Source organism: Crotalus tigris, unplaced genomic scaffold (assembly GCF_016545835.1).
Source record: "Crotalus tigris isolate CLP2741 ecotype Arizona unplaced genomic scaffold, ASM1654583v1 scf7180000019856.1557650, whole genome shotgun sequence".
Taxonomy (NCBI): domain Eukaryota; kingdom Metazoa; phylum Chordata; class Lepidosauria; order Squamata; family Viperidae; genus Crotalus; species Crotalus tigris.
The window spans coordinates 48,359-192,537 of record NW_024097742.1 but is presented as its reverse complement, the minus strand read 5'-3'; the positions used below and the strand labels follow the sequence as shown (position 1 = coordinate 192,537).

Sequence of the window (144,179 nt, the reverse complement as noted above, 5' to 3'; positions counted from 1 at the left end):
TTAAGTGACTGTCCTGCATTTATGGTTATGGCAGCAGAGAATGTATTCCCATTGTCAAATTTGTTGTGATACTTTATGAGCAGGAAGATCTATTTCTCTCTTGTAAGTTAGGGCAATTCATTATCTGACTCAGCTATTCTCAACCTTGACAACTTTTAAGATGTGTGGACTCTATACTGCCAGAATTCTAAGAACAGTCCACATATCTTATAGTTGCTGAGGTTGAGAAACTCTGATCTAATTCACTTGCTGTTAGTAAACCTCAGCGCCTTGTTTTGTACTCCTCTGATACAAAATATGAACAGCCTGTTGTCTCTGATATGTAGAATCCTAGTATATATCCTGACTCTGTTCAATACATTCTTCATTTTACTGGGAAGTTAGAACTTGAAGTAGGCAGGTAATGCTAAAGTTGCAGGAGCTTGGGGAAACAAAGAACAACCATAACACGTTAGAAAACAAATGTTCTTTGTTTTCTCAGAATGATTTTGGGATTTTTCTAAATAATTGTGTGTGGTGGGAGTAAAAAGTAAATCATAAAATAGCTTCTGTTAGAGAAGTAACACAAAATATTAATATACTGAAACTATTTTCTCAGTGTAAAATTTGGAACTTATCCATTAGGAAGGGTTTTTAAACAGTATTATTACAATGTTCATGCTATAGTTACAAGAGCAGATCCACTTCTAGCAACTGAGACACTGTCAGTTTCAGAAGAGAAGGTGGAATAATTTAACTCTTTGCTGATGGATTTTCATACTTTTGTAGCGATTTGTGGATCACTTCCAATTCTTTTGCCTTATCAGCTGACAAGCAGGAGTGCAGTGGAGATAATCTGTATAACTTCTGGATGAGAAACAAGGAACAGACTGCACTGCTTTTTTTTCCCAAGACAAAGCAAAAAAAAAAAAAAAGACTTTGGAGTAGATGGAACTCCTTCCCCAGAACTTTGCCCTTGAGATAAACAGACCAGACCAGTACAAAGTGATGAAACAAAGTACTGCATATTCTTTAGTGAACAATAAAAAAAATCCATATCTAGTAGATTAAACTGTTTAAATTCCATGGATATCTTTTCATAATTGATATAAAGTACATTTGAATTTTGTGAGTAAAACCAGCTATCTATTTATCTAATCATATTAAGAGAAAACTCTGAATCAAAGAGCAACTGAGAAACCTTTCAAATATAAAAAACTGGAAGTGGAGGGTGCATTACCTGGATGGAATGTAAACCTAGATTATGTGATCCTGCTTTTTTAAGAAGAGGAACTAATCTGTTCTTTTTCTTCAATCTTCTGATTAAGAAGAAAACCAAATAGGTATATGTGGATGAATGATTTCAGATGTATCCATTATTGATTTAATGAGATTTTTCCAAATTAATATTGTAGCCCTGGAGCTTTTAATTTTGGAGCATGTGGATTTCAGAAGCTGCTAAAATCTCATTTTGCCGGCTTAGTACTCTACCATAAAATTGTAATTTCCTGATTGCTTAATAATTAAATATCCAATGCAAAGAGTTAAAAATATACGATGAACCTTAGATTATACCTGCTGAATCTCTGTGGATCAAAGTGCACATTTTCAGTTATGTAAAAGCAGTTTCTTCTTCTTTTTATCTACCCCATAGAAGTATTATTTGCATTGCAAGGGAAGTTTCCAACAGTGAGGATTGTTTCCTTGAAATTCAAGAGAAGCAGCTTTTGAGAGATTGTAGAGACTTTTGGAGTGGGGGTGAGGGGGTGAGATTTCAACCTTCCTTCACCAATTGGCACACACAGTACTTAAACTATGAAAGAAAGAATGGAAATACATTGGAAGTGTTAATTTAACAGTACTGAATCTTTAGCACCTCTCAACCTCCCAACTTTAAGGGCTAGTGTATAGCTAAGGATTTACTTGGTTTCCTCCTCTTTGACCTTCATTACACATGTATGTATGTATGTATGTATGTATGTATGTCTCCAAATCAATTTTTCACTGCCTGAATTAAACCTTGCAGGTTTCTTCGCAAGGTTTTTTGGAAATGGCTTGCCATTGTTTGCTTCTTCCTAGGGCTGAGAGAGAATGACTGGCTGAAGTCACCCCAGCTGGCTTTGTGCCTAAGGAGGGACTTAAACCCATGGTCCCATGGCTAGCCTGATGCTATGAGCACTATGCCAAACTGAGTCTTTATCTAGGAGTTGCTAATTTCAGGATCTTCTATCTCTCCTTTATCCCAAAGTATGCCTGCAAAGAGCCTTTGACTGCTGATACTCCTCCTGATAACATTCAGCCAGCTAGGTCCCCTCTATGCATTTCTTTAAATAAATATTTCCACTGAAGTTATAAACATGTTTCGCTAATCCTTGCCCCCCTTTCTCTCTCCCCCTCTCTCCCTCTTTTTCCCCCCCCCTCTCTCTCTCACACACACATACACACAATCACACACTCATGCTCTTCAACACGGCTATGTGTACTGTGAATTAAATGTATAAAGAGGTTTTGAGAGAGTGAGGGTCCTGTGTAGCTGAAAGAAAGCAGAAATGGAAACTGCAGATTTTCACCTGACAGAGAAGACCAACATTTTCCCCTTTGCTTTTTAAAAAAGAAAATGGTTCTAAGGTTCCAAGGTTCCAAGGGTGTATGTAGCTTTTGTGCTGGACAAAGAAAGTCCCACAGAAATGGGCAGGATCAAAGAACCTTGGTAGCTGCAAGTGAGAAAGCAGCTGGGATGAACTGCTTGAGGTGGAAGAGTACAATTCTTGTGCAGGATTTAGATCAAAGCAAAAAATATTTGGAAACCCTTTTCAGGTCTTTCTGATAAAAGATCCCCCATTTTCAAAGTGCATCTTTCCAGAGAGCTATGTAATAAGTGCCTTGGAGGGGGTGAAAGATCTGGCACGTACTCAAATGTGGAGTTAGGAAAGACTACCTGAAGGGCAAAACATGTCTATTGTGCTAAAAATGCTGATTGCCCTATTTCAAAGCATCCTACATTAAGCCAGAAGACTATAGTAAATGCACTAGAAATAAAGCATCAGTTTTGTAATTAACTGCTTGCAAGACTTGGATCTCTGTAACTGTGAGCCAATAAAATTGACTTGCACTCAAAACTTGCCAAACAAGCAGAGGAAGAGAAAATACCTCCATTATAGTTGGTCCAGTCATTTGCATGGTAATTGTGAAATACAGGGAAACTGCTCAGAATAGCAGCAGTAGATTTGCTTTGCATCTAAATCAGGGATTTCAAACTTGGCCCTTTTATGACTTGTGGACTTCAAAGCTGGCTGAGGAATTCTGGGAGTTGAAGTCCACAAGTCATAAAAGGGCCAAGTTTGAAGACCCCTGATCTAAATGCTGCACAAGTCATCCTCAAACATTGTGATGCCTTAAACAAGAAATGAATTTGTGTAGAGTCCCTTTATGAATAAAATGATTGCTGTTGATTGGTTGTATTTTTTGACAGATAGCTAGATTTACAGATTGAATCAGCTTCCAAAGTTCCTTCAGCATTTTACTCCCCAATATGTTTGTACTGGACTTACCAAGTTTTTGGTTTTTTTTAAAAAAGTCAACCTCCTTTAAATTGCTCCCTCCAACACATTTGATCTCTGCTGTCAGTATTGAGCTCACAGGGATGATGACTGGTTGAGTCCTCATCATTCCTAAATTTTAATTTTAGAATAAATAAGATCAGTGCTATAGTCAGCAATGTTAGTCCTTGACTTACAACCATTCCTTTAGCGACTGTTCAAGATTGTACTAATGACACTGAAAAAAGTGATTTATGACTGGTCCTCACACTTATAATCATCGCAGCATACCCATGGTTGCATGACTGAAATTTAAACACTTGGCAACTGGCATGTATTTACAACAGTTGCAGCATTCCAGGATAATGTTATTCCTGTGGTGGTGCAGTGGTTAGAATGCAGTATTGCAGGCTGACTATTCAATGCCAGGAGTTCAATCCTAACCGGCTCAAGGTTGACTCAGCCTTCTATCCTTCTGAGGTCGGTAAAATGAAGACCTAGATTGTTGGGGGCAATATGCTGACATTTGTAAACTGCTTAGAGTTTACCAATCTTTTGGGCACCAGGGATCGGTTCCATGGAGAGAGGTTTTTCCACGGACCGGAAGGGGCATGGTTTTGTGTGCTGCCTGCATCCTGTGGATGGGGCTTTCCTTGTTTGTGCAGACCGGTTGCTGATATGCCACGGCCCGGTACCAGTCCATGGATTGGGGGTTGGGGATCCCTGGCTTAGAGGGAGTTGTAAAGCACTGTGAAGTGGTATATAAGTCTAAGTGCTATTGCTAGTGCTATATGCAATCTTCCCAGCTGGCTTCTGATAAGCAAAGTCAACAGAGAAAGTTAGATTCACATAATAACTGCCTAATTCACTCAACCATGACAAGAAAGGTTGTAAAATCAGGTGCAACTCATTTAACAACCACCTTGCTTAACAATGGAAATTCTGGTCCCTATTGTGGTCATAGGTTGAGGACTATTTGTAAATAGGAGATATAAACAAAGTTACAGGATGGACAGAAATGGAGATCTAGTTGCAAAGAAGGAGAAGAAGAGGAAGAAGTCCTTTAACAACATTATCTACTAATAGAGACAATTAGAGAAGATTATTTCTTCCTCCTTGACTTTTTACCATTTTTTGATGAATTTGTACACTACTCTTGTATCCTCACACTCCATATAACAATGCCTATGGGAAAAAATGGGGGTGGCTGGGTTGAGAAATCATGGAGGAGGCTATTATGGTTGTATAAAGAACTGTGTTGAAATCTCAGAATCCATAGGTCGCCCAAAGAAGCTGAATGGAAAGAAACAGATAAATGAAGCATACTTCTCCTAATTTTATTATTTAACATTGCTAGCTTTGATGCTGCTAGTCACAACAGCTTAATGAACTAATCTTCAGGATATGAACTCAGTTTCTACACCTCACTGAAGGAGTGCAGTTCTCCTCAACATGCACCTCATTTAGCCAGGTCCCAGAGATGAGAGGAAGTCCTCTTGGCGCGATGGAAGCAGTTTGCAACTTTTTCGTTGGCTTTCCCATTGACTTTCCCCTTTCCCACTGGCTTTCTCCTTTCTCCTTTCTGGAGAAGCCAGCAGAGAAGATTACAAATGGAAATCACATGATTGTGGGACATTTGGCAACCAGACTTATGTGCAAACAGGTTGCCAAAAACCCAGATCATAGTCACAGGATAGCAGGAGTGGGGATGCAATATTTTGCAATGGCTAGATGTCATCTGTCTCTTTCTGAGTCCATCATAATTTTGGCCATTGTTAAATGAAAAATCATATATCATAAATGTGTAGTGCAACACATTTTCAAAGTGTGCACTAAACTATTTTCATAACAATACTGAAACATTGTTTGCCCTTTTCACCCTCATTCCTTCATACATAGAGAGTCAGGTTTTCCAGAGGCTGTATGACGTATGATGATGTCATCACTCTGATGGCTAATGGAATCTTTCTTTCGTAAATATTTAACGACAGATTTGCTGGCACAATTGCTACTAGCTATCAAAGAGCAGATTGGTTCACTAGGCTTTAGGGCTGAGCTCTGCTCTCAACTACTTGCAAAATTCTAGACAATTTAACAATTGCTCTAATCCAACAACTGAATATAAAACAACATCCTGTTCAAAGCTATAGCATAGCTTTTCCCAATCTGGTATTCAGGCTGGATGTTTTCCACCCATGCAGCTTGGTCAATAGCCAAGAAGGCCAAAGTGTTGGGAAATTGCTTTTCATAAAGTGATTGAATGTAGGTGGGGCAAGGATGGTGCCACTATTACAACCCACCCACCCCATTTCATGCAATGTATTGATAAAATAATAGGAAAATTTGTGATTGGAAGGACTGAAACTTACATTACTTAAAACAGAATTTTTATAAAATGATGCACTGTTGGTTTCTGACTGCAGAAAAATTATCTAAAATGTATAAAGGTTCTTCAAATTTATAATGGAAATATAAACAACATGAAAGATAATAATAATAGTAATAGTAGTAGTAGTAATAGTAGTAGTAGTAATAATAATAATAATAATAGTAGTAGTAGTAGTAGTAGTAGTAGTAGTAGTAGTAGTAGTAGTAGTTGGAAGGGACCTTGGAGGTCATCGAGTCCAACCTCCTGCTCAGGCAGGAAACTATACACCATTTTGGACAAATGGCTGTCCAGTCTCTTCTTAAAAACTTCCAGTGTTGGAGCATTCATCACTTCTGGAGGCAGGTAGTTCCACTGGTTAATTGTTTTAACTGTCAGGAAGTTTCTCCTTAATTCTAGGTTGCTTTTCTCCTTGATTAGTTTCCATCCATTGCTTCTTGTCCTGCCTTCAGGTGCTTTGGAGAATAGCTTGACTCCCTCTTCTTTGTGGCAGCCCCTGAGATGTAAAAAAAAGCCAGGAAATGTTGGATTCACTGTAGTACAATGAACTTTTAAAAATCAGTTATATGGATTCAACTGAAACCAGATTTTATTTTGCTGGGATTAATGGATAGACAATTGGAAGAGATATGGGTCATGGTTTCTGTATATGATAATTTTTGTATGTGATAAAAATGGAAAGACCCTGAAATACCCACAATGGAGGAATGGCTGATAAAAATTACAGAATTAGCAGAGATGGCAACATATACTTGTTTGATAGAGAAAAAATAACTCCTTAGTTTAAAGTACAAGCCCAGGAATTATGATGTGGTATATGAATTTTCAAACACATATTTATTAACACTGCATGTCATCTGTGTATGTGAAGGTGTATATTTGCACTTTTTCAAATCATGTATTGCATCTAAAAACATATTATATCAAGAAGATATTTTAAAAAGAAGTGTATATAAAAAGAGCAGATTGGAGGAAAAAAAGATATAATATTCAGTTAACTTAATGGGTTACTTGAAAGGAACCCCTTAAAATATATGAACCAGATAACAGGGTTAATGAAATGTTAAATCTGGGTGCAAGCAGATTCATTGGCAAAAACAGGAGTTGGGAAGGAACTGTGGTACTATGATAATGCTTAACAGGATTTCCAAGAAATTGTCACTTTGATATTTACTGGCTTCCATTTTGAGAGAGAGAGAGACAGAGACAGAGACAGAGAGACGGAAAGACAGAGAAAGAGAAACAGAGAGAGAGAGAGAGAGAGAGAGAGACAGACAGACAGACAGACAGACAGCCGGCCAACTCTGTCTGTCTGTCTGTCTCTCTTTTATAAATAAAGAACTTGGAGAAACTTAAGCCTGCATCTCCCATATCACAATGGTCCCATTCCTGATCATATTACCTTATGCCTAGACTTAGGTAAATAAAAAATAGCTATGAAGTACTTATTTTATATATTGCGTAGTTCCACTTTCAGTTAATCAACCACACTGACATTGGGTAGTTTTCCACCTGCTCAAAATATGTTGTTCAGCTCATAAGAACATAATGATGAAATTAATTATCAGGAGCATTACAAAAAACACTACAATATCTCCCATTTATGTTCTGACCCAGTTAAGAGTATTTGTTTTCAACTTTAATACTTGATTCTGTTTATGATCAAGGTCTCAGGCAAATTGCCTTCTCTCAGGTGAGGGGTTTACTATCTTATACACTAGATAGTGTACATGGCCGGGGTTCCTAGCCCTGGGCTGCTGCCACAATCGCATTGTGTGTGTGTGTGTGTGTGTGTGTGTGTGTGTAGAATAGCGAATAGCTTAGTTTCTTTCAATCTCTCTCCAATCTCTCTGCTCTGCAAGGGAAAAAAGAAAAAGAAAGAGCCACAGGCATAGGACAACGCATACCGACTGCAATGGCAGAGTCCTTCAGAAGTGGGGCGGCTTATAAATTTTAAAAATAAATAAATAAATAAATGGCAATCATATGACTGAGGGGTACTACAAAGGTTGTAGTTATTTTGGGGCCATGGTTATTTTTTCAGTAGTGTTATAATTTCTAACCATCACTGAACAAATAGGTAGTAAGTGAGGACTATCTGAATTGTTATAAACAACAGGAGCCCTTAGGTTACTCAGATTGTTTGATCTCCACTTTTCTCTATGGATATTCTCAATCATGCAGGTTATAGTTCACATTCTGGGCAGAGAGGATCACTGGTTTGAAAAAGGAGTGAACTGAACAACCTTCCCTCAATATAGGGGGAGGGATATGACACCATCTGTCTCCTGTTTATAACATAGTCCTTTCAGCAGACCAAGAAGGTTTCACACCCATTAGCATTCTAATTCAGGTGACTCTGAGGATACAAATAAACTCCCAAGTAGCCTCAGAGAGCCAATGAGCGATCCTCAGAGTGCTAGATGACTGCAAAGAATATAAATCTTTCCATTCCCCATTGGTCTGTTAGAACTGAAGAAGTTTCTTGGATGAGAAGTGAAATGTTTTCAAAAAAAGAAAGAAAGAAAGAAAGAAAGAAAGAAAGAAAGAAAGAGAGAGAGAGAGAGAGAGAGAGAGAGAGAGAGAAAGAAAGAAAGAAAGAAAGAAAGAAAGAAAGAAAGAAAGAAAGAAAGGCCAGTGTACTTTGGGACATTCCCCCCCATTTATTTTTTATCAGCGATGTTTATTTTTTAGACTTTTAGAAGCCCCTTTAAGGATAGAATCTCTTTCAGAAGCATTTCTGGACCGGTGATTTATTATTATTTTTAATTAAATTTCTTAGAAATTTCTTAAATTTCTTCTCCACAAGACTCCAAAAGTATCATCCAGTCATCAGTAATGGAACTATATCATTAATGGAAATAGTGTTTTATCTCATCAGAACAATTGCTCACGAGGAAATACACCAAATCACTTTATAATAAAAAATTACATTTTAGAATTGATTATGGACTGACTGACTGACTGACTGACTGACTTTATTTATTTATGGCTGACTAACTGTCTGGCTGTCTGGCTGTTCTGGCTGGCTTGCATTTATATCTCATCTTTCCTTCAACAGTTCAAAGGTGGTTTCATTTTAGCCCCCATTGTTATGTCCTGGGCCGGTAGGCACATGTTCTGTTGGTGTTGCAATAAAGGAGACTGTTGGAACTCGTTACTTCGTCTCAATGCCTTTTTTCCTGAAACAGAACACCCATGACAATATCCAACTTTTGTCATGAAGACTACTGAGAGGAAGTGAATCACCCAAAGTCCCCTCATGAATTTTCATGACTGAAATTGGCCTTCAAGGGGTTTCCCCTAATTTCACATTTTAACTATGCAGATATTTTACAAATAGGATCAGTAAGATGACCAACAAGATGAAAAGTATAAAGAAATGAAGAGCTTTCTCATTTCTGTTTAATTCTTATGATAAATTGAATTTATTACTTTCCTTCTAATAAAGGTAATTTGACTGAAATATACTTTGCCTGAATAGTCTTGCCTTTGCTCCTTAATTTGGGGGTAAATACTTATCCAAATGATAACATCAAGCTGTTCTACTGACTTAATCAGACATTCTGCCTAGCTAAATTCCCTGAAGTACCATGCACTTTATTAGAGATATTGCATTAGTGAAAATGCAGCTTTGCAATATAATATTTGACATATACCTACTCAGCAAATGGCCTAGTTGGGGTGGAGATTGTAGGAATTTGTTAAGCTACAATCCCTCTTTGCCTTCTGGTGATTTGAATACATGAGATGATTTGGCACTGTTTCTCATGCATAAACTATATGTATTTTCAAAAGCACAGCCTCTCTTTCTTCAGCAAAAGTGTCCAAGTTAGAACTGTGATGTGCATTCTTCCTTTACTCAATGATCCTTCCAGCTCCTGCTGGCCTAATTCCATTTGTTAACGGAATATGTAAATGTAAAAAGAGGATGAAATTTAATCCTTGTGCAGGATTACATTTTAATATATGATCAATCTGCCAACAATCCAGATATATTTAAGTGAATAAACTATGGTTTGAAAAAATACCCCACAAATATCTTTAAGGCAGGACTATTTCATTCCATTCCATGGAGGGGGGGCTGGAAAAATAATAGTATGCTTAAACAATGTCCAATTTTGTCTTAATATTAGGGACTACAGAGTTGTAAAAAGGGGAAAATGGATTATATCTTATGTATTTGGTTTTATTTCTGTATTTAAAATGTTATGATAAAGTGAAATGGTTTGCCTCCACTTCAAGGCAGTCAAGAGACTCCAAAGTTGTCATTTCTGTTTTCTCTAATAGGTTGCAATGATTGAAAATACTCATTGCTCTTAAGGAGATTCTCACAGTGTTCTTCAGGCAAGCAATTTCCCTTTCATTGGTTCCTGAAGCATGATTTGGCTATGCTGAACATTTATTTTGGATCAATTTGGGCCTGAGAATTAGGTTCCAAATGTTGGAAAGTTGTGTACACTGTCCAGTAAATGCAACTATGCTCAGGACTATGGAAACACCTGAGGACTAAGGGAAACTACACTGAACCCCCTAGTTCTCTTGTATTTTGGTCTTGTTTCTATCACCAAGACTAAAAATGGATTGTGATAGTGGGAGTGGCACATCTAGAACTAACATTTGGCTGCTCTGAATGTCATTTCCCTGAAGTAATGATCCTCTGAGATTTGGTGAGGGCCAATGATTTAGAAGCAGATTGTGAGGCAGATAAAAAAAGGGGGGGCAGGGCTTCATTTGCATGATTATGGATACCATCTTGACTTTCATAGCTCCTCCTGTTGCAAAGAACATGTCTTGTGGCAGCTGGAAGCTTAAAGACAAATACACAACTTTGTTCTATCAAAAGCTTATATCTCTGCCCTTGGCTGTCAAAATTATAAAATATATTAACAGCTACTGCTTAGGCAAGGAGGTCTGGTCCTCTACTGTGGCTGCAGCAGCAACTGCCAATTTCTACAATGGCCCCTGTGCTCTAGTGATTAAAAACAGACATTGCAGGGTATGATATCTGTTAGGAAACTGCATTTTCCCCCTCGCTAATAATTCTTATTGTAGAAATATTGTTAGTAGGAGAGATACATAAATTATTATATTTATTTTATGTTCATAACATTAACATATGTTAAGAAAACTATACAGCTGTGCTTAGGGACAATTAGTCCAGTAATTAGCTTTCTGCATTTGATTTGACTTTCATCTTGTTCTCATACCAAGCTGTGAGAGAAGCCTCTTTCTCTTTTAATTACTGTATTGGTGTTGCTTGTTGCCAAATTCCAGGCAAGATCTTCAAGTGAACTTTCCTCAGCTTTTTTTTCCACAGTGATTTATTGTTCAGTTCAAAATACCACTTCCTTCTGAATCTATTGTAGTTCTTGTGGTTACAGTGGAGACCCCCATTTCTATTTGGCAAACATGATCTTGAAACTTACCCTCATGCTTGTTTGGCTTTTCAGTTGCAGTGAGAAATGGGAACACACAAGAGAGCTGCTTCTCTATTGTAGTATATATCTGCTAAATTCCTGTTTTATTCATTCACTCTCACTATATTTAGCATAATGTTTCTGCTTGTCACTATATTGGTGCAAATAAGAGCTTTTATGTGTTCAAGAGTTTGACTGATAAAAGATATTTTGCTTTCTAAAACTGAACCATAATGGGTGCTCTTTCTCTCAGGTGAGTAAATTAAATAAATTAAAATAAATAAAATTGTTTTTGAACATAAGGCAGAAAAAACACAATTTCTCTGCTTGGGAATAACTAATTAAAATAACTAAAAATGTGCTGCTCTTTCATTCATTTGCCTGAAGAAACTTCTTCATGACATTTCTGCCTCAGAGCAAAACCTGGCAGATATTGGAAGAAGGTAATTCTCAAAATTCTCAAGTTGATAAGTGAGAATGGGTATGCATCTGGGGCTCCACGCAAAGTGAGAATAAATGCACAATTATTTCATTCATTACTAGAATGTTATTATTGAGAGTAAAAGTAAATTTTCTACTTTTTGAACCAAACCTGCTTTGCCATTCTTCTCAAGCAGGGTTATCCTTAGGATGTAGTAAAAAAAAAAAAAAGTCAAGATAGTGCCTACAACTAGGATCAAAGCTCTGTCTATTTGTTATGTGATGCAAATAAGAGAACAGGCTGAGCTTCAATTGCACTGCTATGGCCACCATCTTAATTTTTTCGACCATATCCTACAGATACTTCCATCTCATGTGGTACCTGAGGTCTTCAAATGAGAATTAAGAAAAGCAGCCTGCTGCATTAGGCAGTCTTAGTGCTTTTGCTATGGAGATTGCTACATTAATAAAAATGCTGCTATTTATTTCTTAAATGATTATTCATAGCATACAATCCAGCTGAAGCCATCTTTTGGGTTTGCATTTGATTTTTCATTCACAACCCTCTGCTGGATGCAAAGTCTTGTCACTGGCTTTTACTTATTAAGTTTTATTGAGATTTTGTAGGTTTCTGAGTAATGCTCAACAGCATACGAGCTGTTTAACCAAATGATAAAATTTTCTATAAGCTCAAACTCCAGTGCTGTGCAGTTATTATTGCTTTATATCACAGTGTGCCATTCTTCTTCCTGAAGTTTTTATGGATAAGCCTTCTTTTCAATTATAGCCCCAATTGATAAAGACCTATGAGAAGATGTTTGACTATTATGTACAACCACTGATTTATTCCCTTCAAAAAACAAGATTTTCCATCAATGTCACCTTTCAGATCCTCTTTATCAGTTTGTGCATGAGAAATATTGTTGTGAAATTATCTACCATTTATATGCCAATAAACTAAGGCTTGATGTAGCCTATGGAGAGTTTTGATGTATGGTTTTATAAGCCTGAAGATTGTGGTTCAATCCCTTCTGGAGCCAGTGAAATAAAATCCAAAGTCTGATCTGGGTTTCCACAGGCAACTGTTGGGAAGTGTAGGAAGAGATATACAGTGTAACTGGGTTATATTAACCTGTGACATCATCTGCTATGGTTCTCATCAGACACTCAGAAACTGCAATTAGTACAAAGTATAGCAGCAAAATTGGGATGGATCAATCCCATCAATATAGGGTGATACCAAGTGTGAAGTCCTAATATTGTCTATTAGTAGGTTTCTAGGGTCAATTCAAACTGTTGGTCATCACCTTTAAAACCTTATATGATGCAATATTGGGCTATTTCAGATAATACCTTACCAAAATAAAATCTGCCATTTGGAGAGGTCCTGTTGAAGTCTCCCTTCCTTATGAATACACTGGGTATAGACCAGAAAACAGATCTTCACACAGGTTGCCTGCATCTTGTGGAATATTGTTTCCTTGGAAGTAGAGTGATTCTCAATCCTCTTTGCATTTTGTAAACAAGCTAAAGCAGTATTGTTTTGATATACTCTTGGCCCCTAGCTGAATCTGGGCATCACATACGGTATGTATTTTGTTTACTGCCATGTTTTTAAAATTGTTTTGAACTAAGTCATTCATGTCCAAAGTCTATGTGAATTGGGACAAGCTATAAATATTAATGTCAGAATATCCGATGTCGTCCGTAGCGCGAAGGCAAAGAAGACCGGCACACACTGACACCCAACAAGCACTTTATTATGCAGGTGAGACAAAGTCAGCACTGGTGTTAGTTACCTCCCACCGCCATATATTGGCGTGCTCCACCCTTTGGGTCCGCCCCCGGTTCCAAACCACCATCCGCTTCAAATGAATAAATGCTCCACCCTTTCCCTGTGCTTTCCCTTTCCCCGACGGAACTCCGCCCCCACCCCCCGTTGTCCGTGCGCCCGAACTGCGCGTCAGTTGCCCGCCGCCAAACTTACCCTGCCTACTGTCCCGGTTGCGAAAGGATAACCCCCCACCCCCCTTTGCTGGGTCCGGCCGCCGGAGTGCAGTCCTTTCGGCCCCAGATGGCCCGTCCATCGCCCTCCCTTCCGTAAAGCGCAGCTGGCATTCATGGTCCTCCGACCCCGTCGGTGACTGGCTTCCCTTAGGCTTCGCTGGCGTCTGTGGCGCAGCCCGCGGAGATGTCTGCTCAGTTGACGTTCGGCTGGTGCAGTCATGGGGCGTGGTGGGGCAATGCTCAGCTGTTTCCCGGGTTGGTAGGTCGTTATCCGTGCTCCCCCGTCCCCGTTCGTATGGCAAGCCTTTAGGGGCTTGACATGCGGCCCCCTTTACCACGTGTCCCCCTGGAAAAGAAAGGGAAGGGGTTGAATGTACCATGTTACATCTGTCTCGCCCTGGCTTCCCCGGGCATTTACGGTGAAACGTTCGGATTAGGTTAGGTGCGTTTATATCCTCCTCTCCCACCCAGGTTGCGTCCGACAACGGGTATCCTTTCCATCGAAGGAGGTATTGGGTCTTACCATAGCGCCTACGTGAGTCTAAGACTTCCTGCACTTCATAATGGGACCCCGAGACCGGCCCGGGTGCTCTGTCAGCGTAGGGACTTTTATGTGCAGGTTTGAGCAGGCTACTATGGAACACGGGATGAACTTTGCCTAGAGAGGCGGGTAGCCGTAATTGAACCGTCACCGGGTTGACTACTTTGAGGATCTGGAAGGGACCCACATATTTCGGCCCCAGTTTTTTGCATGGCACCTGCAAGCGTAAATACTTGGTGGCTAAATATACCCAGTCTCCCACCTGGAACGGTTTGTGCTCTGCTCGTCTTTTGTCGGCTTGGAGTTTGGCAGCGGCCTCGGCCTTTCTCCGTGCTTCCTTCACCCGGTCCCACAACCCTGTGATCTGGGCGTACCATGTTTGAGGGGTCTGGCCGCTAGCTACCTCTGGTGACAGGTTGGGAATGGGGTTAAACTCCATCCCATATACTATCTTAAACGGGGTATATCCCGTACTGTTGTGGACAGTGTTATTATACGCCACTTCAGCAAACGGCAAGAGGTCCACCCAGTCCGTTTGCTGAAATGACACATAACTCCGGAGGTATCTTTCCACCATGGCATTTGCCCTTTCTGCCGCCCCGTTGGTGCTCGGATGATACGCTGAACTCAACGCCTGTGAGGACCCTAGCGTACGAACGAACTCCCTCCAGAATCTCGCGGTGAATTGCACCCCTCTATCCGACACAATTCTTCTGGGTATGCCATGGAGTCGGTAAACGTGTTGAATAAACAACCGTGACAACCGCCGCGCTGATGGCAGGCCCTTGCATGGGATAAAATGCGCCTGTTTGGAGAAGAGATCTATCACGGTCCATATCACGTTGTAGCCCCGGTTGCCAGGCAGGTCTACAATAAAATCCATGGCGATCTCTTCCCACGGCCGGGATGGATCAGCCACTGGTTGTAACAACCCTATGGGTTTCCCTACTCGGGGTTTGGCACTGGCGCATACGTGGCATCCTCTGACATACCGTTCCACATCTACCTTCAGTTTGGGCCACCAGAATTGTCGTCGTAATAGATGTAGGGTCTTTATAAACCCAAAATGGCCCGCTTGTTTTGCGTCATGGCATTGTTGGAGTACGGCTAAGCGTAGCTTCTCGGGCACATATATCTTACCGCCTTTCCATGCCACACCGTCCCGAGTTGTCAAGCACCCTGAATGCTTATTCGCCCATGTATCCGTCGGCAGGGCAGCTCTAATAGCCGCTAGGTCACTTACCTGAGACCTGTGACTTACAGTCTTAGCGGTATCATGCCGCGGAGGCGGCACTAGTGCTTGTATGACCTCCTCCCGCTTGCTATGGTACTGCGGCATCCGCGACAATGCGTCGGCCAGAAAGTTTTTTCCTCCCGGCACATACCTCAGTGTGAACCGAAACCGGTTGAAATATTGGGCCCACCGGACATGTTTGGGGGCTAAGCGCCTCGGGGTCTGTAGCGCCTCTAAATTCTTGTGGTCTGTCCACACCTCAAACGGCTGCTTGGCCCCTTCTAACAAATGCCTCCATGTCGCTAGAGCCCAGCGGATCGCGAAGGCCTCCTTCTCCCAGACGGTCCAGCTACGCTCGGCCGTCGTGAACTTCCGCGAGGTATAGGCACATGGCTGCAATGCTCCCCCACTGTTCTTCTGCAACAGCACTGCCCCCACTGCCACATCACTTGCGTCCACCTGTACTACGAATGGAGCACTCTGGTCTGGGTGGCGCAATACGGGCTCTTTGGCAAATAACGTTTTCAGCGTCTCAAATGCCTTTTGGCAACTCATAGTCCACTCTATTCGTTGGCTCGGGCGAGGTCTCATCGCCAGGTGTCTTGTCCGTAGCAGTTCCGTGAGGGGATGCACCACGGTGGCAAATAACGGAATGAACTGGCGATAAAAATTCGCGAATCCGAGAAAACTTTGCAGTTGGCGTCTCGTCTGGGGCGCTTGCCATTCCTGTACTGCTTGCACCTTGCTCGGGTCCATTTCTACCCCGCTCCCCGATATACGGTAGCCCAGGTAATCTAATCGCTCCCGGTGGAACTCGCACTTAGACAACTTTACATAAAGTTGTGCCTCCAATAACTTCCGTAGCACCTGCCTCACCAGACTGACATGCTCCTCCCTTGTTGCGGTGTATATTAGAATATCATCTAGGTACACGAGTACCCCGCGGTATAGGTGTTCATGCAATACCTGATTGATCAACTGCATGAACACCGCCGGGGCCCCCCGTAACCCGAACGGCATGACGCGAAACTGGAAGCTACCCAACGGACAGTTAAATGCCGTTTTCCACTCGTCGCCAGCCTTGATTCGTACTCTATAGTAAGCCTCCCGTAAGTCCAATTTGGTAAATATACGTCCCGTTCCCAGGTGCGCTAACAAATCCTTCATTAGGGGGAGGGGGTATACATGCTCAACACATACTGCATTTAACCCTCGGAAATCAACACATAAGCGCAACGACCCATCCTTTTTTTCCTTGAACAGTACGGGGGCCGCTATTCGTGACCTAGCAGGCTGGATGAACCCCCGCGCCAAATTCTGGTCAATATATCTACGGAGTTCCTGCACCTCTGGTGATGTCATAGCGTACATCCTTGGTTTCGGGAGTTTAACTCCCGGCAATAACTCTATGGCGCAATCCGTTGACCGGTGAGGGGGCAGGTGATTACACTCCTCCTCGCTGAAGACCATTGCTAAATCCCTGTATTCCTCAGGGTATGTTACTTCCCCCTCCCCCTCCTGGAGTTGCGCCGTCACCTCCGGAACCTCAGGAAACTGGCCTCCATTACTGCCAGTCTCTGGCATTGGGCCCCTCCCCAGACGCACCTTACGGTACCCTCCCTCCCACCAGATGGTTGGGGTCCATTTGTCCAGCCAGGACAACCCTAATATGACAGTCTCCGTCAAAGTGGGCACCACAATGAATCGCAAGACCTCCCAATGATCTCCTAGGTCCATGCGTACCCGTTCCGTCACGTGGGTTGCTGGGACTCCTCCCAACAGGGACCCATCCACCTGTTCGAACCGTATTGGTTGCGGTAATGGATGTATCCGGAACCCACTATCCACCGCTACCTTCCTACTCATCAGACACCGCGTGCACCCCGTATCGATCAAGGCTTGACACTCCTTCTGCACCCCTGTTACCGGACTCGTGAGAACTATAGGGAGGATAAATGGATTAATAGGGTCACTCACCATTGGATCGGCCAATACGTCGTCAGGGTTGTCCTCCTCGTCTCCCAGCTGGTACCGTGCCATAACCGTAGACTCCGCCATGACCGGAGACCCCTTGTTCGCCCCTGGGGTTGGCTGTTGAATAGTCGCCCTCGAACTTTCCGTCGTCTTCTTTACGGGCGTGGCTCTACCAATTGTTGCGCCCTTACGGGGGCTGGGTGCTGGGCAGTCGGCTGCTCGATGGCCCGGTTGGTCGCAGCGGAAACATCGGAAGCCGCCTTCTTTTGACGCTCCGGGTGGTTTTGGCGTTATCCGCTGTTGGTCCTGGCTTCCCTCACGAGGCTTCTCTCCGAGACGCCGCGGCCGCGGGACGTCCCCAATCCCTCGATATACAGCCTTAAGGCCTGCCTCGAGTTCGACCACCACCCTAAACCAGTCTCTCAATCTGTTGGCCACACCCCGGTACACGCAGGCTTGCCGTAGGTCATAGTCTAGGCCTGCTCTGAATTGGTGTACCAACATCCGCTCCGGCCATGAAGACTGCAATCGGCCGGCTAACTTCCGGAACTCTCGTACGTATTCGACGACCGGGCGGTTCCCCTGGTGAAGCGCCAGCAGGTCTGCCTCGGCCCTCTGCGCCCGGGTGGGATCCTCAAACCTCCCATGCAGCGCGTCCAAGAACAGCCCCGCATTCCCCAACTCTCGGGCATGGTCGCTGTACAGGTCGGCTGCCCATGCAGCCGCCTCCCCGCGTAAGGCGGCGGTAATGGCGCCGACCATAGCCCACTGGGATACATACAGCTGTGCAAACTGGTCCAGATGACTTATGGCCTGGCCTAAGAACATTGCCAGGTGGTCGGGGTTCCCATCAAAGGTGACCGGGATAGGAGGAACCCCCCATGGATAGCCTGGCCCCCACGGCCCCTGGGGTTGGCCTGGCCCAAGGTTCGGATACCCGGCCGTGAAGCCCTGCTGCTCCACACCCCCTGGCCTCGCTGAACCTTTTGCCCCGTGCCGGGGCCCGTCCGGCTGAGCTGAGTGCGCCTGGCCCGGTAGCCTGCTTGAAGGGAGACCCAGAGTTCCCAACCCACCCGTGGGAGTAGGCAGCCGCAGCCGCGGACTACTCAGGCGGAACCTAGATGAGGGGGTGCGGCCCGCAGCATCCCCTTCCGATCGCCACACATCGGCGGCGCCCCTGTAGCTTGCTTCGCCAAACCGATGGCGCAATATATCCATGGTCTCTTGGCCCGGGGCCGTAGAGTAGCTCCAGTCTTCATCATCCTCCATGGTGGCGCGTCTCTCCCTCCACCCCGAAAGACTGGGCTTCGGCTTCGGCGTTATTAACTGTTCGGTTTGCAATCCCGTTACTGCCGGGCTTTGCCACCACTCCTCCTGTGGCTTAGCGGCCCCTACCTCCCCCACGTCGAGTCCTGGGACCGCAGACAGTAGCAGTTTGGGCCGCACCGCTGGCTGGGCTGGTGCCGCCTCCGCCGCTGGGACCGCGTCCGCAGCCCCGTCGGTCGCCACCTCTCCCTCGGCCAGGGCGGGGCCCTGCGTTCCCTCTGCCATACCTGAGCCTGCACGTGGGAGCAGGAGGCTGGGGAAACGTTAGAAGAGTGTGGAGTGCTGACTTTTTGTCAGAATATCCGATGTCGTCCGTAGCGCGAAGGCAAAGAAGACCGGCACACACTGACACCCAACAAGCACTTTATTATGCAGGTGAGACAAAGTCAGCACTGGTGTTAGTTACCTCCCACCGCCATATATTGGCGTGCTCCACCCTTTGGGTCCGCCCCCGGTTCCAAACCACCATCCGCTTCAAATGAATAAATGCTCCACCCTTTCCCTGTGCTTTCCCTTTCCCCGACGGAACTCCGCCCCCACCCCCCGTTGTCCGTGCGCCCGAACTGCGCGTCAGTTGCCCGCCGCCAATCTTACCCTGCCTACTGTCCCGGTTGCGAAAGGATAACCCCCCACCCCCCTTTGCTGGGTCCGGCCGCCGGAGTGCAGTCCTTTCGGCCCCAGATGGCCCGTCCATCGCCCTCCCTTCCGTAAAGCGCAGCTGGCATTCATGGTCCTCCGACCCCGTCGGTGACTGGCTTCCCTTAGGCTTCGCTGGCGTCTGTGGCGCAGCCCGCGGAGATGTCTGCTCAGTTGACGTTCGGCTGGTGCAGTCATGGGGCGTGGTGGGGCAATGCTCAGCTGTTTCCCGGGTTGGTAGGTCGTTATCCGTGCTCCCCCGTCCCCGTTCGTATGGCAAGCCTTTAGGGGCTTGACAATTAATGTATGAATGAATAATGAATAAAGTTGCCTAGTCCTAAATTAGCCACTGGAGTGTAACCTCTGACTCATCTCTTTGGCATTAATTAGCCAACATTCTCACTTTTCAAATAATAATGAAATTATTTATAACTAATTTGCTGCAATGTATGTGCATGAGCTTGAGAAAATTTCTTTCTGTCTTTGTCTCCTTATGTTTTATGGTAAAATAAAACACCATTTACATGTTATTTTTTAATCATGTACATTTGTTTTTTGCTTAAGGAAAGAAGCTAAAAATAACTATGGCTGAAGGGATTTTGCATTGCTATTATTTGTAAATCAGCTTCAGGTGTATGTTTATGTACTTAGCGTTCAGGTCAGAAAGGGCATCTATAAGGAACGTGATTCTATTCTGGGTGTTGTCTTAGACAATTTTTGGTATAGTCCCTGAACTTGGAAATAGCAGGGCTATACAAACAACCTCTTACCTCTAATGGCACCCATTGAGTGACTTTCCCTGGGAGACATAACCTGCCAGCCATTAGCCAAGATATGCTTATTAAAGATATAACTATTATTTCAATGGATAATAGATTTTTTTAAAATACTGCTGTCTGACTATAGCAAATTATGCATGTCAACCAGTGCTTAAAGAGCGATATCAGTGGTAGAAATGTTACTAAATATAATTCCAAGTGTTGGCTTCTTCTTTAAAATGATGGGCTTTACATTTGTTGAATATTGCTCTATGCAAATTCCTGGTCAAGTACTAACTATCTGGTGCTGCCTGTTAATTCATTTTCCTGTTGTTAATTGCCCAGAATTATTCACTTAAGATAGGCAACCAAACCAATTTTGTAAATAAATAATTGAACCAGTTTGACTGCATACACATACAATCTCAGAAAGAAAAGAAGATCAGCAGTAAACAATGGCTGTAATTCCTGTCCCTCTGAAGGAGTTCCCCTGAAGGAGTTCCCTTCTGTGCACTTAATGGGAGTGGCAATCCTTCAGCTGGCAGCACTTTCAGCCAATCCCCGGAGATGACAGGGAGCTAAAATCCAAAAAGAGAGTCAGCACAGTAAGGTAAAGGGTATGGGATGCCTCAGGTGGATGGAGGAAGTTCTGGGAGGCCTGATGCAGGCCACACACAAGCTTTTCTTTGTTCAGGAGTTGAAAACCCTGTTTGGATATTGGCACAGAAAATTTTGAGTGCCTGAACAGAGCTTCCCAAGGACTCCCTCCCCCCCCCAGCATCCCACATTCTTCATCTGGGAACTCTGTTCACTTAACAATCCACACGATTCCTTAATGACCTCAACAGGGTTGTGCTGGGATTGTGAACACCGAGTGAAGCAGTCATGTGGGCAGACATGTGACATCCCACTTAACAACTTAGCAACCAGTTTGTTCAATGATCGAGAATCCAATCCCAATTGTGGTCCTAATTCAAGGACTATTGGTACCCAATTCCCACTGCATTCAATTCAGCTCACTTTCAAATACAACCATTTACACATCTTTTGACATTCATTCCTTATAACAGACCATATACTATCCACTACCAGTATGCCCATGTGTCACCACTGCTACACAATCTGCTTTGGCTGCAGTTAGCTTCCAGATTAATTCAACGTGCTGGTTGTTATCTATGAAGTTCATAGAGCCTTCATAACTGAGAGCCTGCTTATTTCCAACTGTTTATGTTTGCCTGGTACATTCCAAGCAGAGTAGCTATGCTCTAAGTCTAAGGCCTTTCTGCTAAATGTTGTCATCTTATGAGACCAACAAAGTGTGACTTCCCTGTTGCACAATTCAATTCTATTCACTTTATCATCTCCTTCCTTCCTTCCTTCCTTCCTTCCTCCCTTCCTCCCTCCCTCCCTCCCTCCCTCCCTCCCTCCCTTCCTTTAATTGCTGCCTGCGTACTTCTGCATTCACCATACTGAACTTTCCCAATTTTTCTTACTGTCACTGTCTGAACATTTTCAGTTAGAATTTGCCCAAAACCTTCTGAGGCACAGTCAATAAACACATACCCCTTAGTGATTTTTTATATTCCCTCTTACTATCTACATGGAAACAGCAACAACATTCTTCTAATCATCAGGCACCGATGAAGTCTTCCTACACATATTAAATAAGTCAAACAGCCACTCCATAAACAAAGTGCATCATTTCTACCTGTCACATCATTATGTTCCTACCAATTTCTCCAGTTCTATCATCTACACTTGCAGCTTCACCATGTTTTATATTCTCACAGCATTTATTACTTCTTTTTCATTCATTTTTCTGGAGTCTTACAAAACTCATTTCAATTCCACTTTTTTGACATATCACTATCATTTCTATATAGGTCTCTAGAATGTTCCTTTCAACAAATATTCCTCACTTCAAATTAATCCCAAACTATTTCATCACTTTTATTTTTTTATTCAGTTCCATCTACTACAAGTTTCTTGTTTACCTCTTTTACCTATATCCAAACAGTTTTTTTTTATTTCTATCAAATTCTATCTACATATTTTATTTAATCCTTGCCCTTTTAGACTGTTTTCTTTGCAGTTGTCTCTTTCTCTACATGCACACTATCATTCTCATTTTTGCATGAATTATTCTCCTACATGCATGTTTTTTCTCACCTATAGCTTTTTTTTACTTAATTTCACCAAGACGTTTTCCACACTTCTCAGCATATTCCTAGCAGCTTTAACATTCCAATAGGAGAGAACATCTGTAACTCAGAATTCAGTTCTGGAGTTCTTGGTGTTCTTTGAGATTAGATGTTTGCTTGCAGACATTTCATTATCCAATTACGGTAATCTATCAATGTATCAGTTGTATCAGTGCAACAGTCTTTCTTTCAACCACTTTTCATTCATTCTGAATGCAGAAAAGTCTAACTTCTAATACTTTTCGCTAGAAGTCTTACATTTTCTCTTACTGTAATCATTTCACTTTCCCTCTAGTTTTTCCCTCCCATCATATCTCTTTCTGCCTATCATTTTGGTAGTTCCTACCTGTTCTCCAATTCCCGTATGTCTAATCTGCTCTTGAACTCTAAGGAGCAATGCCAGGTCCTAAGAGGTTCTCATACAATATCACCTCCCCCAACCCTAACCATCCAATCCTCAGTTAACACTCAGCAGTCCCCTGGGCCCATTTGCCAACAAAAAGAGCTTTAAAAACAACTATTTACACACACACTTAAAGACCAGTTTCCATATCTTTTCCACACTATGGCCCATTTTTATTAGGTCCACAGATGGCAAGCTCCAACAGCACTATAGGAAATAAGCCCCTGCTCTCTCTTCTCTAGAGAGGAAACAGTCATTCTCCTACCATCCAATCCAGAAATAAATTATTTTGAATGTCACAATCCACATACAATAGTTTGAGATCCATCCAGCAAACGAATTTTGTAGATGTCATAAAATCTAGATTCTTCCACAACAAGTAATCCAATTGGCTAGAAATAATCTTCTCCCCATTTGACTGTGAGCGAGAGATGTTGATGGTGACTTCTTCTATCAGGACAATTGCAGGGCTCAGGTCAGAATTTGGCTTGTTGTCTGGTCTGATTTTATTCCTGCTTCCCATACTCCACAAAATCAGAGCACTAAAAGCTCTCCCCTTTCAGCCCTCCCAATGTACCAGATCAGCTACAATTTCTATTTAGATTGAGCCATAGAATTGTCACCAGTTCCACACATACCCCACACCATGATTTCTACTTCTGATAGGTGCTTGCCAAAGCTTCTTGCCAGCACCACTATCCAAGCCACAGGCACTTCGGAGTCAGCAATCACCTGGAGTTCCCATCCATCAATACACTGCCAAACTAGCTCTGGAACATAGAAACATAAAAGCATAAGCAATGCCTCCTGGATGAGATCCCTGGTCCATCTAGTCCAGCAGACTGTTCTCATACTAGCCAACCAAGTGTACAAGGAAGCTCATTAGACTCCCAGCAGATAGTCTTTAGAGGCAGTCACATGCCCATCAAGGCTAATTGTGCCATTGATCCCCAGGATTTCCATGAATTGGTCCAACACATTTTTGAAGCCAACCAAGCTGATATCTAGCGTCATATATTATGGCAGTAAATTTCAAAGAACAATTATATGTTGTATATAAAAAAAAGTTTTAGTCTGCCTTGACTAAACTAAATTAGATTCCATTTCATTGGGTGATCTCTGATTCTAGTATTTGGGGGAGGGAAAATAGCTTCCCCTTCTTTACTTTATCAACATCATGCATTGCAATCATGGTCCCTCTTATTTGCCTTCTCTCTAGACTAAAAAGCACTAAATGTCTAGTTTCTGCTTAAGGAAGCTGTTCCAATCCTTGATCATCTTAGTTATCCTCTCTGAACATTCCCTAACTCCACTATATTCTTTTTGGACAATGGCTTATTCCAGTTTCTCAATTAATTGACATTGTTGCTTTGGGGATACTACTCAGTGTTCCAGCCATTAATTCAGCCACATTCTGGCCCTTACACCTATTGTAGTCAACAAATCTGACTTAAGCCTTTTCTCTGTCCCCCAAAAAGCAAACTACTTTTTCTAAAGTCATATTGGGAGGGGAAAAAAGTCAACTGCCAGAACTTTCATTATGATGACATATATAGATGTATACCACCAATTATAATGACATATATATGTCAGTTTTTCCATATCAACAATTAATCATGCTTTCCTTTGCCATAGATACACCTGAATAGACCTAGTCTTAACCCAAATATTTAAAATAAAACTTTATCCAGGCATATAAATTCTGTTCTTTTGGGGTTGTCCATGGCAAAACCACTTTTTCTTGCTCGCTTACCTCATTTTCACTCATCTATCCATGTCACTTTGACTTAACAGAGTAACATGATCTTTGGATCATATGTATAAATTTTGCAACATTTTCCAAAAATCACCCTTGGTCCTTTATTATAAGCAAATTGGAGCATTAACACAAAAGTATTACCAAACTACAAATTTGTGTTTTCATACAAATCTCGATGAATCCCATTCATACTTTCTAACATACATTGCAGCCCGTTAATTTGTAATTACATCGAGACTTTACTTCTATACATTCATCATCTATATTCCAGAAGAGGAGACCACATTCATTTAGATTCTATTAAATTGTTCTCTTTTAGTTTCAGGAGTACATAATGTATCTATTTTTCTTCCCTTTTTCTCTTCCATTACTTAATGGCCTTTACTGAATCTTCCTTGTGAATTCCAACTCTTTTTGCTTTTAGTAAGAAAAATGCTGTTATGTAAATATGTTTCACTTTCTTCTCAGTTCCTTCTGCACTGTCTTCTCTGATGATGATCATCATCATCATCCAATTTCCAAATTTTAATAAAATTATTTATATTCACTGATGTCTTCAGGAAGTTTAATTGGAAAAGCTACCCATTTGACACTATTATTAATAATTATTAGATAATGGATCTTTTAGAGTGGGAATGAGCATAATAGCATAATGAATAGTAGCTCTATAAAATGTTAACATTTTACAAACAGTGAATGAAATTCAATTAATGAAAGGTTAATGATAATTCCTAAACCAATGTCAGAGAAGGAAACTGATAGTTCTAATCTACAACTCCACTTGCCTTGGAAAAGTTCCATTAACTTTAACAGGACTACTTTGGAATTAATAAATTAAATTTATAATGCAAGATTCTATTTTTCTGCCTGCTTCACAAGCAAATAGTTTCCTAGGGATGAGACATACCAACAATTGCATCTCTCCAATTGTATGCATTTATTCGTATTTTTTCTTCATTCCCCTTTTATATTTGGTGGTACAATGTGCTGCAATTACTTATAGTTTTGCATCATATTTCAGCACATATTTCAGCAATGTGATATGGTACTTGGGTATTAAATGTTGTCATCAAATGAGACTGTCAAAGTATGCCTTCTCTTTTGTGGCCCACACTCGGTAACGGCATCTCCCCAGAGATAAGAACAGCACCTGTTTCCTCAGGTTCTGGAAAATAGTTAAAACCTGGCTTTATTTTCAGGTCTGGAGTCGACGTATTACTGTGTCATTGTACTTGTAGGAGGGAATTTTTTACTTGATTTGCATTAGTTGATCATTTTAAACTGGACTGTTTGGTTTGATGTTTATCTGCTTTTATGTATTTTCAGATTTTGTATCACACCCAGAGCTGGGCGGCTAATAAATTTGAACAAATAAATGTGCAACCAATAGACAGGCTGCCAATTATGATTTCAGTATAGATTTTGTTATTTATTATTATTTTATTCTAGAACTTTTAACTAGATACTTTCTGAGCATTTTTAATTGTGCTGGCCTTTGAGTGTAATAAAATATTAGATTAGATTTGATTTGAATAAATAAATAATAGATTAAGAATGAGGTAATTCTAAGTCAAGTCCACCAATTCAGCCATGGAAACTCTTTGGACAAGTCATGTGTTCTCACCCAAACATAATTCACAGGGTTAGTCTTCTGAGGATAAAATAAAGGCAGATCCCCTGTAAGGTAGTTTTAGTGCTTCGGAAAGAGAAGATAAATGACTCTGGAGGAGGAGGGGGGTCAATCCTCTGTAAATAATGTTGTGTTTAATGGAGACTCCCCAATCTACTGGACCTCTACTTATTGCCGGTTGAGGATGGTGGCATTTGAACAGGGAATTCTTGTGAGAATGACTTTAGGCTGATTTTAAAGGGCCACATATTGTAGACCTGAAGTTATGCTGAGATTACTTTTTCATATGTCTCACCCTTTTCCACAGCATTAAAAAATGTGAGATACTACTTTTGGGGAAGGGCTATGATTTAGATCACGCTCCAGTAGCAATACATGAAAGGCAGATTGTGTGCTGAAATCAAAAGGGAAGAACCCTCTTATTAACCCAGGGGTTCTCAACCTTGGCAACTTTAAGACTTGTGGACTGTAACCTCACAATCATCTCACAGTCCTGCAGAGTTCCTTAAATTACAAAGTGTCACATGATAGGAAGAGTCCAAAGTTCATAGGGAGACTGAGGAGACAGAGTAGAATCAGGAGGCTGCAAAATGAAGGCGTTCCTTTCCTCCTTGGTTTTTCTACAGGTTGTTGGTAAGTAAAGACAATACTATCTAAAGTTGGGGTTTGCAGGTCAAATCATTTTCTATGTAGCAACATTTTCTATGTATTGTTCAAAAGAGCCAAGAATGTGATCATTTGTGATTTATTTATAATTCAGCCAGAAAAGGGTAATTTCCATGTAAATAGTTTTGGGGTGATTTGCGGAGCCAACATACTCAGAGAAATTCTGCAGCTTGGATTTTCCATTCCTTTCCTTCTATCTAAGCTTCTCCCTCCATCCTGCACCCCTATGTGTAAAGCCTGAAGCTACTACTGTGAGATAACTTCTGTTAAATATGCATTGCTATTTAACATTCAAAGACCAAGCTCCCTGAATGCAAGAACTGATTAAAGCACAAGTCACAATTTATTTATAGAAATTAAATACAGCAACAGTACCATAGCTGTTGAGAAGTGAAAATATTTTATTGCAATTTGCAACATTTTATTATATAAAATACCACAGTAATTACATTAGAAGATAGAGATTGAACGTTTCTCTGGCATTATAATGCCAGACTATGCAGTTGATTTCAAAACTGTGATCTAATGCTTAATGTAATCCCATCAAGTTTTACAACAACATTGTAAAGTAAACTGGTATTGTAATTTTTAAATTACAAATAATTGAGATGAAAAGAAAAATGGTTTGCATAAATTGAGATTTTGGTTTCCCCACTGTATATCAATTCCCACAATTATATCTGTGAAGTTTTGCAAATTTGTACTTTGCTTGCATATTAATTGTAAAATATTAGAAAAGAAACAAAATGTAACAGACACTTTTCCAAGAGTTATTTAAACAAATGCTGAATGAAAAGTCTTCATCATGGTTCAGTCAAAGCTGGGAATAAACAACATGGCAACTGCTTTAGAAAGAAGGTTGCAGTTTATTGAACAGGAGAGCCAGACAGGAAGATGGCTCTGGAAGAAAAAGAGAGCAAACACATGTAGGGAGTGGGTTTTTACACCCTCTGGCGCCTTTTGTTTGGAGTTGTTCCTGTGGCATGAACTTTGAGTGTGCCCTTTGGTATCTATGGGTTAATCCTATTATGTCCTGTCTTAGAGTTTGGGTGGGGTATGTAGATTTTAGGTGTCTTTGTCTTGTTAATCTTCTAGCTTCAATCTTCCTGAATTGTTTACACCTGTATTTCTACAGAGCTGGTTTTTGCTTGGGGAGGGAGACTTAGGGCTATTAAGAAAACTGGGCATGCTTTTCTGCCTCTTTAAGATCCTTTGAGGAAATATATTTTTCTCCCTTTTAATATTTCCTTCTTTGGGTGGCTGACTTCCCACACAAATGTGTAAAATTTTAATTTGTGATAATCATTGTCATAGTATTTTATTTTGTTTATTCCATGAGTATGGCTATACTATTTGCCTTACTGTACTATTTGCCTTACTGTAATTTTCTATTTGACAAGGAGATCAACACTTTTAATTGCAGATAGCAATTGCAATTTTAATAGCCTGGATGATTTTTTTTTAAATTAAAAAAAAGCAAACCCAATCTCCACAAGAAACATAGATGACAACTGTTGTGTCCCGAGCCTGCAAATGCAGGCTCGGGACATTGCAAGGTTCCCGGGCAATTGCAAAAGCTGCCCGGGACCAGACTGAGTGGCGCCGACCAAGCGCGCATGTGCATGGCGCGAAAAGTGCCTAGTGATGTTGCCATCTTGTCCGGGGAGTTGGGACATATAAAAGGAGGCCTGCGTGCCTTGCTCGTTGTTGTTGGAGTTTGAACTAAGCATAATAAAGAGCTGTTCCAGAGACATGTGTATTCTTCATTTGTCACCGCTCCCAGGACTTAACACTGGCGATGAGGATGGGATGCTTAACAAGGAAAGCTAGAAGGAAGCTTTAAGACTTACCCAAAAGAAGTCTTGGAAGGGAAAACGGCGTCAAATTTAGCAGCTATCCTGCCAGTACAGCGTCGCTGGAGGGTGAGTTTGGCTGAGAGACCCTTTCCCTGTAGAAGTGAATGGTGAAGAACGAACTACAATGGCGAAAATCGGCCGCTTGTCAGAATTCGACGTAGCACATCCGGAATGATGGGAATCATATGTTGCAAGAGTAGAGAACTATTTTAGGGTTAACCAAGTTCGTGAAGATGGGCTGAAGGCTGCCACATTGTTGTGTGTATGTGACCAAGAGACTTTTGAAATTGCTGAAAACCTCGTGGCTCCTGCATCGCTGGAAGATGTAATGTACACAGACTTAAAAAAAACTTCTAAAGGAACATTTTCAGCCCAAGCTATCCATCATTGCATGGAGGCACACGTTTGAAGAAAGGGATCAGAGGGCAGGAGAATCTGCTAAGGACTTTATCGCAGCTTTGAGGCGAGCAGCCAGACCGTGTGAATGACAGTGAGAACAATTAATCAGTGGAACAGCTTGCCTCCAGAAGCAGTAAATGCTCCAACACTGGAAGTTTTTAAGAAGAGACTGGACAGCCATTTGTCCGAAATGGTGTAGGGTTTCCTGCCCGAGTAGGGGGTTGGACTAGATGACCTCCAAGGTCCCTTCCAATTTATTATTATTATTATTATTATTATTATTATTATTATTATTATTATTAAGATTTAGAGGAAAGGCTGCATGATCATTTTGTGTGTGGACTGAGAAATATAGACTTACAGCAAAGAATCTTCGCGAAAGAAGACATTTCATTCCAGGATGCTCTGCGAGAAGTTACAGCAGAGGAAGCAGCAGGTGGAGCAGTAAAAAACATGTGACCCACCAGAAGTTCTCCAGAGACTGTTGCTGTCCACCAGGAGAACGTGCAAGAAGATTCGGAAGAGGTTCCTGAAGATGAGGTGAATCAACTCTACCAGGCAGCCGGAAGGAGACAGAGGGATTGCACAGAAAAGGCTTCAATAACTCCACAATGCTTCGGATGCGGAGGACGCCACAGAAGAGCAGACTGCCGGTTCCGGTTTGCCGTTTGCAGGGCCTGTGGAAGGCAAGGCCACATTGCAGCCGTATGTCTGAGTCGTCAGAAGATACAACCTAAAGAAGAATTGCATCTGAAAGGTACCCAGCCAAAATAGGGTGGGTTTCTGTGCAACACTCAGAAATATTCTAAGGACAGGCACACATAAACCCCTAAAAAAGAAGTTGTCTCTTAAACTAAAGTTGCAAGGGGTTCCCTTATCCATGGAATTGGACACTGGTTCCGCCCTCTCCATAATTTCTCTCAACACATTCAGAAAGATTTGCAGCAGCACTGGCCTTCAAGTGAAACTCAGGCCATCCACTGTGATACTTCCAGACTTTCAGAATTCTGAGGTGTGTGTTAAGGGGGAGGCCATCCTTAAGGTACAGTACAAGGATTTTGAGGGTCCTTTAGATGTGTTGGTTGTTGGGGGTGAACGTGCGAGTCTTATTGGACTCGATTGGTTTGAGGCTCTGGGAATTCAGGTCACTGGGCTGCATCATTTGCAAATGTCTAGTCTTGCAGAAGTCTGCAGGGAATTTGCAGATGTGTTTAGCTCTGAGCTTGGAACCTACAAGGACCTCCAGTTTCAGTACGATTAGATCCATCCATAGCACCCATTAGGGTCAAGCCTAGGAGAGTTCTGTTTGCACTTAAAAACAAGATTGATGCTGAATTGGACAAATTGCTCCAGCAGGGTATTCTAGAGCCTGTAGATTCGAGTCCTTGGGAAACCCCCATAGTAATGCCTTTAAAGGCTAATGGGGACATTCATATTTGTGCGGACTACAAGTGCACACTAAACAAGGCACTACAGCAACACGCTTATCCAGTACCTGTTGTAAGTCACATTCTGGCTTCCCTAAAGGGGGGGTGGATTTTTGCGAAGCTTGACCTGGCACAGGCCTATCAACAGTTGCCTGTTGATGAGGCAGCTGCTGAGGCTCAGACAATTGTGACTCATAGAGGAGCTTTTAAAGTGAAAAGATTGCAATGGCATTTTCCAGAATATTATGGAGAACACACTGAGGAGTATTGCAGGAGTCTGGCCATATTTTGATGATGTCCTCATTGCAGGAGAATCACCTCAAAACTTGGTTGAGAGATTAAGGGCTGTCTTGCTTCATTTTAGGGAAGCAGGTCTCAAGTTAAAAAAGGACAAGTGTAAGAAATGGAATCAATTCTACTGCTTTTTTGGGATTCAGGATAGATGCTCAAGGTATCCACCCTTCTGAAGCTAAATTAAAGGCCATTCAGCAGGCCCCAAGCCCTAAGTCTAAAGGGGAACTACAAGCCTTTTTGGGGCTACTAAACTTTTACCATGCCTTTCTGCCTAACAAAGCTGCTATAGCTGAGCCCTTGCACAGGCTCTTAGACAAACAAGCCTGTTGGTAGTGGACTAAGGTCCATGAAAAAAGTTTCAATGAGGTTAAGGCCTTGCTTACTTCTAATGCTGTATTGGCTTACTTCAATGAGCAGTTGCCTGTTTGCATTGCCTGTGATGCTTCTCTATATGAAGTGGGGGCAGTTCTTAGCCATCTGTTGGCTGATGGGACACAGGTCCCTGTAGCATATTATTCCAGAACCTTGTCTTCTGCTGAGTGGAACTACGCTCAGATTGACAGGGAGGCGCTGGCCATTGTGGCTGGCATTAAGAAGTTTCATGATTTCATACATGGCCACCATTTCACAGTCTACACTGACCATACACCTCTGCTAGGGTTGTTCACCACAACCAAACAGACCCCACATATTCTTTCTCCTCATATGCTGCGTTGGTCCATTTTCCTGTCAGCATATGACTACTCTTTAATTCACAAGCCTGGAAAGGAAATGGGTCATGCTGATACTCTGAGTAGATTACCCCTTCCAACACTGGAGCCTGATCCTGCTCCAGCCATTAATATTCTGTCCATTCAAGAGCTGCCTGAGTCTCCCCTCAATGCAAGGGATGTGGCTGCAGAAACTGCCACTGACCACACGTTCACACACGTTCTATCATGGGTGTTGTCAGGATGGCCTGACAGATGCCCTGATACTGAGATTCAGAGTTTCTGGCAAAGAAGACACGAGTTGTCCATTTTCAAGGGTTGTCTGCTATGGGGAAGTAGGGTAGTAATTCCCACTCTGAGGACTAGAGTGCTGCATTCTTTACAAGAGGGACACCCTCAGGATGAAGGCGCTTGCACACAGTCATTTGTGGTGGCCTGGCCTCGATAAAGCCATTGAGGCTCAAGTGCATGGGTGCCATGTGTGCCAACAGTCCTGGCTTGAAATGCCTCAGGCCCCAGTTCATAGAAGGGAGGAAACTCACACCCCATGGTCCAGGTTACATATAGATTATGCTAGGCCCTTTCAGGGGCAATTCTTCTTGGTTGTTGTCAATAGCCATTCTAAGTGGCTAGAGGTTGTTCCTGTGTCCTCTACTACTGCTGCCAAGACTATCCAGGTGCTGAGAAGTATTTTTGCAACTCATGGCCTTCCAGATGTTCTCGTTTCAGACAACGTCCTCAATTTACCTTTTCTGAGTTCCAGGTTCCAGGCCAACATGATCCGCCATGCAACTTCTGCTCCTTTCCACCCATTTACCAACGGAATGGCTGGACGTATGGTGCGCACCACCAAGGATGCCCTTAAGAGACTGACTTACGGTGACTGACATCACAGGTTAGCAGACTTCCTTCTTGCACATCGCACCACACCCTGCACAGCCACCAGGAAGAGCCCTGCTGAACTTCGTTGGGGTCGCCAGCTTATTACTAAGCTGGACAGGCTTAGTAATAAGCTGGGGGGTGTGTCTCAGGTGTTGCATCCGCGGGCATCGAGGAGCCTGCAAGTGGGTGCTCCGGTCTGGATTTGGAACTATGGGCTTGTCATCTCTGGGTACCAGCTGTGGTCTGCAAGGTCTCGGGGCCCTTGTCCTATGAAGTGTCCCTGGAAGACGGCCGCATTCTTTGGCAGCACATAGATCAGCTGCGTGCGAGGCTGGAGTCTCACCCTTCTGCTCCTGGCTCTGCTCTGGGGAGGGGAGGAAGGTTATAGAATACATTCTGAGGATCAATGTCAGCAGCCAGTGCCGACAGCTGAAGAGTTCATTGATCCTCCATCCCGAGATTCAGCAAGTGCTCCAAACAAGAATTCATGGGGCAGAGAACTACCTTACACACTAAGACGCACTCCAGCCAGGGAGTCACCCCAGGAGCATCCACATATTCCATATAGAAACAGTAACACTCCAGACAGGGAGGATAACTGGGGGTATCCACAGAACTCACAGAACACGCAAGAACTGGTAACCCAGCTAGGAAGCAGGTTCAATTCTGCAACTACTTCCAAAAGGAGGTCCTATGTAAGGAGGGCAAGCAGAGAGGCCTCTCCTGACTCTGGCACCTCAGGCATGACCTTGGGGTCTGCCGAATACTGGTGCCCTTTACACACCTGTTTCACAGGGCACGTCCAAAAACGGTCACTGGCTCAAGGACATAGGTTCTCAGGAACCATCCAAAGTAGTTCTGGAATCCTCAGCCAACTCAGAAGGTTGGGAGAATGCAGCTGCTCTCACAGAGCCTGGGGGAAACTCTGACATTTCTGCTGGTACGCCCTATCAGGGGTCACCTGCAAAACCTTGGCATAAAAGTCCTGGTCTAGTGAGCCCATCAGACAGGCCGGGAGGCCAGGCGCCCTTAAGGTCACGTCCTGGTCTGTCCAGCCGAGCAGGGGAGCTGTCAGGCCAGGCACCCTCCCTCATCATGCGAAGGTCCCAACAGGTTAAGGCCCCTCCTAAACACCTAGATGAGTATGTAAGGTTCTTGTCAGCATAAGAACAGTACAAGTCTATGGTGAGGAGACGGAACCTATGTGGGTAGCAATAGAACCAGCGAAGCACACATTAGAGAGTGGCAAACAAGGTGTAGCAGAATGGAGTGTCTGTAGGATGGAAAGAAATTTATTATTATTTTATATTTTTGTATGGATTGCAAGAACAAGTACCGTGTGTTTTCTAGCTAAGGGGGGAGGGGTGTTGTGCCCTGAGCCTGCAAATGCAGGCTCGGGACATTGCAAGGTTCCCGGGCAATTGCAAAAGCTGCCTGGGACCAGACTGAGTGGCGCTGACCAAGCGTGCATGCACAAGGCGCTAAAAGTGCCTAGTGATGTTGCCATCTTGTCCGGGGAGTTGGGCCTGCATGCTTTGCTCGTTGTTGTTGGAGTTTGAACTAAGCATAATAAAGAGCTGTTCCAGAGACATGTGTATTCTTCATTTGTCACCGCTCCCAGGACTTAACAACATCTACTTTATGTAGCCATTTTTTTTAACACATTGGAAATCTTTCAATCCCATGATTCTCTCACCTAAGTTTAGAAGTGACATAATCCAGTGACATAATTCAGAATCAAGCTAAAGCTCTCAGTTATGGTCAAACTAGAACATGGATATTTCTATGATTTAAAGAGGCAGAAGATTTTATAATGAATCTTGGGGTTTTTTTATTATCCAATATCTTATACAGAATTAGTGCTGAACAAAGTGCAAGCTACTATTGGGTTTTCCAATACTTAAGTCATGCCTCATTGAAGATTTGTTTCTATTTGAAATCCAGATCTAGTTCAAAGATTCTATGAGTGAACAGAAGTCATCATCACCAAAGAGATGTTGCACACAAATCACCAATATTTATATATTTATTTAGATCATTTATATCATCTTATAACAAACTCCAGACAGCTCCCAAGCAAAAAATAAAACAATATAAAATAATCACAAAAACTAAACACATTAAAAACAAAGTATGTTCCTGCTTTGGCTGATTGTCTCTGACAACAGTAGCTGGTTAACTGATATACTATCAATGAACAAACCAGTTCAAGACCTAGACAGATTTTGAAAAGGTTGGAAAGGATTCTGCTCAGTTTCTCTGCAGGACATGAACACAAGCAAGTGAATGATTGAGCTGAGGTGTTGCTGTTGTTGTTTTGAGTTTGGGGAGGGTAGTTAATTATCAATTTCTGAGATCTAGGAGATGCAGGAAGCAGCTTCTGTTTCTGTTATGTTTTACTCTGAATCTGCTTTGTTTTTATGTAACTATTTCTCTCCTATGATTCATTGCCAAGGATCAAAGCGTTCTGGATCCCTTTGCTTGCCATCGTTGGCTCATCTGGCCATTTACAATCCGGATCCTTGTTCTCATCCTCACCAGGACTGTTTGCTACTTTGTGGAACAGAAATGGGGAAAAAAACCATTGTTGGTTGCCTAGCAACCAGCAGACATATTTACAGTTTAAGAGTTGATGAGAAAAACATACGCAGGGAATATCAAATATTTACTTCCTTTCTTGTAATACCACCCACGAAAGTAGAAAATTCATGCTGGCTTTAAACATACCAGCACTGGAATTTAACCTCAAGGCTTCCTCACAGATCAGGAATGGTGTGAAATGAAGGATCTGTGACTGAATGTTTGCTGAGGGCCTTTGTTGAAAGTGTGAGAGGTGAAGTGAGATTGCCCATGTTATCGACATGCCCCACAATTGAAGTGTACTTTGGCCATGGGTGATAGTGACCATGTATTAAGTGATAGACTGAAAGGAGAGCTAAGTGTGAAATGCTAATATGCTGGCAGTGTTTCTTTGTGCAAGTTGGAGTCCTGATTAATTGGATAACTACATTTGTCCTGGACCTTCTCACAGCATCCTGGTTGTGAAGAGATTGGACAGCAATTATATTGATATTGGGGACACCAGAATGTACAATTCCACTGAAGGGGCTTGTGGTATTTTTGTTACGTTTATTATAAAACAGTTGTTGGGATTACCATTTTGTTAAAAGTTGTAGTAGAGACAAATTCACAATTTCATTTGTGCATATAAATACTGCCAAAGCTACTGGCTTATAATTGGCTCAACACTGGGGAAAAATGTACAGTATCAAGCTAAACACATTCTGTCAGTAAATCATATGGGATTAGTAGAAACTTCAAGAATAATTTAGACAGGGAAAGTGTGTGTGTGTGTGTGTGTGTGTGTGAACGCGCGCACGCGCAATGAAAAAGTGTTAAATATTTTTCAAGCATTGTTATTTGAACCAATATTAGAATCTGACTGATATTTTTAATAATCTAAAGCTAAAAAACCCATGAATTTTGGGCATCAGTAGATTGAAACATAAGCATATTATATTATATCCATTCCAGTCTAGACAATTCTTGATTTTTCTCACTTTTACAGCCAGAAAAAAAAATCAGAAAGATAAAACAGGCTATTTAGGCCATCAAATCCAACCTGCTGTTCAATCCAGAAATCCAAAATGAAGCATATCCAATAGATGATTTTCCAGTCTCTTACTGAAAATATTTTTTTCCTACTAGCAAGTCACAATGCTATTCCCCCATCCTGGAAATGCCACAAAACCATGCCAGCATGAAATGTCACATCTCCATTTCCAATCTGTATCTGACTTCTGTTGCTCCTCTTCCATATCATTGCAGTCATCTGACTTCAAGATAATGAATGACAAAAGCTAATAAATTGTATAAAGCTTGAATCTATCCTTAAATAATAGCCTGAATAAGGAGGAAAAGTAGTATTCTAACACTGGTACAATTAATTTAAATCTACCTAAATTATGGGCTAGTGAGATGAAGGCAATATCATGGAATCTTGGGAGGAAAAGGATTGTGCCATGATATTATTAGGTATAGGTGGACATGACTTTCATCCCAGGAAAGGATTTTCACCTTTTCCTCAGTAATAAATCAATCTCACTATCCAAAATTCTGGTTCCCCCCCCCCTCTCTAATCTTCAACAATGACATGTTTTTCTATAGTTTAGCTTAATCCCTGTTCTGCACTGTGGTTAAAAAAAAAAAGATATTGACCTGTGTGATACTGATCTAGAGACTTGAAAACTTTTATCCATTCTGTCAGTCTTACCTTTTTTAATTGATCCAATTTCTCTGAATTTTTCTTAACATAATGCAGAGAACTGAACATAGGAAGGATTCAAGATGGGACTGACTAATGCAAAATAAGGTGGATCTATTACTTCCCGTGATCTGGATGTAACAGTTCTTTTGATGCAACCTAAAATTGCATTTGCTTTTTTGGTGCTATGTCATATCGCTGAGTAATGTGATGGCTGATCAAATACAGTTCCAGATCACACATACAATTACTTTTGGCAGTCATGGCTTTTTATTTTCACTTCTGTTTTTAAAGCACCATCGATAAAAATACTTTTTATTTCTTTTCTTTCTCTCTGTCCACAATTGTCATCTAATAGGATTGATTTATTATATCTTTGCCCCTTAAACTCCACAGCCAAACTCCTGTTAAGTTTCCCTGATTGGGTCTGCCAGGAAGTAAACAGATTTATTTTTTAAGTTGTTAAGAATAGTTTCATACTGCCTATGATATTTTTTTTCTTCTAAACTGAATCACATGAGTTGGTGAGCAGAAATTAGGATTGAAACTATAGCATCTGGGGGAGAGTTTTTCTAACCCCTTCCTCTATTCAAGAAGTGATTCACATAGAAACATCCTCTCTGAAGTCGCTATTACTTTGGGGGGAAGTTTCCATTGACACAACAATATATTCTCTTTTAGTTCTCCCTTAGCTTGGTGGAGTTTTCTTACTATATGAGATAAATTTTAGTCTTCTTTAAAACTGAGAAACTTGATTTTATTCTCTGTGATAGTGTTTCAGAATTTAAAAAATGCATCATAACTCATTTTTTTTTCAAGGTTACACAAACTCAACTTTTTCAGTGTCCCTTCACGGGGATTAGATTCTAGTTCCTTGATCATCTTTGTTGCCTGTTTCTAGTTTAATTTCTTTGAATCTTTATTAAAACTATGATTCTTAGTAATACAAAAAGTGCTGATGGTGAGGGATCAAGCCAAATAAAATAGATCACAAATCACAGGAAATGTGATTTGTAAATTTTGCTTATGTTAATACAATTGCAATTGTTTTCTTTGCAGTCACATCACTTTGTTGACTTATATTCAGTTTGCAATAAACTACAATTCCAAGATCTTTTTCATAAATACTATAACCAAGACAGGGGTATGACAGGTCTGCAATTTGATGATTTTCTTTTTCCTATTTGAAGCTCCCCTCTAGTTATCTGGTGCTTCACCAGAATTTCTCAAAGGCAATATATAAGAAATTGGTCTGATTATCACTTAACTATTTCAGTATACTACAGTACAGTTAATTTGTCCAGAAGATTTAAACTCATCCAAAGTGCACAATTATTCTCTGATCATCTTTGCATCAGTCATCTTCTTTGCCCTATCATCTTCTCTGTCATAATTTCCAGGTGAAGCAATATTCTTATTATCCCAAAGCATTGTGCCTTCTAAGCAGCTGGTATACTGATTCTTTTCCTTTCCTTTCCTTTCCTTTCCTTTCCTTTCCTTTCCTTTCCTTTCCTTTTCATAATACTTTTTTTTTTTTGCTAGTAAACTTTGTACCTCAACTTCGTCTGAGCTTTTAATTTCCTAGCACCAGTTCTACCTCTTTCTTGGTAACCTGGTCAGCAACACAAGTCAAAAATGTCTCAGAATAACTGTACTTTGAAGAAGGAGAAAAATCTATTTTAAAGAGAGAAACTTCTCAACAGATTTCGTAATTTCTCTTTCCTAGAACAAAGGGTGATATAGGAGAAAGATAGTTACTTCATTCAAGATGATTATCTCTGCTGGATTACATCCCCAAAATAGATGATGTTAAAGGTAGCCAATTACTGGCCAGAGATTTCTGGAGCAGATACATTTACAGATAAAATGCAGAGAATTAAACAAGAAATCTACTTCTACATGATTTGGTTACTTCTGTACAAGTGATACCTAGGTGAATGATAGCAAATAATGGAAGATTCTGTATCTAGGAATATTTGTTGGGAGAATGGGTGAATGCAATAAAAATTTACAACTGTTTGTTGTAGTCAGGCAGTTATAGACTCCACAGCCCATGTCTTCTCAATAAAATTATATTTCTTTTCTTGGTTTATCAACAAATCAACTTGTTTATGAATATTCTTAAATAATCTCACATTTATTGTAACCCAAAGAGGATATTTTCTTCCTTTCTGCTTGACTGATGAATGCTAACAGGGCCCACAAAATGAACTCATCTAAGTAGTTTTTTTTTCTAGGAAAGACTGAAATAATTTAATACTTGGTTTAACAATAATTTTTAGTTCCTAATTTAACGGAATCTACAGTTTCTAATTGGGTTGAAGCCCCTTCATCACATATTGATATTAGAAAAAGACACTGTTCCAAATAATCTAACTTGCATTTTCTAACTAAAGTAAATTGAACATATGAGAACTTTTCAGACATTAGCTTAATTGAATTGCCGTGGAAGAAAAGCTCATATTTGCTAATTTGTTCTACTTTGTTCCATAAGTTGTGTGTGTGTGTTTGAAGAATCTGACAAAGATTAAATAAATAGAAACTATACATGCAGGTTGCTCACACAATTATAGTCCTTGTATATAGCAAAATCTTTGATTATAACAGGCTAACATTAATTTCACTCTTTCTGCATGTGCATTCAGGTAGTACAGGTTAGGTGCTGTGCAGGATGTATGAACGAGCAGAAGAATGAAAGAAGTGTTACTTGGTTGGCAAGTGATCATCATGAGATGCTTCACCCACTGTGTAAGAGTGAGCACAACACTAATTAAGGGCATTCTTCTGCCACCACCATTTCATTTCCCAAGACTTAGATGCAATAGAAAACTATATATGATTACTGGATCCTCACTTCTGATGATCTGAAATGCTGAGAACAAGGAGCAATGTTTCCAAGCCACTCCAATTTCTTTAGAAACAAAATCCATTGTCCACCACACCAAAGGGCAGACATGTAGGGAAAGGGAGGGAGGGAGGGAGGGAGGGAGGGAGGGAGAAGAAGGAAGGAAGGAAGGAAGGAAGGAAGGAAGGAAGGAAGGAAGGAAGGAAGGAAGGAAGGAAGGAAGGAAAGAAGGAAGGAGATGATAAAGTGAATAGAATTGAATTCTATTCAATTCTATTGAATGAAAGGTGTTCTTTCATGTCAAGGAAAAGGGGGAAATTAATAAAATAGTAATAATTAATTAGTAATTCACCTTATATTTTTTGCTTGTTTGCCTGCAGCATTGACAGGCTAGCTTTTCCCTTATAGAACCACAAGTTCAGGACTTAGGAGGAGATGTGGTACATGGACTAGCAATATAAATTAACATTTCAACTAGATTAGTAGAACCCAACAAAATATAAATATTAAAAAAGATCTATGTTCAAATATCAATGTCTAGGTCATCTAACCATTGAAATGCAGCATTGTTTGCATTAAAGAAATCAGATACTGGACTGGTATATGCCCTCAGCTTACCTCAATGTGGTAATAATTCCCTCCAGTGGGAAAATGAAACCTCAGTAAAGGAGGGGAAAGTAGCATCACAACAATTTCATTTACTCCAAGCCAGTGTTCTCCCAACATTAAAGACATTCTGGGAACACAGATGTCTGGACCCTCTTTCAGACTGGTTCAGAATCGTTCCGTGGAAGGCCCCTAAAAGGCTTTTTATGGTGGAATCCTAATAACTAGGAGTCAGAAATCTTCCTTACTTGATCTCATCTATAGCAATTCCATCTTCCAGGACAAAATCATCCTCTGAGAAGACTAGATGTATGAGAAAGTATTTTAAAAATAATAGCAATTGACAGTTCTTCATCATAATGAGTACAAAACACTGCAAGGGTCTTCCAGGGCATGAATTGATTCACAATCCATTTGCTATGTTTGCTTAGATCTCAATTACTTTAGATGTGACAGAAAATCAGGCTGTCCAATATGTATGCATGGTTATTTTCTTTGAAGGAGAAGCATGAATTGGGTAAGAAGCTGCTTTCTATGGTGCTTGCTGGATTTTGCCATATTTAAAGCCTTTCTGGAAATTCTCTAGAAATCATTGCCTAAAGCAAGTAATTAAATTGCAGTGGAACAATATTTAAGTAAGAAATAAACAACAATAATAGGAAGAGTGTGGCTAAATAACAAATGTGTCCCTACCACAATTGTTGTATCCTTAAAATGAACCTGCAACATTGGCTATTGCATGCATGCCAAAGTATACATAGTAGTAGTACTTATACATCCATTTGAGCATAGCAATACCAGCAGGAAGCATTCTGCCATAAAGCAAAAATGCTGTTGAAAATACAATAAAACACAATATGTAGAGTTGTTAAGGTTCAAGGACATCAATCAGTCTGGCCAGGGTGTATCAAGTGGCATTTTAATACCTGTGGTGATATCTAAAATATATAGCTACTTGGGTTTTTTTTTAGTGGCTTAATAAATATGTATGTGTGTGTGTGTGTGTGTGTGTGTGTGTGTGTGTGTGTGTGTGTGTGTAAAGGAAAAGGCCAAGCTTCAAAGTTGTAATGTTGCTTTAATCATTCAGTGATTGGAATAAGAAAAATCAGTCATCCTATTTTGCTGTGGTCATATCTTCCCAATCAAAGCTTGTTGATACCATAGTTACTGTTTTCTATTGGTTTTTCCTAGGCTCTTCAGTTGCTGTGTACAAACAATGGATTCCAAATACAAATTTTGAAAATGCTGTTAACTGGGATCAAAACCGAGTCCCATGTGCCAAGGATGCCATTCTTTTTGGGAGTAGTAAGGTGCTTAATTTTTTAATCAAAACCAAATTTGCCATAGCCAGGAATTTCAGGAATTGGGTTTTTACATGTCCTTATTTCTTTCAGATTGTATCAGTTTTTGTCCAGGCATCCCACTCTTTGACAGACATGGTAAGTGTTGCGTCCTTCGCGAAATGGCAAGACACGAGAAGCAGTTGTAGTTCTCAAGACTTCTTTATTCTTAGTTCAGCTTACAGTTGGAAGACGCCGGCAATGCCCAAAACTCTTGGCCTCTTATATAGGCCATTCCCGGGTCAATCTGCAACTTTTGGTGCGCCAGCACTTGCGCATGCGCACAAGTACTGGTGACAGCCTGTCTGGTCCCGGGCAACTTGCACCTGTCCGGGACCGTTTGCAATGCCCCGAGCCTGCTTGCACAGGCTCAGGACATAACACCGCTTCCCCCCAGGTTAAAACTATTAACCATGCCATAGTAACACATAACCCATTGCGAGTGTAGTGCCATACTACCCAATGCCAGGTATTACTTTTGCTTCCATTAGTCTAAGTGTTCTGTTCCCTCTGTTAACTCTGTTTTGTCAACAGAGTTACAAAATCTTCTAAATACTTAGGAGATTTCCTGGCTCTCTGTGACCTCCTAACTTCTGGGTACCTGCCAAGTACCCCTTGACTGAGGGGTGATGCGTGCCTGTCCCCCTTGTTTTGCCTTGGTGGTCCCCAATGACTGTGCTCCAATGCCTGGCCTGCTTGCTTGCCCACCGGGCTCGTCAGGCCAGGGCTTCTTCCTTTGTTTAACCTGGTTGTCCTGCCTTGCTGCAGGCTCTCTGGCCCCTCTAAGTGACTGTCACTGTTGGGCGATTCTTTAGAACCTCCAAGGTCCATCCAAGACCTGTCAGGAGGTTCTCTGTCCCCTGGTTCCCGTTCTGTCCCCAGGCTTGTGGGGTTTTCAGTACTGTCCCAAAACTCAGTTGTCCCCTGAGTGAAGTCAGAGGTGTTGTAGTCGGGATTTGGTTCCTCGACCACCTCCCTGTATGTTTGCCCTTCTAGGGACAGGGGTAGTGTCGGGCCAACTAGAAGGAGTGTGTGCCAGCTCTCTTGCGGGAAATGGTTTATTGGGATGCTCCCAGGTATCCTCCCTGACTGGAGTACTGTGTGATGCGGGTGACTAGTGATTATGCCCTCGGGGTGACTCCCTGGCTGGAGTAGGCGTTGATGCCTGATATCTAGTTGGGCTCCTTGAATTCCTGTTTGGAGCACTCGCGGAATCTTGAGATGAGCCGTTTGTGGCTTCCTCATTGATAATGGGCAGCAGCCCATGCCCTTCCCCTTGCCCAAAGGGGTCCCCCTCCCCCCCTGGAAAAGACCTAGGAGTCTCAGCGGGAAGGTCCCGTCTAGGGCGAAGTTGGTCGATGTGTCGACGCAGGACACGACCGTTGTCCAGGGACACCTCGTAAGACAGAGGACCTCTGACCCTGGATTTAGAAGTGGGGACCCATGAATGACCAGGCCCGTAATTACGAGTCCAAACTGGGGCACCCACAAGGAGTTGTCTAGGTGCCCTGGGGCGTGTGTAAGAAGAAGGCAGTCTATCCGGATGCAACCGGTCAAACTGGTAGTCAGTTTGCGCCCCCAACAAAGTTCAGCTGGGCTCCTCCCCATAGAAGTGGACGGTGTAGTGCGATAAGAAAGGAGGAAGTCAGCCAACCTGTGATGCATGTCTCCGTAGGTGATTTTCTTCAAGGCGTCCTTGGTGATGCGAACCATGCGTTCAGCCATACCATTGGTGGACGGGTGGAAAGGTGCAGAGGTGGCATGACGAATCATGTTAGCCTGTAAAAAAGCTTGGAATTCGAAAGAAGTGAATTGAGGGCCATTGTCAGACACGAGGACATCTGGAAGCCGGTGTGCAGCAAAAATCCCCCTCAGTACTTGAATAGTCTTTGCAGTGGTGGTGGAAGAGACAGGTACAACCTCAAGCCATTTTGAATGGCTATCAACTAGGACCAAGAAGAATTGACCCTGAAAGGGCCCAGCGTAGTCAATGTGCACTCTAGACCATGGAGACTGTGTTTCCTCCCATCTATGTACAGGAGCTTGTGGCATTTCGGGGCGTGAGCGTTGGCAAAGGTGGCATGCGTGCACCTTAGCTTCAATGTCACTATCTAACCCAGGCCACCACAAATGGCTGCACGCGAGCGCCTTCATGCGTACAATGCCAGGATGACCCTCGTGGAGGGAACCTAAGACCCTAGTCCTCATTGAGGTAGGAATGACAACTCTGCTTCCCCAAAGCAGACAACCCTGGAAGGTGGACAACTCGTTCCTTTTAGACCAGAAACTCTGAAACTCCGTGCCAGGACAGCTCTCTGGCCATCCAGATAAAACCCAAGAAAGGACACGTGAAAGTGTGTGATCTGTGCCTGATTCAGCGGCTACATCTCTGGCATTCAAAGGAGACTCGGGCAAGGCCTGAATGGAGAGAAGATTGATAGCTGGAGCAGGGTCAGCTTCTATTACCGGCAGGGGTAACCTACTGAGGCCATCAGCATGGCCCATTTCCTTCCCAGGTTTATGAAGTAGGGAGAAATCATAGGCAGAAAGAAAGATAGACCATCTTAGCATTCTGGGGGAGATGATTTGGGGAGTTTGCTTACATGTGGTAAATAGTCCCAACAAAGGCTTATGGTCAGTGAAGACCGTGAAATACCTGCCATATAAAAAATCATGGAATTTTTTAAATCCAGCAACCACAGCTAAAGCCTCCCTGTCTATTTGAGCATAATTAAGCTCAGCAGCAGACAAAGTTCTGGAGTAGTATGCAACAGGAACCTGAGTTCCATCTGACCTGAGGTGGCTTAGTACAGCTCCTACCCCATAAGGAGAAGCATCACAAGCGATGCACACAGGAAGGGATTCATTGAAATGTGCGAGTACACTGTTAGAAGTGAGTAAGGCCTTGACCTCATTGAAACTTGCCTCATGTTTTTGTGACCACTGCCACACTGCCTGTTTGTCTAATAGCCTGTGAAGAGGCTCAGCTACACTAGCCTTATGTGGAAGAAAGGAATTGTAGAAATTCAGAAGGCCCAGGAAAGCCTGTAGTTCGGCCTTAGACTTTGGCCTGGGAGCATGCAGAATAGCTTTCAGTTTGGATTCAGCAGGGTGAATCCCAGTAGCATCAATTTTGAATCCCAAAAAATCAGTAGAAGGCACCCCAATTTTACATTTGTCCTTCTTAAGCTTGAGGCCCGTTTTCCTGAACCTTAACAGGACAGCCCTTAATCTCTCAGCTAAGTTGTGTGTAGAATCTCCTGCAATTAAGACATCATCAAAATAGGGGCAAACCCCTGGTATACCCTGTAGTGTGTTTTCCATTACACTTTGGAAAATTCCAGGAGCGACATTTACTCCAAATTGTAGCCTCTTCACCTTGAAGGCCCCTCTGTGGGTCACAATGGTCTGAGCTACAGCAGTATCATCATCAACAGGCAGCTGTTGATATGCCTGAGCTAGGTCAAGCTTTGCAAAAACGCGCCCCCCCCTTGAGGGAGGCCAGAATATGACTGACCACAGGAACAGGATAGGCATGTTGCTGCAATGCCTTATTCAGAGTGCATTTGTAATCAGCACAGATGCGAATGTCCCCATTTGCCTTGAGAGGCGTGACAATGGGGGTTTCCCAGGGACTGGAGTCCACAGGTTCTAGAACTCCTTGCTGAATCAGTTTGTCCAACTCAGTGTCAATTTTACTTTTTAAAGCAAAAGGGACCCTTCTTGCTTTAATTCTAATGGGAGTGACGGTGGGGTCTAGTTTTAATGACACAGGGGGTCCTTTGTATGTGCCCAGCTGGGGGCTGAAGACATCTGCAAATTCTTTGCAGACTTCTTGTAGGTCAAGTGTTTGCAGACTATTGAGCCCTGTGACGTGTATTCCCAAGGCCTCAAACCAATCGAATCCTATGAGACTCGTTCGTTCACCCCCTACTACTATTAGATCTAGTGGACCTTCAAAATCCTTATACTGTACGTTAAGGGTGGCCTCCCCCTTAACACACACTCTGGAGTTTTGAAAGTCTGTTAACACAATGTCAGAAGGCCTCAGCTTAGCCTGAGTTCCACTACCAGAACAAATCTTCCTAAACGTTTGCATGGAAATGATTGAAAGTGCAGACCCCGTATCCAGTTCCATAGCCAATGGAACCCCTTGTAGCTTCACCTTAAGTGACAGCTTTTTCTTAATGGGCTTGTGTGTGCCTGTCCTATAGATGCTTCTTCGCGAAGCGCAAAACCCCACCCTGTTTTGGCTGGGAACCCTGGTACCTTTCAGGCGCAATTCTTCCTGAGGTTGTACCTTCTGACGGCCCAGGCACACAGCTGCAATGTGTCCTTGTTTTCCGCAGGCCCTGCAGATAGCGGAGCGGAACTTGCAGTCGGTTCTCTTGTGGCGACCTCCACAAGCGATGCACTTGGGGAGAGCTGAAGAGCTTCCTTTTTGTTTCCCTTCCTTTGTGGGGTGGAGACGGTCCACTTCCTCGTCAGGGTCCTCCTCAGAGTTCCTTTGGACTTCTTCCTGGTGCACGGACGCAGCATCTGGACTGTTTCTGATCGGCCGCATGTTCTTGATGGCGCCGCCCGCTGCTTCTTCTGCGGTGACCTCTCTCAAGGCATCTTGGAATGACAAGTCCTCCTTGGCAAAAAGTCTCTGTTGTAACTCTCTAGGCCTTAGACCGCATACAAATCTGTCCCTCAGTCGTTCTTCGAGGTCTTTGAACTCGCAATGTTTGGCAGCTTTCCTCAACGCGGCGATGTACTCCTTGGCCGATTCTCCGGGTCGTTGATCCCTCTGCTCGAAGGTGTGGCGCCACGCAATGATGGACATCTTGGGCTGGAAGTGCTCCTTCAGTAGCTTTTTTAGATCTGCGTAGCTGACAGACTCTAGAGGGACAGGTGCTGCAAGGTTCTCAGCGATTTCGAATGCGTCTTGACCGCAAACGCACAGCAGGGTGGCAGCCTTTAAACTATCTTCCCGTACCTGATTTACCTTGAGGTAGTTTTCCACCCTGGCTATGTAGGACTCCCACCTCTCTGGCTGTGAGACGTCAAATTCCGAAAGCCTTCCAATTTTTGCCATTTTGTAGAAAGGAAGGGTCTATCTGCCAGCCTACCCCCGAATGCACGCTGGATTGGCAGGTAGCTGCCGAGTCAACGCCGTTCCTGCCGCTCAGGACTCACTTGGGTAAGCTTACACCTTTTCGATTGATGTAAGGCATCCCATCCTCGTCGCCAGTGTTGCGTCCTTCGCGAAATGGCAAGACACAAGAAGCAGTTGTAGTTCTCAAGACTTCTTTATTCTTAGTTCAGCTTACAGTTGGAAGACGCCGGCAACGCCCCAAACTCTTGGCCTTTATATAGGCCATTCCCGGGTCAATCTGCATCTTTTGGCGCGCCAGCACTTGCGCATGCGCACAAGTACTGGCGACAGCCTGTCTGGTCCCGGGCAACTTGCACCTGTCCGGGACCATTTGCAATGCCCCGAGCCTTCTTGCACAGGCTCAGGACATAACAGTAAGTATACTCATTATTGTGACATGTTCAACTAGAGTAATGCTTAAATATATTACATACTTAAAATTGTACTGCAAGTAAGTGAAAGATTAATTTTGTGCCATTTCTATTTATGTTGTACCAGTACGAGTATTATTCCCTTTCAGAATAATAAACAAAAACAAGCCCAAACAATTATGTCTGGAAGGCTTGATCAAAAGCATCAAGATGGTAATCGAACTGTGATCAAAGAAAACGCAGTCAAATCTCTTCCTGCAGTGCACATAAAAAACAGGCAGGGTTTTGATCACACTATCATAACTGCCATTTGGACTTTTTAACCATGCCTTATGGACATCTGAGTCCAAAATCAATCACTTCCCTTGATGATCTTAGCTTATGTTCATTAGAAAGAGATACTTGGAATGATACTTGTTCATATACACCCTCCAAGAACCATGGTTCAATTATTTAGATAAGATATGTTTCTCTTATTACTTGAACAGAACTATCATATTTTAAAGTATGCATGCAAAACTAATGTGCAACATTCTGAAAATGCTTCTGATACTAATTCATTTCTTAAGAAAATATTTTGAGTTCTGCTGTAAAATTCTTGGAGGTTTCAGAGAATTCTGCATGTGTTTGAGAGTACTCTAGAGATTAAAGTAGGGATTTGAGGCCTCACGGTTTATTCTTAAAGCAGAGATGTGAGACCTCATGGGACATAAGTCAATAAAGTTAAGTATATTCTTCACCAAGTTGATCACAACCCATGGTAACTACATGGATGCACCCATGCTGTTTTCTTGGAAAAAGGAATTGGGCTGAATTGCCTTATTCTAGGACTTTAGATTATTATTTCCTAGTAAAGTCTACAGCCTTTAACTTTACATTCACTTACTAATCAGAACCAACTATGCTTAGACTTAGATCAATTTAGTTGAGCGTTGTTATTTGTTTTTACTTTAAGTCAGTACCCTGTCCTCTTATTTTTATGTAAGAGCAACTTGCTTCTGCTTAGTGACAAATGATCAGAATTGCCAGTGCTTACATAAGATTCTTGTAAAATACTGTTGGACTCAGTATTAGCCAGAATTGAATTCAGGAACTGCAGACCTTCTGTGTCTAAAGATGTACATATTGCCATCCCAATTTGGAAGGAGAACCCTGGAGACTGATAACATTTTTATGTCAGATTGTTTACTTGGGTATGTATGCAGCAATAAGATGAGGATTCACAGGTTCTCATAATCACTACTCCACACAATTCTTGTTCTTCATTTGTTTCAAGGGGAACCACAGATCATCAAATTTCTTGTAGCATAAATGTCAGCTCTTTACATCCTTTTCAAACCTATTTTCACAACAGATGGCTTACATGTACAGATAAGATCTAGTATAATACAAAATTGAGTCATCTTTCTTTTATAATTTATGATTTCTTGGGACTAATCCAACTTCTGCTGAAGAAAACCCCTTTCTTTTGTCATATCTGAAGATGTATTGACTCAGGAAATCCAGACAAAAGTTCTATTCATAGAAAGCATAGTCAGAATTACATTTTGACTCTACCAACATCTTGATCAACTCACAAGCCCAAGACATTATTTTATTGAGCTAATTCTTGAGCTACTCAAACCAAATATTTAATGTCTTCTGGTTTGTTTGAATAAATATGGTTGTATATTTATTCTCCACAGTGCTCTTGTCATTACATGCTTCCCTTTCCCACAAAGTATGAGCTATTCTTGGAGCAGCACTTTTTTGTTCATTTTCTTTTTGTAGGTTTGAGTATATGAGTGTTGAGGGGGGGGGAAGGGTTGGGTTCTGCAGGTTTATAATTCTTTGTAGTATTTACAACTGTGTCTTGAAACCAGCAAGTAACAAATCTGAAGTAGGCAATTTGTGGCAAGCCTAATGTTGCTGAACTACAATTTCCATCATTGTTCCCATATATGCTGGGACTTCTGGGAATTAATTCATCAGCACTTGGACTACCACAGCTTCTCTACTTCTCCAATTACACTACGTAGATTCCATGCTGAAAAATACCTTCAGTTTTGGGCCTCCATAGATTATTTTTCTCTATTTTCCTTCTCCTCAACTATCTCATTTACAGTATTCTTGTTATTCCTCATATCTCCTCTCCTCTCCTCTCAGACAGAGTATTATTCTTTCCAAATTATGATGGGGCTCTTATTCAGAAACAAAGAGTTGCCAGGAAACTGGCAACTAACCATTAGTTCCAACTGATGGAATCTTAATGAACCTTCTGAACTGTTGACTAGCACTCAACTAAAGAAAAGAATGGAATAACACCTAACAGCTAGAATTGTCTTATCTCTTTTCAATCTGTACACACTCTTAAGAAACCTAAAATATTGAATAGGAACAATTCTACATTTGGAAAGAGCCAGGCTATGTAACTGAGTGCCGTCCTCTGCTTGTGTTTTCTTGTTAACACATTTCTGCTTGTTTCAAATGCTTGAGCTTTTAAGAATGGGCTGTGCCCTAAAGTGACCCTTTCTCTCTAATAGCTTCATTTCACTATTGCACATTTGGGCATTCTTAAAGCATTTAATAGCCTAGTCAACATGCGCAAATGAAATGAAATTATTTTGAAGCACACAGCCCTTGGATGCTGCTGTAAACAATGATTCTGTCAACATATCTGCTTTTTCATTTACCCCCCTCAAACAGCATTCATCCTAGGAACCTGAGGTTGCTACGGTGATTTGATTTCCCAGCAAGTGAGTTATCAACCATTAAATAGCCACATTCAAAACTGCATAATGTAACAACGTGCAGTTGTCTTTTTCCATATGACTATATACAGTATCTCCTTGCTTCAGTTGTCACTGGAAGCATTGGTTCCATCCCCTGCCACCTCTTAAAGGAGCAGGAAAGGTCTTAGCTGCAACCCTCAGACTGTGTGACCTGGTGATGCTAAGCTCTTTATTTTTATATTAGCATTTTATATCCTGTGAACTGTTTTAAATACATATATTGCTATTCATTGTGATTGCTTTTCTTCTTTCTTCCTTTGGATTTCATATTAAGTCTATTCTTCTTATAGTAAGTCTTTTTTGGGAAATTGTGATAAAATTTTAATTAATAATCTGGTTGCTTTGGAACCTTTTTGATTATCTGCCTTAACACTCCTTAAATGGTCAAAATTTGGAAAGCAAATGGTTTAGTTTAATAAATTCATTTTGGAATATGAACAGCATTGGAAGCTGTTCAGTGTCAAAAGATGGAATAAAGAGTTGCTGCGGAATGAGCAGCATATACATTTAACAAATAAAATTATACCATTGATTATTATATGCCATCAAGTTGTTTTTGACTCCTAATGACCTACCATAATTTCTCCATAATGATCTACCTCAACCCACTCTTAGAATATAAAGAATTCAATGGAATCTGTCATTTGCAAATTACTAATCATCCAATGATCCTTTAGTAAGATTTTCAGGAACGAAGAATAGTTTAGTCACATTTCTGTTGCTTTCTTGTAATACTTATCTTGTTTGTTTCCTTCACTTCTTATCTATTAGAGCAATATATCTGGTTTCCTTATCAGAGGATGTCTGACGGGAAGGGGTAAAAAAAATCAAGATGGCAGCCATAACTATGTGATTGATGCCCTGCCTCTATGTGCAGGCACATTAAAAAAAAGAGCTGGGCTTTTGATTATTTTGGTTGCCATCTTGATTTTTAATTTCTCCACCTCCTGGTCAATTAACTCTAGCCCTATCCCAAACATTGTATGGAGAGCTAATTCTGATTTTTTAAGTCAAAGGATTGATGGGAGGAATATCACAGTACTATTTGGCTGGGACAAAAAAGGACTCCTGAGGCAGGAATCAGCTCATTCCTCAGCATATTTTCTCTCAGGCAGTTCCTTTTAAAGGAAAGAAACTGGCTAAAATCCAAAAACAACACATACTGTGGTGTGTATAGTAGGTGACAGCATCTTACAAGAGTCTTCCAAGTCTGATTTCCCACAGAGGTAAGAAAGAATCATTGACATTCTAGTCTATAACTTAAGGAATGTATCAAATGAGTAAGGCTATCTTAGAAAAGTAGGTTATAGTTTGACTGATGTGAAAATTCTGCAATGGAAAAGTACACCCAGAGAAACATTTTCATGCATTCCAATTGTGAAAATTACTATGTAAGGGATGTACTCTGCTCCTAATCCACTAGGCAATGCTCTGGATTTCCCCCCCCCCCTTTCCAAATATCTGTTGTCTGGCAGTAAGGGTCTGAGCCAGGGGTAGACAACCTTGGCTCTTTTATGACTCGTGGACTTCAACTCCCAGAATTCCTGAGCCAGCATGGCTGCCTCAGAATTCTGAGAGTTGAAGTCCACGAGTCATAAAAGAGCCAAGGTTGCCTACCCCTGGTCTGAGCTAACACTGCAGAAAGGGATTTAAAATAAATGGATGTTGAGGAAAAGCATCCAGTTTCTTCTAGTTAATATGGTTGATGCTTAGTGTATCTTGTGCCTCTTTTCTTTATTTATGTTGTGGGTTTCTTTTCATTTTCTAAGGGTCATGCATGATTTCATCTGTCCAAATAACCCATATAATTTTATTTGTGATAATTTATTCAGGCTGTTTAAATTGCTAATTACTTGACTGTTTAATAGGATAACATGCTGTGTTTAACTGGTCTGTAAGCATCCGCATGAGAATTGTTGTACTTCACTGTGTATAATTCTTTTAAACTTGTGGTATTTTAAGAGGCTATATAAGAGGTAAAATGATGGGATGTCAAAGCTAAACCAATCGCTCATTATATTATAGATTATTTTTTTGAAAAGTAATGTAAATCATAAAAAATACAAATAACTGATTGCAGGAAGTTTTCAACTTACAACAGTTCATTTAGTGATTGTTCGAAGTTACAATGTCACTGAAAAAAGTGACTTATGATCATTTTTCACACTTACAACTGTTGCATGTGATCAAAATTCAGTGATGCTTGGCAACTGACTCATATTTATGATGGTGGCAGTGTCCTGGAGTCACCTGATCAGCTGTTGTGATCTTCCGACAAGCAAAGTCAATGGGGAAGCCAGAGTCACTTGTGTTACTAACAACTGCAATGATTCATTTAACTGTGGCAAGAAAGTTTGTAAAATAGGGCAAAATTCACTTAACAATTCTCTCACTTAGCAACAGAAATTTTGGGCTCAGTTGTGGTTGTAAGTCAAGGTCTACCTGTATTATACCAGGACAACATTTTTCAATTCCGTGTCTTCTTCAATATTCTGATTTTTCCTGAACTACTAATTATTGTTATTATTATGGGGCAGAGCATCCCATCATTCTAGCAACATTACATCAGGGAAGAAGTATAGGAAAAGGATGATTACCTTTTCCTGTTCTTTTTATTTTTCTTTAAAACAAATAATGTGTCCATTTTGTTCAATGCAAGGAATTATACTTAGTGAGTTATGGAGGTAGAAAGATGTGTTTGTTTAGAAGAGTTTGACCATAAAGTTCTTCATATTCTTTTTTTCTAATTCTCAGTAATACCTTTTTTGGTCTTCCCAATTAGATTTTCTGACATTGGGAAGGCCAACTTTTGCCTAGTAAAAGAGCTAATTCAATGTAATGTCAGTTCAGGCCATACCTCTGATGATTGTGAAGGGAACTCATGTAGTCTATGGATAATTCCCAGCAGCCATAGTATCACATGGTGTTTAGCATTATGCTCCAGAATAGATCCCCAAATGACTTTAGAATCCAAGCAATGGAAGGCACTCATGAATGAGAAAGCCATTTTTATGATGTTTCCTCTGTCTTTAGAAAGACATCACTAGAAAACATTCCCAGAGTTCAATTTGATATCCCATTTATGTTCATAAAACATTTTATTGTATGAATCTTTTAATCTTAAAATCACAATAAGAATAAATGATTGTGTGTGACAGTGCTATTATTACAAATGTTTTAACTCTGTAAAAGGTTCTTCTTTGGCTTTCTCTATTTATTGATTATTTCTATAATGTTATCCAGATCTCTGTTTTATTTTGTTCTTACAGCTTGTTTCTTAACAATTCTTCTAGTTTGTTGCTTGATAAATTTTTGTTTAACTAAAGTTAATCTTTTTCATCACATTTATTTGGCGTATTGGTCAAAGAGCTAGTTTTTATTGAGTTAATGAATGAAGCTATTGATCTTATCAATTATGCCATAATACCAATGATATTCTTTTAGAGAAAGACAAAGTTTATCCTACCTTGGGTTTCCAGCGCCTGTTTTTATTGAAATTGTTTGGTTGTTGAATTATTTAAATTACTGGCAACAGAATCAGCAGAAAAGGATACGGTTGAGAAATAGACCCAGAGTTTAATATTTACAGGTTAAATGTAAGTAGCAGGTTCAGAAGATTGGGAGTGATATAATGATATTATGAATAATAAAGGTAAATGGATTAGGTTATATGATACAAAATTCAAGTTTTATGGCTAAAAGGATACAAAACTATGTTGTTGCTTATATTACTCCAGTATTTGACTACTATTAGACAGAGGCTTTTATAATTCTCATCCAAATCCAGCTACTATTAATTATCCTGAATTAAGTGACAGGTTACATGGAAAGAACTTCTGGCTCTTAAGTAGAACATTTGTCCCAAAGGGCCCATTCTTGAAGCCAGGTGATACTGTCTCTTTGCTCTTTGACAATCAGTCTGATGCTACCTTTGTTCTCAAGCGTAAGAATGGCATGTAATTTCCTCAAGATCATTATCCAGAGTTAGAGGATCACAGGAGTGGGAATCTTTCCCTGAAGTATAGAGACAAAAAGATTCTTATCTGTATTTAGCAGCAGGCAAAGGAAGCAGTTAGTCAGTGTATATATGTATGTGTGGAATTACATGAATAAGAGATGACCAAGCAACACCGGCTTGTAGTGTAGAGGTTACCATATGTAAATTGTGGTTCATACTGCTAAAGATTGGACTACCATCTAGCTTTTTCAATATTTGCCACTATATGTTGCCAGTACCTCCAGATGCCATCAAATTTTGGTGATGGTAAACAAGAGTATAGTATATCTTTTTTTTTTTTTTACATACTAGAGCTGCGGAACTGTGAACGCTTAGGCTGTTCTAATGTCTGCCCTTATTGCTTCAGGATGGATGTCACAAGCATCACTTCCAAGTAATGGCATCATCTACCATGAACTTGCTGTCTCTAGTCATCCATCTGTCCCAAGCCATACCTGCCTATCTTACTATTGGTAGACTTTCCTAACCACTTCTTTATTACCCAAGTTGAGTCAATATGCATGTACAAATCATCTGTTTATCAATTTTTGATATCAGGATGTGGTGTTTGTGTGTATCCATTTATCCATTTGGTTGCTATAGGATGTGATAAAGCCCCAGTCCCAGATGTATATGTACCCCTGGTTTTAGTGTTAAAGACAGTATGGCATAGGAATTACGGTTTGCTTTTACCTTATTTTTGCCTTTGATGTTGCTTCACAACCAATTTGATCAGAAGAGACAGTCTGACTAAAATCGACTGTAGCTTATCATGGAACTTACAGTTTCTGTGGAAAAAAATGAAGTCCACCTTTGATCTTCTCCAAGAAGGTCTGGGACAGATTATAGTTGAATATATTAATGAAGATTCTCCGTCACCCAGGTAGAGTTGGAGACCTCTGGGCTACGTCACAAATGTGGAAAGTGGCACAAAGAAGCACAGTGGGTAAACTCAATTGTAATTGTGAAGGTTGTGGCTCTTCAAAGCATCTTCCTATGTGTGCCTTTCTGAAAAGTTGGCTTCCAATGGCTAATCAACACCTCTCTTCAATTGTGAATAAATGAAAGGAAAACATATATTTGGTCTCAGTTCATGGCTGAGGTGCTGTTAACTGCTGATAGAGCATTTACCAGAAAATCTGAGATCATGAGAAAAGAAACTTACAGATCATCCTTAACTAACACAATTGGAACTGGAAACTCCATCACTAAGTGCCATGGTTGCTAACAGAAAATCATATGATTGCAACATGACAACATCACTTCCATTCAGTCATTAAGTGAATCATGTGGTCATTAAGCAAGACATCAGGACCACAACTTGCAATTTTACTTCTGCATTCTCCTTAATAACTTAATAACTTTGCTTATTAAAAGCTCGTTGTAAAGCACATAAATAGCAATCATGTGACTGTACGGGGCTGCAATAGGTGTATATGTGAAGATCGGGTGCAAAGCTTTTTTTTTAACATTCAAAGTTGTAAATTTGAATGTCGCTAAACAAGGCAGTCAATAAGTGAGGATTACCAGTAATATTAAAAACGACTTAAATGTTGCCGGTTTATTTAGAATGCAAAGCTTCTTTCCCATACCTGTCCCATCAGCGACTAGCATCTTGAGAAACTAGCCTTTCATATCATCATTGCTATTTATGGTGGAAAGGAGATGACTGCTGCTGAGGAAAATGCAGAAGGCATTTCTAACACAAATCTAGGGTGCCTGTGTTTTATTCTTAGCTTCCTAATTGATATAAGAAGATTGCACTTGCTTTAGAATTATAGACTTTAGAACAGTGGTTCTCAACCTGTGGGTCGGGACCCCATTTGGGGTCAAACGACCATTTCATGGGGATTGCCAAACAACGCAGTCTGCCATTTTTTCCCCTTTTCCTTAGCTGTGCTACTCCCTTTTATTCTATTGGCTTTTGAAAGCCAATAGAATAGACTCTCTTGAATAGAGTCTAATTCTATTGGCTTTCAAAAGCCAATAGGAATTGTCCAGGCTGTCTCTGCCCTGCTGAGCCCGCCAAAAGTCCCATTCTGCAAACGGTGCTGCATCAGTTGAGTAGTCCTCGACTTACGACCGGTTGGGGGTTGTGGTATTAAAAAGGTTGAGAACCACTGCTTTAGAATTAGGCTAGAAGAGAGGTTGATCCTGAAATGCTGACCACACTCCAGAGGAGCTCTTCCACATAGTTGAATGCTTTGCTCAGCTCCTAAGATGAGTAGAATGCTTCTCTTGGCTTTTAAAATAGGGCAAATGCTGGTTTTAGAAGCAGAGTTGAGATGGACCATAGGATCATTTGCATTGAGTTAATATGGAGTTCAAAGGAAGGAACTTTAAGCTAGGGCAGGGGTGTCAAACTCGCAACATCACGTGACGTTTTCCATTGCTGGCAATGGGGTGGACGCGGTTTCGCCATAACAAAAAAAATACAAGCTTAATGATATACTGGTAGTCTTTGACTTATGACCATTTGTTCAGTGACTGTTCGAAGTTATGGTGGCACTGAATGGACTTACAAACCATGCCCAAACTTACAATTGTTAAAGTGCCCCCATAATGATTAAAATTTGAGCAGCTTGACCAGACTTACAACTGCAGGACACCTCAACTCCTCCCACCAACTCCCCATTATCTAAGTCCTTTTGGCTCCCTGCTGACCTGTGCCCTTCTGCTCCAGCTGACTTTCACTGACCTTCACTCTGTTCTTGATCCCCTTTTGATGAGACATGCCTGGCCAGGCTGCTGGGCCAGACTGGGGTAAAAAACAACAACAACCCACCAGAAGCTGTCTCAGAGTCATGGCATGCCAAAAAAAAAAAAAAACCTATCATTTTTTTGGCATGCTGCAGCTTAGGAGCTATTTTTCTTTTCCCCCACAACCAAAGCTTAGCCTAGCTTGGGCCAAGATCTCAATGCAAAGGGCCCTTTTAGTATAGCAGGGCTCAGGAGCTGCTTTTGCCTTTTTCTTTCCATAGTCGAAGCCTAGCCATAGCCTGGTTCAGCCTCTAGGTCAGGCATCCCTTGTCAGGAGCAGGAACAAGGAGACAGTGAGGATCAACTGTGATAGCAGATTGCAGGGCATCAGGGGTCTCGGAGTGCAGGGCGGTGAGGATAACTGAAGCTGGGATTTGACTGGACTGACCGCGATTGCTGAGGTATGGCAAGCAGCCCCAGAGCCACAGAGATCTGAACTCTGCTTGCTGTCCAGCAAGGCAAAGTGTACATTGGCCAAAAGGTCAGAAATGGGGAGAGGGTGAGATAGACAGGTGAGGCAGTTGAAGGTATTCCCCTACTTTGCTAAGCCTCAGGACTGGGAGGAGCCAAGTCCAAAATGACCTGGATTGAGTGTTTGTGGAGATTCTCAGTCATCCAGGTCATGGCTGTCCCAAAAGGCAACTTAGGTTGTTTTTCCAAAAGGCAACTGGACTTTTTTGTGTGGTTTTTTTCCCTTGAAAATGTTTCACTTTTCATCCAAGAAGCTTCTTCAGTTCATGAAAGAAAAGAAAAGCACCCTTGGGACTTGGATTGCGGTGTGTACTCACTTAACAACCTGTAATTCTCTGATAAAGATGGCCACTGGGATGGCCATTGCTAAATGATGTGGTCACATGATGTTTCACTTTACGATTGCATCACTTAGCTATTGAAATTCTGGTCCTAACTGTGATCACAAATCGAGGACTATCTGTAAAAGCAACAGAAATTCAATGAAAATCATGAATGAATGAATGAATGAATGAATGAATGAATGAATGAAAGGGATTTCAGCTGGTACCAAAGAGCTATAAAACTCAACACCAACTCAACTGAACAGGAAGGTGGATTTTTCAGGTTTCTTAACCATGACACAAATTTGCATCAGAAAGCATCCAAACTAGGCTTTAATAATTGGTGGGGCATAAGGAATTTCTTTCCTTTTAATCAATTAAGTCATTAAAAATAAAAATAGAATATTAATCAATTTACCAACTAGGAGTTGCAAAATTTTTGTATAAAATTATAGCAATGGCAATAGTAGTAAAGCAGTGAAGTTCTAAAAAATAATATCAAAATTATTTTAACATACTTAGAAGTATAAAAAAAGCTTTCATTGGCAACAATAACAACCACAAAATAAAACTAAAATAGTTCTAGGCAAGCTTTTTTAGCAGGATTCCACAAACAGGGCACCACTATGAGAAAGCCCTTCCCCTCCCAAGGTTTATAATAATAATAATAGTAAAGTTGGAAGGGACCTTGGAGGTCATCTAGTCCAACCCCCTGCTCAGGCAGGAAACCCTATACCATTTTGGACAAATGGCTGTCCAGTCTCTTCTTTAAAACCTCCAGTGTTGGAGCATTCACTGCTTCTGGAGGCAGGTTGTTCCACTGGTTAATTGTTCTAACTGTCAGGAAGTTTCTCCTTAGTTCTAGGTTGCTTCTCTCCTTGCTTAGTTTCCACCCGTTGCTTCTTGTCCTGCTTTCAGATGCCTTGGAAAATAACACCCTATTCTTTGTGGCAGCCCCTGAGATATTGGAACACTGCTATCATGTCCCCCCCTTGTCCTTCTCTTCATTAAACTAGACATACCCAATTCCAGCAGCCATTCCTTATATGCTTTAGCCTCCAATCCCCTAATCATCTTTGTTGCTCTTCTCTGTACTCTTTCTAGAGTCTCAACATCTTTTTTACATCGCAGTGACCAAAACTGGATGCAGTATTCTAGGTGTGGCCTTACCAAGGCATTGTAAAGTGATATTAACACTTCACGTGATCTATTAATGTAGCCTAGCACTGTGTTGGCCTTTTTGGCAGCTGCAGCACACTGCTGGCTCATATTTAGGTGATTGTCCACTAGGACGCCGAGGTCCCTCTCACAGTTACTGCTATTGAGCAAGGTACCCCCTAAACTATACCTGTGCATTTGGTTTTTCTTGCCTAAATGTAGAACCTTGCTTTTTTCACCATTGAATTTCATTTTGTTAGATAGTCCCCAGTGTTCGTGTCTGTCCAGATCCTTCTGTATCTTAAGCCTGTCTTCTGGAGTGTTGGCTCTTCCTGCCAGCTTGGTGTCATCTGCAAATTTGATGAGTTCCCCATCTATCCCCTCATCCAAATTGTTGATATACACTAGATGTTGAAGAGCATTGGGCCCAGAACAAAGCTCTGAGGCACTCCATTACACACTTCCCTCCATGGAGATGCGGTTCCATTAAGGACCACACACTGAGTACGGCTGGTCAGCCAGCTACGGATCCATCTGGTGGTGATGCTGTCTACCCCACATTTTTCTATCTTGTCAAGTAGTAGGTTGTGATCTACTTTATCAAATGCCTTACTGAAGTCCAAGTAAATTATGTCCACAGCATTCCTCTGGTCCACTAATTTTGTCACTTGGTCAAAGAATGCAGTAAGATTTGTCTGGCATGATCTATTTTTGACAAACCCATGTTAGCTTTTAGTAATGACTTTGTTTGCCTCTAGGTGTTCACTGTTTCCTTCTTTATGCAGTGGCTGTGATTAACATCTTAGGATCTAAATAGGTAAAAAGGACAGGAGACATGTCTTCAGATAAGCTAGCTCGGGCTACAAATTACAGAGCAACAAAAACTTTTGCAATTTAGGAGTACACACCATGAATCAAATCCTAAAGAACATTTAGCAAAACATATGTGCAAAGAAACTCCAACAGACAACCCAGTTAACAGTGTAGCTGATTATTTTGATCATTTTGAATTAATTGAAGTTTCTGAATTTTTTTTCAAAAACAATTCTACGCTGCATGCAGTAATCTCAATACAAGTAAGCAAAGAGGAAATGATTGTTGTAAGCAGTGGTGGGATTCAGCCAGTTCACACCACTTCAGCAGAACCGGTAGGTAATTTTTTATTGCCCAGGCCCATGTTGAAGGAAAAGTCTTCATCATAATTCATCCAAGCTGGGGATAAACAACATGGCGACTGTTGCGTCCTTTGCGAAATGGCAATGACACGAGAAGCAGTTGTAGTTCTCAGGAACTTCTTTATTTCTGTTCAGCATACTGGTTACAAGACGCCGACAATGCCCAAATCTCCCGGCCTCTTTTATAGGCCATTCCTGGGCCAATCTGCAACATTTGGCGCGCCAGCACCCGCGCATCCGCGCACGTGCTGGCGACAGCCAGTCTGGTCCCGGGCAGCTTGCACCTGCCCAGGACTGTTGCAATGCCCCGAGCCTGCTTCCACAGGCTCAGGACATAACACCCCTTCCCCCCCGGCTAAGACTATGATCATACAATAATAACATACAACCTAATGCGAGCGTGGTGCCCATACTACCTAGTGTCAGTTATTTCCTCTGCTTCTATCATTCCCAGTGTTCTATTTTCCTATGTGTACAGGAATGTTCTCTGTTAACTCTGTTTTGCCAGTAGAATTACAAAATCTTCTAAATACTTAGGAGATCTTCTGGCTCTCTGTGACCTCCTGACTTCTGGGTATCTGTCAAGTACCCCTTGACTGAGGGGTGATGCATACCTGTCCCCCCTGTTACACCCTGGTGATTCCCAAGGACTGTGCTCCAATGCCTGGCCTGCTTGCTTGCCCACCGGGCTCGTCAGGCCAGGGCTTCTTTCTCTGTTTGACCTGGTTGTCCTGCCTAGCTGCAGGCTCTCTGGCCCTCTTAAGTGACTGTCACTGTTGGGCGATTCTGTAGAACCTCCCAGGTCTGTCCAAGACCCGTCAGGAGGTTGTCTTTCCCCTTGTTCCCGTTCTGTCCCCGGGCTTGTGGGGTTTTCAGTGCTGTCCCAAAACTCAGTTGTCCCCTGAGTGAAGTCAGAGGTGTTGTAGTCGGGATTTGGTTCCTCGACCACCTCCCTGCATGCTTGCCCCCTTCTAGGGACAGGGGTAGTGTCGGGCCAACTAGAGGGAATGTGTGCCAGCTCTCTTGCAGGGTGTGATTTGTTTGGACGCTCCCGGATATCCTCCCTGACTGGAGTACTGAGTGATGCGGGTGAGTAGTGATTATGCCCCTGGAGTGACTCCCTGGCTGGAGTAGGCACTGGTGCCTGAGTTCTAGTTGGGCTCCGTGAATTCCTGTTTGGAGCACTCTCGGAACTTTGGAATGGGTTGTCTGTAGCCTCCTCGTTAATGATGGGCAGCAGCCCGTACTCTTCCCTTTGACCTAAAGGGTCCCCCTCCCCCCCGGAAAAGACCCAGGAGTCTCAGTGGGAAGGTCCCGTCTAGTGCGGAGCTGGTCGATGTGTCGACGCAGGACATGACCGTTGTCCAGAGACACCTCATAAGACAGAGGACCTGTGACTCTGGATACAGTGGCGGGGACCCATGAATGGCCAGGCCCATAGTTACGAGTCCAAACCGGGGCACCCACAAACAGTTGTCTAGGTGCCCTGGGGTGTGTGAGTGTGGAAGGAAGTCTGTCCGGATGCAACCGGTCAAGCTTGGTGGTCAGTTTGCACCCCCAATGAAGTTCAGCTGGGTTCCTCCCGGTAGAAGTGGACGGTGTAGTGTGATAAGAAAGGAGGAAGTCAGCTAACCTGTGATGCCAGTCTCCATAGGTAATTTTCTTCAAGGCGTCCTTGGTGATGTGAACCATGCGTTCAGCCATACCATTGGTGGATGGGTGGAAAAACACAGAGGTGGCATGACAAATCATGTTGGCCTGTAAGAAAGCTTGGAATTCGGAAGAAGTGAATCGAGGGCCGTTGTCAGACACGAGGACGTCTGGAAGCCCGTGTGCAGCAAAAATCCCCCTCAGTACTTGAATAGTCTTTGCAGTGGTGGTGGAAGAGACAGGTACAACCTCAAGCCATTTTGAATGGCTATCAACTAGGACCAAGAAGAATTGACCCTGAAAAGGCCCAGCGTAATCAATGTGCACCCTAGACCATGGATACTGTGTTTCCTCCCATCTATGTACAGGAGCTTGGGGCATTTCAGTGCGCGAGCGTTGACAAAGGTGGCATGCATGCACCTTAGCTTCAATGTCACTATCTAACCCAGGCCACCACAAATGGCTGCACGCGAGCGCCTTCATGCATACAATGCCAGGATGACCCTCGTGGAGGGAACTTAAGACCCTAGTCCTCATTGAGGTAGGAATGACAACTCTGCTTCCCCAAAGCAGACAACCCTGGAAGGTGGACAACTCGTTCCTTTTAGACCAGAAACTCTGAAACTCCGTGCCAGGACAGCTCTCTGGCCATCCAGATAAAACCCAAGAAAGGACACGTGAAAGTGTGAGATCTGTGGCTGATTCAGCGGCCACATCCCTGGCATCTAAAGGAGACTCAGGCAAGGCCTAAATGGAGAGGATATTGATAGTTGGTGCAGGGTCAGCTTTTATTACCGGCAGGGGTAATCTACTGAGGCCATCAGCATGGCCCATTTCAATCCCAGGTTTGTGAAGTAAGGAGAAATCATAGGCAGACAGAAAGATAGACCATCTCAGCATTCTGGGATAGATGATCTGGGGAGTTTGTTTATGTGTGGTAAAAAGTCCCAACAAAGGCTTATGGTCAGTGAAGACCGTGAAATGCCTGCCATATAAAAAATCATGGAATTTTTTCATTCCCGCAACAGCAGCTAAAGCCTCCCTGTCTATCTGAGCATAATTTCGCTCAGCAGAAGACAAGGTTCTGGAGTAATGTGCAACAGGAACCTGAGTTCCGTCTGATCTGAGGTGGCTTAGTACGGCTCCCACCCCATAAGGAGAAGCATCACAAGCGATGCACACAGGAAGAGATTCATTGAAATGTGCAAGCACACTGTTAGAAGTGAGTAAGGCCTTGACCTCATTGAAACTTGCTTCGTGTTTTTGTGACCACTGCCACACTGCCTGTTTGTCCAGAAGCCTGTGAAGAGGCTCGGCTACACTAGCCTTGTTTGGGAGGAAGGAGTTATAGAAATTCAGAAGGCCCAGAAAAGCCTGTAGTTCGGCCTTGGACTTTGGCCTAGGGGCATGCATAATGGCTTCCAGTTTGGATTCAGCAGGGTGAATACCGGTAGCATCGATTTTGAATCCCAGAAAATCTGTAGAAGGCACCCCAATTTTACATTTGTCCTTCTTAAGTTTGAGGCCCGTTTTCCTGAACCTCAGCAGAACAGCCCTTAATCTCTCAGCTAAGTTGTGTGTAGAGTCCCCTGCAATTAAGACATCATCAAAATAGGGGCAAACCCCTGGTATACCCCGTAGTGTGTTTTCCATTACGCTTTGGAAAATTCCAGGAGCGACATTTACTCCAAATTGTAACCTCTTTACCTTGAATGCCCCCCTATGGGTCACAATGGTCTGAGCTACAGCAGCAGCATCATCAACAGGCAGCTGTTGATACGCCTGAGCTAGGTCAAGCTTTGCAAAAACGTGCCCCCCCTTGAGGGAGGCCAGGATATGACTGACCACAGGGACAGGATAGGCATGTTGCTGCAATGCCTTATTCAGAGTGCATTTGTAATCAGCACAGATGCGAATGTCCCCATTTGCCTTAAGAGGCGTGACAATGGGGGTCTCCCAAGGACTGGAGTGGACAGGTTCTAAGACTCCTTGCTGAATCAATTTGTCTAATTCAGTGTCAATTTTACTCTTTAAAGCAAATTTTACCCTTCTTGCTTTGATTCTAATGGGAGTGACAGTGGGGTGTAACTTCAGTGACACAGGGGGTCCTTTGTACGTGCCCAGCTGGGGGCTGAAAACATCTGCAAATTCTTTGCAGACTTCTTGTAGGTCAAGTGTTTGCAAACTATTGAGCCCTGTGACGTGTATTCCCAAGGCCTCAAACCAATCGAGTCCTATGAGACTCGTTCGTTCCCCCCCCCACTACTATTACATCTAGTGGACCTTCAAAATCCTTATACTGTACGTTAAGGGTGGCCTCCCCCTTAACACACACTCTGGAGTTTTGAAAGTCCGTTAACACAATGTTGGAAGGCCTCAGCTTGGCCTGAAAACCGCTGCCAGAACAAATCTTCCTAAACGTGTGCATGGAAATGATCGAGAGTGCAGACCCCGTATCCAGTTCCATAGCCAATGGAACCCCTTGTAGCTTCACTTTAAGTGACAGCTTTTTCTTGATGGGCTTGTGTGTGCCTGTCTTGTAAATGCTTCTTCGCGAAGCGCAGAACCCCACCCTGTTTTGGCTGGGAACCCTGGTACCTTTCAGGTGCAATTCTTCCTGAGGTTGTACTTTCTGACGGCCCAGGCACACAGCTGCAATGTGTCCCTGCTTTCTGCATGCTCTACAGATAGCGGAGCGGAATCTACAGTCGGTCCTCTTGTGGCGACCTCCACAACCGAGGCACTTGGGGAGAGCTGAAGAGCTTCCTTTCTGTTTCCCTTCTTTCGTGGGGTAGAGACGGTCTACTTCATCGTCAGGATCCTCCTCTGGGTTCCTTTGGGCTCCTTCCTGGTGCACGGACGCAGCCTCTGGAGTACTTCTGATCGGCCTCATGTTCTTGATGGCGCCGCCCGCTGCCTCTTCTGCAGTAACCTCTCTCAAGGCATCTTGGAATGATAAGTCTTCTTTAGCAAAAAGTCTCTTCTGTAATTCTCTATGCCTCGGTCCGCATACAAATCTGTCTCTCAGCCGTTCTTCTAGATCCTTGAACTCGCAGTGTTTAGCAGCTTTTCTCAGTGCAGCAATGTATTCTCTGGCTGATTCTCCAGGTCGCTGATCCCTCTGTTCAAAGGTGTGGCGCCAAGCAATGACGGACAGCATGGGCTGGAAGTGTTCCTTGAGTAGTTTTTTGAGATCTGTGTAGTTAACAGATTCTAGAGGTACAGGTGCTGCTATGTTTTCAGCGATTTCGAATGTGTCTTGACCGCAAACGCACAGCAGGATGGCGGCTTTCAAACTATCTTCTCTTACTTGGTTGACTTTAAGATAGTTTTCCACCCTGGCTACGTAAGACTCCCATCTTTCCGGATGCGAGACGTCGAATTCTGAAAGTCTTCCTACTTTTGCCATTTTTGTAGAAAAGGAAGGGTCTATCAGCCAGCCTACCCCCGATGCTCGCTGGATTGGCGGGTAGCTGCCGAGTCAACGCCGTTCCTACCGCTCAGGACTCTCTCGGGTAAGCTTACACCTGTCTTCGGTCGATGTAAGGCAATCCCACCTTCGTCACCAGTGTTGCATCCTTCGCGAAATGGCAATGACACGAGAAGCAGTTGTAGTTCTCAGGAACTTCTTTATTTCTGTTCAGCATACTGGTTACAAGACGCCGACAACTCCCAAATCTCCCAGCCTCTTTTATAGGCCATTCCCGGGCCAATCTGCAACATTTGGCGTGCCAGCACCCGTGCATGCACGCACGTGCTGGCGACAGCCAGTCTGGTCCCGGGCAGCTTGCACCTGCCCAGGACCGTTGCAATGCCCCGAGCCTGCTTCCATAGGCTCAGGACATAACAGCGACTGCTTTAGAAAGAAGGGTGCAGTTTATTGAAGAGGAGAGTCTAGAAGAAAGAGAGTGAACACATGTAGGGAGTGGGTTTTTATACCCTCTGGAGCCTTTTGTTTGGAGTTGTTTCCTGTTTGAGGTTTTGTATTTCCTGTGTTACATATTCTGACCTGAGTCTGGGTGTGCCTTTCTGGTAATCTGATGGTGGTGGGTTAATCCTATTATGCCCCAAGGGTCATATCCTGCTTCCCTGTGGCTGTGGCTGATGACTCTTAGATTTTTGGTGTTGATCTTTCTTCCTAATCCCAGTCTCTTGACTCCAATCTTTTGACAAGATTATCACATCTGCATTCCTGCAGACTTGGTTTCTGCTTGGGACAGAGAGACTTGGGGAGGGTTGGTTTCTGCCTTTAAAATCCTTTAGGGAAATATATTCTGCCCTTTTAATATTTCCTTCTCTGGGAGGGCTGACTTCCCATACCCAGAATGGACTTCTGGAAGCGGCATCCACACAGAGAACTGGTTGTTCACATATTTGAATCCCACCACTGGTTGTAAGGCTATCTTGGAGAAGGGGAATGAGGTTGCTTGATTTCCAATGAAATCCTTAATCCAAAAATATCCCCAAAGTGATTATTTAAAGAAAGTGCAACAGGAAGGAAATCACATAATCAGGCAGGCAAACTATTCATCAATATTATCTTTGCCTGGGGACTTCAGGATGGAGAAAATGACAGTCTGACACATCTCTAAAGAGATGGTGCTGAGAAGTGCAAATGAGTGGTGAGCCTGGAGGGGTGGAGTTTGCCCACGTGCACTTGGGAAGATAGCGCTTTCCAAGGAAGCCTGCAGAGATCCTGCAGGTGAATTTTGAGTAATGAGTGCCAAAAGCTGAAGAAGAAAGATTGTGCTTGCAGCCTCAGTGGAGCCTGTAATGGACCTAACTCCACTTTTCAAAACACATTTGCATTATAATTAAAAGTTACAGAGATCTTTGGAGCAGCAGAGTAATTAGACCTCTCGGTTAATGTTCCTACAATCCAGAGCGTGAATAAAAAGAAAAAGAAACAAGTACACGGATTTAAAAATAATCTATCCCCAAAAGCTAAGAGTTTGGACTGTGATAATTTAAAACAGATAAAGGATTTGGGTGAATTTGGATTTTGTTTATTTTCAAGTATTTTTGAAATAATTAATAATTAATTAAACAAATAAATAAATGGTACAGAATTTTGTGAGAAAGAGGATTCAAGGGTCTGCCGTTAAATTGCATAGACTGTAGAACATGTCAAATGGGACTAAAGAGTTAAGAAAACAGAGGAAGTGAAAAGAGAGTCTCCTTACTGGCTTTGCTTTGTCTTGCTAGATAAATCCTAAGAGAGGGAGAGAAAGATGGCTATTATCTCTGAAGCTGTGAAAGAAGGGAGGATCACTAACACAGCTAATGTCCAAATGTGTGTTAGCTTAAAAGCCCTTATCCAGTCTACTTCTCTGTCCAAAGTAGAAGCTAACCCACCAAAAATCTAGTTTGTACATTGTATAGGATACACTAGGGGTGTCAAACTCAATTTCATTGAGGGCCGCATCAGCATTGCAGTTGCCCTCAGGGGGCTGGGTGAGTGTGGCCAGGGTGGGTGCAGACTACTGGGTGGGCGTGGATGGAGTGGGTGTGGCCTAGTGGGTGGGTGTGGCCAGCTCTATGTCGTTTGCATCAAGGGTGTCTGTGGGGACCTGGGCAGGAGTGGGACAGATCTGAGGGTCTCTGGCAGAAGGGGATGGGACCAAGGCAAGTGCCAAGGCATGGTCCACTGGAGGAGTCTCACTGTTCCTTTCAGGCCATGCACGGGGGGAGGGGGGGCTTATGGAGCTAGATGGCATAGATGGCCACCACAAAATTGTACATTGGCTCCCGGCTGGCCTGGGCCAGGGCCAAGGCAGTGGGGGCTGTTCCCTCACTGTTTCCAGGATGGCTTCGCAGGCCACATGAAACCACTTTGCGGGCCGCATCCGGCCCCCGGGCCTTGTGTTTGACATGTCTGGGATACACTGTATATTAGTACAATTCTGCTGAGTGTATGTTAGAAGCATATTAGCTTCCAGTGTAGCTCCTTCAAAACAGGTATAATGTTGGCGGTAGACTGTCTTAATACCAGCTTAACAATGGCATCTTGCTTTAGCTACAGCCATCTGAAAGATAATACCACATAAAATCTCCCAACTTACGAACATTTTCACCTAGTAAGTGCTAAACTAGAGAGCCAGTTTGAAGTAAGTTTAATCAGTTTGAGGTTAAGTCACCAGACCATGAATTCTAGTCCCACCTGAGGCACAAAGCCAGCTAGGTGACCCTGAGCCAGTCACTGTTTTGAAGCCATAGGAAGGGTACAATGGCAAATCACTTCTGAAAACTTGCCAAGAAAACAGCAGGCACTTGTCTAGGCAGTCACTAGGAGTCAACACTGACTCAATGGCACACATGTGCAAAATGCTGGCAAAATGGTAATGGCAAGGGACAACAAAGTTCATTTGAACTTACACTTTTTGTTTTGGTTTTTTAATTGCAGAGATCATTCAGAGTGCAGACTAATTAGGAGCCTTGTTTCTACATTGCCTAGCAACTGCATTGAGTTAAAAGAGTCTGAGCTGGTTATCTTGTGTACACTAAAGAAAAAAGCAGGCATGTTCTGTCTTTTCATGTATATGTGTGTTTATGTGAGACTGTAAATGTGTCTATACTATATATATAGTATCTCTTTATCTCTCTCTCTCTTTCTCTCTATATATAATCTCTCTCTCTTTATTTGTCTATATCTATCTATCTATCTATCTATCTATCTATCTATCTATCTATCTATCTATCTATCTATCTATCATCTGTTGCTTTCAAGCCTGTTCCAATCTGGAAATAATTTGTTGCTTTGGAATTCTTTGATTTGTCTTATTTCTATACTATGTACAAGAAATTCTTTGAATAGCTGTAAAACAGGTTTTATTAATTGAAAGTCTATGAAGACAATCTTCTAATGAGAATTCAAATTTATGGGATAACTGTATAGCAAAAGAATAAATGAATGCTAAGGAGCCAAATGAATTCTTCTGCTCATAGAGTACAGGAAAAATTAACAAGGCACAAAGCACTCTGATAAATATAATAGAGATTCCTGTAGGCACGCTGGAAACGGAGAAGGATGCTTCCAGTGCTCAACTTAAATAGCCTTACATTTCAGTGTAAATTTCCAGTCCAATTGGGAGGACAATTTCTCATTTGGTGACTTATGAGGATTCCTTCCCATCTAGTAGGTCTTGTGAGGTTTGTTCAAAAATTGGGTTTTGTCCAGAGACTGCAATTAGCTCAGCTCAACTTGGGGATTGGCAGTCCTCCCCCATGATTCCCCTTGTCCTACTTAAAGTCCTACCCTTCTGAGAGAGCTTCCTGGAAATGATGCTTCCCAGTAATTATCCTGGAAACTAACATAAGTGTGACAACTCTACACCCACACATGAGAAATTCACTGATTTGGTTTCTTGCCCTTTGAGGGGAAAGAAGATGACTGAATGCTGGCTTCATGGATGTGCCTATGTAGTCTCCAACAGTGGTGTTCAGTTATGATGGCTGGTCTCTTTTTTAATGTTTGAAAAATGCCAAAGAATAATTCTTTACAGCACCAGAATGGCACAACTTGCCACTGCCCACTCCCCATGGCCAATGGCCAATTCATCGTGACCAACTCACCATAGTACAACCTGTCGTGGCCAAGTTGCCATGGGACAACGCGCCATAGGACAATCCAAGAAATACAAAAGTTACATTAATTTCGACAGAACCATGGTCAATAATAATGAAATAAAAAAGTCAATCCAGAAATACAAGAGTTACAATAATTTTGACAAAAACGTGATCACCAACAATAACAGTAACTGAATGAAACAATTAATACAATGTTGAATTGTCCTATGGGTAGTTGGCCGTGGCAAGTTGGCTATGGCAAATTAGCCACGGCAAGTTGTCCTAGACCCTTACAGCAGTAATCTGAGCATTAGTGACAGGATGGAAATGAGGATTTCAGGGTCTGTGTGTAGAAGCCTCAGTCTAGCTTTGGAAGCCAGCATTTTGTGCCCTCTTCTTTCATACGGCTAGTGAAATTAGTGGTAGAAAGAGGCTGGTGGTGAGGGAGGACCTGCACTTTTGGAGTCTGATGGCAGGGAGAGCCTGTGCCATAAAAGAGGCCCTTTAGTGAGCAGCTACAATTCATCTACTCCTCTTCTGCTCTTCTCTGATGTGCAGTCCCACCAATAATGTTTGTAGCATTTTATAACATAGAGTTTTAAAATCACATTGCCAGTATTTTGGTAAAAAGAAGTTTTATCCTTGCAAGGGGCATGCTTGTGTAATATGAAAGGTGGGACTTGTCATTGCTTCCTCCCAAGTGGAAAGGAAAAAAAGAAATGGCATTCATATAAATAGAGAGTGTTTCTGCTCTAAAACCTTCCTCCTCCAAGCTTGATCAATATGTCATTTAGCAATAGCAATGCTCCCAGGAAAATGAACATCAATTTCACCACTGGCAATAACCCAGTGGCAAGAAGATTGTTCCATCAGGTTGAGTAAAAATAAATGAGGGCCAAAAACTGAATCAAGCTGCCTAATGGTATACATTTCCAGAAGCACCTTTGTGAAAATGCAGAAATTTTTAACTGGCATTCAATGCAAAGGAAAGCAAAAGTCTTTGCAGAAAAAAAAAATAAACTAAAGCAAGCTATTTGGGGGGGGATTGGTTCTGGGGATGGGACTGCCATTGGAGGGATGGAGGCAGGCCATAATATATGGTGTCAGACATTGTTATGGAAAGCATGGATGACTTTGGTGAATGAGGAGAAGCGATGCTGCCTAGGAAACAACCATACAAGAGAGTCAGGAGCTCCCAGTGGTTTAAATGGTCAGAGAAAAAAAACTTAAGAGGAACTGTCCTAAAGGATCAAGCAGTTAAAATGGTGATGAGATGTTTGTACTTTCAGACTTGCAAGATTCTGTTAATATAGCCTTATAATAAGACAGAATTAGTCAGGTTTCCTGTCTGACAGGCATGGGGAGACATGGTGGGTGACAGGGAGTGCGCCACTCCTGTGGAACATGAAACTGTTAACTCATATGAATTTTGTGTTCCAGTCCTTGGTCTCAACCATGTCAGCAAATCTTTAGTAGTCCTGGACTCTGGCTGCTGACACTGAATGCCACATCAGTCTATAAGAGAGGGCTAGACTGGCATGCGTTGCTGAGACCTGGCTAGGTCTATAAGGGGAGGTTATTCTTTCCAAATATGGCCAGCTGGGTTTCAAGTGTAGCATCATCTAAGACTCCAGAGCAGAGATAGGAGTGTGGCGAGAGTCATCCAGAGTCTCTTGTAACTTTCAGGGCATTACATTACAGGTCAGTGGATATGAGACCCTGTTCATTAAGTTGGGTTCTGGGGATCCATTGGAACTGTTGCTACTGTACCACCCTTCCCTGCTGCATTGTGACCTCCCTGTCTGAGCTCCTTGATTCTGTCTTAGGTTGGCAGTGGAATTCCCCAAGCTCAGGGTCATGGGAGATTTTAGCTGCCTTCCCTGGCAGCGTGGTCTTAAAAATTCATGGCCACCATGACAATAATGGCCTTAGCACAGGTCACTCAAATCCTGATGTAGGATAGTGGTTGCACTCCAAATCTGGTACTCCTGTCAAAGCACTGGCAATGTGATCTGAAATTGGGGAAGCTTTTGGAGATGTCCCATTCTTGACCCCTGCTATGTAGGGCATGACATTCTCTCATTTCCTCTTTAACATCTAATGAGGTTGCTGGGTGAGTCCATCGTCGTTATGGGATAAGGTGTCATCAGAACACTGATGATACCCAATCATATATACCTGCCCCTGGTGAATTAAATAATGCCGTGAACTTATTCCAGTTCCTGGAGACTATCAGGGTCTGGATGGGGAACAACACGCTTCAGCTGAACCCTGGGCAAAACTGAGTGGCTCTAGGTTTGGGGGCATGCTGGTTCCAGGACTATGCGATCTTTGTTGCTGGATGGGTCTGCACTGCTCCAGGTAGGCTCAATGCACAATCTGGGGGTCCTTGTTACTCTTGCTTGATGAGCAGGCGGCAGTCATGGCTCAGAGGGCCTTTGCATAACTTTGTGTTGTGTGACAGTTGTGCCCATACTTGGATTGACAGGCTCTTCTTACAGTCACTCATGCCATAGTCAACTCCAGATTGGACTGTTTTAAGGCGTTCTATATGGGGCTGCTGCCCTTGAAAGATATCTGGAAACATCAACTGGTACAGAATGCAGCAGTGTAAGCAATTTTATGCGTATTCCTAAAACAGCACACATCACATCTCTGCTCTGCAAGCTTGTCTGGCTCCAAAAATCAAGAAAGACACATTGAGTTTCTTCTAAGCACTTTCTTTCTTTCTTTCTTTCTTTCTTTCTTTCTTTCTTTCTTTCTTTCTTTCTTTCTTTCTTTCTTTCTTATCTGTCTATTTATCTATTTATCTTATATTTATATTTTGTGTTTCAAACTGTCCATATCCCTCAAGAAGATTTTCCTTTATTGTTTCCAGGGACTTTTTTTGGTGAGTGCTGGGAGGCAGGCCTTTTCTGCTGCAGTGCCCACATTATGGAACATTCTCTCCCCCCCCCCCTGAAATCAGGTTAGCTCCATCCCTCTTAATGTTCTGGAAGTCTCCCAAGACCTGGTTATGTCACTAAACTTGGGACCTCCAAGCCTAGTCACCCCCAAACCTACAGTCCCCAAACCTAGAGTGACTTAGTCTTGCCAGGATTCAGATGAAGCCTGTTGTTCTCCATCCAAACCAGGGAACACAGGATATGTATAGATGGTTCCTCTACTGAGACGGCTACACTTACTCTGTCTTTCTCTGAAGTTTGTATATTTTGTCTTAATAATATTTAACTTTTAATGCCAATTTTATATTTTTAACATGATTGTTTTATATAAGTGTTATTTTATCTGATTGTTGTAGGTCTCCCAGAATAACTTTTTCATGAGATGGACAGCCATATAAATTTAATAATAAATAAAAATAAATGAACCCCGGTATAGTCTCAGAGGCCCAACTGGCACACTTTCGTAGCATTCATCTGTGGCTAGATAGATATCAGTCATATATAAAAAAAACAGCTTGAACTGCAGGACTCAGGCACAGTAGAAGAATAAGAAAATGGCATGATTTTGATACAGTTATGAGCTGCATTTTAATCTACAGTGTTCATCAGAACTGTGTGCGTACCAAACACACACACACACACACACACACACACACACACAACAATTCTGCATAACATTCTACCAAAATTTATTGGAACCAGTGTGCATGCAGTTGTGTGCAGAGTTACTATGTATAGCCTCCATTAAACCTAATGATGTTTACTGCCAACTGCATAGCCCTTCATTTGTAAAATGTGCTGCTTTTTAACAAAATCTTTTTGTCAATGAAGTGTTACTATATAAAATGCTTTTCTATTTAAGACAGAGGAACAATTAACCACTTTCCTGCTTAATTATTTTCCTTATTCACTGATACCCTCCATGCTGATGGGAGAAGGAACAAAAATAAAACCTGCTTTTAGAGTAGATAAGTCTTGTTATAGTCACATCTATAATCTAGCAGCCAGTTGATTCTTGGATGCAGGTCTTGATTTAGGGCTTTCAAGGAGTCCATATGTGTGATCTTTGGCTGGGCGATCTATCCCTAACTATTCATTCAAGTCTCCCAATGGTGCACTCATCTCCACTGTAACAGAGTCCATCTACCTTTCCGCTAGGTGTCTTTTTCTCTTTCCTTTCACCTTTCCCAGCATTAGAGCCTCCTCCAGAGTGTTAAGCATAATTTGAGTAATCATTTGTTCTTTGAATGAGAAATCTGGGTTGATTTGTTTGTTGATCCATTTGTTTGTTTGGTATTCTCAGAAGTCTTCTCCAACATCAAAGTTCAGATGTGTCAAAATAGCCAGGTAGCGCAACCAGCCTTAGAACTGAGAATGAAGGTACCATACTCTGAGGGAGATGGGTGGTTTAGAAATAGGAATTATATTGTAAGGATAGATAAACAAGCAAACAAATATACTGGAGTGGTAGACAGCTTTGCCTTTATTGTGATGGTTTTACTTGTCAGCATATCACAGTCAGAAAGAAACAAAGGCAGAGAAATTAAAGAACTGCTTTCTTTTTAACTTGCCTGTAATTACAACTATAAAGAGAGGACCATTCTTGTCCCTTGATATTGAAGCAAACAGGTAATCGAAACAACAAATATCTGCAGGTATTAGAACAACCTATATCCAATAAAGTTATAAGAGAAAGCAGTTCACAAAACAATTTACAAAGATATGTGCCAGGAATAGGTACAGAAAGTTGTTGAAATAAAATTGTTTTAAGACCCTTCACGAATGCAAGGGAAGTAGAAGCTAATTACATCTCTGGAGAAGCATGTTCCATAAAAAGAGGACTCTTGCAAAGAGAGCTGTCTTCTGAGCCAAGTCCCCTCGATCTCCCAGGGGAGGGGAGAGAGACAGCCCCTTGACATTTGAAGCATATGGGCAGAACCATACTTGGCAATGTGTCCACTGCCAGTCTATGTAGACCATTATAGGTGAGAATTAGCCCTCAGAATTTGGCCTAGAAACTACTGACAGGCAGGGCTGTATATGCAAAAAGTAACAGGATGCTGTATTAACTGCAGCATTCAGGTCATCTTCAAAGGTGTTGGATTATCACAAAATAATTAGGAAGGATGACTGTTACTGGGGTATGAGGGGTCCCCCATGCTAGGTAAGTGACTAGCACTGATGATGTTACCTAGATTGGGTAATGAAACATCTGTAAGAAAACCAGGTCAGAGAGCATCATGTCAACCCTGTGCTACAAATATTCTCCTTTATTAGTGTTACTGGGATACGGTAGTCTAGGTGGATCCCAACTGGTATATCAACAGAAGCTGTGTGAAGGTCCCTCTGCTTAGTTTGCATGAATCATGAGTTCAGAAGAACCTCCTGTTGCTTCTAGGAAAGCAAAACCTCACAAAAGAACAAATGGAATAGATGTTAATAGATAAGCTTGATATTTATAGATATACATTCATTCCACCTTAACACAAGGTAATCTTAACTTTTTCCTACTTATCTTAAGGCTGTAGGGTTATGTGTCTGCAGCATCTCTACTGACCCAGGATGAAGATCTAAAACTAAGACCTAGGGTGACAGTGTACAGATTGAATATTCTCATTGTATTGATGATCTTTGCCCCAAATTGATGGATGACTTCTTCCAGTTGTTTCAAATATATGTTAAATAGTATGGGTTAAAGAGCAGTGACTGTAGTACCCCACACTGGAACAACCAAGGGCTCAGCTATTGTTTCCATGACCACCTCAATCTCAGGAGTGGACCACTTTAAAACAGGGCCAATTCCCAATCCTTGCAGGCAGTCCAGAAGGGTGATGATCCTGAAAGTCTCTAAAAGGTCCAAGAGACCTGACCTCCTCGTATCCAGTTCTGATGAAAGTTAACTGCTAGAGCAGCTAGTGCTGCTTTTGTCCCACAATGGTCCTAAAACCTGACTGAAAATGGTCCAAATAATCTACTTCTCTAAATATTCCACAACTGAATCTCCATCATCTTCTCAATAATTTCTTAAAGGGGAGGTTGGAGACAGAATGAAAGTTACCAAGGACCCTTAGTAAACTCTAAGTCTAAGTAAAGTGAAGTATAACCTATTCTGTGAAATTTTTGAAGTCCATTAAATTCAGCTTCTAGTTTCCCTCTCACATGATGAATGCAGCAGTTCCCCCTGCTGGTAGCAACTAGTATTTAACGTTGTGTCATCTGTAAACATGCACTCTCAACATTTTGGAGTGCTTTTAATCAAGCTGTATTTGTATGAAATGAAAGTATCTATGCTACTGTATTATTAGTTGTATTGCTTTTATATATTTTTCAGGTAACCCATTTTACATGGTTGGTAACTAGACGTAACAGAAATAAATAGAAGAGCTACAAAGATGATTAAGGGGTTGGAGGCTAAAAATATGATGAACAGTTGCAACAACTGGGTATGTCTAGTCTAGCAAAGAGAAGGGCTAGGGGGTGACATGATATCAGTCTTCCAATATTTTAGGGTCTGTCCTAGAGAAGAAGGGGGTCAACCTATTCTCCAAAGCAATTGAGGGCAGGACAAGAAGTAACAAGTAGAAAGGTATCAAGGAGAGATCCAGCCTAGAACTAAAGAGAAATTTCTTGACAGTGAGAACACTTAATCAGCAGAATGGCTTGCCTCCAAAAGTTGTGGATGCTCCGTCACTGAAGGTTTTTAAGAAGAGATTGGAAAACCAAGTGTCCAGAATGATATAGGATCTCCTGCTTGATCAGAGGCTTGGACTAGAAGACCTCCAAGGTCTCTTCCAACTCTATTATTCTGTATTCTTCACTATTTATTTACTCAATATGTTTTCTAAGCCACTGAAGCATAAACATAACTTTGAATAGAAGTGGGAAAACTGTGGTTCTCCAGAGATTATTGAATTCCAATTCCCACCAAACCTATTCAGCACGGTCAATGAATAGATGTCACATTTATAATGTAACAACACAATTTATTAACTTCTGACACACAGTGAATACTTATTCAAAGATTGTCCTCCACTGTCTTTCAGAGAGATTCATGTCACCATTTATAAAGTGAAATGCAACTTTTCTGCTCATTTTTCATCAGTACTTAGTGAAAACTATTCACAAGGAGGACCAAAATAAGCCCATTGTTATAGTGTTATAGATATAGTGATAAATTGGAATTACAGAGGATTCTGGCTGTTGTTTCACAACTGGCACGTTTGTAATGTTTTCTGTTCACTGTTGTTTGACTCTTTTCTCCAATGGGAGCAACTTAATCAACCACAAACAAACTAAGAAGCAACAATGCTATGTCTAATCCAGACAAAATCATACATTGGGAACAAATTTTGGATTTAGGCCAAATAAATCAGAAATCCAAAATGTAATGCAACACAAAATGGTAGCTTCTTCCTTTTGCATTTTTAATAGTTTATATCAGGCATATCAAACTGCCGGTCCGCAGGATGCGTCACGCCAAAATTGCGCCCACCCTATTGCCGACAATGGGGGAAAAGTCCGATATGTTGCGCGACATCACATGACGTCGTGAGTTTGACATGCCTGGTTTATATGCTCAAATAGCACGACCAAACAGAGTATACATTTTGTAAAAGATAAGCTTGAATTTTCAACTATTCTTTGTTTATATTCAAAGGCAACTTCTGTAATGGTAATGTGCATAGTAATTTGAATTTTAGACATATGAAGGGATGTTTGTAACATCTTGCTTTACCTTGTGGTGTCTCTTCTATCTCATAAACATCTGTGTGAATGAATTCTTTTTTTTATTGAAAGTTTTTTAAATTTTACAAGACAAATCCCCTCCCCAAACCCCCCCACCCCCCCATACCCTCCCCCAGCTCCCCAAACCTCCCTAACCCTCCCCTGGCCCTCCCAGAGTTGATTACAGGCTTGTCCAAAATGTTTCAAAAAAAAAGAAAAGAAAAACTTAAAACACATATAAATCCTAAACAAATCTAAATACCTTAAATTAAATAGATTATCTTCTCTTCTAATCATACTTATAATATTATCCATCATTCTATATAAACTCCTTCCAAAACACAATTTTAAACACTACTTTCTTTGAACATCTATACCTACAATATAAAATCTAATATGAATCATAAACAAATCTGAATACATTTAGTTAAACAAGTTATATTCCCTCCAAAACACAAATTTAAACATTACTTAATAATAATAATTAAGAAAAACCCAAACACTAAACACATTGTAGTATACTCCAAACCTTTTGATATCATACTGATATTATTATCATTCTTTATAAACTCCCTCCAAAACACAAATTTAAACATTACTTAAGACTTAAAACATTAAAATTCCCTTATACACATTTAAATCTTTATCAATAACAAATTCCATCCACAATAAACACATTAAACATTTAAATCTTCACCAATAACAAATTCCATCCACAAGAAACACAGTCCTTATCAGTCTCAATTGTCCATTTTCATTCTCCATCCTATCAGTCTCAATTGTCCATTTTCATTCTCCATCCTTATCAATCTCTAATTTTCATTCTCCGTCCTTATCCTTATCAAGCTCGAGAGAAATGCTTTGAGATCTGCCTTTAAAGATTGCTCCAAAATTCCTAAATCTCCCAACGACTCAGAAGCCAATACATGTGAGGATTCCTTAAACTCCTTATTCTGTTGGTCTTTACAATTATATGTTGCACGAGTTGTCCTCTGCCCCTTCCTCTCAACTTGTTGAAACCCCTCAAGCTGAGATTTCCCATTTTCCATTTCTTCAGACAGCAATTCCACCCTTGAAGATTGCTCCAAAGGCTTTATAAGTCTTACTTCTCCCACAGATTCAGAAACCACTAGATGTGAGGCTTCCTTAGCCTTCTTCTGTTGCTGCTTTTCTTTACAGTTATGTGCTACACAAGTTATCTTCTGCTCCTCAATCTGAACTTGTTGAGGCCTCTCAAGCAAAGGTTCCCCAATTTTCATAAGTATAGGCTCTTCAATTCTACATTCCTTTCTTCCAAGGCTTTAAACTTAATAGATGGCGGTGAACATACCACCAGGACTGAATTATAAAAATCTTTTGCTTGAGAAACAGTATTAAGTCTGTAACATATCCCCAGGTAATTCACCACCATTCCAATCGGAACATCCCATCTGAACGAGATTCGTCTCTTTTTAAGTTCATCTGCTAAAAAAGCAAACTCCTTTCTTCTTCTTAAAATTTTAGATGGGATCTCCTTTAAGATTATGACGTCTTGTGAAGCAATTTGAAATCTCTTCTTATAAAAAGCTTGTATAATTTCATTGCGTAGAGATCTTTTCCCAAAGTAAATTACCACATCTCTTGGCAAGTTCTTTTGCACTGCCACCACGGAATTAATTCTAAATAATTTTTCAATTTCACTAAGTATTTCCTCTTTTTCTTTATTCAAAATCACAGCAAAGTCCTTTGCAACCATCTCTTTCAGATCTCCTTGCAAGGACTCTCCCAAGCCTCTAATTCTTAAAGCATATTCCATTTGTCCATATTGAAGCATAAGAATCTCATTTTCCATTTCTTTTTCCATACTTTCAATTTTTTCCTCCATTAATTCCACTTTTTCATCTACCTCTTCCACACGGGAATTCAACTTTTCAAGAACAGAAGCAACTCCTTTTAAGGCCAAAACTATATCTTGCCTCAAAATCTTATTATTTTCCTCTAAAATCTTTTTCATTTCTGCCCTAATTTGAATTATAACATTTCCCATCATATCTTGCAAATCCTTCACAATTGTTGGCTGGACCACAGAAGAGGGTGGAACTATTGATTTAGGAACTGTAGAAGTCCCTGGACGCTTTGGAGCCATCTTAAAAAAAACTTTATTCCTTCTTGAAAATTACAAAAATTCCTTCAAAAGAAAATCATAACTCCCTCAAAGGAAGATCATTGTAATAAAAAGAAAAAAGGGAGTTAAAAAAAAAGAAAGAAGAAAAAAGGAATTAAAATATCCATTCCAATCCTTAAAAAGAAAAAGAAAGAGAAGTGGAAGAAAAAACACCAAAAAGCCTGCCTTTTAAAAGTACAAAAGACAAAGCGAAAAAGTCAAACAAAAACAATAATGCTCAAACACCAAGAAGCCTGACTGTTAATAATGCTTCTAAAATCCATCCAATCATTAAAAAAAAAAAAAGAAAAGAGAAAGTAAAAGAAACCGATCGCCATTCTAGCTTCCCAAGAAAAAAAAACGCCGAAAAGTCTGCCGATTGCCATTTTACTTTCCCTTTCAGCAAAAAGTAAAAAGTAAAAGGAGAGAATATAAACGTGAAAATAAATCTTTAAACTTAAAATGCATATAAAGTCAAAGAAAGCAAAAAGTAAATCCTCTAATCAACTCTGTCCGGTTCTAAAAAAAACTCACCAGATCCCTTTAAACGCGGAGGTGGTTGCAACGGCTTGTTTTGTCCCTAGGGACAAAAGCAGCTGGGAAGCGGAGACAGTCTGAACTCTGTGGGAGTACTCCTCTCAGCCCCCCAAAAAAGCCTTGGGGGTGCAAGAGAGTGGCTCTACCACTATTCAGACCCTCTTCCCCCCCCTTTGCCCGGGAGGGGGATTTTGAACCGCTGAACAGCTGATGTCCGCTGTTCATAGCGATTCATTACACTTACCCAGGAGGACGGCTACAAAGTAGCCGCCATCGCCCGCGCAAATCCACCGGAAGTCTGTGTGAATGAATTCTTCAAGGAGAATCTAGCTTTTGTCTTTACCACTTTACCACTTCTGCATCGTCTTGGAGAGGTGGGGTGGGCGGCACCGTATTGCGGTGGTTCTCCTCCTACCTCTCTGACAGGTCGCAGTCGGTGTTGGTGGGTGGACAGAGATCGACCCCTAGGCGCCTCGATCATGAGATGCCTCAGGGCTTGGTCCTGTCCCTCCTCCTTTTTAACATCTACATGAAACCGCTGGGTGAGATCATTCGGCGACACGGGGTGAAGTATCATCAATACGCGGATGATACCCAATTGTATATCTCCATCCCGTGTCCTTTCAGTGAAGCAGTCGATGTGATGTGCCGGTGCCTGGAAGATGTGAGGGTCTGGATGGGGGTGAACAGGCTTAGACTCAACCCTGACAAGACTGAGTGGCTCTGGGTCTTGCCTCCCAAAGGTCAACTGGATGGTCCATCATTAGTCCTGGGGGGGGGGGCAAATTTACCTCCCTCAGTGCAGGCACGCAACTTGGGTGTCCTCCTGGACTCACAGCTAAATTTGGAACAACATCTATCGGCTGTGGCCAGGGGGACCTTTGCCCAGGTTCGCCTGGTGCACCAGTTGCGGCCTTACTTGGACCGGGAGGCTTTACTCACAGTCACTCATGCCCTTGTCACCTCAAGACTGGATTACTGTAACGCGCTCTACATGGGGCTACCCTTGAAGAGCGTTTGGAGGCTGCAGTTGGTTCAGAATACAGCCGCGAGAGTGATTGTGGGTGCGCCAAGGTACACCCATGTGTCACCTATCCTCCGCGAGCTGCACTGACTTCCTGTGGGTCTCCGGACGCAATTCAAGGTATTGGTTATCACCTTTAAAGCCCTTCATGGCATAGGGCCAGGTTACTTACAGGACCGCATACTGCTGCACAGTTCCCAGATACCGGTGAGGTCCCATAGATTGGGCCTCCTTCAGGTCCTGTTGGCCAGACAATGTCGGCTGGCGAGCCCTCGGGGAAGGGCTTTTTCTGTGGTGGCTCCGACATGGTGGAATCAACTTCCCCTCGAGGTTCGAACTACTCCCACTCTGCCGGCCTTTAAGAAAGCCATTAAAACTCTCCTGTTCCGACAGGCCTGGGGCTGATGTCCCCGGGGGGGGGGGCGGGATATGATCGGACATGCTGTATGAATGTATTTATTTTATTGTTTTATTGTCAGATTATTGTTTTAATTTTGTACGCCGCCCTGAGTCCTTTGGGATTGGGCGGCATATACATTTTAGAAATAAAATAAATAAATAAATAAATAAAATCTGCATTGGTTGACTTAACTGTCAGATTCTAATACTGAGTATCAATTTGGTGAGATAATTCTAAAAAGGCTCCCAGACAAAGTGCATATACTATATTTACCTCCTTGAGTTTAAAAGATATGATCTTAAGTTTAAAAACTAAGAATAAACAGAAAAATGGTGTAAACACAAAAATTCTATACTGAGTCCTGCTTTTCTACTTCATCAATCAAGGGTTGCATCATAACCCAAACCTGGAATTTTACCTGCCCATTACATATGTGCATCAGGCATATTTATATATCTAAGTAAATCTATCTATCTACCATATCATAAACCATGATCTGCCAAAATGTGGGTCTAGATAAAAATAAATAATTGAATTAAACACTTCTAATTAAAATTAAGTGCTATGAAATAAGAAATCACATTACAACAAAATTTGATTCTCCTCACCCCACATGTTCTAACCATGCTGTCTCACATACTGTAGTACACACATATCAATACACATCCCCTCCGGTCTTCTAGAAGATCAAAAACAAAGAAAACAAGGATAGAAATATAACAAAGAGGTAGACGGTGGAGCTGTACTGGGAAAGGATGGGAAGAGAAAAACTGTAGCAAATGCAGTTTGAATTGAATTGAATTGAGGAAAGCATAAGATGTAACTGATTCAGAAGGGAAGGAAAGGAGCCCTGTTTTCCTTAAATGGCTAAATTCACTAGGTGAACAGCGTCTCCCGAATAGAGTAAACATTTTAAGGCTACTTCTAAAGGCATTCATACTTTGCAACAACTGGACCTACTGTATTGTCCTTTGCATCTTCTAGACATTTATTTATTTATTTATTTATGAGACTTATATACTGTTTTAAGTGCAAGCACTCTCTAAGCGGTGTACACCAGTAAGCAATGTATATATATATTTACATTGCCCCCAACAATCTGGGTCCTCATTTTACCTACCTCGGAAGGATGGAAGGCTGAGTCAACCTTGAGCCGGTGAGATTTGAACCGCTGACCTTTAGTCAGCTAAAGTGGCCTGCAGTACTGCACTCTAACTGCTGCGCCACCTCGGCTCTTTGTTTCTTTGTTTTAAATAATATCAAATGAAAGAGACCCTCCCTCCGAATATAGTGCTTCAAGGGAGTCCAATAATTAGAATTGCTGTGTGATTACTGTGGAAGAGAACAGTGTTTAGATAAATTAGTATTTTTTTCCACATACACATACCTGCAAAAACAACACATTCACTTAAATCATTTCAGAATATGTAACAAAATTGCATGTTTAAAGTAAAAACATAAAATATTTATACATGGCAATTGCATCTATTCATATCTACCTCGTTGCAATTAACTCCAATTAATAATACTCATTACTGTTCATCAAAACTGCGAGTCTGTGTTAAAAATAGAGATATCTGTAGACTCTCATTTTAGAATGGAACATTATTTTTAAGCTATTTTTATTCTTATAAGGTAAGCACAATTTAAACCAATGTAAAAACTATACTGACTTTGCTACAGCTTCACTGAATTTAACTTTTGCTAGCATATGTGTAATAAAAAAAGCAAAGGAGACTCCTGCAAAAACAAACAAACAAACAAAAAACCCTGAAGATATCCTCCTGGGGAGATCCTGGTTTTGCATCTTGACGAGAACATATTAAACATTATCTGCAAAAATGTCAGTTTTTTTCCTCTATGTTTTGATCAGAAGAAAATAATAATTTCAAGGGAGATTAATTACAGTCTCATCTCCAGGGATATTGCCAGAGCATCTGTACTTATAGGTTAGAACTACTGATTTCTACAGAATTTATTCAGTCTCAAAGTGGGATTATAAGATTTGTCCTACAATACAGCAATATTCCTTCACTTTACATTCTGTCCCTAGCTGGTCCTTCAGGTCTTCCATCAGAGTACCCATTATGGCTGTAACTGAATCCATCCACCTTGCTGCTGGTTGTCCTCTTCTTCCCTTCCATCTTTCCTAGCATTACAGTCTCTTCAAAGACTTGGGTCTTCACAATTGACAAGTTAACAGTGAAACTTGGTTGAATTGTTCAGTAATCCATTTGTTTGCTTTCTTGGCTACCTATGGCATTCCCAGGAGTTTTCTCCAACATTAAGATGCAAAAATGTTAATACTGTTTTGATCCTGCTTCTTCAAATCCAATTTGTGCTTCCATAGACTGTCCCAGTGAAAACTATTGCTTGCATTTACTAATCTTTGTAGCTATAGACACATCATAGCATCCAAGTATCTGCTTCAAAACTTTCATGGTTATCCCATAAACTGTTCATCTGCAGCATATTTCCTCCTTCGTTGTTGATAGTTAATCCTACAGTTTTACCCTGAGCTACATATATTCTTTTCTATTTATAAACCAATATCCTAATCGAAGAATTACTGAGGACAAAACCATACCCTCACTAAAATAGCAGGACAAGCTCCTGTATATAAACAGAGAGCAATCCCCACACACCCACTAGCATTGATTAAGTTAGCTAGTTGGATAATTAAACAAACAACCAAGCTCAGAGAGCATTAAGGATTGCACAAAATTCAATAGGTCTATCACACTCAAGGAAAACTCTGGATTTTCTCTTGGGCATATATTTGGCACCGTAATGCCACCAGCTACAATCTCCAGAGATGGGATTTAGTTTACAGAGCAAATGGAATTCCTGGTTACCCGAAGGCATTGGGGTTTTATGTACTTCAAACACCACTGAAAATGTCTTCCTCTAAGTTTATCTGCCACATCACCCAGCCCATGACTTGAATTTTTCAATAAGCCCCATCCCAATAGAATAGTTGAGTCATAGAAAATTGAAAATGAGGCAAATGAACATCAAGTTGCCCAATCCTATCCGGAATAGGGACTACAGGGTCATAAAAAAGCGAATATTTATGCTGAAGACAGTAGTGATGTTAGCATATGATATTCTATTCTTTGAAAAGCTAAATTGTTGAAAAGAATGATACTTCTGCTTCTGCTTAGATGTTTTCTTTTCTTTTTCATGTTGCATGTGTTTCATATTTGACCTCATGGACCAGAAAGTCTTTTTACAAGGTTAAAGTGCAAACCTTTTCTTTAAAGCAGGGGTCCCAACCACAGGCCATGGATCGGCACTAGATCCAACGGGACATCAGAAACTGGCTACATAAACAAGTAAAATCCTATTCAAGCACACATGCAAGATGCAGGCAGCATACAAAACCACATCTCTCGTTCCATGGAAAAACCTGTTTCCATGGAACCGGTCCCTGGCACCCAAAAGTTTGAGGGCCACTGCTTTAAAACCAGTGCTAATGTAATGTTTGTTGCAAAATTATCCATGTTACATTTGGATCCCAAAGTAAGAATCAAGATTAAAATACAGGCATCTGGTAAAAGTCACAATTACATCATGCAAATCACATAATCCAAGTCACTTGTGCAGGGGTATCATGATGCATATGAAACCACTTGTTTCCCTTCTTCCTGTAGCCACCTATGGGCAAAAATATATTTGTATTTAGTACTTGGAAGTCTTCAGGGCATTTTACGTATATGATCTTGAAGTATTGGTGGGTGCTTCAGGCTCTGCAATCATTACTAATAAATGCAGAGTGTTATTTTTAACCTATCAAGCTCTATATGCTTGGAGCCTAGGTACCTGCAGGGCTGCATTCACCTGCATGATTCAGCCCATCAATGGTAGCATGTTCTTCCTGGGAAAAGCTCTGATTATACGCCATTCGCCTCAGGTAAGTGGAATGAGAGCCAGGAGGTGCGGTTTCTCAATGCTGGTTCCACCTTGTCTCATCCTTTTTATTATCCCAAGAATTGCTTCAGACTAAAATTTTCTGTAGGACATTTAGAAATGAGTTTGACTGTTGCCATCTTACCCCATTTTTATTTTGAAATTAATTTATCTGCTAGGTTTTGCTTTGTACCTCGGTTGTAGACTTTTACGATAGGTTGTTGCTGCTGTTTTATCTTTTTTGTGATTATTGATTTTTTGTTTTGCCATGAGCATTTTAAATGAATGGTTATTTACCTGTATGGATGAAAACCACTGCAAGTTTTTTATTGATTGGCAAAATAGGTAACACAATCTTAATAATTCTTGCAATCATCTATAACAGAGTTCTACATGGGATTGGGGGAAGGAAAGAAATAAAGTTTCTTTAGAATGTCAAGTTATTGCTGGACTGACATAAATAAGTACATGTATTATGGTTTATTTAAATTAAAAATAATCCATAATTGATTATTTATACAACTGCTTAAGCATAACTCTAGGCTTCTAAAACAGATGGGCTTGGTTTCTACATCATGCTAAGCCAAATCATAGTTTAACATGATATGTGAATCCACAATATTACATGAAAGCATTTGTTGTTGTTTTTTAATATATTTTATTGATATTTTGCAGAAACAATCCTTGGTGCTTAATAAAAAGTGTGTTGTCTGAGTTCATATATTTGAAAAAACAATAATAATTACTTTCTATAATTTCATGATCAATATATTAATTAATAATATGTTTCCTTGATCTTCCCTTCTTCCAATGGTATTCTCCTTTGTCAACATTAGGTAAATATAATAATATTTTCAATGCATACAAGGTTGGATATAAATATTTTTTGTGTTTGTACAAATAACAATGACATCCATATATAACATCTTTTCTAACTAACTTATATTTCAATTGTATTTGTAAAAGTCATCTTATTAGGTCACTATGTGTCCTGTTTTCAAAATTCTTATTAAAACTTAATTTCCCCTCAGTATTCAAACCATTCTTATCAGTCATAGTTTTCTCAAAATTGATTACCTAAATATCCAAACTTTTCATTTACATACACCATCCCAATATTTTCATATTTCATATATTATAAAAATACTATACTACTTTTATATCCTATAACATCTTTTCTGAATGGCTTATATTCCAACTATATTTGTAAAAGTCATCTTGTTAAGTCACTATATGTCCTGTTTTCAAAATTCTTATTTAAGCTTAATTTCCCCTTGGTATTCAAATCATTCTTCTCAGTCATAATTCTCTCAAAATTAATTAACTTTAAATATCCAAACTTTCCATTCACATACATCATCCCAGTATTTTACATTTCATATATTATAAAAAATACTATACTACTTATATCTCTTATCCCTCTTACTATAGGGTCCCTTTATATCCAAAATTATCTATTCTTTTAACCATATTCAAACAAATGTTTAATCATGTAGTACTCCATCTGGTAAGTCAAATCAAATCTCTTAAGTCTAACTCTAGCCTTCTTCTTTTGCCAAATAGCTTTCCAAGTTAGTATATTCTGCTTGCCAGGAAGTTCCTGTATTTTTGAAAGTGTTGTTGGGAGTGAGAAGGATAAGTTGAGTAGGATATACGTTTTTTGTCTCCCAAACTCTGATGATTTTCCTGGCAGCTCTATAATCCATTTTGTTAAATCTTTTTTCTTATCCTCAAATTTGTTTTGAAGTCCTGACAGATAAAATATCTTTTCCATTTTCATTGTTGTGGTAAAATCTTGTAGATTTTTTTCTGTTTGTATTAGGTTGTAGTTCTCTTCATTTGTAGCTTCCCTATTTATGTCACTTTCTTCTAATTTGTGTTCTATTATCTGATTTGTTTGTTCATTCTTAATCGTTGTTTTCTGAGAGTTTTTTAATTGTAAGTTTAGATTGAAGATGTGCTCATTTATGTCATCAAGATTGTTTTTGATCTCATCATGGTTTGATACTATTGTCATTTGAATCTTTCATAGCATTGTGTACATTTCCTCCTGAAAAGTACTTGTCTTTTCTTGGAGTATTACTCCTGCAGATCTCTGATGTTCCAGGCTAGATCTTTCAGAGGGGTATATTAGGTGTGATTTCCTGTCCCTTTTAGATAAATTTGCAATGTCCATTCCATCTGCCCCCTCCAAATAGTCTTTCACCAGTATCATAGTCTCTATAGTTAGCCTTATCAAACCAGCCAATCTCAAAATCCAAACAACCAAATCTTATATATTTCTTATCTTTATATATGGTTTTTGTAATTCAATGCGTTTCCAATTGTCAAGGCATCAGTGAAAGCAGTATTTTATAACAATTCTATTCAGGGTTCAATTATAAACCAGTCGGAGTTGCAATCCAGAATGTTTAACCACCTTGAAGCCTTCTAGTAAATTCCCCCCTAGAAGATTAGCCAAGAGTCAAAGTTTTTCTTTTTCTGCAAACAATTCTTGAGCTTAGATAAAGTTTTCTTTTTCTGCAGGCACTTTTAAAGTTTATAAATGGCTCAGTATGTTTTCTTTCTTTGTTCCCAGCTGTTTTCTATTTGGCTGAAGGTTATTAAAGTTCAAGGGAACAGATTATTCTTTGTTTCTGGGCGTATTGCCAATTTCTGAGCCAGAGTTACTGTTGTTCTATGCTGTGATTCTCCACTAGATGTCAGTAGTTATTTATTTTCCAACTTTTTCAAATAAAAAAATATTTTTTTATAATTTCATCGAACATCTTGAGGGTATAAAATCTTAATGGTTTTCTTAATTTTCAGATTTATCCAGACTATAGTATTATTAATTTCATTTCAGTATATTTCTTTCCCCCTTAGAAGTTAATTTGCCACTTCCATCTATGGAGGGATGGGGATTCTCCCTACTTTTGGAGAATTTTTTGCTTTGGGGATCTTTTCCAGGGAATCTAGAAGAAAGAAGATCAATATTCTCACCCAGTTCAAGCACACTGTTCACCATTGTTCTGGTTCGTGCTTTTGGACTTTGGTTGCTTGTAGTTTGGGATAGACACTGATGTGCAGCTAGCCTTTCTCCTGTCGGGTTGGAGGGCTTCCCCCAGATTGAGTGGATCGACTGCCATCATTCCGCGATCATCAGGGTGCCCCTCCTTCTTTGTCGCCACTCCAGGGTGACTTTTGACCCATTTAAGGTTCCCTGGCAGGGCAAAATCAGCCATGGGGTGTGGAGCCCCACGATCCCTCAGCTGTGTCGCTACAGGACAGAACCGGAAGTCACATTTGTTTTTGTTTTTTTTAATGCTGTGATGGGATTACCAATATTTTTAGTACCATGGAGAAGTAATTATCAGTGAAAATCTTGCTGTAAGCATATTGTAATTTCACTATATAACAAATTGGTGAAGGAATAAAAGAAATGGATTTTAGTGATGAATTAAGAGATGCAGTGGATGCCTATCCTGGTGCTCGAAGGCTATGGGGGTTCGGATGTAGAGTTGTAGGCTTTAACTCCATAGCCAGAAGGGCCTTTACACAACTTCATGTTGTGTACAAGTTGTGCCTGTTTCTGGATCCATGAGATTTTGCTCACAGTTTCTCATGCCTTGGTCATCTCCTGAATGTACTACTCTAACACCCTGCACATAAAGCTGCCCTTGAACAATACATAGAAATTTTTCCTGGTGCAAAATGCAGTGATGTGAACAGTTATGCATATTACAAGAAGAACACACATTACATCTCTGCCCTGTAAGCTGCATTGGCTTGCCAGTTTGCTTCTGGATACAATTTAGTGGGCTGATTTTGACTTTTAAAGAGGGCCATGTTATTTGCGGGACCACCTCTCCCTGATTACATTTATCAGACCCATCAGTTTCAGCAGAAAAGACATGTTATGGGTCCCATCTACTAATGAGTTTCTTCTGAAGGGACCCAGGAGATGTGCCTTTTCTGCTGTGGCACCTACTTTCTGGAACATCATCCCCCCCCCTGACGTGAAGTTAACTCAACCCTTGTGGCATTTTGGAAAGTCCTCAAAACATGATTTTTTTTTATCAGGCCTGGAGATCCCTTGCGAATAGTGAATCCACACATTGGTTGAACCTCTTAAACTAAATTTAACCCTCCCATAGTCTTGTTTTTACTTATGTTACTTATGTAATTATTTTAACTGGTTTTTATATTCTAATTTTTGTGTGCTACCAAAATCACCTTGTATGAGATGGGCAGCTATATAAATTTTATAAATAAATAAAATCTGGAATATTCCACTGAAGAATAAAGAGAACATAACAAGTGGTGCTAAAATGCTTAATTCATTTCCTTTTCCAAATGAAAAATATTCTATGCTTGAACATTATTGTAAGCATTACCCTTCCAATCTTGCCATTTTGAAAACCAGAATAAGTATTTTTTTAGATCAATGGCACAGCATCTGCAGGTCTTGTAACACAGATATCCTTTGGCTAATTTCATGCAGTTCTTATCTAATTTCAAAAGTATTGCAAGTGATTAATTCAGACCCAGAGTGAAGATTGCCCGTCCCTGGTAATGGTACCTGGGCAAAAAAAGAAGAGAGAGATAAAGAACAAAGGATTGCAAAGAGAGGAGAAGAAGGGGAAGGTTGGACAATACATTACGTTATTGGTTCAAAGACCTGCACTGAACCATAACATGGTTTTGCTTCATGAATCTTGTGCAACCTACAATGATTTACAGATACACAGTAAGTCTTTATAAGCTTTTTCAGATTGATTGATGTCAAGAACAATTAACCAATGGAACAACCTGCCTCCAGAAGCGGTGAATGCTCCCACACTGGAAGTTTTTAAGAAGAGACTAGACAGCCATTTGTCCAAAATGGTGTAGGGTTTCCTGCCTGAACAGGGGGTTGAACTCGATGACCTCCAAGGTCCCTTCCAACTTTATTATTATTATTATTATTATTATTATTATTATTATTATTATTATTATTATTATTATTGATCATCGCACAGTCAGCCAGATGTTCAGACTGGATTTGGCATTTTGTCTACCTATCGAGTCCTTACCCAGGACCTGGGATAGGCAGATGTGGATGTTTGATGGTATTACAGATATCGTCGCAGGATGGAAGCATTTCCTAGTAAGGCCGCCTTTTGCAATTGACTAATAGCGAATTTGTCAATGCCAATGGTGTTCAAGTGGTGCTCCAGTTGTTTTGGGATTGCACCCAAGGAGCCTATTACTATTGGTACTACCCTTGCTTGCTTTTGCCACAGTCTTTCTATTTCTATTTGTAGGTCTTTGTATTTTGTTATCTTCTCCAGTTCTTTCTCTTCTATTCTGCTGTCTCCAGGCACTGCCACGTCCACTATCCAGACTTTTTTGTCTTTCTTATCGACAATTGTTAAGTCTGGGGTGTTATGTTGCAGGTGCTTGTCTGTTTGAATTCTGAAGTCCCAGAGCAGTTTAATTTTATCATTTTCTATGACTTTCTCTATTTTATGATCCCACCAGTTTTTGCTTACAGGCAAATGATATTTTTTGCAGATCTTCCAATGCACCATTGTTGCTACTTTGCCATGCCGCTGCTTGTAGTCAGTCTGTGCAATCTTCTTGCAACAGCTTACCAGGTGGTCCACTGTTTCTTCAGCTTCTTTGCATAGGCGGCACTTACTGTCTGTTGCTGTCTTCTCAATTTTGATTTTATATGCATTTGTCCTTAAGGCTTGGTCTTGTGCAGCCAGAATTAGTCCCTCGGTCTCTTTCTTCAATTTTCCTGCTCTTAGCCATTGCCAGGTTTTATTATTATCTGCTTTCCCAGCTATTTTTTTAATGTATTGGCCATGTAGTGCTTTGTCTTCCCATGCCTCTATTCTGTTCTTCATTTGGTCTTTCTTGTAGGCCAGTTTGGTCTCTCCAGTAGTTAGTAAGCCTTCCTGATATACTAATTTCAGTGCATCTTCATCATTGTTCTTCAGATATTCTTCCAAAGCCATTTTTTCTTCTTCAACCATCTGATGTACTTGTAGCATTCCACGCCCACCTATTTGCCTTGGTAGATAAAGTCTATCAATGTCACTGCGTGGATGAAGGGCATGATTCATTGTCATTATTTTTCTGGTCTGCCTATCCATTGCTTTTAGTTCTGCTTGAGTCCAGTCCACTATTCCAGCTGTGTACCTAATGACTGGGATTGCCCAGGTGTTGATTGCCTTTATGGTATTTCCTCCATTGAGTTTGGACTTTAAGATCTTCTTCACTCTCTTGATGTATTCACCTCTAATCTTTTTCTTGACTTCAGTGTGCTTGATGTTGTCAGCTTGAAGGATACCCAAGTATTTGTAGTACTCTTCCTCATCCAGACTCTTAATGTTATTTTCGTGGGGCATCTTGATTCCTTCAGTTTTCACTATTTTTCCTTGTTTGATAGTAAGTGTGGCACATTTGTCCAAGCCAAACTCCATTACAATATCTTGGCTATATATACGGACAGTGTTGAGCAGCGATTCTATTTCAGATGATGTTTTTCCATACAGCTTCAGATCATCCATGTAAAGGAGATGGGATAGTCTGGCAGATGTTTTTGATGTTTGATAGCCATGTCCTGAGTTATTCAGTATTGTTGTTGTTGTTGTTGTTGTTGTTGTTATTATGTGACCCCCAAGCAGGTCAAGACAAAAAAAAATAAACAATTTAATTTTAATTACACTGCAATTTGATTAAAATCAAATGTAATTTAAATGACTACTTTCCAGTCTTAACTTTAATAATTGTATTTTAGTATTGTTTTTGCTAACAACTTTTGGAAGTCTACTGAGACTTTCAATACTGGCCTCTCCTAAGGCTGGAAGTATCTTTGGGCCTCAGTTTATATATGCCTACTTTATGGTTTGAAATACTTTACAAAACCCAACCAATTCCAAAAACCAGTGTTAAACTGATTATTTGTTAACACAATTGGGAATTCAGTAAGAAGCAGAGAAAAGGAAAGACAGTCTCATGATGGCCTTAGTCATTGTCATTTCACAGTGCAAATTGGAGACCTTCTTAGTAAAAAATTCTATCCCATCTCCCTTTTGGCAGCATTATTATGTATAAGGGCAGGTTTCCCATAGTCTGCCCAGAGAAAGGGGATGTGTCATGTACGTGTTTCACTTTGAGAATGGGCAACTAAATTTCATTTTTGATGTGTGCCATCGTGCCCACAGTATAAAAATGACAATAAAGATTATCTTATCTCATCTTATCTTATCTTATCTTACCTTACCTTACCTTACCTTACCTTACCTTATCTTATCTTATCTTATCTTATGAACTACTTCCTATTGTATAAGGCACCAGAAAACCAAACTCTCTCTTTGGCTTTGTTCCCTGGAGCTCTTGGTATAAATCTCAAGGAGGCAGAATTTTCTGCAATGTTGGATCAATGTCAACATGCCCTAAACAGAGTTTTATAAGGCAGCTAAGGAGAGAAAACAGAGAGATGCTGACAGCTCAGCATATTTTAAGACTTCTGGAGAGGAGAACATCAAAAGTATAGCTGTGGTAACATACATCAATCAGCGTGCTGAAAAATGGATGTATGAGAAAAGTGATCCAGGCAACCGCTACATCACTCATCTCTTTCACCCTACCATACACAAACATTAACTGCAAATTTTCCTATGCCTGAAAGAGAAAGTAAAGCTGTGAAAATCTTATCACATGGAATGAAATTTGGAGAAAAATATATCTACTTTACACTAAGGGACCACTGCCCCAGCTTAGATAGTAGCAGGCCTCAGCTGTATTCTCTAAATTGGAACAATTCAGCAGATTTAGCAAATCCACCTGACTCTACAATAGCAAGATTGTGTGACTTATTACAATATTCTTAAATTGCTTTGGCTAAAGAAGGTCTCTAGAAACAATATGTAGAACAAAGCACTACACTACTAGAACAAACCCAGATTAAAACATGCTTTTATAAAGTTCAGGTAACCCTTTATGGACTTTTTCCTGACATAAGGACTGAAATGTTGATTTATGAGTTTGCATATAGATAAGGAATGAGTTATGGGAAGAAAAATATATTTCTTTGTATCCTTATAGGGGATAAAGAGTTATCAAATTTGTTTTTATTTATTATGATGAAGATTGGAAACTTCACATATATTTCTTACTATCTTTTGCTTTTTTCTCTTTTTTCTTTGCACTTTTTTATTCTTTCTATTTCTTCTTTTTTTGACTTTAGTTTGTATTTACTTTTACTATCATAATTAAATTTTTAATAAAGATTATGAAAAAAAGAAATAATATGGACTAAATCCAAATCCAGGAGAAACCATTAGCTGTTGGGGACTAGAATCAGCCATGATTTTTGCAGAACTTGGTTTTATAGTAGGGTTGATAAACAAGCTTATCAAACTTGTTAATGCCTTGGGATGAAGGATTGAAGGAAGATATTTCCAGATTAAATCTGAACTATAGGGTAGGAAATGTTCAATTACATAAATAAGAACGGAAGTCAAATTGCATTTTATTTTTGAATGTCTTTTTAATGCAGAAAGGCAATATTTGTAGATAAAGGAAGCCTGACATGTACATAGGCTTGTTAAGTAGTTTTTATATTTATAACTGTGTAGATTATATTCTTTTAAGATAATAATTTATCTCAAAACTCTTGTCAATCTCATTCATGAAAATCTCAAACAAACAGTTTTGAAGTGTCAGCAGTTTCTGATAAATATGGCTTATTCATTCTGATAAATAAGGCTGATGTGATTCAGCCCAAGTATTAAATCTGTCAAAAAGGCAGTATTTAGAACTATCAAGAGTCACAATATCATATGAGGATACCTCCTGATTTGGATGTACAGTACCATATTTATTTGAAAGAAGACACACCTGAATTTAGGATACAAAAAAAATCAGACCATGTCTCAAAGTTCTTTTATCACTTGAGTTGGAAAGAAATACTTGTAAAACAATTTCATCTGGTTAAAAAGTAAAAGATAGACCATTTCATCATTTTACTAATGAAAATATGTAAAAACAAGTCCAGTATTTTACCTTTTCCCCAATCAAACAAACAAACAAATCATAAATTCCCTAGATAAGGCCCTTTTAGAAGGAGCAGGTAGCTTAATCCCTGGGCAAAAAAATCATGGAGGACAGTGATCAGTGATTGGAGGAGAGACAACACTCTTGATAGTATTCAGTGCCTTCCATTTATTGGTAACTAAGCTGTATTTTGGAAGAATGATTATTCTTATTTTAAATAAGAAGCCAGTAATTATTTTCAAGCCATGGCAAAGATGAATATCAATTTATCTGGTCAATACCTGGCATGAATTTTGTCCACTCAACATAAATCTCCCCAAACTTTTGCAATATATCAAGAGTTCTAAGCAAATAGGTCAATTTCCTTATAGTTTGAAAATCTGAAAACCAAGGGTGCTCCCATTCCACAGTGTTTTGGAACAAGCAACAGAAACATCCAATATAGTTTAGGGGTTACATACTAATTATTATAACATTCTCTTGAATATTTAGACCAGTATTTAGAGCATAACCACATTTCCAAGTTGTTCTGTCACACATAGGGTCCTCCAAGCATTTCTGGAAGGTAGGAATGAACATTGCCTTCTATTTCCCATCCAGAATGTAACCTCTGCCCTTATTTCCCTTTTTCCAAAGTAAAAAGCATATTTTCTAGCTTGTGCTGGCTCAAGAATTGCTATCTCATTTGTCAGATAGACTTTACTTTCTACTAGATATCTCGTCCCCCCTCCCTCCCGCACTTTGATAAGCATTTTCTCACTTCATATTCCCTGCTCTGCCTCAATAAGTTCTGATGCACTTCTGGGGCCTTTCTCAGTTACATAATAGTTATAACACTTCCTCAGTTCAAAAGCCACTAGAAACTTTTTTACTATTTTTGAAACCTACCTACTTTTCCAATGCTTGATGCACCAGTAAACTAATTAAACTTTAAGAGCTATAAAGAAGCTCAGGAAAAGAAAAATAGTAATTTAAAAAAAAAATCTTGTTAGGCTACAAACTAACAATGTGCTATTCAGAAACCTGGGATTGAAAATCAGGCAGAGAATTGTCCATGTGTTTTTGCACGGCATATAATAAAAGATATGCAGTTGTAGTTAGACCAGTGCCAAATTAACAGGTTTTTAAGTTTTTTTCTAGCTCCCTCCTTACCTAGGTTTGCATATGTAAAAAAACAACAACAGGTTATATAACACTGTTATTCAGTAAATCACAGTTGGCAGATTTTGTACAATACACTAGAATAAAACTGAACTAATCATATTATGGCTTAGTGCAATTTGTGAACCTGTCTGAAGTATATTTGATATAATGAACAGCAAATCACCATTGTCTTAAAATGGTGTATATAATACTTTTCTCAAGTACTATAACTAAAACATGTCTTGTTGCCAATAAGATAACTGTAATGCAACTTTGGTTAATGCAGCAGTAATGCTACTATTCATTAAACATTCAAATAAGAATAGAAAAATGTGCCTCCAGAAAAGCTACTTTGGAGGATTGCAAAAGCATCTGGAGCATCATGAGAGGTGACCTCTCTGCTCTTTTCTCAGTGGGGAGCCTCCACTGAATGCTTTCTTCCATGAATGGAAAAGGTCTTCTATTCCTGAAACAGCCAATCAAAATCCAACCCCCAATTTTAGTCATCCTTCAAAGAATGCTGTATCAGCGTGCTGCTGGGGTAGACTGTTCTCTTAGCAAACACATTCTGTGCGGGATCCAGTTTGGTCTTTTCTCTGAAACAACTTGACAGCCTCCTCAAATGTGAAGACAGCTCAGTCAGGTCCAATTTTCTCTTTGTATGAAAAGGTCACGTATATGTTTGCTTTGGTTTTAGTTTTGTTTTGTTTTGTTTTTTTTCCCTGAGCATGGATTCAGTAGCCAGCAATTACTGGCAAACCTCTTATCCTTAGATTCCCTTTCCTCTTCCTCATTTCACCCCAACTGAAAACAGAAATAGTGTTTTATTCCATGTAAGCTATATAGACAGGTCTGACAATCTGCTGCCACCTTCTGATAAGAATTGGCAAACATACTAAAAGAAAAGAAGAGACCCGAAGAGATGGAAAGTAATAACTGGAAAATGTTAGAATCTGCCTCTCTTTCCACTCTCTCCTATTTCCAGTTTTAATCTCAGAGGTATGCATTAATGTAAAGAGCCTTGCAGGAAGCTTCTATATTAAAAAGCTGTATACACCTCAGAGAACATAAATCAATGCTAGGGTAGCTAAAAGGCATTCAGCCTCCGTTTATGGCAGGAGAAGAAATTCAGCATCGAACATTACCTCCAATCAGCAACACCGTGCAGGCTTGATTGCGAACAAGCCTTTTTGCAGCACTCTCAAGTGGTTCCAGCACTGCAGAACAGCATGCTCTGATGATGCAGTCGGTGACATGCAAGCAGGACAATGCTGGCACGATGCAGGCAGAGCGAAATGAAAATGGTTTCGGCTGAGAGGAATGAAATCAAAACGACAGCATAACAGATGACATCTAATAGAATCGTTCCATCTTAAGAACACTTCATACTTCCCATTTCTGACAGCTGTGTAACAGTGACTAAAAGAATTGGCTTTTGAATGTGGGTAAACCTAGAGAAGAGCCCCACAAATACCCTTAGCATTATTTGTGAGGAAGAAATTATTGCTGCACCCCCCCTTTCTCCCATGTGTGCTGCTCTGAGCTTATCAGAGACAGAGGCATATCTGAAAAGTTGGTTAACTACTTAAAATGTTGCCTTCCTGAGATGCTAAAAATGTTCATATGGGATGGAGACATGAAGAGGGGGCATTTCCAGATGGAGACTCACTTTGGCCATAAGCCGAGACCTTTGGTGACTGGTTGATGTCATAACTGGGAACCTGCCATAAGAAACAACTCCAGGGTATCTCAGTTGGTTTTTTTGAATGAAAAATTGTCATTTCAAGACCCTGAATAGACAAGAGGGAAAGATGCTCAGACTTCTGTCTAGGTTAAAGTGGTGTCATAGCAATATGCTTTTGTCCTTAAAACACCTAGAAATTCACAAAACAGCTTAGATATTAGAGATATGGGAGTAGGGGAAAAATCCCAGAGGCAGTGGGACCTCTTGAAATTGCCCCAAAGCTGGTAACTTTTTATCTTGCTGTTCTTCTCATCACTTCTTCCTACTATTCTTTTTTGCTCCCAAAACAAGAGGCTGGGAGATGTTTGGGGGATGAGGGTTTCCTGTCTGTAGAGAAATAATCTTCAGGCCTAATTTAGAAATAAGCAAAAATAAAGCACGATCAGTTTCAGCTTCCTTTGAAAATGGATCCAAGAAGACTGGAGGTGGAACATCTATAGGTAGTCATTGACTTACGACCACTACTGAGCCCAAAATTTATGTTGCTAAGTGAGAAATTTGTTAAGTGAGTTTTGCTGCATTATACGATTTTTCTTGCCACATTTGTTAAGTGAATCACTGCAGCTGTTAAATTAGTAACACCATTGTTAAGTGAATCTGGCTTTCCCATTGCTTGTCAGAAGGTCACAAAAGTTGATTACATGACCCTGGGCCACTGCAACCATCATAAATGTGAACCAGTTGTCAAGCACCCGAATGTAAATCACATGACCGTGTGGATGCTGCAATGGACATAAGTGTGAAAGTGACATAAGTCACTTTTTTCAGTGCCTTTATAACGTCATACGGTCACTAAATGTACTGTTGTAAGTCGAGGACTACCTGTACTCATTTGGAAGTGCTGAAATGCTTCAATCCAATGATATTCTGTCCCTTTTAGCAGGGGTGTCAAACTGCCAGCCCGCGGTCTGGATGCTTCATCCAGAAGCCGCACCCACCCCATTGCCGGCAATGGCAAAACTGTCCTGATACGTTGCACGTTTGAAGTGACGTCGTGAGTTTGACATGTCTGCCTTTAGGGTTAAAATGGCTCCTCCCCCCTTTTATTTAGGAAATGAAGGAAGATCATCTTCTTTAGTTGGGGTTTGGAAAGACATATGGATATTAGTTGCTGCTGTTTGTTAACACTGGTGCTCACGTTTCTTGCAGTTGGTGTGATGCATTATGCATTTTTTATGATTTATGAAGTAACTAAATGGCTATGCAGTAAATGGCCTTCTCCCAGAGAATTTAACTTTCCATAGGCACTAAAAATAGCATTTTGAATATGAATACATTTTGAAATGCTTAGGGAAGGAAGGACAGATTATCAAAAAAATTCTTAGACGCAATTATTTCACAGCCCTTTGATTATTAGGAACCCAGATCCACCTGATCTTTAGTTCTCCAGGCTGTGCTGCCATCCTTCAATGGCTTGTTCTGCATTTTCTCCATTTACAGTTGAGACTGAGTATTGGTTGCATTCCATCTGTTGGCTTGGAAAAGAAGAGAAGATTGGATAAAGCAACAGAAGGAGAAAAGTGCAGAGAAAAATCAGTTCTTGGTGTGGGCTTGATAAGTCAGGTCATGCAACCTTTTAGAGCATTGTAAGCCAGGAGAGGTGGGGCCATTCCTACCATTAAAAGTAAAGGTTTCCCTGTCCAGTTGTCTCCAACTCTAGCGTTCATCTCTGTTCCTTGGTCAAGGAAGCCAGCATTGTCCGAAGACATTTTCTGTGGTCATGTGGCCAGTATGGCTATATGCCAAGGCTCACAGAATGTTGTTACCTTCCCACTGAAATGATAGCTATTAATCTAGTCACATTTGCATGCTTTCAAACTGCTAGGCGGGCAGGAGCTGGGGCAGGAACATTGCACGGCATCTCAAATCTGGGCTTTCAGCTTTCCAGCTAACAAGCTCAATGACTTTAACTGCTGAGCCATCGCACCTCCTGCCCTTCCATTGGGAAGAACAAAATAAAGGCCAAGTGCCTCCAACATTAGAGCTCACTGCACTAACACTGTGAGTGGGGAGCCACTGACAGTCATATCCTCCTGAGCATTTTTATTCCTGTTAATGGTAAGCTAGCATGGCTACCACAGTTGTGCTAAGGAAGAGGGCACTTGCAGAAGATGCTCTTCACATGCCATCTCCTTGCTTCAAAAGCTAGCAGATCTTTCCAGTGGATTTGGAAGTAGGGTTGTAGCATCTTAAATATCTGAGGGCCATCTGTAATCTCTGGGTTGTCCTTATGTAGATCATCAAATTAAAAAAAAAGCACATCTGTTCTTTTTTCACAATTTTGAGACTTGCTGTGGCTTGTAGATAATGTACTAGTTTTTTTTTTTAAAAAAATCATATTTCCATTTGAAATGAAAGAGCCCTTGTAATTATAGTTAATTTGTCTTTGCTTCTCTCCGACCCTGAAGAACGGCATCCTGTACCTGAGTAGATCTTTGGAATTACAGCATTTCCTTTCTTATTAAAATGAATTATGGGTAATGATAGAAAGTTTCAAGGGGAGCTCTGCAACTTTCAGTTTAAGAATTCTGTGAATGTTATATTATATTTCACTTATCCACATTCCCCAGGTCACTCTGAATTGTGCAGCCTAAGAGAAAAAAAGTCACCTTCCCTTATATCAAAATAGTGGTTGTCAGAATAATTAGGACTGTCTCCTTTAATTTCAAATGGAAATATTGTATAAATAATAAATGAATCAATATTGCTATTAGTGATGATGTTTGAATAGTGCTTCTAAATAATACAAAGTGGGGAAGATTGTAGTTAATGACACATTATGGGCATTAGCTGGTCTTCAGCAGTTCAGCCCAGAGAGAAATTGCAAAATTTATGCCTTTTGTTTATTCTGTTTTGCTGCTTAGTACCTTCCACTGAATGGAGAATTCATTATGGCCCCCGGTGCTGGATTTGCAGCTTTTGATGGCAATTACAGTCCAGGATGTGAGACAGGTATTGTGCTCAGACAACTATTAATTAGTCATGCAAAATATAAGCACTATGAGATTATTCCTCAGTTGTGCCTCTGTTCATTGAAGTCATTTTTCCAGTTATAATAAACTTTCTCCTGGAGCTCTCCAAAGTTTTTGGAATTATTGTTGGAGCTTTCCTTTTCCATAGTGGGAGGAAGATGAAGGAAATTACCAACACTGGCCATGTATATGTTTTCAGACCTTTTCTGCTGGGAGGTGTTATGGATAAAGAGGTGTACTTTGTTCTTGCTAACACTGCATTTGCTGTAGGGCAACTCACATAGAGGATACACCAGCTTATTGCATTATTTTATTTCTACTGGCAATATTGAAATCTGCATTTTTAAGCTTCAAGGCTTTTCTTTAAAGAAATATATTGATTTTGATTTGGTGCCAAATCTCGGAATCTTTTGGGATTGTTGAATAATAAAGTTAATGGCCTTTGTGGGTTCTTGCACCCAGAACTTGCACATTAAATTGTATACATCTAACCACATTGATTGCAATGGATTTAAGCATACCATAATCCTCTTACATTCAACATAGTTCTGGCTGTTTCTTCAGTGATTTTAGGTAGGTCTCACATCTTAAAGTTGACAAGGCTGAAAAAACAATGAGGAAGCAACATCTGATCCAACGAAGTTGCAAATTAGTTGTAAAAGGGCTTGCATCATGTTTTGCCCAAGCAAAATTAAAATAGTATATTTGACTTTTGAGTGGAAGGACACGGTGACTGAATATGGGATTCAACTAATTCTAATCAATGAGGAATTTGGGATGAGATGTGGTGCATAGAAAAAGATATCACAGAGAAAGAATCCCTTGTGTTGAGTAAATTGACAAGTCAATTGCTTGCAATCTGTATACCATAGTTGATATTCCTCTGAAAGAAGAGGATGTGGAAGCTTTAGCTGTAAAAGAAAATCCCAGGTCCCATTCAGTTCGGCAATATTAAGTGCCATAGCAAGGACTTTGGGTTCTTGTGAGTATACTGGTTTATGCATAGATGCATGGCAGCTTTATTAATATTAAATAGAAAGTTGTTAATGAATTAAATATGAATTTCGGTAATGCACTGTGTATAATAGCCCTCATGTACTATAATTCCATAGCAGAGGAATTATGATACTCAGTTATAGTTGGCATATTTGTAAAAAAGTGAGGGCTGTGGAAAAAATGGTTAATACATTACTAATAAAATTGTCATGCTTACTGTCATCCTAGCTTCCCACAGGCCTATTCACATATTGTATTTATGGGAAATTCTCTCCAGCAGCTCCATTTAAGTTCTAGGTAGTGTTCCATTAAACTGTCTGAGACAATAAACCAAATATTGCCATAATACAGTATGGTGACTCTAAACTTTTGTCACCAGCAGGGGTTGCTTGCTCTAAAAAAATTAATGCAGTAATCCAACAACTGAACATGAAGCAGCATCCTGTTCAAAGCTATAGCTCAACTTTTCCAAATCTGGTAGCCAGGTTGGATATTTTCCATCACAAAGATTGGGCAATGGCCAAGAAACTCAAAATGCTGGGAAATATGCTTTTCATAAAGTGATTGAAGGCAGGTTGGACAAGGATGGTATCATTATCACAACCCATTCTTCTACTTCTATCTTCCATTGTATTTGTTTTATATATAAACAAGTGATTATATTGTGAGGGAAGTTATAGATATATTTGATATCATGTTAGATATAAACATGATAAATATTTAGATATTTATCATATATAAATAGTGATCATATTTGTATGATGAATAAGTCTGGGGGAACAGCTGGGCTACGGGGCTGATTTGTAAAAATAAAATAAATAAAAATCGTATCCTTGTCCAGTGATATCTGCCAGAGAAGCCAAAATTGGGAAGATAATAGATGATAGATAGATAGATAGATAGATAGATAGATAGATAGATAGATAGATAGATAGACATTGTAAGCCCTGTCCCTTTAGAATGATGGCTTGTCCAACAACTTGTTGATTTTGACACACAGACACACCTATGGACACCACTACCCCATCCATCTGTATGATAGAAGCCACATATTGCAAGAAAAATGTTAGTTCTGCATAACATGGAGAAGTTCAATTTTTGGTAAAGGCAACTTTCTCAGAACCCTCATTCCTCTTGCCTTATGCATAATAAATTGGCCCAGGAAAGTAAAATGTTCTTAGACTTTAAAAAAATAATCTGAGAGTTCATTCTGCAGGTTTATGAGCAATTTTTAAAAATCAGTGAAGACAAATGGACTTCATCTATTGTCCCCCCCCCTCTCATTTTCATTATTAGCTTCAGAAATCACATTTAAAAGTACAGACAATTATGAATGGTATGATCCTACGATGTGGCATGCTGCAACCTCTTTGGAAAACTTAGATCTGGGCAAATACATTTTCCTTGTTGATGAAGAACGGGTTCCATGCCAGTATGATGATGTCATTTTTCAGCCTGAAACCTCCTTCCGAGTGAACATCAACTCTGAGCTAGCGATACAGCTTAAGAGCATTTCAGTCATGGGGCAGGTAAAATAGATGCTGCTATTTCATTGCATTACACTGTGTCTCCTTTTTTTCCAGAAAAGCTCACAACTAGTAGTATCAACTTTTTCCAAATTTATATTGAATGCCATGGAAAATAAACTGAATTACTTTCAAATATTTAGCTCCACTTTATTAACTCAGTCAATTCAACACATACACATTCCCTTAGAGCACAGATGTCAAACTCACCACGTCACGTGATGTGCCGCGACATATTGTGACGTTTTTCACATTGCCGGAGCTGGGGTGGGCGCGGCCTCCATGGGCCATCAGTTTGATACCCTGCCTTAGAGCAAGAGCATTCATTCCAGATGAGAAAAGCACAATGTGTGTGTATGTGTGCAATAAAAAAGGAGGGATGTCATATCTAAAGAATCAGATCAGGTCATTGCACAGCACATAGCCCTGCAAGGCATTCAGAATTTATATTTCAAAATATAAAGATAAAGATATTGGCCCAGTAAGCAGACTTAGGAAGAAAGATCATCACATCTGTTATACAATTGCTAAAATGTTTGCAGGATGTAGACTCATTTAAAGAGCAGTTAGTAAAAGAGGTATCGATGCAGGGCAGATCTGCACTTTATACTTGGCCCATTGCCAGGACATGCCACTCACTATTTCCATAATGTAAGAATGGAGGATGATGTTACAAATACACTGCACACGTGTGTTTTCCAGTTTTGATTCAAAAGATGCTGTTTCCAACCAGACCACTTAAGCCCTTTAATGGTGTGGTCTCCAGCACTTTGTTTCATACTAATTGAAGACCCACATCTGATTGGCTGCAGTGCCTGATACACCTCCTTGCTTCCATCAACTGGTTACTGCTTAGTGCAGCCAGTAATATGTTGGCTGTAATAAAAGATGGGATTAAAACAAAATCTAATAAATAAATAAATAACATGCTAGGTTTCTCTGTTCTCTGCTGGGTTGCAGGTGCTACCCTTTTTAAAATTTGCATTTGATCCAACAACAGCCTTTTAAATTAATGGACATTCCTCAGCTTTAGAAACTCATCTCCATTCAGCCTTTACATCTGCCAATCAGGACACTTTCCACTTCTGCCCAGTCAGATTGAGGCATGCTCCCCTTGGTCTCCCAGTTCCAGACCACTGCACAACTTCCCTGCCTTTCTCTTTATTTTTAAAAATCTTTATGTTGAAACACAGGATCATTGCTACTTTGCTTCAGTGAATCCCTAGTTCTTCCTTGCTTGAGTTCCCGTGGTCGTAAACAGGAAGATAGAATTGAAAGGACAGCCCGTTCCCTATTGCTTGTGTCATAACATCAGAGCTGTGATAATATTACCAAAAGGAGAAAACAAAAGGAAAGGGGTCTGTGTTAAGGTCAAAGGTGATAATCTATGAAGGGAAATGATAGTGAAGGCTTCCATGTGTGCAAATACTTGGGAAAGGAAGAAAAAGCACAGGAATGAGTGAGGAGGAAACAATCGTCAAGAGAAAAAGGACGAGACCTATCTATACAATGGACATTCAATGAAGCTTACCTTCCCTACAGGAATGGGAGGAGCCAGAGGCAGGGGAATGACCAATCAGGTCTTGCTGTGACATAGTATGAACTGAGCACACAAGCCCAGTCTCATTGCAGAGCTTCTGCAATCTGGACTGAAATAGCTGAAGTTGGCTTGCAAAACAGAGATGGGCAGCATAGGGAACATATTAAAAAATAATTTAAGAGTTTATAAACTCTTAGATTTAAGTCTTTGTTACACTGCCAAAAGAAGCTGAAGTAGCAAGAAGAAGTGGGGGGGGGACGTCTGATAGAAAATGTGGAAAGTTACTTCCAGTCTAAAGCATTAATATAATCTTCCCAGCTTTATGCCTTCCATCGTTCTATGGTTGTGTTGGATGGCTATTATGGGAATTGATTTCCTATACATCCAGAGGGCACCAAGCTGCTTTAATAGTAGTCAATTGTCTGTCTAGAGTAACATACCACTGTGTATTTCCTAGGGGTGTGTGTGTGTGTGTGTGTGTGTGTGTGTGTGTGTGACAGAGAGAGAGAGAGGAAGAGGGAGAGGGAGAGAGAGAGAGAGAGATTTCTGGAATCCACTCCAAACACGGATGGTGAGATCCGTGAAACCTAGCAATCTGAATTCCTACAATACTGACACCAAAAGTACAAAAATGTTTAGTATAATTCAAACACAATTTAGGAAAACAAAGGCAAACCCATCTGCTCATTCAAAAAACAATCACAGGAAAAAAATGGAAAAATCACAGCTCTCATATTTTTGACAGCTGTCCACCTTCTTTGCGATTGGTTGTCCTACTCACTGCATTCACTTCCTCTCCCCAAAACATTCATCCTTGGTTGCAATGCAGTTAATATCTTGAGGGGAGGAGGTTTAATTAAACTACTTTGATGGTGATTTGCTATAGAAGGAAATGATTTGCTGATTTTGTCTTCTTCCTTCCCTGAATTGGAATCAGAACTTCACCAGTGACAGTGCCCTGGCAGAATACATGCAGAGCTCTTCTGCAAAACTTCAATTCCATGGGCAAGGGACACTCCGGTTATCACATACTAGATGTCCAGACAAATCTGGCTGTGAATGTGGAAACTCAGCAGTAAGTCCTTGTGTTCAGACTTGGTATCAGGGTGGGAAATTTTGTTTTCTGCCCAGGTCACATCCCCTAGGAGATATATCAGTGCATGTCACTGCAGGTCAGTGAAGGCTAAAGTGCTTTTCTTTCTTTCCCCTCCAAAGAAATAGTGTATTTCTGTTCCTATGAATCAGAAGGAATCTCTGACAGAGGGCCTTTGAAATGAAGCCATGAGCAACATTAGAGCCACAGATAGGCTCTCTCTGGTCGAGTTTCTGCTATTAAGAGACTACTATCAATGAAAGAATTGAAGGAAATGGAATGACCTATTTAAAACCCTATATGGCTGAACTGAGTCATAAGCATCCATTCAGGCAGAAAGAACTGTTGATCCTGTAAACTAAGAAAGGAAACTGGGCAATGGCATTCATGTCTACAGAAGTGTAGTAGCCTAAACCGTGAACACTTGATCAGGTATTCCTCTTTAGGCCTTCCTGAAGAGACAACAGCATGCCAACAATGTGTGTATGTGTGTGTATTTTAGAACAGGGCTTTTCAACCTTTTCACAGATTGTAACACTTTTAGGACATGACAATATTCGAGTACCATCAGTGCTTAGCAAAGTGTCAAAAACTTGATGAATAGAAAAAAAGGGGGACAATTTGGGGTTTTACTGATTAGATTGATTTTTTGTTATAGAAATGGCTAGTTTATACCATTATGGAAAAGTAAAAAGTTGCAGTTCGATGTTAATGCTTCATTCTACTGCAATAGAGAAAGTTGGAAGTCAATGCCTTTTCTTTTCTTTTTCCCTTCTCCCCCTCACTTTTCTTTCCCTTTTTCCTCCCTACTGTGTCCCACTATGTGCTTTTGTATTTTATTCTACAATCTAATAAAATGTTACAAACTATTTTTAAAAAAAGGAAAAAAAGGACCGGTTCTACTCCTCCTTTTATACCTTCTCTTCTCCCCCCCCTCCTTTTATATCCTCTCCTCTCTCCCCCCACCTCCTCCTTTTATATCCTCTTCTCCTCCCCCTCTTCCTTTTATATCCTCTCTTCTCTCCCCCCTCCTCCTCCTTTCCTCTTCCAGGTGTCCTGGAAGCGCTGATCTGTTGGAGCTGTGTGCGCTGATCCTGGGCTCTCAGCAGAGCCCTGGCCATACCGCAGCTCCAGCTGAATCTCCGCCTGAAGATTATGTGCAGGTGCCAGAAGCGCCAATCAGCTGTAGCCATGGGTGCAGATCCTGAGCTCTTAGCAGAGCCCCGGTAACACCACAGCTCCAGCTAACTATCCCCCAGGCCTCTCTGGCACTGCTGCCTCTTCAGAACATCCACTTTTACACTTTTTTAACACTTGTTTTACAGTGCTTTTCAACCCATTGTACACATACCACCTGCCAGGTGCTGAAGTGCCATCAGTGCTACATGTACCGTGGTTTGAAAAGCCCTGTTTTAGAACATACTAGATCGTGCATTACAGTACTTCTGTTCAAAGTATTGATCTCTGTTATGGATTATGCCTATGATTTAAATGGTTTCCTATAGTTTCTGGTGTGAGGTTCATCTCTGAAAGGGACAAGAGAGGGAGGGAAGTTAACTTGATTCAAAGCCTGGTTTTCATCCTTTACAAATGAATTAACTGTGACAATGTGGTAATAATATTTCTTATGAAACCTCTTGATAGGCTATGTTTGAATTACCAGAAGTCAATTATGTAGTTTCTTTTCAATGATATTTTTTTTTAATTAAAGAGCCATGAGAGAATCTGTGCTGCCTTGCTCCAAAATTCCAGGAATAAATGTCCAATGGTTACGTGCAAAGATGCAATAAAGCCTACTGGTCATTGTTGTGAAATATGTGGTGAGTGATTATTGTTGCAACTGTATTGTGTATTATGTTTTGTCATTGTGTGACAGAAGAGCAAATTCCTCTAATCCCTTGTATGTAAGACATGGGCTGATGATCAACCTATTCCCTCACTCTGCTCATTCACATCATTGGAAATTCCATGGTAGAGCTTTGCATGGAAACGAAAAAGTTTCTATATGCGTATAAGGTTTCTGAGAATAGGAATCTAATCTGGACAATGATCAATGAAGTAAGCTTTATAATTCTACCTGAAAAGAAATGTATTTAAGGAAAGACATGATGGGGATTGAGATAGGCAAAGCCAACCATGTCCTTAAAAAGGAGAGCTAAGACCAAGTGCTCTGTGTATGCAGGCCTGGTAGTATAAGCAGAAGGAAATGATCTGAGACTAGCAATGTCAAAGGGGAGACAGAATGATACATAAAAAATGACACAGAGTAAAACTTTAACTAGGTAGATCCCACTGTTCCTTGTGGTGAGTAGATTGTGAAATGCTGAAAAGTCAGTGCCATTGAAATCACCTTCTAATATCCTATCATCTGTCTGTCTGTCTGTCTGTCTGTCTGTCTATCTATCTATCTATCTATCTATCTATCTATCTATCTATCTATCTATCTATCTGCTACTAAAACTCTTAATTCCCATAACTCTAATTCCCATAACTAACTGGGCAAAATGGTGCTTCATAGGGCAACACTTTTTGAAGCAAAGTATTTCTATTGGGCTAACTTACAGAATGTGTTCAAAATTCAGGATCCCTGGCTCTTGTTGAATTGAAAATTGAAAAATTTTACAAAACATTTTATGACATAAAGTTATCATAAAACATTTTATGACATAAAATTGTCATAAAACAATTTATGACTTAATATATCATAAAACATTTCCTTTACTGATGTTTGACTTGGCTATAAGGGTAACACAGGCTATTTTCAAGACAGATAAATCTCTGAATGTATCCCAACTTTTCCAGTGAAGTTGTAGGCACTGAGGAATTTGATAAGGAAATCTCTGAAAGGAACACCCAATGGGTCACAATTTGTCTAGTCAGTTAATAAAGATTCTGGGAGACAAGACAAAGTCACATTTGGGATAGCCATGGATTTGATTGTACACCCATTTAAGTAAGAGCTGAACCACTAAAGAACATTGTCCTTTTGTCCCCAGCCCTCACACATAGTTCAGAAGGATAATATGGTTAATGGTATCAGAAACTGCTGAAAGGTCCAATTCTGGCAAAAGGTCCATCCAATTCTGGCAAAAGGTCATTCACCAGAATAACCAATTCTGTTTCTATCCGATGACTAGTATTCCATCTAAAAAAGATTTAATCATCTTCTAGAATCCTTAACTAAAATCCTCTCAATAACTTTCCTTTAAAAGAGAAGATTGGAGACAGGATGGAAGTTGATTGAGAGGTGGCCTCTTCAGGTGGTCTTTTTTAAATAGCAGTGGTTCACTTTCCCTCAGAGAGATATTCCCCACCTCCCAATTGAGCCAGGCACATTAAAAATGCTAAGTGGAGCATAGATCCAACCCCAGGCAGCTATCACCATATTATAATCCACTTTCTCCATTTCCTTTGGTTTTACATATTCAAAAGATTCTCCAATAATGTTATTAGATGTTACCCTAACTCACCTCACATGGCTCTGCCCAAACAATATGAAGACATAGGCAAATGTGTGCAATTACCTACAAAAAACATTAAGAATCGTTCAGACAGACCGCAGGAGCTTTGCTTTTTAGTCAATCCCTAATTCAACTCTATTTAATCAGAACCCATCAGTTCTGAATCCTAAATATGGTTCAGAAGACAGGATCCCCTTATAAATCACAAAAGAGTTCAGCTTATCAGGCAGAGATGCTGAAGAAGATCAAATTAAAATACCCATGTAAGCCATCTTGATGTTTCAGAGAATCAGTAGGCTATGAATGCAAATGAGAAACAGCAATACCTAAGGACAATATCAAACTGATATTTAAGTGCAATTTAAAGTGAATATCTGTCAAACAGATTGATGTCTGAGTTTACTTAACTTTTATGTTTCATTCACATGTGTGATTTGCCAGATACCAAATATGGAATTTTCCTGTGCCATTTTTTAAAAACTATTACAAAAAATGAATGCTTTATGGAGTCACCATGTGCTCTTTAGACAAATTTTTAAAGCATTTAAAACTACATTTTCTGGAAATCCTTTTCTCATCTCTTTTGCATGCTGAAAAACACTCCTCAATAAACTAGCAAAAATCCAAAGTATAAATGAAACTCATAGGTATGCAATTTTAATGCCTCATGAATAAAGACGGGGCAGCTATGTCTTGGATCTCCATGGTACTCTGCCCAACTGTTTAAAAAAAAGGCCAGGTTTTTACTGTATGGGTTCATTTTCACTAGATCTACTTTATTTGATTGTATTATTTTAAACAAAGGTTTTGCTTTTACAGAATTTTGAATAAATAATCAACATTTAATTCTATTTTGGTCATATGCCTAAAACTAATAACATAAAAATTACAATTTAATAAAAATAAACATAAAAAGTCATATTGATAGAATAAAATAAGATAAAGTTAAAATTATTGATGTAAAATTACAGAGAACAGCTATCTGAAAGCAAAAGCATCTTATAAAATTACAATGAATTTTACAATGAATAATCTAAATGCTAAATTTATTTATTTATGAGACTTATATACCGCTTTAAGTGCAAGCACTCTCTAAGCGGTATACACCAGTAAGCAATGTATATATATATTTACATTGCCCCCAACAATCTGGGTCCTCATTTTACCTACCCCGGAAGGATGGAAGGCTGAGTCAACCTTGAGCCGGTGAGATTTGAACCTCTGACCTACTGAACACAGTCAGCTAAAGTGGCCTGCAGTACTGCACTCTAAATGCTGCACCACCTCGACAGTGTATTCTTTATGTTTGAGCTATGTCAACATCAGAGGACAACTGCAGAAGAAACAGTGGCCATATAATTTGCACAAAAGTTAAACAAATGGCCTTTGAGATGTGTTGTTTTGTCTGATCTATTCCATTTTTAGCCTGCTACAAACATTTGAGCTGTAAGGACAAAAAGCTACTGAGGAGATGTGTCTGAGTGCTGCCATCTTTTAACCTGTGAAAAACATGCAGAGGGAAAATTAGCTATCTTCTAAGATACTGCGCTGGAATCTGTGCAAGTGTCGGTGATGGTGTTTGCCACTGTACAGCTTGGCAAACCCAACTGGATCTTTTGGAATATTTTGTCTTGAAAGTCTATCCTGCTTAAATCAAGATGCTTCAAGCTGGGGAATGACTGGCAAACAATTAAAACGGTTTCTGGAGAAAGTTGATTGCACTCTTTCAAACAAAGGCTCTCTAAGATTGGCAAACCACTTAAGCAAAGAAGACCTACATCTGTCAAAGAATTGCTCCTGAGATCTAAATGGTTCAGTTGTTTCAGGTGTCGCCCAACAAAGTGCATGGCTGAATCACCAATGCTACAGTGGCACAAGGCAAGGTGCTGAAGGTCTTTCAGATGTGGTGCTACTGCCTGGATCCCTACATTTGTTATACGGTAGACTTCTGACAGGATAAGTGTCTTGAGAGTGCTCTGGGTGGCAATATTCAATAAGTGCTGGTTGGAAAAAGCAGGAACATTCCAGATTGCAAGTTGTTGGATTCTTGGGAAACTGCAGGAGGTATCTGGCACTTGGAACCAAACAAAAGGAATCTCACAGCATCTCAATTCCAGGGAGGTAAGAGAAGAGGGCATACAGCCATACTGGAATGAATGGAGATCTAGCTCCATCAAGCTCAACTGCTGGAGTTTGGGACATAGTTTACCCAAAGCCTGTTTACCCAAAGCCTGCATCAATGCTGAGGTAAGTACTTCTTGTTTTCTAAAGGAGAGGAGAGATCCCCGTAGCTTCAGAGTCCACAAGCTGCCTTGGAAATAGTTTTGTAGAAGATGCCATAAGATCTTGGAGGATATCCTGCAAGAAGAGAGGTCCACGTGTCGCCACAAGAAGTTGTCCCGCACCAAACGATGCCACCGTTTGCAGACTCTTGGTTCTTTCCTAGATGGATGTCACGGGAGTTATTTCCCCCCTTAGTTAGCTAGGATAGATAACTAAAAAAAAGATAAAAGTAATACTATAATTTATAAAATGCCACAAATATAAATAAAGCCATGCTAACTTATATTAAGTTGCTAATCCCCTGATAGAGGTTGTTTGTATTAAGTGATCCAATTAATTATAAAAAAAGAAATTGCAAAATAAAAAATAAAATGGTATGTATATATTTAAATGGAAAAGAGAAAAAAGGGGTGGAGAAGGAAAGGGGGAAGGAAGGAAAAAATATATTGAATTTCAGAAGCTTAGTTAAGGCTCAGCAGCACTTCATTAGAAGGGAACCTACCACATGAGAAGAAATGTAATGATGAAGATTAGTTAGAATTAGTGATGATCTTAAAGTGGTTGATTGTGACCTGAGGATGTGAGAAAAAAAGAGACACCATAAAAAGAACAAATGTTCCATGGTATTAATAGAACTTCATACAACAGCATATATAATGAGCCTAAAATCCTGTAAACTAAAATGATTATATGAGTGCCCTCATTGTTGTCATCATATACAAAACTGAGTTAAATGGACTGATCCATTTAATATTGGTAGACAAATTCTTTTGCAGAGCAAAAGATTCAGAACACCCAACACAATCAAATTAATTTGTCACATTTATCTGGCATCTTACAAGGGATCCTTGAGAGAAAATTATCATAGTAACAAGTACAAATTAAAATGTGTATTTTTATGGCACTGAAAATCTTCTACCTAAGATAGATTTTAATTCACTCAGGGAAGATCTGAATGAAAAGATGAGTCATAGGTCTGAACAATTTAAGAGACATTTCCACAATAGTGGAGAACATTCCAAAGAGAAGGTTTCACTATCAAGCTTGAACTTGCAGAACTAATTGGCATCAGAAAAACCAAGAATGATTCAATTCACACTTCCATGGAGGAATAGATGTGGAGACAGATGAATGACTGTGTGTAGACCAGGCATGTCCAACCCACAGCCCATAGGTCATATGCAACCCTGGAAGTTGGTAATAACTTCAGCATAAGATTTTATTTAAGAAATAAAGGAAGTTTATTATTTATATACATTAACTATATAAATATTTGTAAATAAATAAATAAATAAACTATATTATACATTTTATACATGGTCCAAGATAATTCCTCTTCACTCAATGCCACCCAGTCATATGTAGACATGCATAGTTGGAACTGGATGATACCCAAATGATTCTATTTATAAAATCATAGGGCTGGAATGGACCTTGAAGGTCTTCTATTCCAATCCTCTGCCCAAGGCAGGAGTCCTTATACCAACAAATCAATGTCTAATCTTTTTTTAAAAAAAGCTTCCAGCGATGACAACTGGCATCTTACAACTCTCACAACTTTGGGAAGCAAGCCATTCCACTTGCTTTCACTGTTCCAGGTAGTAGCTCTCTTTAATGAGTTTCTACCCATTGTTTCTTGTTCTGCCCTCAAGTGCTTTGGAGAAAAAGCCAGTCCCTTCATCTGTGTGAATGTCCCTCAAACTATCCTGTCATCCTTAATCCTTTTCTTCATTAAATTAGACATACCTAGTTCCCTTAACCATTCATTGTCCAGCTTAGTTTCCAGACATCTTATCATCTTTGTTGCTCTTATCTGCATTTATTCTAAAGTCTCAGCATCATTTCTGATCACGGCAACTAGAACCAGATACAGTATTACAAGTATGGCTTCACAATACAGTATAGAGTGGTACAATCACAGATTGACCATCATCCAATTATAAAATGTTTTATATTGTCTTATTCTGTATTTTAATTACAGGGGCCATCATTACCTTAACATACTCTGCTGATTTTGACATTGAAGTCTACCGAGACAGAATATTCCACACTTTTCTGAATCTGGTAAGTGTACTCTAAGCTTGTACATGATGGAAGTGAGCATGAAGACAATCAACTAGTCTGAATAATTACCATTATTGAACAGTAATTTGAGACAGAACAGCCCATGATGGTAAAAGCCAAGAAGGTGACCATGATGGTGCAGTTGACTTCACTTAAAAAATAGGCAGAGTTTTAATTACACCATTGTGGCTGCTACCTTGACTGTTTTTTACTTTATCATGTGGACACCCCTGAAAAAGGAAGTTTTAGGGGGACAGATAAATGAAGGAGACAACATCCCTTCTAGGACTCAGGTGGATGGACTTAGCTCTTTGCTCACTGTAACTTTTAATGGAAGCTGCCCATGACTGAACCTGAGACTTTTAGCAGGCAGGTATGTGCTCTGCCATTGAATTATGGCCCTTTCATAATTATTTGTTCCATAATTATCTGTACTGTATGCTGAAAGAGAAGAGACAAAAGATTGTGGTTTCTTCTCTGGTCACTTTTTTCTTTAAGAGAAAAATCAAGAAAAATGCAGTCTTTTATCATTTTCGTTTTGCCCAAAAGTGAAATGTATATAGATCATTAAACTGTTGCCCTAGAGTGAAATCATCTTGCCACTGTGCTGCTGGCACAGCAGTTATATTGTTATCATTCTGAATAGCTTATTTAGATAAGTTCTAGATATAACTCTTAATAAAACATTCATTGGAGCCAAAAAGGATGTGACCTAGAGAGGATAACTGTGGTATCCATGTCAAAATATCTGCTAAAATACTAAATGAGATTGTGAAATTTAGATTTTCATCTGAATCCGGACTATTTATCGAATTGCAATTAAAATGTAACTGCTTAACCACCATTGCTGACCAGGTTTTTCCATGGGTTACATGGCTCTTTGTGTTAGGCAGAATCAGACAAAAGAGTTAATCTGTTAATTAATCTATCAGTTGATTAACTCTTCCTTCTAAACTCCTACAGAAAGATGGGAAACTAGTGTAGACCAACAATGGACTAGCTCTAGCCACATATCTCTTATGCATGTCTATTTTATTCTTTGGATGTCCAGAGGGGATGGGAGGAAATTAAGAAATAAAGAGACTAGGGAGGTGACTGTAATTTTGATTTGGCCACTCCAGTTTTAGTTTAATTTTATTTTTTAATGAAATAGCTTTCCAAAACAATCAGGCAGTATCCAGTGGCCAATCAGTGTAAAGGTAGTTGGGATGCCAGTGAAAATAATATTAAATCAATAAATTAGAGCTGGACCATTGGATAAACACATTCCAGGGCTTACTGTTAGGAAAAGACTTGAATGAATTTTTATCTAGTCAAAAAAAGATAGTTAATTGGTCATTGTCATGACTAGCCTAAAATTAAAAATTTCTTATTATTTCTAGAAATGTTGCTTAGCATGTCTGACTGGCTAAAGTAGATATATTTCTCTCTCTTTTTCTTCTGCAAAGCCCAGAAATAAAGGTATTCAGATGGCCATGTCCAAGATGAAAAAATTGCAGACTCCCTTGAGAATTGTGCCACGTGGCTTAGACTCAATCATCCAGATTGTGCTAATTGACAATAAAACAGGACCCTATGCTGGCACTCATGCTGAACAGCTGGCTAATGACATCCTGAAGGATATAACAGACCATGGTAACTCTTTCTATTGTACTGCTGTGGTGTGTCCTTTTTCTAGAGGTCCAGCTCCAGAGAGAAAGCAGTCTACCTTGCCTGTACAAGAGTCTCCCTTGAATAAAGGGCATGGAAGAATTACTTTTCATGCCAAATGTCCTTGCAATGATAATTAAAGGATCGTGTTACCAGACACAGGAAAATTATCTGTCCAAAACCATAAAGAACCATTGATTGTTAGAATAGGCATTAATGTCTAGATAACCAAAGTGCCTCATCCAATAGCTTCCTCAGTGTCTGCTTTGTGACAAGCATACGAGTCGAGTATATATAGATAAATAGGTAGAGAAAGAGAGAGAAATTCTCTGGCTCTGGATATGCAAAGCTAAATGTGCTAGAAGCCATTCATAAAACATTAAGACATTGGAAGATTCACTAAGTATTATTTCCATTTGCCCTGTCAGGCTTTCATTAATGTACTGCTAGGAATAATTTAGCTGTTTTGGTAACAAGCTTTAAACAAGTGATTCCCTGTATGCGTGTGAAAATGCTTTTATCTTGTTGTAGCATTTTGTGGTTTAATTACAGTCCTCTCTGGAATGCTGTATTTTTTTAAAAAACAAAATATCATGCATCATTTTGATATGTACAACGATCAGAATAGTGACATATAATACTTACAATTATCACTATAACCAATAATGACAACAGCAATAACAGTGTGCATGTACAGTATCTTCTAAATCAACAGTCCCCAACCTTTCAATTCCGTGGACTGGCAGCGGGGGTGGTGGGAGGGGATGGTTTCACACTTGTTCATGCCACTTGTGCAAATGGAGTTCCTGCTCTCACCCACCCCTTGCCCGTCCCAATCCCCAACACACCACGGATCCCTAAAGGACTATGCCTTATTCCAAGTCAGACTTTTTTTTAACCATTCAGTCCAATATTGCTTGCTCTGAATGAAAGGAGGTTTTCAAAGTCCTAGATCAGGGGTTCTCAACCTTGGCAACTTTAAGACTTGTGGACTTCAACTCCCAGAATTGAAAAAAGCTGGCTGAGGAATTCTGGGAGTTGAAGTCCACAAGTCTTAAAGTTGCCAAGGTTGAGAACCCCTGTCCTAGATCAAGATCTGTTCTATTATTTGTTACTTCATTCATTCAGCAGGAGATACCAGAATCTGAATTTGAGTCCTTTCTCTTGCCAAATATATGCTCTACCACTGTGGTCCCTTCCTGAATCTCTCCTAAGATTTTCAAAAAGGTCTTATTATGTATAATATTATTTCTACTGTTTTAATTTATAAGCTGTTATATTGTAGTACATTCATTGGCTTTTATAATTTTGTATTTTATACACTACATAGACGTATATACTTTCCAAAACTATTGGCCACAACTGACATTACTTCTGAATAAACACAGGATTGTGTTGTGCATGGGTTAACAATCCCACAGTGTTTCTTTTTTTTTCCAAAGCTGGGGAACGTGCATAGCAGCAGTAAAAAAATGGAAACAGCGAAAGATGAAGAGGTCGGTTGCTGCTTTCATTTGTCCTCTTTGAGGATAATTGTTACTTGCTGGTGAACACAATGCTTTCTGCAATGAGGAAATCAGCTAGAGAAGCATGATGGAAGAAGCTATGTCCTACCTAACAGAATTTTGATTACTTCCTGCAATTACACTGACATCTAACATTTGCTCATTTTCCAGGAAAATTCTTTGGCATTGTGACAGCCAACCTACAAGTAGCCACTGGCAGCAACTGGAGTGCTCAAGGAATCAGCAGCCATCTTGGCACTATGATTACTGGGATTGTCATAGGAATCCTTCTTGTCCTGCTCTTTCTGGGAATTACTCATTTTCTTTATAAAAATGATGCATTAAGGTAATAGATACATGGCATGCTGTAGTATGTTTTCTTGGGTAATTATAGTGTGGATAAATAAGTATATTTTTTTCCTATGTTTAAAAACCCTGAATACAGAACATGATTGTTAGAGAGAAAACCAGACCTGAGTACTGTCCATTAACATTTGCTTGTTTGTTTGTTTGTTTATTTAGTATGCCACCCATCTCACTATCAAGTGACTCTGGATGACTTACAATATCATAAAAGCAATATACAAAATGAAAATAAAAACATTACAATATCAGGTCTTAAAATTGGAAGTTAACATTATCAAGTCTTAAAATTGAAAGTTAACATTAACAATAAGTTAAATAAGAATCAGTGTATAAGGTGGGATTTTATCTTATTAAACAACTAGCCACCTTAAGAATGGGATACCCTAAGCCAGCTGGCACAGCCAAGGTTTTTGGCGCTTATCAAAGGCCAAGAGGATGGAGGTGGATCTCACTTTTCGGGGAATGATGTTCCAAAGGGCAAGAGCCATAGTAGAAAAGGCTCTTTTCTTGGGCTTCATCACCTGTAATTCCTTAGCTGATGGAATCTGCAGCATGCTGCTTCTGCCATCACAGGTGGGGCAGGCCAATCCCATTGGTGGGAGACGTGAGAGCCTTGACCCATGCCATGAAGGGCTTTAAAGATGATAACCCACGCCTTAAATTGGATCCAGAAGCAAACCAGCAGCCAGTGCAGCTAGCACAACAGAGTTACTTGGGACATCTAAAACTGTTTGTGCTGATGTATTTTGTGCCAGCTGAAGCTTCCGAATATTCTTCAAGGTTAGCCTCATGTATAGTACATTATAGTAGTCCAAGCACAAGATCACCAGGGCATGAGTGACGTCACAATCCAGGAACGGGTGCAACTGGTGCACAATGTGAAATTGTGCAAAGATTCTCCTAATCTCAACTGCCACTCTCAGGTTGTATATGGTATCAGCCTGGGGAAGTGCAAGAACTAGAGATGTTAAATTGCCTGGTCCCAAGGTTCCACATACCCATAGTCACTCAATCTTATCAGGGTTCACGTGAAGCCTGTTGGTTACCCCACCCATACCCCCCCCCCACTGCCTCCAGGCACTGGGTAATAGCAGTAACAGCCACACTGCATCTGGGATAGGGATATTGTATAAAGTTGAGCAGTGCTTTTTTTCTAAAAAAAAAAAGTGCCGGAACTCACACATGTCATACAACCCGCCTTGCCTACCCTACAAAGTTTCATCCAAAAAAAGTACCGGAACTCCATTCTGAGTGTTCTATGAGAAAAAAAGCCCTGAAGTTGAGTATCATTGATGTACTGATGGTGTCCAAAGATCTCACCTTGCAATTTCATGTAGATGTTAGAGTGGAGTGAGATGATAATGAGAATGGACCAATTTTCAGTCTTCTCTAACTAGGTGACTTTCAGACAAACTGGGGCCTTAGCTTTTTACAGTTCCCAATCAAAAGACATCCTGGCTAGAGACAAACAATACCAAAACATCTGGAGGTAAAAGGTTCAAGAGAACTGAATAACGTGATCTACTGGAATGAAGGAAAACCTTTGACATGAGTTTAAATTGCATACTTACAATATTAATACAGAAGACATATAAAAGAAGATATGCTATAAGCATCACATAATGTTGCTATATAAAATGACATTTCTATTCACTTGGTTGGCTTTTGTTTAATTTTAAAACAAAATTATAATTTATAAATTCAGTACATTAATTTTTTATAAACAAAACCCTTCCCTCCCCAAAATAGAGCTCCCAACAGCTGTTAGTAACAAGAAAAGTGAGATCAAAAGGAAAAACATTCCTTCTCAGCTGGCTCAGCAGTCAAAGCAGCTCATTTGCCAAAGGGCCTGTCTGAATAAAAATATCTTTGCTTGCTGATAGAAAGAGAACTGAGACGGATAGAATTCCAGACCCACCAGTCAACATTTTGACCAATTCATCCTTCTTAGAAAGAGGAAAGCTTCAAGACTGAAATATCTTTTCCCAGTTAAGCCCAGGATCATATATCTCAAAGGCACTGGATACGACATTTATTCTTTGGGAGTACTTTTGTTCAGTCTAAGTCAGTGTTTCTTAATCTTGGCAGCTTTAAATCTGTGGACATCAACTCCCAGAATTCCCCAAATGGAATGACAGTTGAGGAATTCTGGGCATCAGTCCACATATCTTAAAGCTGTCAAGGATGAGAAATACTGGACTCAACCAGTGGAGGAAAAATAACACCTTCTCAATGTTAATCAGGAGCGATGCTCTGTGTATAAATACTGTAAGCTCTGACACTCTGCCATCCTTTGGGAACACGATTCCTCTTCCCAGACAAACTTCTAGCTCCGTAGCTCATTCCAGAACAAAATAGAAGCCTACAAGAAAAATCCACAATGTAACTACACACAGACTAAGAGCTAGCACCTCTAACTTCCTGGTATAATGTGAGAAGTAATAACATCTGCACTGAAATTCCATGGCTTGGCACACCATTATTTTCATGGGGGGGGGCGCACATTTGGAGAGCCAAGGGAACATTGGCCTGGTTGCCTAGGCAACAGAGATGTTGCTTCTCCTCATCCCCATCCCCCAATTGGCAGGCACACTAAGAAAACAACAATAGCCTCCATGAAAAGTGGAAATTGGAGGGGGGGAGTGATTCATGGTGCTTTTTTTTAACCCCCCCCCCCCGAGACTGTCAGGATCAAATTGCATGAAAATATGATTCAGTATAATAACAGATACATAAAAAGAAGCCAATGTGTTTAACACTTTGTTTTATTTAATAATATGATAATTTGTCTCCTGCCTTTCTAATGCATACACAGCATTCAAAGTGGCCAACAGCATTTACGTCAGTACAAAATTAAAATACCTTAGACCAAATGATTTGAGCCATAGTCTAAAAACAAAGGCCAATATAACACTGAAAAAGAATATCTAACAAGAGCAGGGAGGGAAAGCAGATAACATCTTCAAATCAAACCGCTCCTGGGGAAAAATGCCTTCCTAAAGAGGAAAGCTTTGAGCAAATAATCTGGATGCCCATAAGCAATCTTACGACTCTGGAGATGAGCCTCCTTGGAATACTTTCCACAGCTCAGAACAAAAAAATTAAATTCTGCAAGATATGCACGGGTATGATTTGTAGCTCCCTCTGCTACCAGAAGGACATGTCAGAAAGTCATTTGCTTTTTTCCTTCATATATTAAGAGGAAATGTCCCAGCAAGACATGGGGAGTTGATATATGTATAGGAATTTCAAGAGAGCAGCTCTTCCTAGAGCCAAATTTCAGAATCCCATTTGAAATGGAACCATTACAAACAGATGGTTTTGATTACATCTGTTTCATGTAGTGCCTGTTATAAATATGAGGGCTGTGCTAATCCATCACAAGTGGATTTGAAATATGTGGGAGAAAGCTCCTTTCTTGAATGCAGCGACAGCCAGGAGCATCTTCCTGAACAGCCGTACAAGCTTATAATGAGAGTTTAAAGATGGGATCAAATTTGTTATGCACCTTGCAGGGTGACCCAGGTCATCTTAAAAGGAATAACAGCGATTTTATGTAGCTATAGGGAATAAAAGGAGTTCAGCTTCTTATATCACCATCAAACATGATTTTCTGAGGACTTCTGGCCATGCCCTCCACCCCCCCAGAAGAAGTTAACAATCAAAGAGTCAACCTTCTTAATTATACTGTCACATTGGTGGACTATTTTGTCTGGCACTTGTGAATTTTCATTTGCCCAGGTGTTTAATGACTAACATATTTGATGATGATGGTGATGGTGATGGTGATGGTGATGATGAGGAGGAGGTGGAGGAGGAGGAGGAGAAGGAGGAAATACTTTAGTCACAGACCAAAGTAAATAAAAAAGCAACATTAAAATACCTGGGATAAAAAAGGCTTATACACGCTAGGAGCTGCACTAGTGTCTTCTCACTGTATTGTCTTCTTACTTTCTTGCTTTATGATCTTGGTTATTTAATAAGAAACACCCAATTGACTGTTGAGATAAGGGCTGGTAATTTGTGATTAGAAGAATGATTAACTCTGTCATCCAAGAATGATAGATAGAACTCATCTATTCACACATGTAATCTGGATAGGAGATATTATTGAATCTTCTGGTCAATAGCATTGAGGGCAAAGCATCTATATATTTCCTTCTGGGTGAAGGTGCAAGGATATAATAGAAGTGTTTGGGGTTGGTAAAAGCTAGATACTGTGCATGAGTTCCTTCTGAGGTATTAAATTGCTTTGTGAATCAAGGTTAAAAATATGTTCTGCTTAACCTTGTTCCAAGCTTTGTCACTTGTTCTCTGTGTTTACTTGTGTGATTTATTGCAAAAAGTATGTGTATCAATCAATCAATCAATCAATCTGCAATGTTTCCATTGACTGCTTTATAGATAGCCATGATAGAATTGGGACAGCCCAATTCTATTTCATTGGGTAGAGAACAATATGGAAATTCCAATTCTAGAAGTTATCTAGAAGTTGATACTGATAGGTCTGCATATTCCACAGCATTGGAGATGGCAAGCTAGATAAATTTGTTCGTTAGTTTAGGCAATGTATATATGGCCACTCAAGGGAAATTGAGTGGTTAACATAGAATTAAAAACACAAAACAAAATAATCAAACAGCATAAACATCATAGAAACATACCCCCATTCAACAAAACCAAGGCCATGTCACAGCATGTTCATATTCCAAAATCATTTTCCAGATGGGTTCCTCCAATAGTCTAGCAAAGTAATTGGAGGCAAAAAAAGGATTTCAAAAGCCAACTTTATCTGTTTCAAAAGACATGTTGTGTGTGACAAAAAGACATACCTACAGGGTCCCATTAGGTGACATTGTTTTATGGCAGCTACTCAAAACATGCCATTTCCCAGGGGATGCAGCAGCCAGAATCGAAGATAGGCCATCTTGCAAACAGTTATGGTCATAAAGTAGACAATATAATGGATGGAGCCTAACTCTCATGTTCTGCACTCTGAGATTATTGTGCCACTATGCCTAATGTTAGGATTGGCCCCTGCTATATGAGTATGCCACTTTATACTATCAAATCAGCTATGTCTCTCAGATGTCAATTTCACTGTGTCTTGGAAACCTGTTACTAAGATGCTCAGTATCTTTACATACTCTAATATATGTTCTTATTAATCCAGCCTAAATACAGCATTTATTAGAATTTAGATCACAGTAACATCAATTCTTGTGCACCATAAATGTCCTGTAATACCAATGTGTACTTTGAGAGTTTATTTTAATTTTCTTGTATATTATTATAAAGTTAGCTCACACATCTGCTATAAAGACTGCTGGTATTAGGATGGCTTCTCTTTTTGGCCAGTTTTCACTGATGGTACACAGATTTTAAGTTCTGATAGTTTATTAAATTCAGTGGACTTCAGTGACTCTTATTAAGAAATCAAATGCAAACGTCTTTGTTTATGCTCTGTCATTTCTATTTTCACAGATCTCTTTCCTCTCTGCATCTTTCCTCTTTGTGGAACCGAAGAAGGGATCAAGAAGATTTTGGTACGACTGAGGAAGGATTTGATAATCCCATGTTTGACACACCATGTAACCCAAGTGTAAGGGCTCAGTTTTCTGTTTATTTATATATGTATGAATAATGCATGTCCACCAATGTGACAGGGACTTCCAGAGCTCAAAACCAAACAAAAAACCCCCACACACATTATCCTGCTGCATTTGCACTGGCAAAGCTAAATGTGGGTGATTAACATTTTACCAAATTTATTTTACTCTGACAGTTTCCCTCTGGCACTGAAATCATTGGGAGTATAAACATATGCAGTATACAAGTGCAAAGTCTGGAATACATTCCCAATCGATCCATGCCAGTCCACCCAATACACCTTGATAAGCATCCTATTTCAAAGTAATAAAGCCTCAGAGGCCCTTACCTGTAGGAATGGGATTGTTGTTGTTAATTGCGAAGTCGTGTCCGACCCGTTGCGACCCCATGGACAATGTTCCTCCAGGTCTTCCTGTCCTCTACCATCTTCTGGAGTCCATTTAAATTCACACCTACTGCTTCAGTGACTCCATCCAGCCATCTCATTCTCTGTCGTCCCCAGGAATGGGATAAGGGCATCTAATACGAAATTTCTTCTTGGAATAGGGTGCCGAAATTATCTAGTTGTTCCTGGGCCCAACTCCCTCCCAGAATTGCAATTTTAAAATATTTTTAAACTATTGTTTAAGGCAAAAAGCTTCTGAAGTTAGTATTTATTATTGCTATTTAATTAATAAAAAAGGATAGAGAAAAGAGCAGAATGATAGTGATACAAAACATATTAAAAGGTACTACAGTATAACAAAAAGTGGAAAATACAACAAAAAGAATACGTCATTGTAATGATAAAGAGTTACAATTCTATATATACTTATCTAATGCAAATATTGGTCAAGACATGTACATTTCTGATACATTTATAAAGCTATTTTTAACCTTCTGTATATTCTGTATAAATGAATCCCATATTTCATTATACCTGTCCATACAAAATCCACATCTATAGGCAATCTTCTCATAGATGACAAGTGCAATCAGGTCTTCAATCCATTGAGTGAAAGTAGCCATATATTTATGTTTCTAATGCTCCAATACTATGATCTTTTGGCATAGTAAGGGCACAGAGAATCTACTTATGTGTTTGTTCCATATAGTAGATAGATAGTTCAAGAGGATTATCCTCTGAGAAATTTAGCTTTTCTTTGACAATCATATGTATAGAGTCTACTACTTTTTCCCTAAACTTGGTAAGTTGTAAAAAATGTGTTTTAAAAAAACATTATCCTCATTTCATCTCCCCCCAAAAATGCTCTTTTGACAGTCCTTTTCTATACAAATGGAACAGAATCCAATTTTTGTTATATAAATCATAAATTGAGATCAATTGACACTCTTGCTATGGAAGTTAAGATATTCTAGACAAGATATTCTTATCTAGATATTAGGATTCTTAACTCTACTCATATCTTAACATCTGCATATCAAACTGATTTATTGATAACAAATCTATACAAATTAATAATGGGTTTTAACAAATTGTTCTAGTATCTCAATATCTCCAAAGCTGAAAAGGGTTGGTCCAAACAATATTGTTAACAAATGTTGCAACTGTAAATATTGTCATTGGGCGATATCTAATAGATGATATTTATGTTTTACATGGAATAAGATAGTAACGGAGTTGGGAGGATCCTTGGTGATCTTCTAGTCCAACTCCCTGGTCAAGCAGGAGATCCTATATCATTCCAGACAAGTGGCTGTCCAATCTCCTCTTAAAAAACTCCAGTGATGGAGCAGTATGCTAAAAATTCATCTTCATCATTTATCAGTTAGTCAATATCCATGCTTCCATGCAATATTTTTATATTACCATGTTTTCCCCAATTTTTAAAGCTGGATTTCCCCATAAAATCAATTTGGCATGGGAAAAGGGCAAAACCTCTTTTTAAAATTAAATATTAAATCCCATAGCTTTCTAACTGACATAATTGTTTCCAGAGATATAGAGTTTTAATATATTTAATCCCTAATGCTATCCATCCATCAAAGATGTGAAATTAAAAATAGAAAAAAATCTGTATATTGTTTTACATCATAAATCTGATACCAAGCCTGCTATTGATCTAAAGCCTACTTGTTATTCAGTTACTAAATAACAATAATAAGAATTAACATTTTAGTTTATGAGATATAGATTGGCACTATTATTTAAGAGTAAATTAAAGTTTCTAATCTTGATTTCAACCTGATGAAGAAGAAATATTGCAGCTCTCCCATGAAGAGGCATGCCATAAAACAGGAGTGTTTGAATATATGCTTTTGCAAGTGATCACTTCCCTTTCATTAATCCCTTAGAATAGGATCAAATGACTCCACTTTCATTAAACCAATGATACTACTAATAGTGTAGACATAGTCTGGAAATTGAAATAGTAATAATCTAAAGGGAAAGAAACCATCACAGTGGAGTTCTTGATTGTAAGGGATCACGATCAAGATTTAAAGGGATTGCATTTTTTTATTTTAAGAAAATTGATTTTAATAATAGAAGAGAATATTTATAGCTCAGGGTTGAACTGAGCTTCTCTGAGATTGGTTGTTTTCTTGCAGACATTTCATTACTAAACTAGGTAACATCATCAGTGCTAGAAGGGAGAGTGGGGTTTGCTCTCATTTTATATACAAGAAAGCAAGCCCCACTTCCCACTAGCATTGATGTTATAGGCAGGGCTTTTTTTTCTCATAGAATGCTCAGAACGGAGTTCCGGCACCTTTTTTGGATGGAACCTTGTAGGGTAGGCAAGGTGGGTTGTATGATATGTGTGAATTCCGGCACCTTTTTTTCTTTTTAAGAAAAAAAGCACTGGTTATAGGTGTGGCCCTTCTTCCTGTGTCCCAAGACAACAAGTTAAGGCTGGCCAAGGATGCTAAGAACAACAAAAAGGACTTCTTCAGATGTGTTCAAAATAAAAGCCAGATCAAAATGCTATGAAGTTGCAAAACATTAATGAATAATAAAGAAAAAATAGAACTATTCACCTTCTGACAAAATGATGTGAGTTCCAACGAGCAATTCTGAAGAGCAGGATGAAATGGCAAGATGGAAGCTTAAGTTTGATAGAAACATGCTCAATGAATATGTTACTTTGAATAAGTTTAAATCTTCAGTGTCAGATAAACTTCATACCAGGGTACTGAAAAACCATGCAGGTGATCTACCAAACATTTATGTTTTATAAGCTGTGGTGGCACAGTGGTTAGAATGCAGCACTGCAGGCTACTTCTGCTGACTCCCGGCTGCCGGCAGTTTCAGTCTGCTAGAAATGTTTCACTCTTGCATTTAATAATATATAATAAAGTTGGAAGGGAGCTTGGAGGTCATCTAGCCCAACCCCCCCTCAGGCAGGAAACCCTATACGAACTTTATCAAATGCCTTACCGAAGTCCAAAAAAATTATATCCACAGCATTCCTCTAGTCCTCTAATTTTGTAACTGGGTCAAAGAATGCGGTAAGATGTGTCTAGCATGATCTGTTTTTTAACAAACCCATGTTGGCTTTTAGTAATGACTTTGTTTGCCTCTATGTGTTCACTGATTCTTGTTTGATTATCTTTTCCAGAATCTTCCCAGATATTGAGGTCAGGCTGATGGGTCTGTAGTTTCCTGGATCTATTTTTTTATTTGTTTTGAAGAGGGGAACTACATCAGCTCTTTTTCAGTCCTCTGGTAGTTCCCCAGTGTTCCAGGATCTTTGAAAAATATGGTTCAGTGGTTCTGAGATCACATCTGCCAGTTCCTTGAGAATCTTGGGGTGTAATCCATCTGGTCCTGGTGATTTGAATTTGTCTAGGGTGGATAGGTGCTCACCTACCATTTTCTTGCCTATCTTAACTTGTGTTTCTAATCTATTTTTTTATGGTACTGTTTTTGATAAGTTGGACTGTTTGCTTTTTTGTTATTTTTGACTTTGGTCACAAGCCTTAGTTCATTTTGAGCCTTAGCTTTCCTCACCTCATCTTTGCAGGCTCAGACTATTTGCTAATATTCTGCTTTAGTTATGTGCCCCTCTTTCCACTTTTTATACTTGTCCCTCTTATCTTTCAATTTATCAGAGAGTTCTTTATGCAGCCATGCTGGTTTCTTTTGAGAGCTATTATTTTTCTTCTTTGTTGGTATTGTGCTAGACTGGGTTATTTTTAAAAAATTTCCCAAGCTTCTTGTTTTCCCCTTGAGGATTCTCATCCATGGAATCCCTCCCAAGCCCTCTCTAAGTTTATTTAAATTAGCTCTCTTAAAGTCCAAGACTCTAGTTTGACTGTGTTCTATTGACATATGCTTCCTACGTACCTGAGTTAGCTGACTAGCAAAAATTCATCTATTTCCCCTTTTATATTGACCCAAATGCATTCAAGAGTCTCACCGGCTCAAGGTTGACTCAGCCTTCCATTCTTCCAAGTTCGGTAAAATGAGGACCCAGATTGTTGAGGGCAATATGCTGACTCTGTAAACCGTTTAGAGAGGGCTGTAAAGCACTATGAAGTGGTATATAAGTCTAAGTGCAATTGCTATTTGAGAGAAATCCTGGAGAAATGATGAATGCTGTCTCAATCTTCAGAAAAAGGAAAAATGAGGACACATTACTCAAAAGCAGTCTGCCAGTTCCACAGTATAAAAAGATTGAGCTGTAAACAACTTGAAACAAGGTATTAAATATTAGATGTCAGGCTATGTATTTCTCCAGAGCAAGGCTTCCAAAGCTAATCTTATCTCATGCATTGATCAGGTAACTTCCTTGGTAGATTGTTAAATGCTGTGAGCATAATATATCTTGATTTCAACAAAGCATTTGACAAAGGACAACCATGGCATTCCAATTAGCAAGTTAGTTAAGTGTGGGATGGATGGCATAACAATGATATAAACACATACTTGGATCAAAACTGCTCAAAGAATATTTATCAACATTAAATTAGAAGGGAGATCTTAAATGGACTGCCACAGCATTTGGCCTTGAACTCTGTATGTTATATATTAATAGCTTCTATGTGGAGGGAATGCTTTACAGATTTGCAGATGACACAAGATTGGGCAGGGTAGTTAATACCTTAGAAAATGGAAATGTAATTTAAATGTGAGTCAATAGTGTGATGTGACTGGGAAAAAAAGGCTAAGTAGTATCAATAGCACTGTCTATATCACAAGAAATAATAATTCCACTTAATTTTGGGCAGTACATATTAAGGATTCAGACAAACTGACACAAGTTCAAAGAAGAGAGATCAGGAAACTATAAATTAATCTGTCTGCGAACATTGAAGGACATCTTTAGGCTTCAGAAGATTGGGTTGATATGCTAGAACTCTTCAAATACCTGAAAAATGTGATATAGAAGTAGGTGAAAAATTATTCTTAGAGTGCAGGTCATTAAATAATGGGCTGAAGTTATAGGAAGGTAGATATTGATTGATATCAAAGAAGTTTGTCAATGGAACAAATTGCCCATATAGTGGTAGGTTCCATGTCACTGATGCGTTTGAACAAGGCAAAACAGCCATTTTTTTGGAATTCTTAAATCTGGATTCCTGCACTGATTAGGTGGTTGGACTTGATGGCCTAAGTAGTCCCTTACAAGTAGTAGTCCCTTACAATTAGCTAATAAGTGAGAATTGATTACATGGGGTGGGGTTTGGGGGGAAGTTACCCATTACCCCATTGTAATCCTAATCTGGTTTGAAACAAACAAACAAAAAAACCTCTAAAAAGTATTATATCTTAGCATATTTGGTTGTTTATTACCTAGACTACACTTCTGTAAAAATAAAAGAGATTTTATGTCATCCAAGCAACTTTGCTTGTATATTATACTTTTATAAAATGTGTTTAAATATAAAGTTCAAGTTTTCTTAATGCAGAAATGACATTATGTGCACAGCAAATGAACAGACTAAGCATTACAGGTAGTCCTTGAATTATGACCATAACTGAACCTGGCATTCAGCTGTAAATCATGCTGGCCATAAAGGGGCCACCTGACCTGATTTTCTAACCTTTATCATAATAGTCATTAACGAACACAGTGATGGTTAAGTGAATATAGCATGGTAAAGCAAATGCAATGGTTATTAAGTAGACATGGTGGTTATTAAGTAAACCATCTGTTCGCTATGGGGCAATTTTTTATTGGAAATCAGAAGTAAACCAGCCATTAATGCAGACCGGTTGCTGAGCCCCCGAAATGTGGTCATGTGACTGCAGGGATGTGTGATGTCAGAACTTTGAAGCCAGGTCACAAGTAACATTTTAGGATCCTTCGTAAGTTCAAATGGTCACTAAGGACTTATTGTAAGTCAAGGACTACCTTTACTTTGTCAACTATAAATACTGGACTGATAGTATGAATTTATCATACCTTACAAGAGCTCTTTTCTGTTCAAAGTCCAAATTAGTTTTCAGGAATTGCATTAATGTGCATTTTCTCTTTTTTTCCTTCTAGGTTTTAGCCAACAGACATTCTGTGGAAGGAACCCAAGAGGAGATGGGGGGCAGAGATAGCAGGCTTTATTACATTAACCCTTTATATGATGAAACAGAACTTAGTGTTTAAGTCTTACCAGTTCATGCATTGCTAGCAGTTTCATATCAAAAGACTCAGTCACTGATTACCCTTAGATACAGATTTCAGATTTGTGCAGTTATGTGCATTATACCAAGATCTGTGTGATGTGGCCTGAATTAAATTGTGGGTAATTTTGTAAGTAAAGGCAACTAATGAATGGAGCTCATCATAAGGAAATCTATTTCTAATCATTTATAGTTGTATTCCTTCACTTGGTGTCCTCCATATCCCATGAAATTGCAACCATTTTCAAGCAACATTTTCCAACGACTTGAAAAATTGGAGAAATGCTGATCGGCAGAAATATTCATGAGATTTCTACAAGAAATCCCTGGTACAATTAAACAGAGTATAGCATATTGTATATTCATTCCCCATTCTTCCATGGAAATATTGCAGTCCAGTCAAACTTTATGATCTTTGCTTCATTTAAGAAATCCTCTGCAAGTGAAGCAATGAGACCTTTACTGGATTTAAGGTGTTAATGCTGTTAGAGTCTGTTGGCCACAAGAAAAAGAAATGGAGAGTGTTTGCTGTTTAAGGAAGCACATCAAGTTCTGAGCACAATAGTATAGAAATATCTTCATAAACCAAATGGAATACGTTCACTATAGGGCAGCACAGGAGGTAACGGGGCTTGAAGACACACCCTATGTCAGAAGTAGGCAACTTAGAATCTTCTAGATTTTTTGGACTTTCATTTCCTCCTTGGAGAAAGATGCCTGAAGACGGACAGACAAAGAAACAAATTAATCCAGAGCTGGCCTCAAAGCACAAATAATCAAACCCAAATGTTATCTCAGAACCATTGCACCATATCTTTCAAAAAAATCCTGGAGCACTGGAGGTACCTGAGGATTAGAAAAGGGCTGATGTGGTTCCCATCTTCAAGAAAGGAAAAAAAAAAAAAAAAAAAAACAGACCCAGGAAACTACAAACTACAGAAAAGCAAAGTTTTACATTTAGGCAGGAAAAATCAAATGTATAAGTACATAAGTAGGTGAGACCTGGCTCAAAACAGTAACAGTGAGTGGGACCTTGGAGTCCTAGTGGATGATCACTTGACTATGAGCCAGAAGTGTGCAACAGTAGCCAAAAAAGCTAACACAATCCTGGTCTGTACAAACAGAGGCATAGAATCAAGATCACGCAACGTATTAGTATCGCTTTATAAAACCTAGTACGACCACGCCTCGAATACTGCAACCAGTTTTGGTCACCATATCACAATACTACAAAAACGATGATAAGACCTTGGAAAAAGTTCAGAGAAGAGCAACTAAATTGACCAAAGGCCTGGAGACTAAAACATGAAGAACGGCTGCAGGACTTGGGTTTGGCTAGTCTAAAGAAAAGAAGAAATAGGGGTGACATGATAGTAGTATTTTAGTATTTGAGGGACTGTCACAAAGAGAGGGTCAAATTATTGTCCAAAGCACCAGAGGGCAGGACAAGAAACAATGGTTGGAAACTGATCAAAGGGAGAAGCAACCTGGAATTAAGGAGAAACTTCCTAACAGTGAGAACGATTAACCAGTGGAACAGCTTGCCCTCAGAAATTGTGGGTACTTCATCCCTGGAGGTTTTTAAGATGAGACTAGACAGTCAATTGTCTGAGATGATATAGGTTCTCCTGCTTGAGCAGTGGGCTGGACTAGAAGACCTCCAAGGTCCCTTCCAGCTCTATTCTATTCTATTCTATTCTATTCTATATTATCCTATTTGGACATCTTATCCAAAGACCTAGCTCTCTAGAGAAGGCTCTAATGCTGGGAAAGGAAGGAAAGAGAAGAAGAAGATGACTGACAGCAAAGGGAATAGACTCAGTTACAGTGCTGATGGGTGCATCATTGGAAGAGCTGAAGGACCAGAGCATAATGAAGAAAAGAACTTGCTGGCATGTAATCATTTTCACCAACTCCAGTCAACCTAAGCACTGACAAAGGACTAGAAATTGTAGTTGAAAACATTTGGATATCAGGTTGTCTAGTCCTGAACTTAAGAAGAAAAATTAACAGAGCTGCATTTGCTTAGCCTGGAGAAAAGTGTCCCTTTCCCTCATTCCTATTTCTGATAGTAAAGCTTTGGAAAGAGAAAGGAAGTATATTTAATCTGAGCAGGAAACATATAAGAGGAAAAAATCAAATTTCCATCTGAACATCTCATGTGAGCCATTATCTTGGAGACAGATTGTAATGCTTTTAAATGCTATAGAGTAGCTGTCATATTTTGGCAGCACTTGTAATGTAAGTCAAAAGAGTTCCAAAATTTCTGAAAAATGAAGAGGGATTCTAGTCCTGCTAAGCATCAACTTGCCATGACTTCTGGTATTTCATTGATGGCCCCATAAATGAAATGCAAATATGTATATTCTTTACCTATGCTATATTAATATAAAAGGTAGGAGTTTGTCTTTTTTAAATGAAATATAATGAAATACTAATGTTAAGAAAAGACTATCAATCCTTGTTATGAAACACATACACACACAAACACACCACACACAATTTTAGATAACACTGGAAGCCAGCAAAAAATTAATCCATTTTGTTTCTATTTGTTGTCCTTAAGTCTATTGTAAGACGCAGAAGTTTCTGTGAAGTGTGTTTAGATAGGTAGATTTATTGAATTTGGTAGCCGCGACTTTTTCTATAAGTTTGACTATTGTTTTTGAGTGTTTTGCTTTGTTTACTTTACTGTTTATTGACTGGAATTAGATAAATAAAACTGTTGGGTTTGCACACTACATGAAGTTATGATACTGTTTGCTCGGGCCTAGTTTATTGTGTGAACCCATCCAACGTGATTTGTAAATCATTATTCCTACCTTGTGAATTTGGAATCTCACTAATGAAATGCTATTAAATAATTTCAGTTCAATGTTTTCTTACAGTCCAATTTAACTTTAAAAACAATATGAAGGAATTAATTCACAAGGCAGTAGGAATGCAAATGGAGATCCTGTTTATTTGCTAATTGCTGAAAAAGATTAAATGGAGAAATAAGTAACATAAAGAAGGGGCAGTGTCAGGGTTCCGGGTGAAAAGTCCAACGAAGTAAGCACACCAGAGACATTGTGATTTCTAATGGAAAACTTTATTAGGCATAGCATACTGATATGATAGAAAGAATACCAAGTCTGGCAATATGGCAGGAAAAAGTTAATTAAAACAGTAAAACCTTCCTTCCCCTCTCTGACAATTCAGGTCATATTGTCCAATTAATCTCAAAACTTCTGTTATGAGAAAAAAACCTCTGTTCTCCAAAATATTTCTTCAATGACTTCGGGTCTCACCTGTACATTCCAAACCTTCTCACTCCTCCCTCTGGACTGTTGGCAAGCTAGAAGCATCATGGCAGTTCTAAAGCAAGGGATTTTCATGACAGGCAGGTTAAAAGATATCATTTTTGGTCTTTGACAACATCATGCTATGATATGTTCTGCTATTATAAGTAGCCATGGTGGCACAGTGGTTAGAATGCAGTATTGCAGGCTAATTCTGCCAATTGCCAGCAGTTCGATCCTGATTGACTCAAGGTTGAGGTCAGCCTTCCATTCTTCTGAGGTCAGTAAAATGAGGACCCAGATTGTTGGGGACAATATGTTGACTCTGTAAACCACTTAGAGAGGGCTTTATAGCACTATGAAGCAGTATATAAGTCTAAGTGCTATTGTTATTAGAAGAAAAATCCATTTTCCACACTCTCAAAATTGAGTCACATTTTGATTGGGAGGCCTTAGAAATCAATCAATCAATCAATGTCATTAGTTGCATTTTGGCTTATTAATGAAACTCTCAGAGTTTTGGCATTTGTGTTTCAGAATTAATCATCTTATTGTTCCCAGGCAAAGAGCAGATTTGGAGAAGTAAAGAGATGGTCAGACCCTACTCTGATTAGACAATTAATATCATCTTTTCCAAGTCTTATTTAATACACATGTTATTAGTAGGCTGGCCAGCCAGCATTTCCCAGTTGAATGCCCTGCAAATGTGTTGGAGAATAACTGTGATCTATATTCATAGATGCTTATTAGCATGAAAATGAGGGGTGCATGTGTCACTCTACCTTGCAAGTTAATTTAAATTCTTTTCTTATGTTTATCCTCTCATTATGCTAGCATAGGCTGTTCCAATCTCATGCTTTCCTTATAAGTTGGAATAGAGCTCTCGCTGGTGGAGGAGGCTGGTGGAGGAGAAGGAGGACAACTGTAATGCATCAATCTGAAGAATACAAGTTGGGAAAGGCTATGTTAACATATTTATTTTTCTGGAAACCTACTTAAAGAAATCTAAAATAGCAACAAGTCAACAAAGGTGGATAAAATAAAAATTGTGAAATTTGCATCCATGCACACCAATTACATTGTTTCCTCGTGGGATAGGCAATGTTATGCAAAGTGGAAAAAAGGATAACAAACAATAATAAAAACAACAAACAGTATGCTAAAATTATTAAAAGCATGAGATGAGGTATATGTGTATGTTAAATATGCTGTACACTATTCACTTTAGATCAGTGGTTCTCAACCTGTGGGTCGGGACCCGATTTGGGGTCGAACGACCATTTCATGGGGGTCGCCAAATCATGCTGTCCACCATTTTGTTCCCTTTTCCCTAGCTGTCCTACTCCCTCTTATTGGTGGCCACACCCACTTGGGGGTCACCACAACATGGGGAACTGTATTATGGGGTCACGGCATTAGAAAGGTTGAGAACCACTGCTTTAGATCCTCATCTTCTATCCTCACAAACCTCACTTCTATCAAATCTACATACCATTTCATTCATTACTTTTTGTTCTTTAATCTGACATGTCCAGATATCTAAATAATATGTTGAAAGAAAGGGAATACTTACTTAACATTCTGCCTACAGGATCTAGATAATCTCAATAAGGACAGCTAGGAAAGCAACAAATGACATTGAAATATATTTGTGCCGAGTCTACTTTTCAATGCATACAAATCATGGCCTGATTGTATTTGTAGCCCTATGATGGAAAGTCAAGCACAGCAAAAGAACGTATGTGCATTCTGAAACTCTCAGAGAGAATTTCATCTTTCAAGGTGCCTTTGAACAATATAGAATCATAATAGAAAATATATTTAATAAAGTGGATGATTCCAAACTTCCCTTAAATTTTAATTCTTTGTAATTGATGAAATTGCTGTTTAATTTTATCTGTGGGCTGTGTATCTCAACAGAAGTATGAAGATATAAAAATATCTACATATGCAGACTGATCACTGACAGTAGTTCTCAGTAGAACCAGTTCACACATATAGTTAAACAAATGTGTGTGAGAAATGCAACATCAGCATTTAAAAACAAAACCAAAAACCACCAAACAAAACATACAATTGTTATTTCTAATGAAAAATATTTTCTTTCTGTTTTCAAGCTATAATAGGTCCAAATGAGTTTAGTCTGAGAGTTCCATAATGCTTCTTTAACATTCTTTTCCATCATAATTATGTTTGTCTCTCTGTGTGTAAACATAAAAAAAAGATACAGAAGTGTTGGGAAAACACAGATGGAATATGACAATATTTCAACTTTCTTAAAATAGAGATAGAACTGTTACAAAATAAAAGCTTTGCCTGGAAGTACCATGTTTTCCCAAAAATAAGACCCGGTGTTATATATTTTTTGCCTCAAAAAGAGGCACTAGATCTTATTTTCACGGGACGTCTTACCTTAGGACCACTGCAGCCAGGCCTCCCATGATACCTGTCGCGCTACTGTTTGACTTCTTCAGCGGTCGCTTGTTGCCATTTGCAGCTGGACGACACATGGCACATTGCACCAGCATCGCCAGTCGTGGCAGGACGCCACATGGTGCTTCATGCCAGTGCTGCCAGTTATGGCAGGAGGCTGTGCAGTGCTTTGGGCTGTTTGCAGGAGGCCTCATGGTGCTTTGGGCCATTGCCACTGCTTGCAGCAGGATGCCATGTGGCACTTTGGGCTGTCACCACAGGTCATGTCAGAATGCCACATGGTACCCTGCCACAAGGAGCAGCAATGGCCCGAAGCGCTGCTTGGCATCCTGCCACGAGGGGTGGCAACAACCCGAAGCACTGCTTGTTCTGTCGTGAGGGGTGGCAATGGCCCAAAGTGCTGTGCAGCCTCCTGTCGCAACCAGCGGCACCAGTGCAATGAGCCATGTGGCCCAACAAGTTTTGGTGCATGGGAGGCCTGCCTGTGGCAGCCCTATCAGTAAGATAAACAAGTGTAGCTCCACCCACTAACCCCATCCTAGCTTGATTTTTAGGTGTGCACCTCACCCCAAAACTATGGTTTATTTTCAGGGTAGGGCTTATATTAGGCCCACCCAAAAAAATTAAGCTAGGGCTTATTTTCGGGGTAGGGCTTATTTTCGGGAAAACGCAGTATCTGTAGACTAAGAATTTAAATTCTATTAATTTTATTGGTTTGTTGTGAGGGTTACTGCTTGATAATATACATTATTGCAGATGCTATTTTCAAGATTTTTATAGGGTTTTTCTTTCTTTCAAAAAACCTCTAACCTTACCTTTTTCTTTATGAAAATAAAGATTGCCAGTCTGCACAGAGGTTTGCCTGATAACAAAAATAACAAAATCAAAACCCATTTATTACAGTGACTGGCCTTATAAGATTTAGTCTCAGATATAATACAGAAGGCAGTTTGCTTATCTCTGATAAGTGGTCAAAGAGAACCTAGATTACTAATTATTCTTGAAAAACCTCCATCCATATTTTTCATTCTCTTTACACCTTCCATTCTGAAGTTTAAACTTATTTCCTTCTGACTGTCCTATTTGATGGAGGCTGTTAATTCATATGATTCAGATGTCGATTGTTTCTCAACAAGAACAAGCTAATGGGATGACTGACTCATGTTATAGTAGAAAAGCAAATGAAGATCCTTTCAGCTTCAAAGAGATGCTGGTTGCTTGAAACAATGAAATGGTAAAATAGAGTAGGTAAAGGTAAAAGGGTCGTGATTTTTAGCTGCTCTAATAGGCTGCAGATGCTTGGCAAACATATCTAATGAAAGTTTCCTAAGATGACTCATCCCTGCAGAGAACTCTAGGTTCTCTTTAGATCAGTTTGCATTTTGGCTAAGTGTCAAGGGATTTTAGGATAGATTGAAGACGCTGTGAAGTGAATGGTTTCAGCCATTAATACAAAGAAGGCAATTGATGCTCTGCCTGGGAAAACAGAGTACAAGGGTTGAAGTGACATAGATGGACTATCACAAGACACTTGGGGCAGAACACCCTCACAGTTACTGGTGTCAGTGTTTGAAAAGAACACTGTCTTCTGAAGCTGCTCAGGGAAAGGCAGTAATTATGGTGATCGTTGACTAGCTCTGCAGCAAAACATGATTTTTCAGGCAGCTTGAATAACTCAGATGTCATACAAATATATCAGAACAGAATCAAGTCTGAGTCATAGGAAGATTGGATGTCAAAAGAAAGGATGTCGGAGTAAACAGTAACATGCAGTGTGACAAGAAGTAGTAGCTTCAGATGGCATAATATCAACCTAGGTTAGCCCCTTCTTATTTGGGAGTCAGGATTCCCTCTGCTAGCAAGGATTCATTTGTGATGCATTGGTATCAGTGTGGGAGCTTAAGGTCACTCACTGAAAAGATTTTAATTAAAGCAGTGATCAATTCTGTCAGCCTGCTAACAAAGTACATTCTGTTCTTTTCCTGTGGAAGACACGTTCTACCACCCAAGAAGGAAACTCTGCAGAGACTCTAAACTTTTCAAAGAAGTAACTAGGATGAGGATGGGAGACGCATGTGGATGGAGTAGATTCAATAGGACTGCTTGGATATCATAGTAAGCTTTGATCCTCTTAATTTCCTCTCTCTCTCTCTCTCTCTCTCTCTTCTCTTTTCACACACACACACAAACGCAATACAGGAGGAAAATACTAATTGATATTTCTGCACTGTGCAGGTGGTGATTATAAGCAGTTGGTTTTCTTCTGCATTGGAAAGATTGCTGTTGTGGCAATGATAGAATGACAATGACCACAGATCTTGAATATACCTGGGGGTGGGAAAAAGAAACTTAAAAGTGAGGTACATAGTGTCAGGCTCCAGCCCACCTGAATTTAAATCATCCCCATTGTCATCCATGATGCAAAGCAAATGATCAGCCTCTAGGATCCATTTGCAAAGATATTTGGGTTCACAAAGGCCCTACTGAAATAGTAGACAGCATCCTGGGGTACAAGTTCATCTTTTGATAAGCAGATATTTTGTGATTAACCATCTAAAACAGATACTGTAGCAATTTGGCTGAGGCATCATGTTAGCACAGTCTTTGTGAACCAAGATGGAGAAGGTTATTGAAGTGATTCACTCACGCAGTAGCATGGGGGGGATTGAGGTAACAATGTTGATAAGGGACAGAGGATTACAATGGGTGGGGATTGGCAAAAAATGGACACAATCGTTATAAACACATGAGAGGGTTTGATAATTACTTCTCTCTTATCTGTTTAGGGAGTAGTTTAAGGCCCTTTGCATTTGTTTTTGAAATTAAGCCTATTTGTAGCCTTCTACTACCACTGTCAGCATTTCTAATCTTAACATTACAGGAGAGGATGCACTACTCTTCCCAAATGTGATTACCACAGCCTTTTTGGAGGCATGTAAAAAAGGTTCAAAGGCTGGCTGCAGCTCTACGCCCTTAGCATGTCCTCTCAGGGAACAGAAACATTGCACAGGCAAGTGCTCTGGTGTCAATCTTCCCTGCAGGCTGATAGGGCCTGTTTCCAGAGAGAGCTTGGGCTTTTCCCAGGGGATTTAGGGAATGGTTTGACTGAGCCTTAGTTGGTGAAATTGAGGGAGAGAGAGAGAGACATGATAGAGAGATAGATAGATAGATAGATAGATAGATAGATAGATAGATAGATAGATAGATAGATAGAAAGATAATAGAGAACAAAAGAAAGGAAGGAAGGAAGGAAGGGAGAAAGAAAGAAAGAAAGAGAGAGAGAGAGAGAGAGAGAGAGAGAGAGAGAGAGAGAGAGAAAGAAAGAAAGAAAGAAAGAAAGAAAGAAAGAAAGAAAGAAAGAAAGAAAGAAAGAAAGATGATAGATAGCTGTAAATGAGAGACCAAGCAAAAAGATGCTTAGGGCATAGTCAGAAAAGAGGGAGCATGGCCTGCAACTGCGTAGTAGGTGGAGCAAGAGGCTCAGGGGGACTATCCCTCAGTTGTCAGGCAGCAAAGACAATGGCCGGAGAATTGTACTTTCTGACTTGCATGATTCTGTTAATATAGCTGTAGAATAAAGTAGACTATCTAGCTGCATTTCCTGTCTCGTCTACTTGGTAAGACTGACAACAATCTAGAAAATCTGAAAGTGAAAGTAGAAGAGATGCAACTTCCTCAAGAGGTTGTCCTTGGACCCAACAGTTCTTGAGAACTAGTATTGTCCCATCTTCAGCCTTCCCTTTCAAAATTCTGTCCCAGTGCCTGGAAGCTGTGTGGATTCAGAGGAAGAAGAATGATATCTAACTTAATTCTTCCAAGGCCAAATGGCTGTGGGAGTTTAAGCTACCTAGATCTGGAGATATTCCAGGCCTCACAATTTCTGCTCAATGAAACAGTAGGATCGTTGCACATTTTCATCTTGTGTCCCACTGCATCCTTTCCTTAGGTGGGAGGGCCTTCAGGCTATTCTTCATGCTCTCTAATCACTTTGCAGCTTGACTACTGCAAAGCGCTGTACATGAGGCTACCCTTGAAAACCCTCAGCAGGTCAAGAACACAGTGGCACAGGCAATGATAGGCATGCCTTGGTATGCCCGTATAAAATGCTTGCTTCGTGAGCTTTACTGGTACCACTTTGTTTCTGGTGTGATTCAGGTGGATGATCATTACCTACACAGCATGAGACCTGGTTACTTGAGGGATTATCTATCTTCCATAGTACCTGCCTGGCTAATTTGATGCAACAGGGTTGGCATATTCTGGCTTCTTTCAGTTAAACAAGGCCATCTAACAGAATCCTGAAAGCATACATTTTCTGTTGCACTGAGACTGCTCACCCAGTCATGTTGCCAGCTGCTATTTATCTACCTCAAGAATTTGTAGTTCTCCATGGATCAATAAATAGCTCCAGAAGAAAAGACTGTTTCACCATAGTTAACAGATTTGGTAATTATTTGAGCTCAGCAGAGCCTATCAAGTAGCTTTTTTTCCCCTCTTAACCAAAATGTTCAAACTCTTTCCTTTAGCTAGACTGGAAATATGAGACTGTGAGACAATGGGGCGAGGCAGGCAGTCTAGCACAGAGAGAAAAGCAAAATGGACTTGGCTTCACTTGTCTTAGAAACAAGGAAGGGGGGAGGGGGAAAACTGGTTGTAGCAGGATGATGAAAGCATGGGGGGATGCTTTGTAACAAATGGCCTCTAGGAAACGCACTAACATTTTTGTTTGATTAAGCTCCTTCAAAAACTCTTGACTGACTAGGCTGGAAAATCAAATAAATCCAAAAGGAGGCACTGGCAAGCCACTTTTGAATGGTTGTCAAGAAACTCCATGGATATCTCCTGGAGAACTTACCAAGAGTCAAAGGAGACATTACCTCAAAGGAGACATTGCTTTTTAAAACTGTAGTAGTCTATGAATACTCCTGATCAGTACCCACCAATTTGAATCGGAATAAGGCATTTTAACCTCTGGTTTTTAGCAGACCTTCGAAGGATGAAGTAATAAAAGAGACTTCAAGAGTATTGTTGGTAGAAAACTAAGAGCAAATATGACCGGAGGCACAGTCTTGTCATGCTATCTGGGGAGAGTTCGAACCTGTTAAGTCTTGAGGAAGTGGACAGCCATCTGTGTTCTAGATCCATCCCCCTCCTGTTTGGTTAAGGCATTTAATTCATGCATTGATAAATGGATCTTTGAGTGAGGATGTGGTTCTGCTGGTTCTGAAAAAGGCAGTGGTGTGTTCCTTTTTCAAAAGGCCATTATTGGTTTTAGCCAAATCTGGTCAATTTTTGACCAGTCTCCAAGCTACCCCTTTTAGTTGGATTCAGATTATGTTATGGTATTGAGATGGCTTTGATTTGGGTTACACCTATTGCTAATGTATGATGAGTTTGGGATGGGGATGGTGCACCCACCCCGGCTCTTTTTGATCTTTTGGCAGCATTTGATATCATCAACCATGGTTTCTGTCTGGACTGATTTAGAGGGGTCGGAAGTAGGGGCATCATTTTGGGTTGGTTTCCTTCTTTCTTCCAGGGCCAATTACAGTCAGTGCTGTGGAAAATGAGAGGTTGAGTTCTAAGCCCCTGCTTTGCATAATGCTTCAGGGCACCACCCTCTCCCTCTTCTTTTAAACATCTGCAGAAAGTCACTGTCAGTATAGATTGAAGTATCACAAATACATTAATGGTAGTTGTTCCTCTCTATACCTGGCTATCCAAGTGAAGCTGCCATGGTTCTGTCTCAGTGTCTGGAGGAAATAAGGACCTGGATGGGGAAGAACAGGTCTAAACCCTGCCAGATTGAATGGGTATGGGGTTTGGACTCCCAGATCTAAGAACTGGAATGTTTCCAGCATGAAGGCATTGCCCCATTCAGACTCAGTATGCAATCTGGCAGTCCTCCTAATCAAAGCACAGATGGCAGCTATAGTTGAGTTGTGTATGTTGCATAACTGCTTCTTGGATATGAGCTTTGCCCATTCCTCAACTGGGAGCTCTTGCTCATGATCACTTACACCTCAGTCACCTCCTGATTGAATTATTACAACATGTACATGAAAACCATGGGAAGTGAGAAGGCCGGGGATCCAAGGGCAAGGCTTTTTTCCTGTGGTCCCAACCTTCTGGAATACTTTCTTTGATAGATGCAGAAGTCTATCATTTTGTTCAGGAAATCTTTTCAACAGGACTTTTGAGGAGAATAGGTTGGTTCCACAGTATTTTCAGTTTATTAATAACTGTTTTATTGTTTTTATATTCTACTGTAAACCACAGCAAATTAATCCTGATTCCATTACACAGTATCCATTCAACAGACCAGCAAATAATAAACCTCCTGCCCTTTTCTTTTTTTAAAATAATCAGGGATCATTTAATCAATGAAAAGGTTGAGGAAAGTCTCATGTAGGGTTCAAAATACAAGAAGTATTAGGTCAGGAATTGAACTTATCCTGGAATGACTTTTTTTGGTTGGAACTGTCTTCCTGGAATTTGTTTTCTTTATTGGATTTTGGAGTACCATATGTGAAAAAGCACTTGGACTCAGAAAAATAAAAGCAACAAGTCAAAGAATAATAACAAGAAACCAAGGAGGTGACAGCTAGGGTAAAATATTTTGTTATAGATGCCGCCAGGCTGTAAAAATTTCCCCAAGACATTCAACTTGAAAAGAGAAACAACCACAAAAGTTACAAAATTTGTAACTCAAGGTTGAGGGATCCTTGGTACTCTCTGAACTTGGTCGTTTTTTTTTGCAGATATTTCATTACCAAACTAGGTGACATCATCACCGACATCAGTACACTGATGATCTATTACCTATTTGGTAATGAAATATCTGTGAGAAAACAACCAAGTTCAGATAAATAATATGTCACAAGACACTCCCCAAATATCATCTTAAGGTGAAACTGCCATAGATGATAGGAAGTTATTTTGTCTGCCACATATTCCTGAAAATTCTGGGTAGCTAATTATTAATATTAGCATAAAATTAAAAACAACCAACCCCTTCAAAAATGATGAACCCACCCATAATAATAAGAATTAGATAAAATAATACACAAAAAATATATAAAGTGAGACGTTGCCAGATTCCAACCTTCACTGACAACATACTCCCCTCCCCTAATTAGACAGAGCCAGGTCTTGTTCCAGTTTGCTCTTAGGAGGGAAGGAAACCTGGATGTCCTTGGGAGGCAATTCCAGTGCATGGGAATGGCAACCTAAAGTGCCCTCTTTTGAGCTTTCATCAGTTGACAATACTGTAAATTTGGAATAGGGGCCTTTCTCTTTTCCCCTCATCCCCCTTCAGCTCTTTTTCTTTGAGGCCACACAATGTAAAGGAAAGGAAATCTTCCCAGCTGCCTGGCGTTTTCCTGAGTGTATTTTAAAGAACTGGCAGAATCCATGATAGTTGCAGCTAGGACTGCTAGAACCAGTGCTTTTTTTGTAAAAAAAAAAAAAAAGGTGCAGGAACTCACACACGTCATACAACTTGTCTTGCCTATCCTACAAGGTTCCATCCAAAAAAGGTGCCGGAACTCCGTTCTGGGCGTTCTATGACAAAAAAAGCCCTGGCTAGAACTTTTCCTTGGATTTACTTGCTCTGACTACTGGTTGCCATGCCTTTCTCTGTTAATTTGTCTTAATGAGTTCTCTAGCTTGGGGGGGGGGTGAGGTCACGGAAGTCAAGGCAAGGAGGGGATTCCTCATTGCATCTCAAGCCTGACTTCTTTCTAGACTTGACTGCCTGGCTTTATCACACTGCCTATCAATAAACCACTCTTTTGGATACACCCTCAGCAGAAGAGGCATGAAACCTTGTCTGCCTCGGAGGTAAGAAGCCAGGCTTTTGTGCTTCATCTACTGTTCCAGACTTTAGTAGATAGGAAAAGTACCTGGGTGGATGGAGCATAAGGCTCCCAAAGATGGACAAGTTCATGAAAAATGGGGCCTATTGTTTACACAGCAGCACTCAAAAATGCAGCAAGTAGGGAACAAACCTACAGCACTACTCTTGTCCTGAGTGTGCTGAGGAGAGGAAAAACTTGATTTGGTAATGATTTTGCATCAGGGGATTTAGAATTAGTATCCTGGCAACTAGTAGATAACACAAAATGGTTGATGTCCTGAGAAATTTCATTTACTATAGCCAATAGTCCCTCCACTGGTTGAATCTGTGAACTACAGATAATCAATCACATTTAATAAGAGCTCAGCAATGAACTGCTTTAGTATTTGCATTTATATATGCAGTAAACAGGTGATTTATCATTCGGGGCATTCATCAGGTTTCAAATCTTCCACCATTTCGATTTTCTCTCCACCATGCTTGCCTTTTAAAAGTCTGCTCCCTTTATGAACTTTCTTTCTTAGGTTTGTTTCTAGGGCAGTGATAGCAAACCTTTTGAACTCAGCATGCCAGAAATTTCGGAAGTGCCTAACTTGAATCTGCTGGCATGTCACCATCCCCCTCCAAACAAAAGACAAACATTTATACATTCATTTATTTAAAAAATACAGATCAATTATCTGTAGTGCAACATCAAATAATTACAAAATTATTTTGTAATTTTGCAGCCTCTGAAAATTGTGCAAGAACAGGGATGATTTCAAGGATATTTGTTAGCTGTTGGTGAACAATGGTGGGTCACACAAAACATCATGATGTCTCACCTTTGACATGGCTGTCATAGATTCATCGCTTTTCTGGGTTGTGGTAAACAATATTTATATTGGCTCCAGAATTGAGATCTGGCATATATCAAGTAGGAATTAACAGATAATGGAATAACAGAGTTGGAAATGACCTTGGAGGTCTTCTAGTCCAATCCACTGCTCAAGCAGGAGACCCTATATATACCATTTTAAACAAATGATTGTCCAGACACTTTTTAAAAGCCTCCTGTAATGGTAAGCTTCTGAAGGTAAGCCATTCCATTAACCAATTGTTTTCACTGTCAGGAAATTTCTGCTTAGTTCTAGGTTGCTTCTCTCCTTGATTAATTTCGACCCATTGCTTCTTGTCTTGTTTTCAGGTGCTTTGAAGAATAGGTTGACCCATTCTTCTTTGTGGCAACCCCTGAGATATTGGAATATTCAGTTCTTCAACTGAAGAACTACTTGGATGAGAAAATACCAATGAAGTCCAGTTGCCTTTTGAAAAGCATCTTTGGCACGTGCAGGTGGTATTTTGTTCCAATTTCTATCATCTCCTTGGCATATTCTATAAGACAAATACTTCAAATCATACATTTTTTTTCTCCCCAAATCCCAACTGCAAGATACAAAAGATCTTACATTCAAAAGATCCACATATGCAGGCCTTAAGTTTATTAGTTTACTTGAAAGTCACCTAATATGGTGACAGAACAGGAAACATTCAGCCAGTTTCTCAATTAGGGGAGTGGAATTCTTTCTAAATTTATAGTGAAAGGCTATGCTTACTGAGAAGTTGAAAAAGAATTCTGAAATAAGACAATGATGAATGGTTTTTGTACAACTGCCATAAAAATCTTTATAAGTGTGTCCATGAAGCCACTAAGAGTCATGCTTATTGGACTTAAAGCAGACTTTTAGTTTTTTAATGTGCTCTCGTTTTACTGGAGTTTCTGTTCCAAACGAAAATGTTAATAGAAGAGAATTAGTAGATTCAGCTCAGGGTGCAGCTCAGGGTTACAGTTGAAGGCTTATCACTTGAGACTTTTCCCCAAACAGGATTCACATGTCCCTACATATAACTTTTTTTTTCTTTTTATGTCCCTACAATCCCTTGCTTCAGGGTGGTGTCAGGGCAACTGAATGGAGCTGAGCGTTTATTGGCTGGATGCCCTACCTGATGCCTATGCGGAGTTGGTAGCAAATATTTTTTGTGTGTGCCCTGATACAGAAACATCTGTCCCTGCCTAGAATTGAACTCTCAACTTTCCGAATGGTAGACAAGCATTTTCACCTCTAGGCCACCATGCCACTCATGTCCTTATAAATGTAAAGCTAATTCTTAAAAGACATTCTTTTAAGTCCTCTTTAGCTATTCACTAGGAAATGGTCTAGTGCCATATGACTAGAGGTTGATGAACATCCCATTCATTAATGCATTGCTTATGTAAAAGACATTTCCAATGTGAGCAAGAAAATATGCACAATGTTGTAGTTTATAAGAGTTAAAAACTTTATGTTGAAAATTTAAAAAAATCTGAATTTATTATTATTAATTCTCATTGCTACTTGGGATTTTTTTTAAAATAGTAATAAAGTGGTAAAGTAGTAGGAGCACATTTGAGTTGAATTTCTGCATTAGAGTTAAAAATAATGACTTTGTTTTTTTTAAATGTCTTGACTTGGTTC

The 144,179-nt window shown here is 40.1% G+C and overlaps 1 protein-coding gene across 1 annotated transcript; it reads left to right on the top strand.

Annotated features, from left to right (window-relative positions):
* The first annotated feature begins 26,779 nt into the window (after positions 1-26,779).
* On the top strand, positions 26,780-129,008 carry AMN (amnion associated transmembrane protein). The gene is made up of 12 exons (XM_039364842.1): positions 26,780-26,846; positions 41,354-41,472; positions 41,557-41,601; positions 99,349-99,436; positions 101,749-101,981; positions 104,456-104,593; positions 106,323-106,431; positions 112,337-112,419; positions 113,868-114,054; positions 115,746-115,920; positions 121,425-121,542; positions 127,985-129,008. The coding sequence occupies exons 1-12, from the start codon at positions 26,804-26,806 to the stop codon at positions 128,093-128,095; spliced, it is 1,449 nt and encodes a 482-aa protein (XP_039220776.1). The 5' UTR covers positions 26,780-26,803; the 3' UTR covers positions 128,096-129,008.
* The last annotated feature ends 15,171 nt before the right edge of the window (positions 129,009-144,179 follow it).

Bases quoted from the DNA above. Each gene is read 5' to 3' on its own strand.
- AMN (XM_039364842.1), top strand. From the start codon at position 26,804: ATGAAGGCGTTCCTTTCCTCCTTGGTTTTTCTACAGGTTGTTG. The intron at 26,847-41,353 runs GTAAGTAAAGAC...GGTTTTTCCTAG, and splicing joins GGTTTTTCTACAGGTTGTTG to GCTCTTCAGTTGCTGTGTAC. The intron at 106,432-112,336 runs GTGAGTGATTAT...TTTTAATTACAG, and splicing joins TCATTGTTGTGAAATATGTG to GGGCCATCATTACCTTAACA.